The 114808-nt window shown below is 55.6% G+C and overlaps 1 protein-coding gene across 9 annotated transcripts; it reads right to left on the bottom strand.

Moving 5' to 3' along the window:
- Positions 1–4757: 4757 nt before the first annotated feature.
- On the bottom strand, positions 4758–86138 carry PPFIA1 (PTPRF interacting protein alpha 1). Of its 9 annotated transcripts, XM_032879731.1 has the most exons (32): positions 85976–86133; positions 84489–84752; positions 53377–53478; positions 52860–53024; positions 52178–52252; positions 51720–51821; positions 51332–51553; positions 49744–49890; positions 48107–48241; positions 47000–47074; positions 46577–46660; positions 43603–43734; positions 42015–42077; positions 40821–40900; positions 37795–37930; positions 35446–35669; positions 33281–33512; positions 31088–31117; positions 28155–28306; positions 27305–27477; positions 26969–27062; positions 21254–21335; positions 20962–21162; positions 19296–19358; positions 18771–18797; positions 13961–14136; positions 13781–13878; positions 11592–11767; positions 10864–10932; positions 9504–9666; positions 7315–7385; positions 4758–6107 (listed from the first exon to the last, which is right to left on the bottom strand). In XM_032879731.1, exons 2-31 carry the CDS (start codon positions 84750–84752, stop codon positions 7327–7329), a joined length of 3801 nt encoding a protein of 1266 aa, XP_032735622.1. In that variant the 5' UTR covers positions 85976–86133; the 3' UTR covers positions 4758–6107; positions 7315–7326. The 9 variants fall into 9 exon arrangements, 8 of the variants coding, with proteins under 8 accessions (XP_032735622.1, XP_032735614.1, XP_032735617.1 ...); XM_032879723.1 differs by lacking the exon at positions 47000–47074 and having other exon boundaries at positions 85976–86131; XM_032879726.1 differs by lacking the exons at positions 7315–7385; positions 47000–47074 and having other exon boundaries at positions 85976–86132.
- Positions 86139–114808: the final 28670 nt, after the last annotated feature.

The raw sequence follows: 114808 nt of genomic DNA, 5'->3' as shown, positions 1-114808 counted from the left end.
AACTTCCCTTCCCAGAGCTCTAGAGGCTGGAAGTCTGAGGTCAGGGCACCTGCAGAAGTGGTGTCAGGGGAGAGCCGGCTTCCTCATTCACAGATGGCCACCTTCCCGGTGGGCCCTCTCATGACACAGGGGCAAGGGAGCCCTCTTGGGCCCCTTTACAAGAGCAGTGGCATGAGGTCCCCCCCGCCCACAGGACCTGAGCACCTCCCAAAGTTCCCGCCACCAAACACCATCACATCGTGCATTAGGTTCAGTATATGAGTTTCAGGGGGACAGAAGCGTGCCATCCGCAAGGGCGACCTAGCTGTGTCTCCCGGCAAGAGACAGATGGAGTCTGTGTCGCTAGCCTCTTGCATCCCGGCTGGGCTTGGGACTTGTTCTTGTCAGCATAAGGGCAGGAAACAACGTGGTATGAATCCTGTGGATAGCGTTCAAGGGGTCTAGCCCTGGGGCCCCCTTCGTTTCGGATCTTGCATTTCGGGAGCTGGAGGAAGCCCTGCAATGACGCACCCCGGTGGGGGGTGAGCGGGCCACGTGAGCAGGAACATGGGTCCCCCCCGACCTGCAGGCCGCACGAGCCCATGGCCCCCGGGCACATGGGGGCATCCGGGAGAGACCAGCCAAGGGGCCACCGGGGTTTGCAATCCAGCAAATCAAGAGAAACAGTAAATCGTTTCTTTACCATGAAGCTCTGGGGGGGGGGGGGACTTTTACAAGGCAGCAGGGAAGAATCCACGGCAGATGGAGGTCTCCGGGAGGGTTGGACGAAGACCGCATACAGACAAACAGAAGGCCGCAGAACATGTGACAGTCTATGTGGGACACGAGGTTCCAGTCATCTGCTGCCGTGTAAGGCGGCACCCCACAAGTTCACGAGAAAAAGCAACCCTCGTACCATGCTGGCACGTCGGGGATCGTGAGTTTGGACAGGGCGCAGGGCAATGGCTCATGTCCTTTCCGGTGGAGCCTTGGCTGGGCTGGCTTGTCTGGGAACTTGGTTCTCCCTGTTGGGGGAGATTGTCATGCCTTTTCTCCGGCCTGTTGTCGGGGACCAGGCTGTCCAGTGTGGCTCCCTCACTTATGAGCCGGGCACATACCGTGGGATGGAAGGACTCTCTGGGGTCTCAACATCCACGGTGCCAACGTGGGGCTCGCTTGGGCTCCCTTACAGCGTGGGGGTTGGTCTCTGGGCAGTTGGACGTCTACTTGGGAGCTGGTTTCTAGAAGGCTTCTGATGGCCTCACTGCAGTGGTCCTGAGTGTCCCCTCTGCACATTCCCATGGTCAACCAGTGGCCCAGGCTTAAGGCGGGGGGGATTAGACTCCACCCCAGATGGGAATTGTCGCAAAGGACCTGTGGCCCATCGCAACCGGGACACACTTCCCCAAGTCTGGTGTGTCGCCGCTCCCAGGACGCATCCCGCCTTCACCCGCATCAACCCAGATGCCCCTTCGCCGGTGTTATCTCACAGCCAGTCCCAGGCGCCATTTCGTCCATAAACCCTGGGGAGCACAGTGGTACCCCGTGCCCGCCGTGCTGTAAGGCCAGCAGTCCACGTGGCTGGCAGTAAATGCTAAATCCCCATCCCCCTCAGAGAGATGCCAGTAGTAGGTGAATCCTGACTGGTGAGCCGGGAGCCCACACTAAGCACGTGTTTCTTAGGGGAAAGGCGGGAGGAGAGAAGCAGCGGCGGCTGCACGCAGGCAGGGAGGGGGAGCAAGGACGGCAGCCGCTGCTGTTTTCCTTGGAATTGAAGGGGCGCCTGGGTGGCTCAGTGGGTTAAGCCTCTGCCTTCGGCTCGGGTCATGATCTCAGGGTCCTGGGATCGAGCCCCGCATCGGGCTCTCTGCTCAGCAGGGAGCCTGCTTCCTCTCTCTCTCTGCCTGCCTCTGCCTACTTGTGATCTCCGTCTGTCAAATAAATAAATAAAATCTTAAAAAAAAAAAAAAAAGCATCTGCCTTGGGCTCAGGGCATGATCCCAACATCCTGTGTCGGGCTCCCGACTGGGCGGGGAGCCTGCTTCTGCCTCGGCCCTTCCCCCTGCTTGTGCTCTGTCAAAAAAAAAAAAAAACTTAAAAAAAAAACTTAAAAAAAAAACAAAACAAAACAAAGAGGGGCACCTGGCTGGTCCATTGGTGGAGCGTGTGACTCGCCGATCTCAGGGTCATGAGTTCGAGCCCCACGTGGGGGGTAGAGATTGCTTAAAACGTGAAAGCATAAAGTTAAACATCGAACAGAAAAGGGGGTGATGGCGAACGGATGACCCAGAGCTCTTCAGCCCCGTAGCTTGTGTGATGTCACAAGTCCCCGGCGACACCGCTTTTATTCAATTTACTTTACTTTTAATTAAAAATTTTAAAAATTGTTTTTGTTTAATTTTAGGAGAGCATGCTGGCTGTGGAGCTGAAGCCAGGAAGCCGCGGGCTGGCGGCCGCCCCTCCTGGTGGGGAGAGAACTGTGTTCTGTTGCCTTCCTCGGAAGAGGGCCGGCGAGACCCATTGAAAATAATGCAAGATGGGCCCCCCTCGGGCCTGGCCGCGGGACAGCGGGCACGTGGGGGAAATCAGGACACCCCTGCACAGCTCCATCTGCACTGGTGCACCCCGAAATCTGTCCAGGGGTGCCCCCTCAACCATGTGGCTGCCACCTGCAGCCTCCACTGCAGGACCCCAGCGCCCAGGCGGGTGCTGCCTCCTCCCACCAGCAGGCAGGACTGTTAGCTGTGGTCACAGTCTCCCCGGCACCTCCAAGTGGCTGCCCAGAGCAGGCCCTCCACAATAACCTCCAGGGGGTTATTGGAATAGCTTTTTAATAGAGCAGAGTCCCCCCAGGCCCCCAGCCCGGCCGTCACCAGTCTGTGGTGAGGCGATACTGGGCACACTCAAGTTCAAAGGTCAACCACGAGTAAATCTGTCTTTGTGCCAGAGGTGCCCCTTCATGATTTTGTGTCCTCTGCTCTCCCCTGGCCAGACCCTGGGCTGCTCCCTCCCCGAATCTTGGCTCAGCAGCTCCCTGCTCTCAGCTCTCCGTACCCGGAGACAGTTCTGTTCGCTGGGAGGGTGGGGCCCGTCCTCCCTACCCTGATGTCGCCATTAGAAATATCCCACAGTGAGGCGGGCTGACCGGTGGGCCCCCCAGCAGACCTCCTCTGTCCAGGCCTCCGGAACCTGTGAGTGGGGCTTCACCTGGAAAAGGGGTCTTTGTCGATGCAGCTACGTGAGGGAGCTTGAGCCCGTCCTGGACCCCCAGGGAGGGCCCCTGACAGGTGTTCTTACGGGAGGCAGAAGGTACGAGAGGCCGGAAAGACGGTGTGGAGCTGGAGAGCCCCACCACCTGCACACAGGACAGAGTTAGCACGTTGTGAGGACTAGAACCCAAACCCACGGTGCTTCAGAACACACGATGCAAAACAAGAAGGAGGGCTTAGGCCCAGCAGCAGGGAGGGCAGCAGCGGGAGGAGCTCCGTGGGAGCACATGGGGCCAAAGGATGACAGAAGAGCCCTGGGACATCCGTGTGGGAAGCGCAGACTGCAGACAGGCAGCCAGCGGGCCTTCTCAGAGCCGCAGAACGTCCCAGACACCTGCTTACAGCTCTGTCTCTTTCTCAACGGACGTTTGCTTTTTTTGTAGGAATAAATGGAGGGCAAGTGAAATCTTTTTTTTTTTTTTTTAATTTCATTTATTTGTTTGACAGACAGAGATCACAAGCAGGCAGAGAGGCAGGCAGAGAGAGCGGGGGAAGCAGGCTCCCCGCTGAGCAGAGCGCCCGATGCGGGGCTCGATCCCAGGACCCTGAGATCATGACCTGAGCCGAAAGCAGAGTCTTTAACCCACTGAGCCACCCAGGCGCCCGGCAAGTGAAATCTTAACAAAACACCAGCACCTTAATGAATCTGTGATGAGTTGGGTTTGTTTCCAGAAACTTTCAGATGCCCAAGGCTTGCCTGGCTGTGGTCAGCGACAAGGCAATGTGAGATTTTTTTTTTTTTTAATTTTATTTATTTGACAGAGATCACAAGTAGGCAGAGAGGCAGGCAGAGAGAGAAGGGGAAGCAGGCTCCCCGCTGAGCAGAGAGCCCGATGTGGGGCTCGATCCCAGGACCCTGAGATCATGACCTGAGCCGAAGGCAGAGGCTTAACCCACTGAGTCTCCCAGGCGCCCCGGGAATGTGAGATTAAAGGCGCAAGGAGGCGCGGCACCGTTCCAGGTCTCACGCTTAACGCTGAGAACTAGGAAATGGAGAGAACAAGGCTTCCCCTGAATTCCCTTAAGATCAGCCGGCCCAGTTCTAACAGGAGGACACAGGAGAACCCGGCTGTGCCCTGACGGAACCGAGAACAGCTGGATTCACTCACAGAAGGGACACGGCTTGCTCAGAGCAGCGGCCCGTCTGCTCTGCGGGGGCCGGCAGAGCAGGACGGTGAGAACCAAGCCGCCTTTGCAGGGCCCGCCACGCAGGGCGCACGGTGGGTAGTGTGCCCACCTCCCCACCCCAATGGGGATCCGGTCTCCGGCATGGGGAGGGAGGACCATCAGAGTCGGCTAGCCCTACCTAACCACCCCCTCCCCTCTGAGATGTGAGTCTCTGTGCCTCCGGGACCCAGGGCACAAACACCGGGTCCCCCTCTGGGTGACACCCCGGGCCTGCACATGCACCCTTGGGCCGTTTGGGTCTCCGAGCTGCTCTGCACACTAGACCCCCGCACCACCGCGGGCCCCCAGGGGACGCGCACAGTGAGTCGGCGACGCCCGGTGGCGGGTTGTCAGTGTTCTTTATTGGCAGTGGAAAACGCTTCAGTACTGTATTGAAAGACAGCAATAAATAATACTGTGATAAAAATAGCTCCAAAGTAGACTGTACAGACTTTGTTACATAGTCAGGAAGTTCACAAAAGATTAATAGAAAAACAGAGCGGTAACAGTGCACTGTACGAGTAAATGAAAAGCAAAAACCAAATGTAGAAAGACATGCCGTTTCCAGCGCTATCAGCGGCATAATAAATAACGCACCGTGGTGGGACACATTTCTTGCTGGCTTTTTAATATGCCGAGGAGAAAGGAAGAGTTACATTTGCTCCTTGTACAATCCAAAAGGGCTATCTCATCAAAGTCTAAAAATGTACCACTAGGTCCATTCTTTAAACATGTTTACAAACAAATGTAAAAAGATGATTTACATAAGAACAGTAAGGCCTTGTTAGAGTTGCACAACATTATTTCCAGGACGGCGCCCTCCTCCCCTGCGGGCACCCAGCTGGGGGGGGGGGCAGTGCTTCCTGACTGGTCCTCTGAGAGTCCTCGCCAGCGAGCTCCACACCAGGAGGGCGCCCAGGGCCCCCCCCACCCCAGGCCCTCAGGGTCCTCAGCCCGCTCCGAGCCCCCCACAGGGGGCGAGGCTCTAAAGAGTCCAGGGGTCCTAAGAGATTCCCATAGTGTTCCGATAATCTTTCCAGTCCAAATTTTCAGAAGCTGATATTTAACACCAGATAGTTTAAATCTGTTCAGGCTGTGGAATAAAGCATTTCTTGCTAGAAAAAGTAGAGTTAAGGTCAGTCATTAAAATACAACAGTTGCTTGAAATCGAGTCTGCTTCTTTCCAAAATGATTGTTGTGGAGCTGGGTTCCGTGTGATAGCACACGTTGTGTCATGATGACTTTACAAGCGTGGAAAAATCCTCTCTGTCTGGGTTTACTAATAACAAATGAAGCAATGGTAATTACAATAAATGCACAATTTACAAAAGCCCTAGATTTGTCCTTACGATTTATACATACAAGCAGTACAGTACATTCATCTGGAAGACTAAAATTAGATAAAAGAACATGAATTGATTTGAAAGGATATTTATAGCCTGGATATACATGAAAAAGTCAGTAACTATGTAAATGAAGTCATAAGTTTACATAAATATAAGAAACATTAAATTCTAAAATATTTTCTCTATGGTATTCATGAATTTTTCGCTAATTAAAAACTCTGTAATAAAATATCTCACGGTCCATATAACAAGTATTAACAGATTAAAGATTCCATTGAACTTTAAAATGTAGTCTTTGTTGGATTCAAAATGCTGCATAATCATCTGTAGAAGTAGTGCGGGTAAACTGGAAAACAAAAACAGACAAAAGAATCCGCCTTTTCATCATTATTATTATTAACGCGTAACGTGTTATTTGTTTCAGGGGAAGAATCAGCCTTAAGACAAGCCACGTGAGCAGCGGCTTCCGGGCCGGCAGGTCCCAGCGCGCCTCCCCTCCTGCCACTGGGGCTTCAGCCCCTCTGAGAAGTTAGAGAGAACATCGAGCTTTTTACTTGTCAATGAGAATTCATTTTGGCCTACATCTAAAAGTTACCAATTTTAAAAAAGGATGAAAAAACAGAATTTTGAAAAGGTTTTATTTTTAAGTAACTCTACACCCAATGTGGGGCTCGAGCTCGAGCCTGAGACCCAGAGCCGCACGCCCCTCAGACTGAGCCAGCAGGAGCCCCCAGCAACCACACCTCCTGGCTGAGGGAGGAAACCCAAGTAAGAGCAAACAAAGCCACCCCCAACCCTAGGGCCCCCAGAGCAGGGGCAGGAGGCCGGGCTCCTGGGCCTGCACCAGAAACTTCAATCCACAAACTCAGCCCCTCTCGGGGCAACACACTTGGCTTTTTGTTTCTTTGTGGGTTTTTTTAGACCAGCCTCTTAGGGCGCCCGAGGGGCTCAGTCGGTGGGGCGTCTGACTCCTGGTTTGGGCTCAGATCGGGCCCTCGGGGTCGTGAGATCGAGCTCCGCATAAGGCTCCACATGCAGTGCTGAGGCCGGGAGAGGCTCGTGCACGCGGCCCCTCCCCCACCCCTCACACGCGTGTGCACATGCGCTCCCCGGGCTCTCTCCAACCGGTCTTTAAAGCAAACCCCAGTCTCTCAGTGGAGAGGCTCTCAGCGCCGCACGGTGGGGCTGCCTCACGAAGCTTCAAACTTGGGGCCTGTTTCACTCAGGACCATGTGTCTACAGGGGGCTGGAGGCGGCGGCCTGGGGGGTGACGGCAGGTGCAGGCAGCCACCCAGGCGCCAGACTTGCTGGGGACAGCCCGCCAAGGGCCGGGTTCCCTCTCCTGTGCTGTCCTGCCTCTCCCCGCCCTGCACCCCCAGGAAGACAGGAGCTGACACCGGAGCCAGCAAGGACAGAAGTGAGATACCCCGTCTCGCTCGCGGACCCAGGACACGGCGGCCTGCGTATGCAGCGCACACGGTGGGCACAGGGGCTCGTGCGCACACTCCTGCACAGGGCCTGAGCTCCTGGAGCCGCCTCTCCCGGCTACTCACCCGCAGGAGGCGTCAGCAGGAGTAAGTCCTGACCGTGGCGGGGTCCAGCCTCTGCGGTCCTGACACGCTGCCTGCTCCGACGGCCGCGAGGGGAGGCGTGCAAACACAGCATGCGGTTAGTCTCAGAGCGGCGCGCACACACACGCACGCACACGCACATTCACGCCCATAGCAGCGCCTACGGAGGTGCTCCCAGGGGACCTCCGAGCAGGACTGGAGGAGCCGGAGGAGGGGAACTGAGTCACCAAGTGGCCTTGTCTCCCCACCCCCTGAGCAGCCTGGGGGGCCCCGGGGCAGCAGGTGACGGGAGAGCAATTCTGCCACACTCCTCTGCATTAGTAACAATCATGAACACGGTGACTTCATCTTTCCTTAAAGCCTCCAGATTTATAGGCTTTTCTGGACTTTTCTTTCAGCCCTAAGCATCCATCTGTCCAGGGAGAGTGGGAGGCAAACAGCCCGGCAACAAGCTGAGCGTTCCCGGGCCGCTGCAGGGTCCCCAGGGCCCGTCCCGAGGCCTGCTCTGGCCGTCGGTCCGAGGACGGCCTGGCCCTCCCAGCAGCAGGTGCGGGACCGCGCTCAGGAAACCCAAGCCCAGCGCCCCTTCCTGCGGCAGCCGCGGGCACACCTCAGGTGCTCTGTCAAGAGCCCCCGCGTGGCTCGGCTGCGGGCCACGGGCAGTCCCCAGCCCCCCACATTTCAGAAGCCAGGACGCCCACGGGACCCGAGTTACGCCTCCGTGGCTACGTGGGCAAGGGTCCCCTCCCGGGGCTGTGCTCCCTGCGCCTTTCTCCAGGCTCATGTTTCGTTCATCCGAGCTGCGACCCAAACGTCGCTAACGTTTCTAACAAGCCGGATGCGATTCGTGAAGCGAAGCTGGGAGGAAAGCAGGAGAGCAGGCCGACGGCCCCAGAAGCAAAGGCTAAGTGACCACTACATCCTAGAGAAATCATCTACAGGCTTCTTGAAGAAAAATGCTATTTTTTTCAAAAGGCTGGGTTTCTCCCTTGTTAAGCATGCTGCGGAAGTCTGGCGAAGAGATGCAGTGTTTTAAGTGAAAACACCGCCCGGTAAGCCTCCCTCACTCAACGCTCAGCGAAGGCTTTCTGGAAACTGCTTTCCTCGGGGCTGTACGTGGGCAGTGAGAGCAGAACTCGCAGCCCTCGGCACAGGCAGAGCGAGGGCTAGGGCAACCGGAATACTGCGCTGTGCGTCTACACCCAGGCCCTTCCCTGCAGTGGCCCAGCCCGTCCACCAAGCATCACACGGGCCGACGGGTCGGGGCACGCCGGACACTCGCCAACTGCTTCCCGTGAAGGACTCGCTGCCACAAGCCATCAGTGAGGAAGACGCTAGTGCCACAACCACTCTGCAGATGGGGACACTGAGGCACAGGGCTCAAGGTCATGTGCCTCGCACGGGGCAGAGCCCGATTCCAGCCCAGGCCGGGGAGTCTGGGCCTCCCTCTTGTCACTTAGTGGGACAGGGTCAGAGCGGAGCCGTCCCTCCGCAGGCCACAGCCACGTCCTCACTAGCAGAAGGACCGTCCGGGGACCATCACTATGTGACACGACGACCGTCCAGCCAGAGTACTGACAGGATCGGCCGTGCTCTGTGAGGACCTCCCGGGGTCTCCCGCAACCTGTGCCGCCTCCTCTTACAACATGTCACGACCCTGGCAAGTGCGAGCAGGGACGGAGGTGGAGACTGCGTTGATGACAACGGACTAGTCACTCCTCCCCCGCAGAGACAAGTCCCAGGGGTGAAGGACGCGGTGGGAAAGCTCCTGCCGCTCAGGGCAGAGCCCCCGGGGCTGCAAGGACAAGTCTCTGCACGCGCGGACGTTGGTCCCACGCTCTGAGGACACACGCGCCGCTCAGCTTCCTCGGTCGGGAGAAGGTGCTACTGTTCGAGCAGGTGTGATCGGAAAACGCATCTGTGTCTGAACTTTCTACACAGCCGTGGGGGTCAATTTTAGAGCACGTGGACACTCTGCCTGTGCCGAAGCCTGCGAGTCCTGCTCTCGCGGCCCACATACGGCCCCGAGAAAAGCACTTTCCAGAAAGCTTCCCTGAGCTTGCACGCAACCGCAGCCACACGCTCCCAAACTCCCAGCTCCCACCGCTGTTAGTGCCCCCGCCAGAAAACGGCTCGTGCTGCCGGCCGGGGGAGCGTGGGGCGTCACGTACCGTCCAGCTGCATCTTCTTTGGCTGCACAGAGGGCGAGGACAGAGAAGTGACCCGGAAGTTTGCGGGGAGAGTCTCTGCTGACCCAGCAGCTAAGCCACGAACATCCTTTGGTCTAAACTTTTTCCTCCAGGAAGGTGCCCTCCTAAAGCTTTTATCGTCATCCTGGTAAATTAAAAGGCAGAAAGCAGGACTGCTTTTAAAATAAAGGACTAAATATGCAGTAAAGTCACCATCCCTTTAAAATGTCCTTGTCACCGCATTTTTGTTCACGTGTATCTACCCCCATTCTCGATAACCATCGGACTTCGTGCCCGGACTGGGAACTTCAGGGAGCAAAAGGGAGCAGGGCCGCCCTCATGCTGGGACCCCAGGTGGGCACAAATCAGGACAGTCCTGGGCCTCCCGGGGGTGTGCCTATCTGCCACGTGTCGCTCCTTCTCCAGCAAAGATCACCTTCTAGCTCGGTAAGATACTACGTTTTTGTCTTCAAAACAGTCTTCAGGCTGGGACAGGCCAGCGGGTCAGGTGTTCTGTTCCCACCACACTCAAGTGCTCGCACAGCGATGAAGACAGTAACACGTCGTGGTGTGGGAGCACACGAGTCGTGGTCTCGTATGATGAAACATGAACGTGTCCTGTGTTTCCAAATAAGCTTCTGAAACCTTCCACGAGAGCGCAAGGGGCCCTGGCTGGGGTGAGGTATCCAGCTGTCCCAAAACACAGCTCCGACTCTCTTCCTACACTGCAACCAATGCTTTCTGATGCAAAAAACATTTCTGAAGGGTATCAAAAGTTAAATAGCAAAAATTAAACACCTCCCCATCTTAGTGAAAATACTGCTTTCGTATTAGTTCATTTGTTTTTTTTTTTTGTTTTTTTTTTTTAAGATTTTATTTATTTATTTGACAGAGATCACAAGCAGGCAGAGAGGCAGACAGAGAGAGGGAGGGAAGCAGGCTCCCCGCGGAGCAGAGAGCCCAATGCGGGGCTCCATCCCAGGACCCTGAGATCATGACCCGAGCCGAAGGCAGAGGCTTAACCCACTGAGCCACCCAGGCGCCCCAAGTATTAGTTCGTTTGTTAATAAATTAAGAGCAAAGCTTAGCTCGTAAAGTAAGACCATCTCCACATTTGGAAGAGTCAACAGACTACTCGGCACCTACAAATACGCGAATTTATGTTGGTTTCTTTATATTTACAGATTTTACTTTCAGGTCATCTCTGTACCCAACGTGGGGCACAAGCCCGCAACCCAGAGACCGACAGGCCCGTGCGCCACCGAGCTGAGCCAGAAGGCCCCCCCCCAACACGAAATTTACATTTAATGCAAATTTAAAAATCATGAGGCTGAAAACTTACTTCATCGAACCTTCTGTCAGTCCCCATGACCAGAAGGTTGTTAAACTCTCTCTCCAAGACAGCGCGAGCCTGAAATCATAAGAAAACAACACCCCCAGACTCCCATCAGCCTCATCTGGAGGACGTCCGCGTACCACGGCTGCTTTTAAACGGAGAATTTAAAAAAGAAACCAACAATAACTCAAGGGCTGAAGGCCTGGAACCACCCAGTGTACTTTAAGTCAGCGGTTTTAACGGGGAGTCATTTACGGGCCCTGGGAGGTGGGCATCCGCGGGCTCCCGGGACACCGGGTAACAAGTGTGCCGTGCGGGCTGCTGCTGGAAGGGAGGTTGAGGGACTGGGCAAGTACAACACTGTGTAGACAAACGAAACCATTCCCGATTCTCCAAGGAGCCCATGGGTCAAAAAGGAGGACACAGGGAAATGAGAAAGTTCCCGAGACCTCCATCCGGTGGCATACTTGAGTGAGACTGTCCCTCTCCTCGGCCACTCTACAAGTAGCCAGTGTGGATGCGGGTCTCCCGGACACCATCTACTCCCGGACTCCTGCGTGCCCCAGGCCCAGGAAGGGCAGGCAGACGCGAGGAGCAGCTAGGGAGCACTGTGCGCTCTGAGCCAGCACGTGGCAGACGAGGCAGGGGGAGAGAGGAAGGGCTGGCCAGGGGGTTGGCTCGAAGGTGGGGCGCAGCGGTGGCTGGAGGGGAGGGTGCGGGCGCCGCCGCGTCACCTGCGTGTTCTGTGTCGGGATCTGCAGCAGGAGCGCCAGGGCGTTGGCGTCGAAGGTCTCGTCCAAGGCCATCAGCGCGCCGTGGACGCCGCTCTCGATGAGGTTGTTGGCGTATTCTTTAAGGCCGATGGACAGGATCCAGCGAATCACTCGATCGTTGCTCCAAACCAGCACATCTGCACACAAGCGAAAACAAGGCTCCAGGTGCCGCAGGAAGCTCTTCCCGCGTCCACCCCCAACACATGATCAAGACTCCCCCGCAGGCCCCAAGCCTCCAGCGCCTGACACGAGATGTGAGCCAAACAGGCCCGGGGGCGCGGCCAGGTGGGCGCATGGAGGGCTTCTGCTGCACTCGCACGCGGCTGTCCTGGCCTGGGGCTTGTCCGGTGGAGACCGTCCTACTGAAACTCACTCTGACTCCACCTGGGGGCAAGGAACTTACCACACACACCGAGTTTCTAGGGAAGAGAAAGCGACGGGGGCCCAGGCTTCAGAAACCAAAAGGACACACCAAGAATCCAAACACCCACTAGGTAGGCACGTGCTTGCCCTACAGACCCTGGATCTTCTGAAATACTGTCCTCCCATCAGAGGCGGGGGCCGCGGGCACTGTGGCTGGGCAGCTTGTGAATTCAACACAAACCCCTCATAATCTCAAAGACTTTTTAATTGTTGCATTTTAAGAACAGAGAACCTGGAAGATACTCTCCAGCATATTAGAAACTGTGGGGGAAGATCTTCTATTTATGCAAAGTAATAAACTATCACTTTTGCTCTAGCAGAGATCTAAAAATAGCCACCCTGTAAAAAAATACACCCAGAAGATCACCAGTTCCTTTCAAAGACTGCTTCCGTCAACTGTGAAAAGATTTAAGATGGAAATACAAAACAAATGAAACGGATTTACATATCTCATCTCCCACCTTCTTTTCTAGATAAAAGGACAGATATACACACACAGGCACAGCGGGTAAAATATTTAGAGATCATAACTGTATTTATATGTTAAATGCATTGTACTGCGTATGTTTAGAAGAGAGATTACAATGTTAGCTAAAGGTTTTTCCTGCGATTCATAGTAACTCAATCATGGCTAGACTAGCCTTCAAATGGGCCACCTCCCCAACCATATCATTGTCTTTAATTTCTGTCTTACTAAAGACACGGGACGAAAACCGTATTTCCGGGGACTGCGGTAGTAAGGATCACGTAAATCAACCTCCATGCTTAGAGCTGGTCACCACGGCTCACCTGCTATTACCATTCTTAGTGATTCCTTTATACTGAAAATTGGGGGAGCCTTTACTTGGGAGCTTAATCGTTACCACCTTATTTCCAAGCAAACTACTCCACTGCTCACCGAGAGGTGCCCTGGGTGGGCAGATCCCCAGCAGAGGAGAGCACCTGCCGCCTCCCAGCCGAGCACTCTTGTCCCCTTAACACCCCTCGGCCTATTTTCTACTCGAAATGCCTCTGCCCGCGGCCCGGCCCCAAGAAGAGGCTCTCCATCCCGTCTTTAGGGCCTGACTACCATGGAAACCCCACACTGCTCCCTCAGCCATGGGAGCAGAGCCACGCTGTTCTTCTCTTCCGGGCCGATCAGGCCCTGGCTAGACAGCAGTGTTCGTCACGCTTCCACCCAGCAGCACGCAGCACGGGCCTGTTCGCCTCTGCTCTGTTGCTATCTGGCCTCACGTAACAGCATTTCTGGACTAAGGAGGACATGTGTCCTCACAACGGGAGAGGTCTGAGGTCACAGGAAAAATGCTCACCTTGAGACCCCGACCTTACAGACTGATGTGAGGCACAGAGGAGGGTCTTAGAGGCGCCCAGTCACCCCTCCTTTCTCTGTAATGATGCTGGACTAGCCTTCTCCACTTAAAGCCGTTCCTTACTTTTTTTAATTGCTTATTTTATTTTTCATCTCTTTTTAAAGTTTTGTTTTTGAGTAATCTCTACACCCATCGTGGGGCTTGAATACACAACCCCGAGATCAAGAGTCGCGCGCTCCGCTGACGGAGCCGGCTGGGTGCCCCTTGTAATTTTTAAACTTATTTTTCATTTTCTTTTCTTCCTGTTTTTAAATAGGCATTGTTTTTAAATAGATTGTTTTTAAATAGGCAGTCACCAGGCTGTTAGCACCGTGGGAAGCAGCCGTACCCCACATCCACAACACACGATATACTAGCCTTTTATTTCATTCTGGCTTTCTTCTCTTTTCTTCTCCAGTTCTTTCCGGTCATAATTTAATCTCCGCAGGCACATGATGCCACACTGGAAACTGTTTCTATTGGGGGGAAAAAAAAAGGTGAGCTGTGGCAGCGGCACGAGCTCCCGGAGCTAAGGGGCAGGACTCCCCGCGGGCCCACCTGTGGAGGCTGTCCACCATCTTCAGCTGCCCCCGCAGGTCCTTCTTGGTCAGGTGGTCCAGCATGCGCGCATCCACCAGGCACTCCATGAAGTAGCTGCGGTACTGCGCCAGGCCCAGGCTGGGCAGCCACTCGTTGCCGATCCACTCGTGGTTCATGTCCCCGTAGGCCAGGGTCTGGTTGCAATAATTAAGCACATCAGTTCAGAAGAAAAGTCCCGGAAGAGGTCATAAGGGTCATTCAAATAATCTTTAAATGGGATTTTCAATCTGTTACAGATTCTCAAAGGCTAAACTGATAACATTGTTTTTTATAATTTCAGAATAACTTGATCTCCTATTTACTCTTAAATTGCTAGTAACATTTTGTACAAAAGAAATTATACCCTGAAAAGTCTATGACTTGTGCTAATGAATTTAACATATTTACCAAAGTACAATAAAATGGTGACAGTTGCATGCCGTCTCTCTGAGCTAGTCTTCATGTATAATGATACAGCGACAAAGAACGATCACGGCTCATGAACAAGTTTGAAGGATCAAGTCTACTCAGTAAAAATCTCTCTGGCTGCCTTTCATTTTATTTTTAACACTTTGCTTTCTGTATTTCTTTACTAAAATAGGTTAATTTCAAAATCAACTTGAAAGAAGAGAGGAACATGGTAAGGCTGAAGGAGAGACAGTCAGGAGACACCCCCTTCACCTCGCCACCTAAATTGGTAACTGAGACCCTGAGCCAAACGACCGGCTCACGCAGACAGAGAAGCCTGGAAGCAGCAGTGTCACCTAACCCAACCAACATGAGAGGCCGTTCCAAACAGCAGCACACACAGAACATTCTCCAACACAGAACAATCGCCACATGTTCGGAGAGACTGCAATCATACCAAGTATATTTCCTCTGACCTCAAGTGAATTACATTAGGAATCCATAATAAAAAGACATCTAGAAAAGTCCCAAATATTTGGAATTAGCAGACTTCCAAATAACCCATGTGTCAAAAGAAGAAATCACAAGGGAAACGGGAAAATATTTTGAACTAAATGAAAGTGAACATGCAAGGAACACCTGGTTGGCCTTGGTCAGTGGAGTGTGTGACCTGATGTCGGGGTTCTGAGTTCAAACCCCACACTGGGAATATATAAAATGAAGAAGGTAAAACCGGGATCTTCATAAACATCACTGAGAGTGATTGAGAAGAAAGATATAAATCCCCAACATCAAGAATGAAAGAGGGGGCATCAGTATAGACCCTACAGACACTGAAATGGTAATATGGGAAAACTGTGGACAGCTATAAGAAACCTGGATAAAACAGGCAAATTTCATGAAAGACATATCTATGAGAGCCACTCAGTAAGAAACAGGTGACCCGTACCTGAACGTGAACTTGTAGCTATAGACCACACACACACACACACACACACACACACACACACACACACACTATGCCCATACACTCGATCTCTACTCTAAATGCCTTCACTGGTGAACTCTACCAAACATTTATAAAAAAAGTACCAATTCTACACAAATTATTATAAAAATGTGAAGAAGGAATATCTAACTCATTCTATAAGAGCGGCATTATCCTGACACTAAAATACACCAGACACATTTCAAGAAAACTACAGACCAATAAATATCCCTCACAGACACAGATGCAAATGTTTGTTAACTAAATGTTAGCAAAACAAATCAGTAATAAATTAAAAGAATAAGATATCATGACAAGTGGGGTTTATCCCAGGAACATAAGTTGGACCAGTATTTGAAAAAATCAGAGAAATTCACCGTATCAAAGGACTAACATGAAGAACCACAGAAATTCCATGGGAGCAGAGCCCTCCTTAACGTGGTTCACTCATTCCTCTAGCTCCACTTCTTCAGTGGCCCATGACATGAGCTCCCGGGGGAACCGGGCTCAAACCCAGGTGTGTGATCAAATCATCACTCATTCATGGAAAACTCTGCAACCCAGGTTTGGACGACAACTGCCTCAACTTGACAAAGGCTTCTAAAAAAATACAGAGCTGTCAGTACACTCAGTGGTGAAAGACTGAATGCATCTTCCCTACATTCAGGAACAAAGTTAAGGATGTCTACTCCCACCACTTTCACTCAACACCGTACTAGAACTCTCAGCCACTGTGATAAGGCAAGAAAGAGAAATCAAAAGCATATGGGTTGGAAAAGAAATAAAACTGTCTTATTGGCAGATGACTTGATGAGCAGTATTAGAAAAATACAGAGCAGGGGTGCCTGGGTGGCTCAGTGGGTTAAGCCTCTGCCTTCAGCTCGGGTCATGATCTCAGGGTCCTGGGATCGAGCCCCACATCGGGCTCTCTGCTCCGCGGGGAGCCTGCTTCCTCCTCTCTCTCTGCCTACTTGTGATCTCTCTGTCAGATAAATAAATAAAATCTTAAAAAAGAAAAAAAAAAGAAAAATACAGAGCAGCTATCTGAACTAAAGTGAGTTTAACCAAGTTGCAGGATACAAGGTCAATATATGAAAGTGAACTGTATTTCTAAATACTAGAAATGAGTTAGAAATGGGAGATTTAAAAAAACTATAATGTGATCAAAACTCACGAAATCCTTTGGAATAAATGTAACAGGCTATGTGCAAGATTTATGCCACGAAAAAGAAACTGATACATCATAAGTATCCACATACATCAGACAAAGGTACTGGGTGTTCTTCAGTCCTAGAAGACTGAGTGACCATCACAATTCTGCAGTGCCTACGGAATCCTTGGAAATGGTAACTCTCAACTACCACAGTGTCCCGGCTTGAAAATATAGCCTCTAATCTATTATTTATACCAAACAAGCTAAAAGAAACTAGTCAAATTACAACAGGAATGCTCAAATTCAGTAGAAAAAAACCTGTTTCACTACTGTCTCTAAATAACCATGAGTGAGAAAACCAGTAAACATTTTTGGAAAGTTGTCACAGTGTCATGCTTTTTCAGACCTGAGTTTTAGAGTGTGAATACTCCTCACTGGTTTCTTGCCTCTGTTTACATATTCCTAATTGGACACAAAATGCAAAGAAATTTCTAAACAGACAATTCCATGGGAGCAGAACCCTCCTTAACGTGGTTCACTCATTCCTCTAGCTCCACTTCTTCAGTGGCCCATGACATGAGCTCCCGGGGGAACCGGGCTCAAAGCCAGGGTGACCCACACCTCCCGGGCTGCCGTCACGTGTGCTGAAGAAGCAGATGACAGGGATGTCTCTCGTGGCCAGGGACCACCTGGGCTCAAGAGACTGTCCCGGCACAGGCTCTGTGTTTTCCAGCCCTGACATGACCACAAATACGGTTCAGCTTTGTAACCTCTGTAAAACGTGAGGGACGATGGCAGCTGTCACCAGCAAGCAGCTCGGTTTCGCACAGACAGCACATTGATGCTACTTGCTAAGTGAAGGCATTGACGACGTGACCACACCTTGGGTGTTTTCCTGCCCTGGGCGCCAAGGGCATCTCAGACTGCCCCTGGGCTTTGGAGCTGGTGACTACGTAACAGCCTGCGGAGGGCGCACTGTACAACTTCTGCCCTTGGTGGCAGGTGGCAGGTGCACCCAGGACGCCTCTTCGTCCTCCTCCCATCTAGATGAGGGATGGAGCGGAAACTGTCCTTGTTTACGTGAAGACTGACGCTGGCTAATTCTGGCGTCACTGGCATGGCCCATCCTTGCTTATGTTTCCACTGCAAAGAGCAAACGTTCAGCTGGTTTAACTCACAAGTCACGCCCCAGGACAGAGAATCGCATACCGAGGTGCTGTCAAAGTCCTTCTAACGAAAAACACTGACGTTTAAGCAATTACGAAATGCACCCTTTTTAATTCACTCATGGTCACAGCTGGCCCTGTGAAGGGACGTCTGCGCGGGCCAAATGATTAATGAGGATACTCATCGGGGTAGCGGCACAGAGCGCCCGACTCAAACGGCAGGAGAGGGAGCGCACGGAGTACGACAGCCACTCTCCTCTTCTGCTTTTTAAAAAGGTAACATCGGCTTGATTTTAGGAGCACAGCTAGAGGAAAACAGGTGTTTCAACCACCAACTGGAAATGAGGAAAATTCAGATTTAGGATTAGTTTGATTTTTTTCAGATATACCAGTATCCTTTTGAGATCCTCGAACAGGACACCATTAGTAAGAGCCCTGGGAAGAACCGCCCGGCCGCGCCCTCGCGGCCTCCAATGTGGCGCTACGATGGAACAGCAAGTCGGGCAGCAACAGTGCTAGAATCCCAGGCGGGGAACCACGGCTTTTACTCAAGCTGTCTCAGATCAGGGCCGCCGGACAGTCGCGACAGAGATTTACGTGAGCCGAAGAACCAGAAAGCTGGAAATCCGAATGCACGTTTTGCAGGGAGAGGCTTGATTTCTGAGAATCCCACAAGTGAGACAGCCTCTTGACCAGCACAGCAGCAGGACAGCCCAGAGCAGCACCCTGAGACACAGACAGGCGGGGACGGTCCCCGTGCCAAGTCTCATGCGGGGCACGCACCCCAGGGGCTGCTGAAGCCACGGCACCCCGTCCGCGAGCCGCGGGCTAAACGGAGTCATCTAGGTTACAGCGTGAACCACCACAGTGCCACACGGGAAAGGTTCAAATTTGTCCATGAGACGTACTCTTTAAACCTATGCTTCACTCTGACTAACGCTTCTAAGTCATCAATAATATTCCGCACAAATTAAGATGTTAAAAATGTCAAGAAAAGTCAATTACAAGCTTTCACACTCCAGCTCTTTTGCTGCGGTACATATAGTGAAGAGGATATTATAGAGAGTCTCCAACCTGAGCCCAGCTTCCCTCCTCATCCTCCTGGTGTTACGAGGTTAGGAATGCAAAAGAACAGAACTATTAGTATTGGTGAGCTTAGTGATGCAGGCACATCGACGCTGTAGGGAAGGTGCGGGTGACGTGAGAGAAAAGTTAAAAAAAAAAATCAAAGCATCATGCAAAACTCATGCAAAACCAACAATCCCGATTTCTCATGCAAAGAGCCAATTTCCCACGGCAAGCACCTCCATATAAGGAGAAAACTAGGGCCAGAACGTGAAGACCGAGCGCCAAACTGAGGTCTCTCCTTAAGGGAGACAGGAATTACATCTAAAGACAGCGAGTCTACTAATTTTAAGTTCCTGAAAAAAAATCTAAAATAGAATTCCATTTCACACGTTTAACTAATACCTAGTGGAAATACTTATCGGAACAATTTAATGTGAAATGACAGTTTTGTTTCCCAAGGAAAAGCCAAGAACCGCGCCATTCTTAGGTGGGGAGCACTGAGGGGAGGGCAAGCTCGGGGCTGTGACTGACCGTTTGTGGCGTGGCTGTGAGCGTTTCCATCTCTTCATGCGTTAACCAGACATTTCCCGTGGTCTAGGGTGACCCCAGTGACCAACCACATCCAGGGCAAGGGAGCAGTGACAAAGAGGAAAGGTGGCAGACACGTAAGCCTCGGGCAGGTAAGAGGAGCAGGCAGAGGCCAAGGCCATTCCCCTCGCCTTCTCCTCTTAGATGCCCACGTGGAACACGACAGAGCAGGACAACAAGCTCGCCCCGTCCGTGAAGACTAACCACACCGTGTTGTACCAACACTGAGTTGTCAGCGACCCGAGCACAGCCTACCATTCCCCGAGCTTCGTCTGCCATGCCTCCCACCTGAGGCGCGTCAACTATGACAACGGTACATTCTGCACTTCTGAAAATTGTGCATCTCAACTAAGTCTCACTCGATACATCCACCGTCTCGCCCAAAGCACAACTGAGAGCCCGGTCTCCAGGTCTAGCTTTGGACTGTGGGACAATGGTCCCCAGCACGTGCTCCGCAGTGACTGGGCCACGTGGACGGGACAACTCCTCTGGGGAACCTGGGAGACAGGGCCCAGGGCTGAGTGCGTCAAACGGTATGTCCCAGGACTTCAAGGAGCCAAAATACCGGCCCCACTGAAGTGCCACAGCAGACCCGAGGCCCGTCAAAGCGCCGTGCCGGCCGCCAGGCCCCTCCGGAGCGGGCCGTAGCCCGTCTCACGGTGCGGTCCCTGCCCGAGGGGGCTCGTCATCCCTGCACACTGCCTCCGTCCGTGAGCAGTGGCCTTCACTGGGCAGTTCACAGACTCTGGGAAAAACTCCCTACACCTTCGTTTCTAGAAAGGTCACTCTAACTGGAAACAAGCGGCCACGGGGACCTGGTCAGATGCTGTGACAGAGCATCCCTGGCACGAAGCTCTCGGGGCCTCACGGAGGGGTACAGACTGACAGTTCATTCTGACTTGACCCCTAAGAGATAAGAGAAAACTTGCCAGCTGCAGCCCCTTCCGGTGCAAGACGAGCGCCAGCCCCAAATTGGGCTCTAAGCTGCTGCGCGGGGAAGTCCGTCCGCGAGGCTCTTCTATCTCCCGTAGGGTTTCCCCGCAGAGCCAACCAAGAGCCGAGCGGACGTGGAGAACCCGGACTTCACAGACAGGGGTGGCTGCTCTGTGCCCCACCAGCCGTCTGGGTTTTCGTTAGAGGAGTGCTGGCCAGGCCACGAGGAAGACCTTCCAGTAGGACGCTCGCGGGCTTCCCACGGGGAGCACAAGTGCGCGAGCAGACAAGGCTCGGCATGCACCTGCACACTCACAGGCTGCCACGAGCCCGGGGCCCCCGCGCCTACGGCTCCCTGAGCGGGCCGGTAAAAAAGGGGTCACAGGGCACATGGGGAATCGAAGCTCTCTCCCCTTCACTTTTGGTCAATTTATATTGAATCAGAGATAGTTACTCTCCTACACTTTTAAAAAAATTCCTATTTCTGTATGGGAAAGCACAGCAGCCAAGCGCGGTGAGAACGTTCCGTGAAGGACCCGTGAGCCACCCACCCGTCACCCGTTAGAAATTGCCGTGTTTGGGGAATGCTAAGCCTTTAAGTCGGAACACAGGGTCCGCCTGTCGGAGCTGGAGAGGCCACAGAAACAGCGGGGCTGCCCCGTCTACAGACACGTACCGTTCTCGAGGTGGGAGGGGCTGACGGACTGGTCAGGGACATGATCTCCTGGATGGCCAGCCGCAGCTTGAGCCGGTGCAGCGGGTTGCTGATGCCGATCTCCCGCTGGATCTCCGTGTCCGACAGCGCGGACATGATGGCGCCGCTCTTCACGTTGGCTCGGCAGGCGGCCACGTACCAGGCCGGCATCCCGACCCACAGCTGGAGGCGAGACGCGTTCGGGCCGCAACGTCAGGCAGGGCGCACGGTCGCGCAGGGAAAGGGCTCCACCCCGGATAAAGGGAAGCCGTACCTCCAGCCAAACCACGACAGTCGGTCCATCCCACTGTGCGAAAGGCAAACCCTGTCTCCGGGCTTCCTCGAGCAATTCGTGCCTGTGAATGACAAGAGATCCGGCATGAGAGACTCAGTGCACAAGCACCAGCTGCGCCGACACGTCTGCAAGTATCCCCCGGCCACCTCCTGCGGAATGAAGACTTCCCGCCAGAGCTAGTAATGCCAGCAGTCCTCGGGTCCGAGGGAGGACAGTCAAGGGAATACCTGAATAACGAGGAAAACTGGGTAGGAGAGGAAGCTAGAGCCGGGTCGGAGCCCAGGATCCCCTGGGAGGGCCCAAGGGCTCGGCTGGGACAGTATCACAGAGTCTCGTGCGGGAATGGTCGCATGAGGCCCGTAAGTCACTTCTTCCGGTCTACCCTGCTGTTTAGGCTCACCGGGTGCTGTAGATTAAGGCGCCAGGTAACCCTGGGGTTTCGCCCGCAGGCTTCGCACCCAGAAAGCTGAAATCCCGAGCACGTGTACCGGCACACACAGGGCAGACCGTGAGACTCCGGGAGCGTCAGGAGCCACGGCCGGTGTCCCTGCAGCACCAGTTCTACAGCCCCCAACCGTGCCCTGCCTTTCCTAGCATCTTTACTAAGGGCTGTCTACTGATAACCTAGTTACGTAAGAGGCAACACAGCAATCTTTACCAATCTTATCTTTTTTTGTGTTGTGTACTTCCAAGGCTTTCTGAAAGACACAGATTCTTCCTAAAAATGAAAAGCCTTGCAGAGGAGGTGGGGCTGGCCTGGGGCAGTTTACCCCACGTGCCTGCTCAGCCGGAGGCATTTTCAGTCCCTAGGTCACTTTCAGTGTTATTTTTAATAATTTCTGCAGTCCGCATCAGTGAATCATTTATTTCTAAAGATACAGATGGGCTCTTTGATATATTTAGTAGTATTAAACTTTCCCTGAGACTGTGAAATCCATGTAAAATTAAAGCTCAAAACGTTTCACATAAAATCTCAAGTACATGTTCAACCTGCAGTCAACCGCGGGTCTCCTTGGAGGAACAGGTACTGTAATTCCGCAGGAATGATCACACCAGAGAACGCAAAAGATCTTTTTTTTCTTTCTTTAAAGTAAGCTCTGTGCCCAGCGTGGGGCTCGCTCGAACTTACCACCCGATCAAGAGTCACATGCTCCACGGACTGAGCCAGCCAGGGTCCCCAGAAGGCAACAAATCTTAATAGCATGGGGGGGTGGGGGGTGGGGAACGGCAAACTTTTCTCATAGAATGAGCAAAGCTATTCATGAAAGAAGAAGAAACGCAGGCCCCCCGGGCTGGGGTCACCCTGCCACACAGAATCTCCCTAAAGAGGTCAGGGAGGGCCTCGCGGGGTGGGCCAGTCAGCAATGTGCTCAATTAAATGCTGATTTCCCTGTCCTAAGGACAAATCCTCACAGACCGTGGCTGTATTTTACCTGAACTCTTACAGAAGCCGAGCGAGCCCTACGGGCAACACGGGCAGGTCCTTGGCCGACCAGCGGGCTTTCAGATGCCCGCACGCTCACGAAACCCATGGGACAGTGACCGCACCGGGGCACTTGGCCACACTTTGTCTTTTAATACGAAACAGATACTCGGAGCACCCGGATAGGTCAGTCGGTGGAGCGTGCGACTCCAGATCTCAGGGTGGTGACTTCAAGCCCCACACCGGACTTGGAGTCTCTTTCGGAAAAAAAAATCAGAAATAGATATTCGTTGTCAACAAGGACTATAGGGTTAAAAACGGTTCGTGAATCCCATGAGCTGGAGGTTGGCGCACATGACTCTGACTTTGCCGGCACCTTCGTCCTGACAGCGGCCATTTGTGCAGGCAAAGCCCTTTCCAGCACGGACGTGCTTCGAGCTCAGCCCCATGGTCTTGCTGAGACTGCGACGAGGCAGGGCACACAGGACCCTGCAGCAAAGGGATGCAGAGGCCAGCAGGAAGGTGGGGCTCCTGCCCGGTGGCTGGGCCAGGCCTCCCCATCACTGCACAGCCCAGAAGACTAAACTCCAACAAGACCCAGGGGGAACACTTGCGTCCTGTCCTTCTTGCAGGGGTGACTGCTCCCCCACCACATGAAGCAGACCTCCCGCCTGCGCGAGGAGGACACGGAGCCCCCAGACGCCGCGCTGCCAGGAAGGGCACGCCAGGACGCCTGGGCCAGCTCCACCACCGCCTGCCACACACCTCGGTGAGCAGGCGCACCCCTGCCCTGCCAGCCCTAGGAGCTGCGCTTCTCTCACAGACCACCAAGAACGGCCTACCGCCCACTGTGCACACTGCCCATCTCCGTCCTTTGTGGCCGTGTGGTCCCTACGGACTTGCCCGTTTACCCAGATGGCCACTCTGCTAAGCAGCAGAACCAGCTGGTGTTCTCCTCCTTTACTGCAACTACAAGGATAAGCACGATCGGTAAGATTCGACTGGAAGGAAACGAGGGACTCTTATACAGGTCAATTTCCCAGAACATGAAACTCTTCTGCCCTGAGTTCTGGAGCCTCAAACACAACACTGGAGGCGGTGGGACTCCGGAGTGACCGGTGCTTCTCTGCACCGGACTCTGCTGAAGACACCGGCTTACGAGCCAGTCTCCTGGAGCAGGGAGGAGGCTCGTCTGGCTTCTGCTGTCAGTTCCTTCCTAAGCTTTCCGACGCCGCCTTCCCTGCTGCCGCTGTGTCCTCCTCTGTGTATAGCCTGGGAGCCCAGCCAGGGGGGAAGGGGGGCCTGCCCTCCGTGGAGGAAGACGGGAGGCGCCCCGTGCCCACCACCGATCCGTCAGGCCGCGTGGTGCAGGGGGACTTAGTTGTGACCGCACTTCCCTGAGGGACCAAACTCTAGACCCACACACTGATTTTCCAAACGCCTGCTCTCACAGTAAACTGAGGCAGAATGCGGCCGAACCCTACAACGAGAATTGGCAGAGAAAGACATTTAGAAATCTGCTCACTTCTACAGGGAGCAGGCGCAAGTATGAGAGAAGTCACGTAACCTGGGGCAGAGGACACACGTTTTTAGACATAAACACAACAGTAAAGTCACCTTCCCTACCAAGACGTGTGTGAGCCTTTGCTCAGCAGACACCGCATGACAACAGGCGTCGTGCCTCATCTTTCAGAGCCCGGTGCCCTCGCCGCTCTGGCACCTCAGATGCAGGCCCATGGGGCCCTGCCCTCCCACCACGGCTCCGCCAGCCCGCAGAGCACCACTCTCGAAAATCCGCGTTAACTTCTCCCTAAAAACGACTCCCAGCCTACAGCTGCCCAGAAGCCTTACCAACGACAAAACAGTTAACACATATTTTACGTGTTATGTGTATTGCAGGTGTCATTCTCTAATAAACTAAGCTAAAGAAAAGGTTAAGAATCAATGAAGAAAATATATCTACAGGGGTGCTGAGGTGGCTCAGTCATTAGGCCTCTGTCTTTGACTCAGGTCATGATCCCAGGGTCCTGGAACTGAGCCCCCCATAGGGCTCCCTGCTTGGCAGGAAGCCTGCTTCTCCCTCTCCCACTTCCCCTGCTTCTGTTCCCTCTCACGCTATCTCTCTGTCAAATAAATAGTATCTTCAGAAAAAAAAAAAAAGAAAATACACGTACAGTGCTACACTATATTTTTTAAAAAGTCTGCATATAAGTGGACCTGCACAATTCAAAACCGTGTTGTTCAAGTGTCTACTGTACATTCTGGAACTTGCCATGCGTGACAACAGAGTACGGACAATGACCCACTTTTTGATACTCAGTTGCAGCTATGACAGCACAGAACCAAATTCATCAACCTCAACATCTCGACTCCAGAGAAGCCCGCACACACGCACACACACGCACACACAGTGCGCGCCATGTACTTGGCCACGTACTTGAGCACACCTCCTGACAGCGACAAAATAAATGCAGGAAACAGAGGAACTGGCCAGCTCAGGCTCCTTCTGATCTATGTGAAATACACATTTCTGGGAGCATTGGGGTGGGACAGCCAGAGGGCACTGCCACAAATCTTACTGTTTTCATTACGGAAAGTGTAAGGAAGTGAAATAAAATACATCAGCAAAATCTAAGGGACAGAATTTTCCTAGCATGGTTCCAGGAGCAAAAGGCCTTGTTTCAATATTAAATTTCACAGCACCAAGTGGCAACTACCCAAGTTATTTTAAAACATTTTTATACAGTTCAAACACAGCAACATTCAGATCAGACCACTGCTAAGCAGTTTCTACAGATTTCCATTCCCAGAGAACCAAGACTGAGCATTCCTCTGGTACGATGAGCAGTAACAGAAACACAGCATTTCACCTAAAATACAACCCACAGTGTGTCGGTCAAGATCATCATTATGATTTCTGAAAAGAAAACGAAATGAGGCGCATTTCCCCAACGAGAAGCCGCCTGGCAGCTCCAGGACTGAAGGGGAGCCAGCTGCGCTGGGGAGGGTCCCGGGCTCTGGAGGGACCACGCGGCCGGCCGCAGGCTCCAGACCAGCGCTGGCTCTGAGGGTGCCGGAGGGCGGCCAGACGCCGCTCCTGCTGTCAGGCTCACCGCAGAGCCTGCCGAGTCCTGCCTCTCACCGTGGGCTCTGTCCTCCTCCCTGGGCTGCCGTCCTCTCCTCCCGGCTACACTACACTCTCCCTCTGCCGTGCACAGCGCCGGTGCCGGTTTTCAGGCTCGACGGGCTGCCGCCTTGTGTGGTTCATCCACTCAGCTCCGGGCTGGGACATGGTGAGCCCGACACAACCTGCTCTGGATGGGAAAGTCCCAGAGCACCCTGCCCACGCCGTGCCTCCGCGCCCCCTTCTGCGGCATCACGATGCCGCAGCTCCCTGGCAGGATGCTGTCCCCGCTCTTATCACCTATTCCCAGAATCAAGACAGTTTAGAACTGACACGCGACAATAGACTACAAAACCGAGAGTCTGTTTAGGATAAAAATTCAGACTCTCCTGGGGAAGGAAGAAGGACAGCACAGCGAGGGCCTCCCGACAGATGACGGGTGCCAACAACGAATTCTGAGCGCCAGGGGCCAGAGCCGTTCGCACGGTCACGTGTGTCTCGGTCGAGAGAGCCCCACGGAGAGTCACGCAGACGGCGCGCCCTGGGAGCACGGGAGGTGAGCGCTCCCCTCGCTTGCACGGAGGACGATGACGCAGAGGCGCAGGACAGCCGCCCCAAGGCTCTCCCAGAGCCCCCGACCGACGTGAGCCAGAGCTGCGGTTCACAGTCAAGGGCTGCGAGGCCGAGCCCCGGGTGCACAGCACGACACGCCCTGGCCAGAGGGTTCCCGAGGTGGCCTGGGAGTCCACGCGGTCCTTTCCCAACTTCGTCCGAGCTCTACCACCTCCAGGAAGGACTGTCTGAGAGAGGCCTTCGGGGCACCTTCTTGGACAGAAGACGCACAGCACGGCCGGCCCATCTAACAAGCCGCCGGTGGTTAAAAAGCGGGCGCAGGTGCGAGCAGCTCAGTGAGACGGCGGACTGGGGCGCCTGGGTGGCTCAGGCGTCAAATGTCTGCCTTCGGCTCAGGTCACGATCCCAGGGTCTTAGGATCAAGCCCCGCATCGGGCTCCCTGCTGGGCGGGGTGGGGGTGGGGGCCTGCTTCTCCCTCTCCCACTCCCCCTGCTTGTGTTCCCTCTCTCGCTGTGTCTGTCAAGTAAATCAGATCTTTAAAAAAAGAGAAACAACAGACTAAAAACTACTTACTTTTTTTGAAGTTTACGATTTTTTTCAGCCTGTCCTCCCAGTTTGCTGAGTCCCAGGGTGTCCTGAGAGGAGTTTTCCATCTCCGAAGCAGCAGCTGTGGGGAAGCGGAGGGACTGAAACACCGAGGGGAACCGACGTGGCCACGTGCAGGCCCTTCCCGACCGGGGGGGCGGGGGGGGCCGCGGGGGCAGGCAGAGCGTGTGCGGCTCCGAGGGCACCTCCGACGGGCCGGCCGGCGCGTGGACGCCAGAGCCGTCGGGGCCCAAACCCACAAGCACATGCCACGAGGCACCGGCTCCCGTGACAGGTACCGCAAGGAGCGCCCCGGCCACCCACCTGGTCCCATGGGCTCCTTGCCGGCGTGGCCGGGACGGCCCTTCTCCTTCTTGCCGAACAGCCGGCCGATGGAGGACTTGATGCCCTTCTTCCTGGGGGCCTTGTGCAGCGAGTCCTGGCTGCTGCTGCTGCTGCTGGGGTTGCTCACGGGCCCGTCCTGCGAGCCCGTGGAGCTGGGGACAGGAAAGGGTCTGTGACAAGCGCTCAGCACAGCACACCATTGCATGCACGCAACCTACAACACCCTGCGTTTTCAACACTCCTTCAAGCGTCACGGCCAGCACCTGCGGCGCCGCGTTCACAAGCGTGAGAAGCACGAGCTCCCATGAACGCTCCCCGGGAAGCTGACACTCGATTCCCTGGGAGGCGACAGCCCCAAGCCACGGACCAAGCCACGGGGGCTCGAGAAGGCGCTTCCTGCAGATGCCGGCCCTGCCACCCCTCAGGAGCCCCGAGCACCTCCCCAAGCAGGCCCTTCCCAGCAGTGACAAAGTGGGGGAGCGGGCCGGGGCGGGCACAGGCCCCATCAGAAGCAGAAGGTTCTCCAGAGCCGGTGTGCGGACTCTGAAGAAATGAAGTCGTCCTCCAAGTGTAGCCCCTTTCTTTCTAAACAGACTTGGGCACAAACATCCACGTGTCCCCGGCCCGATTTCCACATGGCTCTCCAAGCTCCCGCAGGGGTCCCAAGGACATCGTTTACGCAAACTCCACTCGATTCACTGATATTTCGTTAAAATCATCGTTCTGACCTTTTTTTCTCCCCCAGGAAAAGGTCAAAGATTTCTTAAAACTGCAAACTAACGCCCAAGAGTGCTTCCCGCAGGAAGAGCAGCGCCCGCATGCGTCTTACTTTCTAACATCCCTGATGTCCTCGTGGCTGGCCGTGTGCAGTGCTCCTTTGTGCAGCCTGTCTAAGCGGAGGGTTCTCGGGGAGGAGGGGGGGGATGTTTCACATTTTATCGTTGCTTTGTCATCGCGTACCTCTTCCCGGGAAGCCGGCAACTGCGGGGGAGACGGGAGACCAGTGAGTGAGAGCCCGCCGCACAGCCATCGTGCAAGCTGCACGCGAGGCCATAACCTTACGTGCAAACCCAGGGGCGCACGAAAGCCTCGTGTAGTCCGGGGCTGTGCTGTGGAGTGGTCCTGCTTAAGAGCAGCCCCAGGACACCCCCCAACCTGCCTGTGAGTGCGGCGCGCGGCACAGGCTGGGCCCTCCTATCCCTGAGCCCCCTGCAGCTCGCGGCCCTCCCTCCCTGCCACAAGGACGGTCACCGACAGGGATGGGGAGACCTGAGCCACGCCCCAAACCAGATCCGTAGAAACCGTGGCCAGCAGGCGGGAGCTCTCCCTGACCGAGAGCAACCCGTTCTTCCCAGTGCCAGTCAAACCAAGAAGGCCGCCACGCAGCACTGCCTGGAGCTTCTCGTTTGGGGGCGAAAGGAAATAGCCTGTACCATAATCCATCATTTCTAGTAATGATGCAAACCGGGGAGTCCCTAAGGTCAAGTTCAAGGTGAACAGGCACCCACCCTCCCCCCAACATGGGCCTGGCCCCGGTCTTTCGGGGACTACGTTGTAACCTGAACATATGTGCAGCTCAGAGACAGCCTGTTCCACCCAGCGGGGACGCCAGGCTGCTGTCACGACAAGATGAACCCCTTCAGACTCCCTGTGTGTCTTTCTGAGCTGCATCTGTGCGGCCTCAGGCAGGAAGGCAGGGCCACCGTCTAGCCAGCGCTCTAGTCCCACCCAGGGTCCTGGCAGGGCTCACACAGATCTGGGCTTTGGGACTGGCTAAGGCACGGCTGGGTCTCATGAGACACGCGTGGCAAACCCCTGTGTGAGACTGGGGCAGCTGCAGGTGCCTTGTAACAGGACCTCTGCAGCCGCAGGGGCTCAGGGACACCCACAGGCATCGGCGACCAGCAGAGCTGAGCTCAGGTAAGACACAACCGTAATGAACAGCTAGATAAGCCCTGCGTCCTCCCCTGAATTCCCATCACAATCATCAGACAACAAAAAGCTATCTTAACTGGTTAGATATTAACAACATAAAATTTAGCAGGGACAGATTACAATAACAAGGAAGGATTTCAAATTCAGGTTAAAGCAGTGATTTGTAAAAAAACAAAAACAAAAACAACAACAACAACAACAACAAAGAACAGGATCGGGAGAGACATTCGGGGCTGTGCTGACAATGCCATCCGTGGAGACACAGTTCCGAGTGCAAGCCCACGCCGTGCCACGGTCGGGGCCACACGGCAAGCCCCAGCCAGGCCTGCCCTCCCTCCGCACTCCCAGGGGAAGCACACCCTGCCCACCACTGGGGCCCAGCAGACTTGCACCTCCAAGCGGCTGCACGTCAACTCGATCGGGAGGTTCCAGGAGAGCTGGGGGGGGGGTCAGCCCAGCATGGGCCCCGGGCACGGTCATGCTAGCCCCGTCTGTGCTGACCCGGCTCTCTGCAAGTAACGTCCTCTCAAACCCTCTGAATAAGGCCCTCCAAGAAGCAGTGTGTGAGCTCGAGGGACCACAAGCAACAGGAGCCGCTGCCCTGCCTGGGGGTTCAGCAGCCCCTTCTTTCATCGGAAAGTCTTGCTCCCAAGAAAACCGCAGAGGCGAGCCGGCCGACTCAGGCAGTGCTGGGCTTGGCTCCGGTGTGGGCCCCCGATCTCGGCAGACCGCGCTCGCACCGGCCCAGTCTGTGGCTGGGTCGGGGAGCAGGATCCCATCATCATCCTCGCGTAACAGGAGAGAGAGCAGGGCACCCAGACCACACCCGGGTCACAAAGCCATCATGACAGAGCTGGCACTTGAACCCAGGAGTGTCACTAAATGGCCACACCTGTCCGCCCAGCAGAGCGGCTGCCCTGGCTGCCGCCCAGCTCCCAACACTGAGCCCCCAACCCCGCAGAGGCGTGGCCCTGGAAGTGCACGGCCCGGCAGGTTTGGGGTCGGGGCGCACGCAGTCCAGGGAGCAAAGCACAACAGTTACAAGGAAGACACTCTGGTCAAGGTATCTGTCCCCTGATGCGCTGTACTTCCTCTGAGACTGGGAAGACACAACCTGCGGTGCCCAGTACATAGAAGCCCCAAGCCCCGAGCGGGCCGGGTGGCAGCAAACCCGCACGGCACCTCGGCCCCAGCCCGGGGCTCCGCACCTGGGAAGTGGGGTCATGACACAACCTATGCCTCGCGGGGCTTTGTGAGGGCAGCAGGCTCATGGAGCTCTCGGCGCAGCCTGGCACACGGCGGGGGCTCCGAGTGCCGCAGCCACAGTCGTCGACGCCAGTGGCGCCGAGTCTAAAGCCCGTGGCCCTGCTTCACTAATTTCTTTTTGAAAACTATCATGTCCGGGGCGCCTGGAGGCTCCCTCGGTGAAGCGTGTGCCTCTGCCCCAGGTCATGATCTCGGAGTCCGGGGATGGAGTCCCGCATCGGGGCTCCCTGCTCAGCGGGGGGCCTGCCGCTCCCTCTGCCTGCCGCTCCCCCGTGCGCGAGCTCGCTCTCGCTGACGAAGAAGTAAGTAAAATCTTCACAAACCAAACCATCACGTCTGGTGGAGCTAAGTACGCCGCGAGCAGGAGACACCCATGCGGCACAGCGAGCACCCCGGTCTGTGGCGGTGCCCTGTGAGAACCTGCTGGGGCCCCGAGGGCGACCCACCGCAGGCTGGAGCACCGTGGGCCCCGCGCTCCCTGGGACGCGCTCCTGGGCAGGGCGGGGCGCTGTTTCACGGGTCACAGACAAACAGGGGAACGTTCAACTACTAAAATTTTACCTTTCTACGATGTTTCCTTAAATCACTAGGCTGACAGAGGCATGCAAAGAAATGAAGAGAAATCAGATTTACTGCACACGCTGAAGCTAAAAATTCAAGGACCAGAATAGGCAAACATATTAAAAAAGTAACAGATCAGATATAAGCGAGATGAGACTTGTTTAGAAACAACGTAACTGGAAATAGAACTTCTTTTCACCATAAATTTAAACATGATAGATTATTCAAGATTTACTAGAGAAACGCTATAAATTATTACTCAGGGAGAAGAACTCCACTGTAACACACACCCCGATTAAAGTATGGCACCTTGTGTAGCACAGGGACCGTACGGCCGTCTGTTCTAAAGTCGTCTTGAGTCTGTTTTCCTTACTGAAAAGCGTGCTGCACTTTTACAGTGTGAACCCCACGACACAGCTCCTGCCCACCTCCCCCAGCGCCCGGCGAACCCACTCTCCGCAGGCACCTGCCGGACGTCCACGCAGAATCCTCACTAGCACTGATTTCAAGCTTCTCGGAAGTAAGAGCGTTGTTTAAAGCAGGGTGCCCTGTGCTATGTGTGAGGATAAACACCGGCGTAACAGCAGGGCCCGCTGCCTTCTGTGATTCCGCATCCCATGTGGAAAACTTTCTACGAAGGCAGAACGTACACTCGCTCGGGAAGCTGACGAGACTTGTAGTCACATACGAGCATCGAAACCGGACCGCGTGCCGTTCGGGTCAGGCTTCCAATCACTCCCTGCTTACTGCCTTAGTTCTTCATATAAGAAACACTTCGTTTACGAGGGTTCACGTTGACGAGGCAGCTCTGAGTAAAACACTCCAGATTCACCTGCATCGTGCCCTTTCCCACATCTACTATACAGTGACATGCTAATGAAAATGTATCCCTGTTGGGGGAAAGAAAAACCCCACTATCTAATGACAAATGAAGACAAAGCAGAAACCACACTCATGAGCCATGACTGACCACACACACACACACACACACACACACACAGTGGACCGCAGGGTCACTGCCACCCGAGCATGCTGGGGAGGGCGTTACGGCACAGGGCTGGGTGGACAGAACACCGGCTGAGGCGGGAGGCCGAGGTCTGCACTCACAGTGATAAACCAAACCAAAGGATGGGACAGGACATCAAAAGCAGCCACGGACGGTCAGCCAGCATACAAAAGCACAAAAACGGAGGAAAAAGAAACATAACTATTTTCTATAACCAGTCTTACAAATCCCCTGGAAGGAAGGCAGCATGAAACCACAAATAAAACCCTCAAAGAGTTTAAAATAGGAGTTAATTAGCTAACGATGTGAATGACAAAGACAGTAGGTCAGACCCCACGAAGTGGACTCGTCACCACGGCAGACGCCACCACAGGGGTTCACGGCTCATTCAATTACATGCCGGCTAACGAGGCAGCTAAAAATAGAAACGGACAGGAGCGCGTCTGACAGAAGTGTGATCGAAAAGCAGAACGCTGTGAACGTGATTTTATGTGGGAAAGAGGCACGAGCTCATGAAACCTAAGCCACACAGCAAAGTTATCAAAGGTACTTCGGAGCTGCACGCTTGTCACCGAAAACCGGAGGGTCACTGTGTTTCCAGACCCTGATGAGCAGAGACACCCCGGGACCTCCCCAGGGTGCCGCGGTGTGTGGCTTGTGGTGCGGCCGTCCCTGCCTCATGCAGACCCGGCGTCAAGCATGCGGTCCAGTGCATCATTGAAAGAACCAATTTAAGCTTTCTTTTTTGACTGAATGTCCTGTACTCTCCACTTCGGCACCTCTAACGCAAAGGACAGCAGTGACTTCTCTTTAAGTGTGTTACACGCTGCGGAGACCATCCGCGTTACTTCTGTGAAACTGTGTATTCCTAGAAAATAATAATACTCCCCTTGGAGCTGCTGCGCCGGGCACAGGCCCACGTTGTCCAAAGTTGCACCAGTAAAAGCTCTGATGGGCTCACGACGACACGCTAAGCCGGTCACCCAAACGCCACAATTAACACGTCCCTGTGCTGAGTGATTACATACTAGCCAGTCTAAAATGTCTCGAGCCTCTGAACGCAGCAAGTGAACCTGATTTTCCTCTGGGACAAGACACCACACCAAGGCACCTCTGCCGAGTCTGAGGCTGAGCTCGGGGGCTGGGGCGGGGGGGCGCAGCCAGCAGAAGGGTCGGCAAATACTCACCAGTGTCATGACCCCCAGTCTGTCCACCTCCCTGGCGGGGCTGTGTGGGCCCCTTCGCGGAGTGGAGCGCCCGCTGTGCGGAGGGGACGGGCCTGTGAGCGTGGACGTGGGGTGTGGGGGGGCGGCGCCCCCAGACCAGAACCGGCCCGGGCTGTCTAAAGTGCCACTGCCCACGCGGCTCTCAATCTCCTCCGCCCGCTGTTCCGTGCTCTCCTTCTCTTCTTGGATCAGCCTGGAACGAAAGCGCGTGGTCAGCCCCCCGTGCCAGCGAGCGCGTCAGTCCCACAGATCTAGGCCCGCGTCGAGCGCATGCCCATCAGGAGACTCCAGGAACAGCTGCTCTAACAGTAACGTCTTGGTACACGCTGCTTCAGGGCACGACCAAGTCAACCTTCACGGAGTCCCACAGGGCCGCTTCCCGCCACGCGTGTCTCATTCTACTCGCGCACCCGGACACTCTGACGGGGCCTGCTGGCAGCTCTCCTCCCGCACAAGGGCTACGTGAACCTTATTCTTAGAGCACAGCTGTGTATTTACAGCTCAGAGTCCTCAGCTGGAAATCGGGAACTGACATACCTGAGGGACCACCTCCCGAGGCAATCGGGAGTTCCCACTCAGGTGTCTAGGTTGGATGGAAAGGTGGAGCTGGTTTTTTTTTTAAGGCTGAATTCAAACAAAAGTCTTATTTAATGGAGTTTTGGACCAGCCTCCTGAGTTTCTGGATCCCCGTCAACCGTGCTCTGCTGATTTGAACTCAGGCTGAGTGCTCCTCTCCCCTCAGGCACGACTCGTCGGTGAACAGCAGCGTCTGTAGGTGACTGCGTGAATTATCAGTCTAACATTAACACGCAGTGTCCCCGCAGGAACCTTTCCAATGACAGCTCCACTTAGGTACCCTGAAAACGTGTTTTATTATGGGTAACAAGTCGGTGGACAGCCCTGACCACTGGCATCGGTGGGAGACCCCGTGCACCTGGGCCCGGGCTACCCCCACTTCTCCCTTCCCAAGCAGACCGGGAAAGGCTTTGGCGCTGAGCCAGTCGGCGCGGAGCCGGCACTCGTCCTTCCCGCCTCGGAGCCGGCCGCTCTTCCCTGTGTCTCCCACTAACGTTTCTGTCCAGCTCGGCTCTCCACGGGCAGGAACGTGACCCGGGGCTGCTGCAGGACACACAGACACAGGAGCTATCAGGGCCCCTGGGCACAGTGGCAGCCCCCCACGCCGCAGCCTCCATCACCGTGGGGGCCAGTCTCTGGGTCCCTTCCCCGTGGGCCCGGTGGTCTGTCAAGTCACTACTATCACTGCTAAGAGCATTTCTAAGGAAAAGACCCTTGAAATAGCGAAGAGACTGGAAGACCTAAATCCTCCGGCCTCTCACCGTTCTGCGAAGCACCACTTCTGACCTGCTCTGTTCGTTTAATGTAGCAAACCGCAAGCCTGAATGGGAACCTGCGGGCCTGCAAACCTGGGCTTTTCTGCTCTGTTCAGGCGGCTGAGTGACACAAGCTGGCCACCTCCGGGCGGGGGATGTGAGAGTGGCGGGCGGACACCACCCCGCACCCCGTCCACGCAGGGTGCAGAGCTAGGGGACCCTGCAGCTCGAAGCGGGTAGAGAAGCAGCTCCCCCCTCACCTGCGGCTGCCCGTCTCACCCTCCCCTCGCCCGCGCACTGAGCTAGGACGTTCCGAAGCAGCCCGTCTCCTGCCCCGTGAAGGACCCCAGATGCTTCTCCACGAGTGCGCCAGGCCAGCCCCCTTCTCCCGCTCGTGACAGCGCCCCGCCGCACACATCTTCCCTCTGCGTTGCGGGACAGGTAGGGCACCTTGGCCGAGTCTGGGGCCCCGGGTGGCACAGAGCAGCATCGTGGGCACACACCGGGCACCCCTGCGGTTCTCTCTGGCTGTGCTGTCGGCTTCTGGGGGGAGGCACCAAACACCTTCTGCTCCTCCCCCAGATGTCACACCGACACGCCGAGACCGCGACCCTGGAGAGAACGCCCTGGCTAGCCCATGTCACAATCCAGGGCAGTCTCAGAACTCAATTCCTAGGGTAGAATGGAGTAGTTTCATCATCGTGGGACACGTAGCAAGCCCTCACGGGATGTGTCCCCGACCTTCTGAGTGTGACAGCACTCCTCAGAGACACTCCCGTCTCTGGGGCCGGGTACCTGATCTCTTTGTTGATGGCGTCCAGCTGCTCCTGAAGCATCATGGCCAACGTCTGGGCGTCGGCCTGCCCACTGGGCGACAGCAGAGCGGCCGAACTGAAGAGAGGGTCCCGGTCGTCTTCGCCATCAGACACATCAACGTCACTCTCGAATGCCTGGGCCACGTTGGCTAGCACACTGGCTTGCTGGGCACGTTCCCAGTCCTGCTCATTCAGAGTCTGTACCTACAAAGAGGAAAACGGAATCTCACCGAGGACGGAAAGTAACAGCAGCAGTTACAGGAACTTCAGAGAACTCATCAGAAACTCGACAAGTTTCCACACAGGAGCCCCAAAGGAACAGGGAACGGGCCGTGCTTCCAAGCTGCTGACACCCGCAGGGCAAGAAGCAGAATTTCAGGCACCGGGCGAGGTGGCAGCCTACCGCCGGGAGGGCCCACACGCGCACCCGAGGTGGACACGTTTCTGTGATATCATTTACGTGGTGGGACGACCGGCTCAGATATAAAACCTGAAAATTAAAGCAGCATCTCGTGGCCAGTCAGCCGGCCTCACAGGAAGTAAAAACCCATGAGATCCACGGAGGCTGGGTGCGCCTCAGTGGCCCCGACGTCTCACCCGTGTCCCCACGCAGGGGACCAGGAATGGCCGGAGTTTCCCGCCCCGCTTCCTGCGGCTGAGAGGCGAGAGGACACGGCACCTGCCCCGGGCAGCAGAGGCCCACCCCCTCCTGTCTGAGCGAGTGGGCGCTTGCAGGCACCACACGGGGCCAGCCGCGCACAGTCCCGAGCGCGGGCGCAAGCAGAGGCTCTTCCTGCCCTCCTCCCTCCACACCAACACCCGTTCCCCTCTTCAGTCTCAGGGGTGCTGCCCCCCACCCCTGGGGATAGCCCCACCTGCAGGCACAAGGCCTGGCCCTCAGCGTACTCAAGGACATCATTCTGCCCTCTCTCTAGATAATCAACTTTCTACCGGTTGATTCACATCAGGCTAAAAATGTGTTCTCCCTTCTCCCTCCAAACTAACGGGACAGAGACCACAGAACTTCTACCCCAGGGGCCCTTACAGCTGCCGCTGCGACTCTGCTCCCAGCCAGAGTACAGGCTCTCCAGGACGTGGGCCTGTTCCCTCTACACATCCTCACCTCCCAGTGGAGCTTGTCGCGAGCAGGCTCTCCCAGAACTGGTCTCAGCTCATCAGCTGCCCTTGACCTGTCCCCTCCCCTGAGCACTTGGGGGTTTCTCCCGCCTCGAAGTCATTGCTCTGTCTCCACCTGCTCTGTCTCTGTCCCCCGAGCCTGTGCACTGGGAGCGCCTGGAGCTCTATTCTTGGACCTGAGGTCTATCCACAGGGGCCCACTTGGTGAATTTACCTTGCCTGTGCCTCTAGATGCCACAAGTGGGTCCTGGTCTCAATCCTTCTCTCCAGTTAAGGCCTCCTCAGGCCCAGACTGGCGCATCCAACTGCTCAGCAGACCTGTCCCCTTGGGTGTCCGACGGGCCTGCCGACCCATGAGCCAGGCTGAGGCCCCACGCTAGCCTCCACGACCCTGTGGTCCTCCCCACCTCAGGAGACAGACTTCCTGTCGAGAGGTCACGTGGCGAGGAACTGAGGCCCCCACCCCAGCCAGGCAAGGACACCAACCCCGGGTGGGTGTTCTAGTGGCCCAACCTCCGGAGACCTGAAGCCAGAAGCACCCCGCTCAACTCTCCCAATTTCAAGGACGTTGTGAACTGCTGAACGTTCATTCCAAGCCACTAGGCACCACAGCAGTGTGTTCAACAGCGGCAGATGACGGACACACGTGCCGCATCGGACTCCTCTGCTGGCCGCCCCTCGCCACACTGCGCGCAGAGGATTCCGCCTCCCGTCCGTCCTTCCGCGCTGCTGCAGCCCCGGGGCTCCAGGGACGCCGGGTGCAAACCCGCTCAGGGAGGACGCGGACCCAGAATACAGACCCGTCTACAAAGACACACGCTGCACACGGGACCAACTGCACACAGTCCCGAGTGCGGGCGCGAGCACCGTAAGCTTCCGAGCGTGAACTCTTTGTGCTTAAGGATGAACGGGTGTGTTTACTCTGAACAGTTCGGGCCCGTACTAGCTGGCGCTGTGCTGTGCTTAACCGCAAGTCACACTTTACCCGCATTCCCACTCTTTAAAAAGAAAAGAAGCCCTAAGAGTAGACTCTGAGCCGGCAAAAGAAGAACGGGGGCCGGGGGTGGGGGGCCGGAGATAGTGCCCTGTCAGCACTGTCACTCTGGAAGGGCGTGTAAGTCAGAGAACACGGCAGGTGACACTCAGGGAAGTGCGGGGGTGCTGAGAGCCCACTGGGGACGGAGGTCCTTGCCTTGGAAGGCTCATCTCGCAGAGCAGCCAGACGGCCCTTCTGGGGGCGCCGCAACACGGCACCGCTGCTGTAGGAGTCCGTGGGGCCGTCTGCCACAGGGAACCGGAAGTCAGGGACACTGCCCAAGTGCGGTCGGCTGAAACATGGGGAAAAAAGAAAAGGTCGTCACTGGAAGAAAAGTAAACTGAGCTCTGTCAGCCAAGCCAGAACCTGTCAGTCGGAAAATGATTTCACCAAGAAAGGCCTCTCCAAGGGCTCCGTCTTTCCCTGTCTGTTCCCCGTCCCCCCTAACAGCCCGCTGCCCACGCCCGCAGAGGGCGCCCCAGCAGACTCAACACTGGACACCCAGGAAAGCAGGGCAGACGCTCCGCATGGGCAGGTGAGCGCGCCACGGCCCGGCGGTCTGAGAGCCGGCGGACAGGTGTGCTCTCCAGCTCAGAGCCCGCCCCCAGGCCCGCTGTCCTGCATTTCCGCGGCCCCGTCCCCCCAAATGATCAGGAAGCGCACCGATCCACCACGATGGCCTTCAACTGCCACCGTCCCACTTGTGCCAAGGCCCACGGTGTGAGGCCTAGAGACCACAGGGACTCCCCCAGCTGCTACTAGCAGCCGTCTTAGGGCACCGGTGGTAGAAGCCTTCCGAGCCCCCACTCGCGGCTTATGTGCACTGGGTTTGGCGGCACACCCAATGTTTCCAGTCAGAAGCATGGGTGTGTGTGCGGTCAGGCCGACAGCCAGCCAGCACCCTGGGATGAGAGTCCCGAGGAAAGGCAGATGGAGCCTGGGGCACCAGAAAGCAGAGCTGCAGTGGGCCGTCAGCGGCTCCCCTCAGCAAAGGCTCCGGAGAGAAACTGGCGAGCAGAGATGAAGGAGTGCGGCGGCCGAGAGCCCACACGCCTGGCCTCAGCCACGGGTTCACCCCTGTCCCCCGATTCTGGCACGGATTCCAGTGGCTCCTTGTTCTCTGGGAGAAGAGTGGCTGCCTGTGTTTTCAGAAATCCTTAAGATCCTGGGAGACAGAACCCACTCATGTGATTAGGGTAAACTCAGGAGGGGGCCGCTGGCACCGCCCCACCATCTGCAGACGGGCCGCTCGGACGGGATGCCCCCTCCACTTGCGCTCCACGCACCTCCCTCTGGTTTTTAAAGGAACGCCTTCGTTCAGTGCTGCCAGAGGACTAGAGGTCCTCTAGTCCCTGCTTCCCGAAGCTGCCCGCTTGCACTCGGCAGTTCGAGGACGGCTGCTCTGGGGCCACAGCACGTCATGAGATCGGTGGGAGCCACACGCACGAAACCCTGTGTGTGAAGTGGGGTGGTACACAGACCCTCCAGGGGTCATGAGTGTCACCTAATTCCAATACCCTTCTGGGGCTCACTTCCTCCTGAGCCCACCACCCTGCATCAGGTTGCATCCCTAAACTGTGTCCCATCGGTCCCGTGTGTGGGAGCCTGTCACCTCTCTCCTGCTCTGCAACCTAGACCGTCTCCTTCTGCTGGAAAAGGTCACGTGGACAAGACTGGAGGGGCTGTACCTGCTGGCCACCAGCCATCTTTCCAATCCCACCTTCCATGGCCTGCCTGTGCTTATCGCGACACGTCTGTCCTACAGCTCCTACCAGCCTCTCGTCGGCCACCGGAGGGGTGGGGTGGGGCTCTACATGAGACTGCTTGAAACACACCCCTCCTCTGCACCCATCTTCGGACCACACAGCCTCCTGTGACCCTGGCCACTCCTTCCGCCCCTCTCCATCCTTCACGTTTGCTAGCACACCCAGAATAGGCAGACACACACGGACTTCTGTCATCCCACTGTCCCACGGTGCCACCCCTCAGGTTTCCACACGGCCCCTTCCCTTCATACTCCAGCTTCTGCCAGTGCGGCGGGCACCGTGTCCACCTCCTCACACATACGCCTTCAAGCCGGGAGCAGCGCCACTCATGACCCTGGCCTCCCACCGGCGAGGCTCTCAGTCAGCAAACCAAGAGCCTGCTCTGCGCCCTGATCCTCCCACGCTCTGCCCCATATGACACTATCCCGCTCCTTCTTGAAGCTCTCCCTCTGGGGGTTCCCCACACAGGGACAGCTTCCGGCTCTGCCTCTCTGTGACTCCGCCTTCCCCGAAGCGTCCCCCTCCTTCCTACACGCAGGCCCCCCAGGGACAGTCACAAGACAGCCCCGGCCTTCCCGAGAGCCCACGCCTGTGATCGCGGAAACACTGGCGCGGCCTGCGTGTGCCCGCGTCCTGCAGACCGAGGAGGCTCACTCAGCCACCCGGCGGCTCTCGGTCAAGTGCGACTTTCACGTGAGGACTCTTTGCCACGATGGGGCAAACAAACCCCCAACGCCTTTGTGGGACTAACAGCCTGCAGGACACAGGGTGACCTGCTAGGCTCCCGGGCCAGCTGACCCCCTCCCACAGCCGCTGACTCCAAGCTGTCCCAGGAGACTTAAGGCGACCACACATCATTCTCCTTCAATCCCTTAAAGAACGTGAAAAGCTACGAGCACTGAGGCAAGCCCATGAACTCAAGGCGCCCCTCACAATTCCGGCCATGCGGCCGCTCCCCGGCAACCCCACTGGCCTTGCGGGGGGCCCACTGCTCCCAGGGGCACAGGGCCTTCCTCTGACACACTAGGCTCCGTCCTCCGGGACCCACACCGTCGGTGCTGCACTCTGGGGGCCCGCAAATGCACCTGTCCACGCGCAGACTGATCATTCCCTACCTTCCGCACCCCCTCCCACAGCTGGGAGCTTGGCCAAGGACAGGACTCCCAGTCGCTCAGGTGCCCAAACCCAACCCTCCGCTCCTGTCTGCCACTAAGCGAGCTTCCAGCTCCGCATGACCCCAGGAACACTCTTGTGGACGCATATCAGGTGCTAAAACAGGGATGTGTGAACCGGTTCACGTGAGACCCGTGGCTCCTCCAGCCCGTATTTGCGGGCTGGTTCGGGTCGGACATGGGGCGAGGAGAAGCGACCCTCGCCTCGCCTGGAACATCCCTGTGAACTGGTCCGTTGTCGTACCCGTGATGAAGGGACGCGCCTCTCAGCCGCGTCTGGTCTAACTCCGCTCTCAGCGCCTCCACGTTTAGGACAAGCTGGTCCTACAAGAGAGCAGAGGATATCAACTGCGGCCACCTCTTGCAGGACTCGAAAGACAACAGACTCTGTGACAACAGACTCTTAATCCGGAGCCCACGCTGCTGGTCGCCAGAGGGGAGGCAGCCGGGCAGGTGTGGCACCGATGAACGGGGCGAGGAGATGAACACGTAGGAGCTTCTGGTTCGCGATCCGTAAGTCACGGCGGTGGAAAGTGTGGCCCAGGACACACAGCCAGTGATGCCACAGACACTCGTGGGGATGGGATGTGACTGCAGCGGTGGTGAGCACCGAGTGACATACAGACTCGAGAGTCCGTGTGCTGTATGCCAGCAACTGTCCGAACCCCGCAGGTTAATGATGCACCAATTAAAGTACGGAAAAGTGACTTGCGTCACGCGTGGTCACACGGGCTCACGACCACAGCAGGGTGTCTAGCGGTCACGAACACCCGACGTTTAATTTCAAGCAAGTGTTCTCCAAGAGTCCTATGGTAAACATGAACACTCGGGTCACCAAATTACCTTCATCAACCCCGGCAGACAGAGCTGTGAGCTCTCAGGCACAGCCAGCCTTTAGAGGAGAAACACCAGACCGTGAACGATGACTAACTTGGTAGCAAGAAGCGGAACTTTCTGGGTGGTGCGGAGAGCCGGGCCCGTGCTCTACTGCACAGAGTCTCCTGTTCTCGTCTTGCTCGGGGCATCCGGAGCCCAGCCTCACTTCTGTCCACGCAGAACAGCGAGGGAAGCCGACAGAAGTCTTAGGGCACCCAACAGCTCACTAGCCACGCTGTCCCCCGCAGCGGCCACACGGCCCGTGTGTCAGGTTGGGTGAACTTGAACTTCACCGCTTCTCCTTACGGCTGTAAACGCGGCTGTGAGCACACGTTAGGTGACCCCGGTGCCTCACACTGACCTCCCGCTGGCCAGCACTGCACCCCATGGGAGGTTTACGGGAACATTTCCACTTTTGAATGAACCAGAAAGGACTGGAATCCTGAACCACGCCCGTGGAGGGCCGCTGTAAAGCTCAGGGCAGTGGCCCCAGGAGCAGCCCCCAGATCGGCTCCGCTCCCGGCTCGGCAGACCCCCCCGAAGGAGTCAGAGAGGAAAGTACCTTATCGTGTTGTGCCTCTTCTAACTGCTTCTTCGCAGTTTCAACTTCTCGCAACAGAGAATTCTGAAAAAGATGCAGACGGAGCTTTGGTGTTGCTTCTTGAAAATGTCCCATGCGATACAGTATGGCCACCCTTTTGTGTAAAATAATACGGTACCACAGAAAAAGAACGGACCCCAGGACCACGCCAACCGCAGGCCACGTGCCCACAGAGCGAATGCAGACAATGACATCATACGACAGCATGTAACAATATGTTCACATAAAATCTCTACACCGATCGATTCTCTAAACGTAAGTATGACAAGTTCGTGGAGTAAGTTTATTTTAATCAGTTAAAGCGGTTTGTACTAGCTTTTAGGCTTTGTAATTCACCAGTCACTTGGGAATCCTGACGTAGGTGTCAAATGTATAATTCAAATCTCAGATAAAAATATTCCTACACGGGACGCCTGGGTGGCTCAGAGGGTTGGGCCTCTGCCTTCGGCTCAGGTCATGATCTCAGGGTCCTGGGATCAAGTCCCACGTCGGGATCTCTGCTCAGCGGGGAGCCTGCTTCCTCCTCCACCTCTTTCTGCCTGCTGCTCTGCCTGCTTGTGATCTCTCTCTGTCCATGAATAAATAAAAATCTTAAAAAAAAAAAATATTCCTACACGAGGCTGGCCCATAGGTGCGGTAACCGCCCTACGCAGTAATAATGAGTTTCATTATGGGTTCTACGTAAAACAAATGTGTCATGTCATCAGCCATGATCACTGGTGTCTCCGAGATGAGCGTGACTCCAAGTGCCAATCTTAGGAAAGATTCTGGGCCCAACCTGAGGGAGGCGGCTGTAGCCAGAATAGGTTTTATCAAGCCGGAATCCAAGTGTCACCACCAGAGCTTCTCTGACATAGATTCTAGGACACGCCTGCACTCCAGTTACAGCTCGAGTATTTCCATGATGACAGTAAGAGCCCAGGCTCAGACTTTTTCCAAACCAGATGAAAAGAGAGAAGGCAGGAGATGAAAAAGGAGAATGTCTGTCTTTCGTCGATTAAAGCCCTTACGTAACACTGGGCTCCTACAGTGTCATCTTCCCAAGCCGGAGAGAAATTCGTCCCCGAGCAAGAGCATCACGGCTGAGGGCAGAACACAAAGTTCCGTGCAGGGCTGGCGGACGAGGCCACATCTGGCCACTGCCCGGTGCTAGAAATCAAGGGTCCCTGGCACACGGCCGCACCCACTTGTCCTCTACAGTCTGTGGCTGCTTTTGTGCTAATTACTGACAGCAGGAGGTTATTTTACACAAGTCTACACAAGTATTCGCAATTAGTAAAAGCCTCCAATCCCTACAATTCTGGCCCTTTACAGACCCAGTTTACAGACTCCTGCTCTAGACAGAGAGTAATACGTGTAGTGGGCGAGGACAGGACGCTGGCAAGTCAGCTCAGTGAGTGGGTAAAGTCTGTCCTGTTTCCACGTCAGAGAATAACTCCTGCCTCCGCTACCGGCTGTCACCTGCCGTTCTGCACTAGTCCCCAGGAGCAGAGCGTGAGCACTCTCCTGTGGAGGGCGGGAGCCCCCGGGCATGCTCGTGATGTCCCACCTTGTCCTCCAAAGCAGCCATTCTCTCCTTAAGATGGAGCTGAAGCCTCTCGTTGGATTCTGAAAGAAGCTTGTCCACGGTGTCTGACAGACGCTTGTTATGCTCCTCATTCATTTTTTCTCTCTGTCTCGCCTAAGACCGAAGAAACAAAAGATTACAAACTCCAAGGAAAGGTAGCACCCAGAGTTAGGCCACGGCAGACATGGCTGCTCTAAATACTGGGGTGCAGGTGCCCCTTTGAGGCACTATGTTTGTAGCCTTTGGATGAACACCTAGTAGTGCAACTGCTGGGTCGCAGGGTAGCTCTGTTTTAAACTTCCTTTTAATTTACTGTTTTCCAGAGTGGCAGTGCCAGTTTGCATTCCCAACATGGACAGACAAATGAATAGAGAAGATGTGCTGTGTGTGTAGACAATGGAATGTTACTCAGCCACCAAAAAGAATGAAATCTTGTCCCTTGCAATGACGTGGACGGAACTAGACAGAGGATATTATGCTAAAGGAAGTCAGTCAATCAGAGAAAGACAAACACCATATGATGTTACTCACGTGGAATTTAAGAAACAAAACAGATAAACATAGGGGAAGGGAGGGAAACATAAGACAAAATCAGAGAGGGAGACAAATCACAAGAGACTCTTAACTCTAGGGAACAAACTGATGGCTGCTGGGGGGGAGGTGGGGGGTGCTGGGGTGACTGGGGGACAGGCATTACGGAGGACAGGAGATGGAGAGAGCACTGGGTGTTACATGCAACTGATGAATCACTGACCTCCACCTCTGACAGTAATAATACACTATAGTGTTAACTAAACTGAATTTAAATTTAAAAATTTTTTAAAAAGAATAAAGGGTGTGATCAGTGTTTCCAAAATGCCAAGGACTAATGGTGTGATTCACTCGCGTGCTGCCCTGGGCTGGTCCATCCCACTGCCACCCTTGGGGCACTCGTGCACCAGCACCGACATATCGGTGCACAGAAACGCAGGGACAAGTCCCCGAGAGCATTAATTAGAAGGTCCCACTGTTTCTGTTAAAGCACTCACAGGGCTGCAGGCATGTCATGAGTTACTAACAGATGACTCGGGAGGCAGATTTACATGCAGGAACGGGCGTATTTTTAAGGGGATCAGCTTATCTACACACGGGGGGGAGGAATTTTCCTGTGTGTAAACAGAAGTTGGGTCTGGATTCGAGGTGGGGGGGGAGGTTGAACCAATTTACAAAGCAAAAGGTAAAAAAAACGCATTTTGGAGAAAACTTCAGTGGCAACAGAGACTTGCAGCTGTTTTTCTGTGTGTTCATACTTCGCCTGAATGTTCTATAATGAAAATTTATGTTCAAAGATTATAACTAACTACCTCAAGGAATTTAAGAATGTAGTAACAAAGCTGATAGTCTGTGTTTGCCAAACCATCACCCATTTCCTGGTTTACAGAGCTTGTGCTGGCCCCGATCCGGAAGGAAGACAAGACCTCAAGCGTGGGAACAGGAAGTGCCCAGAGGAGCAGTCGGGATGGTGACCGAGAGCATCACCTGAGTTGGGGACAGGGCTCAGCGGGTTCTCCTGGGCAGAGGGGACAGGGTGGAGAGGGGCTGTCCAGGTGTGCCACCCATGTAGGAGGAGTGAGCCCACAAAGACGCACCACAGACTGGACAACAGGGTCAAGTCCTCTGTGCCGGCCTCCTCGTCTCTAAAACATGGGTGCTGGCACCTCTCTTCTTGCCAGGATGAAACAGAGCACAGAGAAGCCCACTGCGCACAGCAACTATGAAATGACCCACCACACCCCACAGAAAGGAAGCGGTGGTTGAGGATTTTTAAAGCAAAACAGCTGAAAAGTTGGCTTTGAATTGCCTGAGTTAGGAAAGAACCCCCATCTCCACACCTGTCCTTCCCGACGACAAGCCAGTCCCGAGAAGCAGTGAGTCCATCCCCCAACAGCTAAAGTCTAACCCTCTAACAGGCGAGCGTCTGCCCGTGTGCACGCGTGTGCGTGTGACATGGGGGCCGGGGCTGCCTAAGCTGCAGTCCTGTGGCCAGAGACAGAATTCTCACTTCCGGGGGCGCCTGGAGGGCGCAGCGGGTTAAGCCTCTGCCTTCGGCTCAGGTCATGATCTCAGGGTCCTGGGATCGAGCCCCACATCAGGCTCTCTGTTCAGCAGGGAGCCTGCTTCCTCCTCTCTCTCTCTCTCTGCCTGTTTCTGTGCCAACTTGTGATCTCCCTGTCAAATAAATAAACAAAATCTAAAAAAAAAAAAAAAAAAAAAAAAGACCCCTCCCTTCCCATGAGCTTGTGTGTGATCCTCGGCAGCCCCTGGCCAGGCACATATGCTTCTGGTGAAAACACAGTCTGATGGCCGTGAGCTGCCGGCCTACGGCTAGGGGCCAGCTGACTGGGGCCATGGCCCGGTTGGCTTGAGTTTCTCCACACGGACACGTGAGCAACTCCTCCAGTGAAGACTCTGCGCACCCCCTCCCTTCCACAGCTCAAGGTCGGTCGTGCTTTTCTCGGGAAGAGCTGTCCTGGCTGGTGCCTTTACGTCTTGAGTGAGACTTCGGGACTTGAGGATCAAGGTCGGCCCGTGACTGACTTCGGGACCTCAATGTCATGGCCTAGGCGAGCGGGCTAATCCTCTCGGACCCAGACAGTTTGGCCGAGGGCACCTGTGAGATCCCACCTGCACGCGGAGCGGCTCTGCTGATGAGCCAGCCAGAGCGACGGGACGGGGGATCTCTGCACCTCAGCGGCACTGCCCCGGGGCACCGCTCTCGTCCCCCGCCACCAGCGCTGACCTGACACGATCTGTGCGGTGGCTGCGCCCACCAGCACACAGCTGGCAGAGGAGGCCACTAACTCTACACCCGACAGAGTCAAGAAGGGGACCAGTGCCTGGGTGGGGAGAAGTGGGAGACGAGGCACCGCCTCCCCCAGCAGCGCCCGGCGCGCAGCCCGTGTGCCCGGACACGTACCCGCTGCAGCTCCTGGTTCTTCTCTTCCAGCTGTGCCTCCATCTGCCGGAGCCTCTCCTCGATGTTGCCGTGCCTCTCCTCGGCCTGTCGGCGAAGACCCCGTCAGCCCCGCAGGCGGCCCCGTCCGTGCCAGCATGCTGGGCGCCAGCGCGGACAGCCACAAGCACGACATGCTCTGTGCGGGGCTCACACACCGCCGGGTGGGGCGGCCTCTCCTCCCGCCCGGATCGCGCCCCGTGCAGCCACACGCGCCGTAGCGCCAAGCACCAGGCCACCGAGGCCCAGCCGGGCGGTGCCGGCCTCTGCCCACGCAGAGGGGCCTCCCCGTAGGCCTCCGCCCGGCCCGGCCGGGAGCTGTCTCCCGGGCTCGCTCAGCACGGACAGCAGGAAGCGGCAAGCAGCAAGGAGCCGCGCGCGCGCTACCTTCCTAAGCTGGGAAGTGAGTTCGAACAGTCTAGCTTCCTTAGCGGCACAGCTTCCCGAAGACAAGAGGTCAGGCTACAAGGCCGACCCGGGACAGAAGCGATGACAGGGGGAGAAAAGAAACGGAGACTTTACACGCAGATCACAGAGAAGAGGAGAGGAGAGGCCGTTACAAGCTGGTAGCCACGAGCCCGCTCTTGGGAACGGTCCTGTGAGCCCCCGATACCGTCTGCCCGAGCCAAGGGCAGCCTTCGAGAACAGCACCTGGGACCGTCCTGCCCCCTTCTCCCCGGGGCCCTCACAAACCGGAGCCAGGTGAGGCGCGAGGACTGGCGGGCACCTCCCTATGGGCTCCCTCGGCAGGGCGCTCTGCCTGCTGGGTGCCTGCGCCCCGGAAGGCTGGACTGTTCTCTGGGATTTGTGCTTCCTCTTCCCACGCGGACCCCCTGACCTCAGCAGCCACATCACAGCTGGACACTGCGTCCTCGCCTGCTGGCGCCCGCCCCCCGCCACCCCGTGGATGCCGAGGACTGGGAGGGAAAGGCTGTGTCGCACCCATGCTAGCCCGTATCTCTCAAACCCGTGAATGAGTTAAAGATTTCGGTATTATATACTTATTTGGATCACCTTCGAAAGAGAATAGGATTTTCATTTTTCTGGGAAAAATTGAACCTTTCTTTTAAAGTAATCTCTCCGCCCCACGTGGGGCTTCCCCTGACAGCGGCAAGACCGAGAGGCGCACGCTCCGGCGGCCGAGCTCGCCAGGCGCCCCGACCCTTGCTTTAGCTAAAGCTCGTGTCTCGAGCTTTGAGGTGTTGACTCGAATCCCCCTGAGCAGCAGTGGGTATCAGAACAAGCCCCCCGGAAACAGGGCAGTACACAGCTGACAAATCTGGGGTTAATCAACGTAGGGAGAACGAAAACGGGGACGACTCCTGACGCTAAAAAGGCAGGCGACCTCAGACAGAAGCGCGCGCGGGACACAGCCCCGAGCTCCTTCCTGGGCTCGGACGCGCCGACACGAGGAACAACGGTAACTAGGGCTCTCGAACCCAGCACCATCCAACTCCAAGTCCCGGCCCGGGCCCCGAGGGACAGGCAGCCCACCTTGGAGAGCGCGGCCACCCTCTGCGCCAGCTCGGCCTCCACCTCGGGGAGCGTCTCGGCCTTCCGCAGCGTCTGCTGTAGCTTCTGCTCGGCGAGCTCCAGGCGCTCCTGCAGCTGCCGGTTCCTGTCCTCGGTCTAGGAGGGAAGGCAAAGCGTCACAACGCAGCCCGTCGGCTGGCCGCTCCCACGTTTGATGACATGAAACGAGACCTAAGCGGAGAGCTACTGAATGAGTTCTGACAGAGCCCGCTGTTTTGGGAGCTGCTTCCGAGTACAATTTTTCTTCCTGCGAGGAACATACACCCACTTTCTTGGGCCTGATTTCAACATGCAAAACACCTCCTGCCAAAGCACTGCTCCTCCTAAACATCTTCAACCAAGTCTCTAAATAGAAAAAAGCTCCCAGGCGTTAAAGAAAACCCGCGTTCTGTAGAAGCTGGCTCATTCTTCCTGACAACTTAAGGAAAGAAGGGTTCGGTCCTAACCCTGCTTAAAAAATGACCAGACGCCTCGCCTTTCACAGACCGTGGGCGTGTAAGCCACACGCAGCTCACACAGCCTCGGAAGTGCAGGCCTTCGAAGAGTTCACCTAATGAAATGCTAGTCACGTTATTTTCGTAACTGAGTAATTATTCCTTAAAAACACTCTCGTTCTAAGAAACATTTTTTTTAATGAAGAAAATTCAAACAAGACTGTTTCTTTAAAGAAATTTTAAGAGGCTCCTGGGTGGCTCAGTGGGTTAAAGCCTCTGCTTTCGGCTCAGGTCATGATCCCAGGGTCTTGGGATCAAGCCCAGCGTCGGGCTCTCTGCTCATTGGGGAGCGTTCTTCCCCCTCCCTCTCTCTGCCTGCCTCTCTACCTACTTGTGATCTCCGTCTGTCAAATAAATAAATAAAATCTTTTAAAAAAAATTTTAAAATCACGGATAAGCCGAGGTTCCTGAGAGGCCAACACCTGCTCACGTGCGGGCTCCTTCTTTCTCCTGTGCGTGCGTGTCTGTGTTTATCTGTACGCGCCCTCGGAAGACACAGCACACTATACGCAGTGTTTTGTCGCCTACCTTTTACGGTCATTATTTGGAACATCTTAAGTGCTCTGGAAGAGCATCGCACAATATAATCCTGAGTGGTTTCCTAGTCTTTTTATTATTATCTTGGACCTAACAATATACTTTACAACATATCAGACAATCTCACTTTGTTTCCAAGAGGCTGGCTTTGGCTCTCCTGCTAACTCCGGATGACCTGAGATGAGCAGGGCAGAGAAGCCGTCGTGGCTTTCCAACCACGGGAGGGGCCCATTTGAGCACCTGCCATTCACCCCCATCCCAAGTACCAACAAAAGGGGCCAACTGCCTCCACGCTCTCGGCCATTCCCTCTTCCTCTCGTAGAAATGCTAACATGCACCAGATTAATGTGCAATGAAAACAAAGCAGAGCAAAGAATGGAGGTTGCACAAAATCCTAAATAAGTAAAAACTTACAAGTTGAGGTAACCAAGTTCTTGAACATAATTTTCTAAGATCATAAAAACTTTACACTGAGACTTGATTTCCAACACAAAAGTCACAGGAAAAAGGTCTTTAACTTCATCAGTAATAGACGAAAGTCAAATGAAGTTCGACGAAAGCCACTACCTGCCGGTGCATAGAGTCTTTATTTGCGATCTCGTTTTCAAGTTTATCGTTGAGGTCGTGCACAGAGGTGGCTTCGCGCTGTGCCGCAAGGTAGCGTTTTTCAAGAGTAGTGATCCTCTCCTCCATGTCCTCCTTCTGGGCCATGGCCTACATCAAGTATTTCAAAGGGAAAAAAGGCAAATAATTAACGTATGCACATTAATATACTCCACACACAAAAGCCGGACTAAATCTTGATTTTCAAAGTCAAATACAAAACCAGTGTCTTCAAAATTGAGAGGTGCCAATGCCTCCAATATGAATGAAAATATACTTACCTCAAACATCCCAAGCCCCTACACAACCAAAGAAGACTCAGCTGTCTTAATACTACGTCTGGCCACTAAGTGTACCAAGCTTACTCTTTCCTACATGACGCTACAAAAGAAACGTGGAATCAAATATCCCCACACGGCAAGAATGCCAGGAGCTGAAGGTGTGAGCAACAAGGCACGGCCTCTACCGGCCCCGACACTGGTGGGCTTTCCACAGAGCAGGCGGTGGCCTCTCCCAGACAGATCAGGGGGCGCAGCCGTCGTTTCCCTGCGTAAAGGCTGGATGAAACCGCAGCCGATCACCACAGAACTGGGGCACTGCTGTCGACAAACGGAAGCGAAACGCCACGTCTGCTGTGACTGGAAGCCACCGTCTGCAGCCCCATCTCGCAGCTAAGTCCACCCCGGTGAGTCTGACACAGAAAGTGGGCCCAGAACCTTCCACCCCGCCTTCCTATCCCCCACCTAAAGATTCATCTTAGGTCCCTCCCTGTTTACTGAGGAACTTACGTCAGCAAAGTCTTAGTATTTCAAGTGATGAGTCTTAAAAAGAGAATTTCACAATTCTCTGCTTACTAAACTCAGCTATAGAATCTCCTACCCTTGCCGAAGAAAAATATAACTAAGGAGGCTATATAACCCCTACAAATGTTTTCCTTTGTTTTAAACTCTTGGGTGAAATTAGGCCCGCTACGCTGCTGCGCAGAAAGGAAGCCTGTGCATCCACGTTCGAGGGTGTGACAGGTCCTCCTGCAGCCCGGGGGCGGAGGGCGGCGGGGTGTGGGGGGAGGGATGACTGTCTGTCTACAGGGACAGCGTACAGGGAGCGACAGGTGGGGGCGCCAGAGAAAGCATCCTGCCCTTTACCTGTTTTGTAAACATGGTTCGATTCCCATACATCACTGCTCACGCGGAAACGATTGCCAGAAACGAGTACCTGTCTACCGGGCCTGACAGCATGATCCTGGTGACCCAAGTGTGAGCAAGGCCCACTGCCCAGTGGGTCTGACCGCCAACGTCCGAGAGCACATGAGCCCTCTGGGCGCGGCGGGGCAGAAAGCTCGGACGGCGGCCAGCGCATGCCCCTGCACATCAGTGCACGGACTAGCAGCACAACAGACACGGACGCGTGCACCAGAGTGAAACACGGGCGTGATGGAGAAGAGATCCAGACGGCCGGACTCTGCCGAGGGGAGACGTCCACACACACGGGTCCCCCCCCCGAGCACCCCCATTCAGCTCGACGACGGCACAGCGACGCCCCCGTCACTCACTTCACGGACATCACGCTGCAGCTTCGTGTTCACCTCCTCAGACTTGATGAGGTCCTTCCTGGCGGTGTCCAGGTCCTCCTCCAGCTCCGCCACGTGACTGGAGAGCGCGGCCAGGCGCTCCTTCATCTGGCTCTGCTCCTCTGACTGCTTGTCTATGATTTCCTGGAGCTCGATGACTTTGGCAAGGTCTTCCTCGTGGCTTAAAGAACCGTCGGAAGATCTCTGGGGGGAGGGGGGGAATCCTTGAATAGCCTTGTTTGGTGAGTTAAGGGATAGAGCCCTTCCCGGAAAGAGTCAAGTGCCGTGATCTACGGCGGGGTCGGCTCCCACAGCCCTCGGGAGCACACAGAGGACATCGGGGAAAGACACAGAGACACTAAGGACTTGCCTGTCCGTTTGTGCTCGGAGTATTTTCTTGCTCGTGGTTCATGTCAAGCACTCCGTCGGTTAACGTTTTTTTCTGATTATTCTGTTCTTTAAGAATCATTAGCTAAAAGCAAAGAATTGAACACGGGGTGGATAAAGAGAAATTCCTCGCGGAAAGATGCAACTACAAACTAAACACGGGACTGGGGAGCACACACGGCGATGTTGTCTAGCCTGAATACAACTAGGTCAGCAACTAGGTCAGTGCTCTCGACTGGACGATGGGGACATAAGGGACCGTGCGACCCGGCACTAAGAGCCTAGTGCTGGTCACTGCAGTGGCCCCGGAGGCTGGCTCGCTGGTCAGAAAGACCAGTGACGCCTGATGGCCGGCACCGCAGGCTTCGTGCTTCTTATGAAAACAAGGGATAAAAATTACAGTCCCTCTAATCAAATTCCCTGGTGACTGACGCAGCTTACCTCTTTGTGTGTGGCCCCTAGTTCTTCTTCTAACAAACTACACCTTTCAAGTGCTACTCGTAGCCGCTCCCTCACCTGGAAACAGAGGGGTTGAGTGTGTATGTGTTTTTGTTTAATTGCTTCTTAACGTAAAGTCACCCTTGGGACCCATCTGCGTAAGGTAACATGACAGAATGGCTTCAATGTCTTCCACTGATGTTAATGTCAAGAAAACTGGCTTGCTGGGGCGCCTGGGTGGCTCAGTCGGTGAAGCGTCTGCCTTCGGCTCAGGTCATAATCCCTGGGTCCTGGGATCAAATCCTGCATCAAGCTCTGCGCTCAGCGGGAAGCCTGCTCCTCCCTCTCCCGCTACCCTGCCCAGCTCATCCGTTCTCTCTAATAAGTAAGATCTTTAGGGGGGAAAAAAACTTACTTTGTAACAGCTTTAAATTTTACACTTGAGAGAAATCTTCCCCTAAATTAGTTACGTTACCCAACTCTTCATGACAAGTCAATACAGAGCATAGGGTAAGTCTTAAGACATTTATACCAACCGCCGCGTTTTAACCACACACAAGTCTGTCCTCTCACAGAAAGGTGTGTACAGGAGCTGGAGGTTATCGGTGGACCGCAGTCACACGCGCACGAAGCGTGTCCCTGACGCAGGGCACGCGCACACCGGGAGCCGCGGGGGCTCGGGCACCTTTTCGTCCAGGGCTTTGTGGTGCTCGAACAAGGACTTGAGCGCTTTGAGCACCTCCACCTCGCTGGACACGCCCGCCGGGGACTGCGCCTGCCGCTTCACCACCGTCATGCGCAGGGACCGCTCGTGCCTGGACACGAGGCACTCCAAGTGCTCCAGCAGCAGCTGGTGGGACAGGCCACGGTAAAAGGCATGTTGAAAGAGCCCTTGTGATTTCACACTCCCCTTGGGGGCAAAAACCCCTTTCAACGCAAGCCAGGCCGAACACGAATCGCTTCAATTCGGTCTAAACGAGAGCCCCCAACCCCCAGGGTGAGTCACAACAGCGTTAGCCCTCATCACCACCCAAACGTGGTCTGAGCGCGCTGAGCTCGTCAGAGGCGGCCCCACGGGGAAATGTCGACAGAGTGTTCAAAGCAGGTCGAGCGGGAGCGCCCTGAGTCTACAGGCAGCAGCCGTGCTTCCCAGGCGACCCCCGCCAGCCTGCGAACCGCGCGGCGAGAACGCGCCTACTGACCCTGGTGTTGTTCCTTTCCGCCTTCAGTTCCGCGATCTCTTCCTCTCTCTCCAGGAGCTGCTCCCTGCAGACGTTGAGCTCCTTGGTAAGTGCCGCGAACTCCTGGGGGGTGGCAACAAAACCGGAGGGGGGCAGGGGGTCGTTAGCCTCCGCACCCGCCCGCCACCCCGGAGCCCCGCAGGCACACAGGCTCCCTCCTCGTGACCCACCCGAGTCCCACGTGTGTTTCCGAGCGCGGGGCCTGACACCCAAGGGGCCAGGGAGGTTTTCTGGCGCCTCGCAGATATGCGGCTCAGAACCTCGGCTGAGGGGAGAACGCCCAGGTGGCCACCGCTCGTCTCCAGCCTCCTGGAGCCTGTGAAGACCACGGGCTTGGGGCAGCCCTGGGAAGAGGCTGGCAGCCCCCAAAGCTGGTCCATTAGCCTCAACTGGCTCAAAATCAACCCAGTGAAACGGACCTCTCACAACTGCTGGCAGGCCTCGTGAGGCAAGGGACGCGGAAGATTTACGTCTGTACTCAGAGAACCTTCTGGGGCAAGTGTCCCTGAGGGGATGGCAGTCCCCCTCCCTGCCGTGGGTCGCTCTCCCACAATACTGAGCACCGCCCTGGGGCTCGACGCACGGGCAGACTCCAAGAAGTGGACACACACTCTCTGGTCAGTTTCTCAATAAGCAAAACTCCTCGGAAATAAGTAACGTCTTCTGCCCACGAATCTCTGTATTCCTAAGAGTTTTCTCTTCAAAGGACAAAGGAGAGAATAAAGGTTCACTTAACAATCTGACATTCAAAGTACAGAGAGCGGTTGATTTAAGCAACTCTAGAAAATTAATTAACAAGTGACATACTTGAAGTCCATTTGTAAATTAACCCTTGGCAACTCAGAGGGAACTTGACTGCGGAACGCACAGCATTCCCGGCGATCCGACTTCGCAAGGCTGGCGCACAAAAGCCCACGGAGCCCTGACACAGAACCGAAACGGCTGACCCGCCAACACCAGGGCTTCAACTGTGCAGTTCCACCTCTGCCTGCATTTTTTCCAATAAACGCATCGGAAAATCTTCTGGAGATGTGCAACAATTTGAAAAAACTGGCAGATGAACTGAGTAGCCTAGAAAATGTCAAGAAATTAAGAAAGGGGCACCTGGGTGGCTCAGTCAGTGAAACGTCTGCCTTCGGCTCAGGTCACGATCCTGGGGTCCCGGGACTGAGCCCCATGTCGGCTCCTTGCTCAGCGGGGAGCCTGCTTGTCCCTCTCCCTTTGCCCCCCTGCTCCTGCTCTCTCTCTCACTCACGCTCTATCTCAAATAAATAAAATCTTTTTAAAAATTTAAGAAAAAAGGGCGCCTGGGTGGCTCAGTGGGTTAAGCCTCTGCCTTCGGCTCAGGTCATGATCCCAGGGTCCTGGAATCGAGCTCCGCATCGGGCTCTCTGCTCGGCGGGGAGCTTGCTTCTTCCCTCTCTCTCTGCCTGCCTCTCTGCCTACTTGTGATCTCTGTCAAATGAGTAAATAAAATCTTTAACAAAAAAAAAAATTTTAAGAAAAAGGCATGTCATAAATGTATAAAATATATACAGGTACTAGCCTTTTTTATCATTTGCGGCCATAAAACGTGCAAATTTACTACAAAAAGTTAAACTTTATGAGAGCACACGTGCAAGCACTCCCCGTCCCATGCCCGGAGCCGCCGCAGCCGAGAGCAGCGTGAGCGAACGCGGACTGCGGTCTTCAGTCACGCCTGCGCGGGCGGCTGTGGTCCACGCGATGCTCGCACGCAGATCCCGCGCCACCTCCCACGGCTACCACGGCTACCGCGGCAGCCGCGAGCGCGGCAGGAGTCCGCCGCACACTCTGGAACACTCGTCCTCTCCCGTAAGCAGCTCTGTCCTCCAGTAACTTGCGCGTCGCAGTCAGAGGCGACCGCCTGTGCTTCCGGCCTGTCTGCTGTGTCTGCTGCAATCCCAGAAGCCCGACCACCACCCTACGACCCGTACAAAGTGCCAGTCACTAGTGCTGCTGGGCGCACTCCCAAGAGGCAGAGCGAGTCGAGGCGCCCCAGGAACGAGCGAGCCGCGCGGCCCGTACCGCACACCACGGCCTGCCCTGCAAGCGAAGACGAGCCCGGGGGTCCACGAGGTTGTCACTGCAGCGGCGCTGGCCGACACAGAAAGCTCGCACTTTCCACGAAATACGTTCCGGTCCAGCAGTGCAGACGCAGCCGTCTGCAGAAAGTGCACCCACACCCTCCAGTACCAGTCTTCAAAACGGGGGGAAGTCATTAGGGGACACCTTCAAGCCGAAGGAAGGGGACAGACCTAAAGCTGGAGAATCTCAATGCCAGCAAAGGATCGTATGGGAATTTTAGAAAGAGGTATGGCTTTAACAGGTCAAGGTAACAGAAGTAGCTTCCGCCATCCAGAGGAAGCGGACCCCGCCCGGACACCACTGCGAGAATTGCCGAGACGCTGGAACCGCGAGACATGGCGCCGTCGGTGCTCCAGCCTGGAGAGGGAGGGGAAATCCATGAGTACGGGACGTCTGCCTGTCCAGGTTTTTCATGCAGATGTAAATGCCCTATTTTGGGGAGGGGGAATGCCACAAAGGACATTTATTCCTGCGGAAGAGAAATGAACGCCGAGACCGAAGGCAGGGAGGGCAGAACGAGTGAGCGCGTTGTGTGGAGGCAGTGGGTTTTGCGATCAGGCCGGCCGTATCCGGAGCTGATCCCCGGCCCTTGACACCAGCAGCCAGTCCTCCGGTTGTGCAACAAGGAGGCCTGGACAACCAGAACGCTTTCTCCGGGTCAGGTCCACTGATGCTTTGTCCCTTAACTTGGGAGGTAACCTGACAGGAAGGGGCCGCCTCTTAACGTTCTTCTGATACTGGACAATATCCTGGTCACTCCCAACCCTGCGAGCTTGACATGGAACGTGTCCTGGTGGCCCACGTGCCCTGAAGCACATCTCTAATGCAGCCTGTGGGTCGGGGGCCGTGAGGACCTGCAAGGCTCATTACCAGGATCCTTTACAAAAAGGACGACCAACGTTCTCAAAGTGAAGCACGACAGAGAGAACGCCTTGGAAGTCTGGAAGGATTATACCACTGAAGACGCCATTGATGTGACCGTTAACGTCGTGAAAGCCTTCAAACCCAAAGCAATAAATTCTTGCTGGAGAAAACGGCCCAAATGTTAGGCATGATCTCCCAGGATTACGACACAGCTAGTGTGGCAAATCGTGAAACCGATTGTGGGCATGGCAGGAAAGCCGGGGGATGAAGGGTTCTGAGGTGTGGACCTTGGAGAAATGCCAGGGCTCACAGACGCCACCCCAGAGGGGCTAACAGGGGATGACGGGACGGAGATGAGAGCTTCTGAGCCAGTGCTGGGGGTGAGGAAGAAGACTCAAAGACCCTGTCCAGAAACCACGGTGTCATCACGTACTCTGGAGAGGGCTCTGCTTGCTCAGGACCGCTCTTGGCTTCCTGTAGCACGCAGACCCGTCCGTGGTGCGGGCACCGAAGCCAAAGCCCGCGGCGGAAGAACCGGCAATGCATATACAGACATTTGTAGAGACAGGAAAGGGCAAAACCTGAGACAGACTGTACTTCCAGAAAGCGACACCAGGCGCGCCTGCTCCCCTGAGACGGCGAGACCACCGCCCCACCCCCGGCCTCCTCCCCCTTCTCAGCCTACTCCACGGGAGGACCACAAGGATGAGGACCTTTACAATGACCCACGTCCACCTAACGGACAGTGGAGAACCATCATGGCATACACACTCTTACCTGCTGTGCGTGCAAATCTAGAAAGTGTGCATGGGCAAGGTGAGTGAGATTTAACACATCATATTATGTGATATTAACATGCGTATACACACAATCGTATTATACAATGAACACATTATACCATGAACTAATCATGTGCCGGTTGTTTAGAACTTTGCTTTCGAAGAATTACATTACCTCACAGGATGCCTCTCTCCCCATTGGAGAAAACACGTATCAGCCTATTATCACAATCTTTTTTAAAGAAGGTGATGTTTCCAATACTACACCACGAGTACGTCTGTAACACGGCAGGCTGTGAAAGTTTTATAACCATTCACTCAGTAGTGGACAGCGAGGCTATGATGAAGCAATTGTCCCCACGACACCGGGCCTCGCCAAAGCAGTCCCACGCTGTAACGCACGATCCAGACCTAGGCAGGAACCTTTCCCGTTACCTTCTCATTTCCGATGTCTGACGGCGACGCCATCACACCCGCGTGTCCCAGGAGACAGTGCTGCTGCAGGAGCTGTCAGGCCACCCTGTGCACGGCCACACGCAGCCGTCCCTGCGGCTCAGCGCTGTCCGTGTATTTTCCTTGTAATTTTCTTAAAATTTCTTCTCTAGCGTACTTTGCTTTAAGACGACGGTATATACAATACAGCACAGAAGGTCCGTGTGACCCGGGCGCTCACGTCGCCAGTAAGGCCGCTGGTCAACAGGAGGAGATCAGCTGTTCAGTCTGGGGGAGCCCAAAGTTAGACTCAGATGTTTGGGGGCAGATCAGCACCCCCAACCCCAAGTCATGCAAGGGGCAACTGTACTCGTCCAGGGAGAATGAGAAGAACAGGCAGTATTGCTACAATCAACAACAGAAAAGAGTAAAATTGGAGGGTTTTCTCTTGAATGCAGTTACTTCAGGGGACAGACTGAAGATGGTGGGGAGGCAGGTAATTTACAGACCCTGAGCATTTTCATGGATACAATACGCTAACGGTCATTATACCTAATCTGCCTTCTAAGTCAGACCTGCTTCTTCAAAAACCCCCAGTTGTGGGTGATCAGCTTCCAGGATCACAGCATGAAAAGGCCTGTACACCTGCCCCTCCGGAAACCTGGGGAGAATCATACATAAGAGCAAATACTCAAAGCCTCCAAAACCATCCAATGGCACACAACAAAGGAAGGAACATCTACTCAAAAACACCTACAAAATTCAATAAAAAAGGTGAGTCTGTAATATCTGAACCCAATCTGACCGCCCCTCCCCCACAACTTCCTCCCAGCTCAGGGAGGTGGACATTCCCCTCCAGAGGCTGTAGCCAAGAGCATGGGTCTGCCCCATCCCCCAGGAGCAAGAGCATGGGGTTCTCATGTCCCCCAGCCCCCAAGCCCTAGGGCTTTCTGGAGGTGGGAGCAGGATACCAGTGTTCTCACCGTGCCCCAGCTGCCCATCAGGTATAGAGGCCACATCCGGGGCATGAGTGCTAGAAAGCAGGGCTCCCAGGTTCTGCTCAGCCTGCTCAGGAAACAGAGGCTGGCACCCTGCTGGAACAGGAAGGCTGAGAAGCCTGGGTCCTGGTCATCTTTGCCCCTGGTCTCAGAGACGGTGGTTGCAAGGCTGGAGAGGACCCCAGGCTGCCACCCGCCTTCCACCAAGTGCTCAGCTCCTGGACCAGGGGTGTCATTCCAAGCCTGCAGCTGTCCCTAGGCCTGGTGCAGAGACTGGGGCGGGGGGCAGCAAAAGAGATAACTCCTACTCTCCTCCCAAAGACAACGACTTCACAGGCCGGGTTTAAACCCAGGTGCTCCAGAGAGCAGAGGGGGCTGTCTTGTAGGTCAAGTGGGTGGAGAGCAGCCTAGGTGGCAGGCTGCTGTGTGCGCAGGAAGACGAGGGTGTGACGGCCGCGGGAGGAGCCCTCCCAGGATCAGGACACATACCGAACACTGACTTTGTACCATTCCTAAGAAGGAGCCAGAACTGGATCAGTTTAGTTTGTAGAGACATGTATACCCCAGAGCATCACTGAAAACAACAGAGCAACTGGCTGGCAATGGGGGGGTGGGTCTCACAGCTGAGCGGGGCCACCCAGGGGGTCCTGGGCTAGGGGCGAGGGGCCCTTCACTGAAATCATCCAGGTGGTCAATCAACTGGTTGCAACATTACCTTTATTTTATATATATTTCACCACGATTCCCTGACACACACACACACACACACACGCACACGGCTCTCTACAGACGAGGCTGCTCCCGCTCCAGAACCCTGACAACTCTTTACTTCAGTGTGTCAAGGCAGAGCCACAAAGAAAGGACAGTAAAACTAAATGAGAATAATCCAAACGTGTCCTCAGACCTGCCCCAGGTGGCGTGGAGAGCCGCACCGTCCCAGAGAGCCAGCGGGCAGCGGGGGGAGGAGGCCTGCCGCGGCCGGGAAGCGGCGCGGAGGGGGCCCTGCTCTCCCATCGGCTCCCGCTCTTTCATGAGCTGCAGACACTCCTTTCCTATGTGCCAAAGTGAATTAGGCCAAATACTCTGATTTTCATCTCCTGCTGTAAATAACCAGCGACCTTCAATGCCTAACACCGAGATCTGCATCTAGTCACCGAGATCTCGTATCAGAAAATACCGCTCGTGTTTAGGTGAAAGAGAACCTGATCCAAACCAGTCTTGGTGAGATCCGCGATCACTCACGTGGCGGGCAAGTCCAAGGGGGGGGGGGGGGGGGGTCAGGGGGGGCTCGCCGGGCCAGGGCCTGTTGCCGCAATCTGGGTCAGTTCACTGCTTTGCTCTCCGATTATGTCGGGTGCAAAGTTTATCGTGCTAGCCGATACCTTCCTCAGAAACTGAACTGTAGGATGTTTTCTCGTGCCCTCCTTCCCTTGCTTCCCTTCTGCTCCTGTTTTACCACTTCCTGTTTCTCTTCGCGGTGTCCATGTATCTGTTTAAGCGTTTAAGCAGACGCATGCTGGCCGCTGCTGGACTGCAGACGGAGTAAACGCACACTTGTGTGGGGGCGCACTTGGAGCGTTGGGTCTGGTTTCCAGCTCAGCCTGAGCAGCTTTTCTTGCTGGCGCGTCCCTCCCTGCCTGGCGTCCAGCGGCTGCCCCTCCGAGCGTCCCAAGGCCTGAGGCCAGAGCTGGGTTTCCACGGTGACTGAGGGTTCGGGCTGCCTGTTCCTTACAGACGATGTGAATCCCATGAGTGGCCCAGCCCAGGCAGTGCTTCCTACCCTCCCAAGGCCCACGACTTCCTATAAATCCCCAGTGTACCGGGGACAGAGACCTTCCGTGGGGAGCCTCATCTGAACCCAGCTCCAAACAGCGAGTCTGATTTTAGTTCTAGTTCCTCTGGACACATTAGTCCCTGCTACCCCCCAGTGCAGGAGCCAAGTTTCCCACTGTCCCTGCAAGCTTGGCGCTTGGAGCACCACAGGCCAGGGAACCAGGCCAACTCATGCTGACCACACACTGGGTTTCTCTTCTGTTTCTGTACTGAAGAGTATTTTTCTCTCGTGGGGGCCTGGCTATATATTCGGGCTGATTTCTTTCTATATTTAAATTTTACCTTTGCACTGCTGTTTGCGGATGAGCCCAAAGAGTGAGTTTAGGCTGCACACGGACAGGCAGCCACTGTCCATTCCAGAGCTGGCCGCTCGTCTGCTCCAGCTCCACACCAGACAGGCGTGCCCGGCCCCTTCAGGGTGCTCCTAGCAGTGACCCCCGTGTGCTCAGCGCTCCGAGCGGGCAACGCCCCGGCTACCACGGGAGCGGTGTCGATGTCATCTGTGATGGGAGGTGGCCATGTGGCCCCAGAGGTCTGCCGGAGGAGAGGGCGGCACAGCTGAATCCCGGACAGGAACCCGCTGTCTGGCAGGGGAGAGCCACTTCACAGAAGCACAAAGGTGTCTGGGAGTGGAAAAGGGCGTCAGTGGGCTGCGACCCGGGTGCTGTGCAGGACGGGGTGAGGGAGGCTGGGCGGGGGCAGAGCCGAGACGGAAGGCCCCCGCGCACCACATGAGGAGTCCGATTTTACCCGAAGGCGCTGGGAGTCGTCCATCTACAGACTTTGAGGGCCCTGAACAGGGAGCCCAGGCGGTGCTCGACACAGAGGGCGGGCTCAGACGAGTCGGAGAAAGCCCTGAGAGCCGCGCTGGAGCGGGGCTGGAGGAGGAGGAGAACAGTGGGAAGCCAGCCCCAGGCCCACAGCCGGAGAGCTGCCACGGCCCTGGGCGACACGAGGGTCTGAATCAAGACCCGTGTTAGAGAACGTGAGGCCAAGAGAGAGTTTTCAAAATGGAACACAAGTAACCAACACACCACTTGCTGTGTCCTTCATCAGTTTAAAGGATTCCCTGTACGGGGGAAGGGGGGGAGGGGGGACCCGTCAGGCACTGCCCTAATGCAGGCAGGCCAGGGCGCAGGAGCTGGCCGGTTCCGGACAGGCTGCACAGGACGGCTGATGGGCCCGAGAGCGAGCAAGGCCCAGGAGGGCCCGAGAGCTCCGGCCGGAGCAAAGGACAGGCAGCCAGCATTTCCCGAGGATGGCAGGGTTCTGGGCAGGGCGTGTGTGGAAGGGAGCTCGGACAGTGCAGTCCAGGTTGTGCCCCGTGCGGGGTATTAAAGACAGGCCGTGGCAGCATCAGGTAGACAGTGTAGCTGCTGGGGTTCCTGGGGACGGCGGCGGAGGCAGGAGGGCAGTCTCACTGCGGGCAAACCACGTGGCGCTGAGCGCGGGGACACAGAGGTGAGGCTCAAGCAGGTGTTTGACACCGAACATGCGGGACATGAGGCACAGAGTGGGAGCGGCCGGTGAGCAGGAAGAAACCAGGAAGGGACCGTGTCAGGAGTCAAATGCTTCCAGGAGGACAGTCTCCCAGGCCAGCTGATGCTCACAGAGGGGCGGGCCCGCTGAGGTGGATGGCAGCGGGGGCCGTGGGCATGGCCGTCCCGGAGCAGCAGCGGGGCTGGAGGCCTGACTTGCACAGGAGTCAGCAGAGCATGGGAGGAGCAGCAAAGCCTTGAGTAAGGGGTGGAGGGGTGGTGAGAGAAAGAGGAAGATCTGGGACGAGAAAGACCCTCTGTGGTAAGAACCCAGGGGAGAGGAGGACTGACCGGGCGGCCACTCTGAGCAGCTGGGAGCAGAGCACGGGGGGTGGCGCAGAGGGCGGCCCGTGCTGGGAGCGCACGGCTCCTCCACGGGGAGAGGAAAGGCTGCCCAGCAGAGACCCAGACCAGTCGGGAGACGTGCGGTGGGCGTTTATGGGAGTCCTCCTCGGATCTGTCCCAGCCTCACTGGAAGTGAAATGCAGACAGGACGGCCAAGGAATACTGGCGGGAGAACTGCCTGGAGGAGCGGGGCCCGGGACCACTGGCCATGAATGTGCACAGAGAAGGCACCACTGGGTGCGGCGTCCTGCCCACTGAGGATAATGAAGTGAAAGCAGCCAGGGGCTAGCCAGGCTGTGGTGGGATTTCAGGCAGGGGAGGAAGAAAGGGGAGCCACGAGAAGGGCAGAGAGCCACTACGCAGACACCCTGGTAGGGTCCCAGACTATGGGTCCAGGAGAGTTGAATATCAGTGTTTTATTTTTAAAAGCCTTTCGATTACAAACAAATCTCACTGGCTTTGAATGAAATACCTAGTCAAATCATAGCAAGCGGACACGGGATACTCAGAAGGAGTGAAACGGTGCTCCAAAATTCTGACATGCTCTAGCCACAAGGAGCTGACCACCGCAGAGCTTCCCGGGTGAGTCCTGTGTCCCCGCCTAGCTTGGAGGGGCCCATCACTCCCGCACCCCCTGGCTAAGAGGAGCCCACCATTCCCATGCCCACGAGTTAGGAGGAGCTAGTCACTCCTGAGTCCCCAGTTAGGAGGAGCTGGTCACCACAGAGCCTCCTGGATCTTGGCAGTGGGCTCCTGGCAGTGGAGGGATCACTGCCTTGCCCCACCTGCACTCAGCTAGAAGCCCCTCACTGCAGACCCCCACTGGCTCACTTTTCCTGTAACTCCTCCTTCATCAAAGCAAGTCTGAGTCTGAAGTCCCTGATGTTTTTCATAGATCCCAAACTGTCTTTTGTTCACCTATGAAGAGAATGTATTTATTTCCCATCATTTTGGTTAAATGTAAGTGTTTCTTACAATAAATTCAACAGCCCAAACCACTCCATGATACACTGCCTTGGCGATGGTAGAAAATGAATTTCTAAGATTTGACAATTATGCTTACTCAAAGAAAAACCTTTCTCTTCGGACAAAAGAATTCAAGTGAAAAAGTATCAACCAAATTTAAACTGAGGAGTTCAGATAAACATTCGACAGGAAATTCCAAAGTGTAAGATTCCAAAAGCATGTTCATATGCGGACCGTGTTTGCGTTCCCACTGCAGGCAGCACCAAAGGCAGCAGAACCGGCCCCAAACGCGGTCCACGAGTGACCCGCCCGGTCAGCACCGGCCACTTTCTCCTCTTTAGAAAAGAGGCTTATTTAAGAAACACGGCAAGCCGAACATCGGAAAGTGACATTCTAGTTAGGAGGATCGAAGTCTGAAGTCTTTCTTGGAAGGGAACAGATATGCCCATCCTTGGAGCACTCTCATTGTCATAAAACAGAAGTCCCAGCAAAACAGATTCGTGCTTCCGCTTGACATTCCTCGGACTGAGAACCAGAAAAGCAACACGGAACCGTCAGAATCAGGTTAAGAACCTGGTTTCACACAGTGCTTGGAAATGTTGGTATTTGTCCTTCCTGGACAAGAGGTTCAGACCTGGGTAAAAGGTCCAGGTCATACAAGCCGGACGCTACTGATCAAAATCCACACTCAGTCCAATTTTAAATTAAGTCCCCTGGCTCAGATGTGACACTCAGCTCCCAAAGTGACGAACATGGTCGTCCCAGTGGTTGCAGTAGGACGACTCTGGGTAGAAAGCAGCTGTGAAGCCTCACCCCGTCCCGCAAGGTCCTGACCCCTCCCCCTTCTCCTGCCCTGGTCCCCTGGTCATCCCGAGTTACGAGTTACGTTTCCAGCCTTTGGTTTTGATAGTCTCCATCACTGGCTCCATTTTATTTCCTCCTGACTTTTCACTATTCTGCTAACTTGCTGAGACAAGAGTAAAGCTTCACGGAAGGCAGATAACACCATGTCCTTCCCATGCGGGAGCAGAGCGCATGACAGAAACGGGCTCTGATTTTTAGTAATCAGAAAGGAATACCTGAAAAATGGACTTGCCGGGCAGGCTTGGATTATTTTCTGTCCGTAGAAGCTAAAAGCATGCCAAACTTTGAAAAGAAAACTGGAAATTTATATACCAAAATGAATGAGCAAATCATAAGTTCTGAAGCCCCAGTGTCTTATTAAAGGTATGCTCAGAAAGGTCACAGAGCGGGTGCCGGGGTGGCTCAGTCGGTTGTGTCCAACTCTTGATTTCGGCTCAGGTCATGATCTCAGGGTCATGAGATCGAGCCCCACACCAGGCTCTGCGCTCAGTAGGGAGTCTGCTTCTCTCCCTCTGCCCCTTCTCTCACTCACTCTCTCTCTAAAATAAGTAAATCTTTTTTTTTTAACATCTTACTTGTATTTTTGAAAGGGGGAGAGAGTGCGCTCAAGCAGGGGGAGTGGGAGAGGGAGAAGCAGACTCCCTGCTGAGCAGGGAACCCAACATGGGGCTCAATCCCAGAACCCTGGGATCATGACCCAAGCTGAAGGCAGACACTCAACCAACTGAGCCACCCAGGCACGCCCCCCCCCCTTTTAAAGGAAGGTCATATACAGTTGCCTATCCATGCATATGAGGAAGCAGGGAACACCGAGAGAGAAAGCAGAATTGTAGAACGGGGCTCACGGGCTCACTAGACTTACTTGGAGCCACTTATCAGTGCAGCGGCACTGGCTTTTCAAACACTGACTAGTACTTGCAAGCATCAAAATAAAATTCACAAGCAGTTAAAAAATTCCAATATATATAATTTATGTTTCCTTGTCAGTTTCTTTAAGCAACAAACACTGACAAAACTTATGCTCATACTGAGTATTTAGCGATGAAATAATCAAGATTATATACTTAGAATCCAAAAAAACATGGTGCAGAACAGTATTTCAAGGTGATCTCGATCTGGGTAAAAGCAAACACGTATCAGTATTTTCTGTATGAACATAAGACAAACTACAGACGGACACCCACCTAATGAAGGTTACCAATGTGGCTGGGGAAGGGGGCTGGAAATGAGACTTTCAACTTAGACTCCTTTTTATTCAATTTTAAGTATGCATTTTCATCGTATTTAAAAAAAAAAATACCAAGCCTCCCTTCCGCGTTCTTCTTCCTAAACTTGGGAGAGCTACAGGACACAAGCATGGTGCTCACACCCCACGCAGATGCACGGCTCTCCCTGGAGTCGCCGGTTCTTTCTCCCGCTCTCCTACCTGCACCACGGCTTCCGACCCCGTCACGTCACAGCAAGAGCTCTGAGACCCCAGTGATGGCCTCATCTTGGCTGGTCCCAGGCTGGTTTCAGTAATCCTGCCACCTGCCCGATGGGGGAGCCCCGACCTCCTCCCTCCCACTCTCCTGCCTCATCCTGTTCCCATGTTCTCTGCTCATCGCGTACTTGCTGGTGCTCCCACGGCTCCATCCTAGGTCCCCTGCCCATCCGACACACCATGCCTGCCTGACCGGTGTCCGAGGCTGCCACCACCGCTGCCACCCCCCGTCCCACTATCTGGGCAACTGTCCACCTGCCCACGACGCATCTCCATGTCTTCCAGGAGGCTCAAACTATCTTCCTCAAACTGAGTTGGTCAGTGTCGTCCGTGCTCCTGTCCCTAGAGGACTGTCCGCCCTGGCGCAGGACAGGACTGCATCCCTCCAGCCGTCCGGGCCAGACACCTGGGCACATCGCCTCCTTCCTCGCCCCCATGTTAACTGACGGCCGGCTGCTCTGATGCTACTCCACACAAGCGTCTTCTGGAACGTGTCCTTGTTCTGGGGGGCGGCTTCCGAGGCCCACTCTGCAGGCTCTGCCGGCTTCTCTCTCCAGCCTCCTTGCTTACCACTTTGTGCCTCAGGCACAGCATATGGTCCCAACTCACCCATGGTTCCCTGAACACGTTTTGTTCCTGTGCTGCTTCTGGACCCACGGTCGTCCCCTGCTGCAGACCTGTCAATCGGCCAGTCTTCCCCTGACCTGCTCCCGCCGCCGGGCCAAACACCCGTCCGCCCTGGAGGTTTAATTTCCGGCGGGGGTTGGGGGAAGGAATATTTACTTTGTTTTTTGTTTGTTTCTCCCCCCTGTACAGGCCCCTTCAGTGCTCAGCGCCCAGCAGTGAGGAGGCCGGGCGATGGTTCGCCGGCGCGGGGCCACTCCGAGGGGCCTGAGGGGACGGGCAGCGCGCACGAGGCCACGTGCTCAGAGGAGCATCCTCGGATCAGTCGCCATGATTCCGTGCTGGGCAGCAACTCACCTCTCCGACTGCACACTGGTCTCTGCGTCCTCCGTCTCCGATGTGGGGGCAGCACCGGCGCCCCACCCCAGCGCACAGGCCAGACAACCGAATGAGCACCCCGTCCCCGTGCTGTCCCCGAGGGTGCGCCCCGCTCTCGGCGGAAGCCAGCTGCTCCACAGACGCGGGCGGGACGGGCTTCAGGGCTCCGACTCCCTCAATCGGCCACACAGCCAAAAGGAAGTCCCCGAGACACATTCAAACGTGAATCCGGGTCCTGACAGCATCCGCACGCGTGAGTCGGGAGAGGAGCACAGGGCGCTCAGCGGGTCTGTCTAGAGGACGCCCTGGGCTCCTGGGCTCCCGGCCTCCCCCCACCCCCCAGAGAGACTTTTCACCGAACAGCGTCCGCCCTCCACCCGCACTTCCTGCGTATCTCGCTCTCAAGTTCTTGGAGCCTGTGCCCCCTCTCCTCACAGCACCCCACGGGCTCTCGGGGACCCCAAAGCCGAGCAGCACGGAGCACCTGCCAACCCCCGGCTCCCGCTTCTCGCCCGCGCTGCGACCTGGGCTTCGCTGGTGGGGACGGAGGTCCGGGCTCCTCGCCTACTCAGGGCTTTCGGACGCACGTTCCTTTGCCCCTCGCTTCCCTCGATTAAGGGCAGGAGTGCAGAGGGCTCCGAGCCGGTTCTGGGGATGCCGTCCTGTCTGCGGCCACTCGGACGCACGCGCCTGTGAGCGCAAAGGCCGCCCGCCGCGGGCCGGCTGCGTCCGTGCTGCCCACGCTCTGCTCTTGCCAACAACGCGGCTACGGGGAACGCTACCCGCCGCCTGCCCGTTCTGACCCTGCGGCTGCCCCACCTGCGGGACAGACCCTCGGAGCGGCCTCCTGGGGCCCGCTCCCCCCACCCCCGGGCAAAGGGAATACATAAATCTCAAGAAGAACAATGCTGCGAGTCTCAGCAGCTTGTAAACCACCAGGGGTACAGATCGCACGGGCTGCTCTGACTCCGGCTCCGGCCGCTCTGTTTATTAAACTAAACGTTATTCTGGCTGGAGGCTACACTCTAACATGCTTCCTTTCTACGTCCGGTTACATCACATGGAAGTAAAACATCCCCAGGAGATTCTTCGACTACGTTCTCTGCCCTTCTTTGCTGTGACAGCTGCTCACCTGTGCGGAGCCATCTGGGAACCCCAGGGCACCAACCACCATACAGGTGTCCCCTCGTGCCTCCCGAGTGCCCTCACTGCAGGACACCAGGCAGATGGCAGCTCCCTCGCTCTCACGCCGCCAGGCTCTAGAACCACTGGGGGGCCTGCCCCAGGATGCTGGTCGTCTCCCTCTCCGCTGCGGCGACACCACCAAAACCTGGACCAAATAAACGCATGGAAGTGACAGCAAGTGTCCTTCCCCCACAAATGGCGCTGCTCCTCCAGTCGCCTGCTGTCCCGCTGGCCCCCACTGCACCCAGGCACTGCCCTGGGGTTCACAGGCTCAGGGTACTGCTGTGAGTGAGGGTGGGCTGGGGTGCCCTGAGCTGGCTATGCCTCCAGCCAAGGCAGCCATGTCCTCGCTCCCCGAAAGCACTTCAGCTGTGCAAAGAAAGCTTCGATCGACTCTTCCACATGTGATCAGGCACTCGGAGATGCTTTGGGGTCCTTCATTAAGTTAGGTTCTAGATGAGGGGCAGTGTTTGGACACAGGCCCTCACAGCAATCAGCAGGCACAAGGGCACGGCCAGGGCTGTGAGACAGGACCCCGTCGGCAGCGCCACGAGGCTGCTCAACTGACAGATAAGAAATTCTGACCCACTTCAGGCAGGTGTGCTGCATGCAACAGGGTCCCCTCACCCTGCCTGTGACCACGGGGGCCCTGAGGACAGAATCCACGAGACAGTGATAGAGAGCGTTGGCCAGCATCTCCCAGGAGCCAGAGGCGACGGCAGAAAGCCCAAGGACAATGCATGGAAGGCCGGGGCGGCTAGCAGGCCGCCTGCTCCCCTCTGTGGACGGGGTGAGGCCCAGACACCAAGCTGTAATGGCTAGTGCTTTACCAGGGACGTCTGGGGCTCAGCAGAGCTGCCAGTGGGAGGACGAGCCCGCGGCGAGCTCCACGGCCACACAGGCAGCAGCACCCCGTGCCCGGCGGCCCGGCCAGCACACAAGCACTGTGTGGTGCAGGGCCGTGGAGCGAAGGCTGCTGGAATCAAGGACAGGGAACTTGAAAACACCTTCTGATTCTCCGTCATGTACTTCTCAGAACAGGAACAACACGGCCTCCGAGAAAACCACAGAGCTGGGCTGCTGGAAATGACCAAATAAAGCATCTGCTGTCCAAGGAAGCATCTCTTCCGCCTACACAGTGCCCGCCCCTCCACACCTGTCCCTGTCCTGAGTGCCCCTGTCCCACCACAACTGCCCTCTGCCAGTGTCATGGGTGCACTGGCTCCAGCCCTTGGTAGCCTCCGTCCGGTGAGCTCCCGCCCTCAACGCCAAGACTGTCGGCCACGCGGCTCCACAACTGCACGCCTCCCACATCTGCGGCTCCAGACCCCGACCGCGAGGTCTCCCCCTGAGCTCAGTCACCCTCCCTCCACGGCGGGCTCTCCCAGCCCGCGATCCCTCCACGCACAGCACACTCGGTTTACCCCCCGCCCCTCGTGGCGCCCCCCCCGCGTCTGCTTGGGGGGAAGGAACTGCTCCCCACGTCCTGGCAAAGCGGCGGGCAGAGTGAGGGTGTCCCACCAGCCGGCGCGCGGGCACGGAGTCAGGGACACGCCACCGCCAGCAGCCGGTACTGCTTCGTGACTGCTCAGACTCTCACGGCTCTGAGGTTCCCGTCCCGCGAGCCTCGGGCACAGACGGTATCTGAGAATAAATCCGAGGTCTCGGCACGAGACTCTGATCGAAGGGACCTCACTGGGGAACTTCTCTATGGCTCTGTTACGCTTCGTCGATAGAAATACACAGACGTGAGAACGAGCAGCCCTCTGAGCTGGACAAGTAACGTCCCGAGCAAGATCAAGATGCCTGAGACGCTACGCCGGGTGCTTGGTAGACACGAATACTCGTTTCAGTAACGTTAGATCTGCTTCCTGTTTTATGGTTTTCAAAACTGTTTCCTACCTTTTCCCACATGTTCTGCTCGGCCGCCCCGCCAGGCCCACACACTACCTCAGTTTACAAATCAGAACACAGGCCCAGGCAGGTCAGGGATGGGCAGAGGTCACCGGCTTACCAGGTGGCCCGGCGTTCAGAACTCAGCATGGATGTTCTCTTCAGGGCACGAGAGGATGGCGAGCCCCCAGGGCAAGCCCCCCGCTGGCCGAGGCACCCGAGCCCCAAGTGTGTGCGGGCTGTGAAGCGGCTTGCACAGACGCCTCGTGCCTCCGGAGCCCCCACTCACTGCGGGCCGCTGGCCGGGGCAGCCGTGGCGCTCACAGATCAGCAGGCGCTACTGACACATCAATGGCACCCCGAGTTCACGCACAACCAGACAGCCTCAGGAGTGAAGGCCCCTGGCCGAGAGGCCATTCTGCAGGGCCCCAAGGCTTGATGTGGGGGGCGGGAGGGAAGCATGCTCAGCAGTGAGGGGTACAGAGGGGCTGGTCGTGACCCACCACCGGGACCCACCACCATTGTCACACAGGCCCATGGAGCCCCAAGAGCTCTCTCCGTGGCTCCTTCTGTCAACCAAGGGTGACCTTGATACACAGTCAATACAATTTTTTTGAAGATTTTATTTATTTGAGAGGGAGAGAGAGAGAGCAAGAGAGAGAGCAGGAGCTGGGGGGAGAGGGAGAAGCAGACTCCCCGCTGAGCAGGGAGCCTGACGTGGGGCTCCATCCCAGGAGCCTGGGATCATGACCCAGGCCAAAGGCAGATACTTAGCCCCTCTACCAGGCTCCCCACATCCAATACTATTTCATCTCTGTTTTAAAACTGATAGCATTTTTATTTATTTAAAAAAAATATTTTTAGGGGCGCCTGGGCAGCTCAGTGGGTTAAAGCCTCTGCCTTCAGCTCAGGTCATGATCCCAGGCTCCTGGGATGGAGCCCCGCATCAGGCTCTCTGCTCAGCGGGGAGCCTGCTTCCTCCTCTCTCTCTGCCTGCCTCTCTGTCCACTTGTGATCTCTGTCAAATAATAAATAAAAATCTTAAAAAAAATTTTTTTTAAAGATTTTATTTATTTGACAGAATGAGAGATCATAAGCAGTAGAGGGAGGGAGAAGCAGGCTCCCCACTGAGCAGGGAGTTCAATGTAGGGCTCGATCCCAGGATCCTAGGGTCATGATCTGAGCCAAAGGCAGACGCTTAACCCACTGAGCCACCCAGGCACCCCCTGATGGCCTTTTTAAACAGTGGAGAAAAGATAAAAGAATAGAAAATAAAGGCAGCCCCAGGCATCAGACCCCATCCTCTTTGAGACGTGGGACAGGCCCTAAATGTCAGCAGGCATCAGGCGCTCACAGCAAGCCTGGAGAGACAGGTGGGGTGTGACACAGGGAAAGTGGGGAGGCCCTTCCCGACAAGGGAGCTGTGCAGGCCCAGGGAGGGGAGCACAGTCAACGGAATGGTTTGGCCACAACGAGGGGGTCTGGAGAGGAGATGGGGTGGGAAAGTTGAGCTGCAGCAGAACGTGGAGCTGTGCCGAGCTGAGAGAGTGTGGATCCTGCCCCTGCGGCTAGCACGGGCGGCCATGGCAGGAAACCTGGCCGCGTGAGGTCTGGGTTCAGTCGAGGGCATCAGAACGTGTGCTGGCTGGACTGGAAGAGAAGGTGTGAGCGGAGCCCTCACCATCCTGGCCTGAGGCACAAAGGGCCCAACCTAGGATGCTGGAGTACAAAAGGAATTAAAAATGACACCGGAAGAGAAAACAGGGACAGAAACTGCGCTGTGGGACAGGGCCTGGGAGAGGAGGAGCGTGGGGTGAAGCCGGGGGTGTGGGGGGTTGAGAGAGGAAGGATGATCACAGTTCTGCACTCAACACCCGGTGGGGCATCCCGGGTGTGGAATGGCTGGGCCGGGACGTGGAAGGAACATCACAAACATGGGGCTGAGGACACAGACGTAGTTTCCTCTTCCAGAGCGGAGGCTGACCCACGAGGCAGGTGCATCTTCGAGGTAATGGCCACAGGAAAGAGCGGAAGGGGTAATACAGTTCCTAGTCCTGGGTGTGACACCCTTGTCGAATGAAAACAATTCCCCAAATGCGTCTGCACAGCAAGTGCTTCCTTTCCCTCGAGTCCCTCCACAGAGGTCCCCTAACATGAAAACCGTGCAGGCGCAGGAACCCCACAAAGAGCGGACACAAGCACCAGGGAGACTGAGCACCCTCTAAATGCCTGACAGGTTTTTGCTTTTTAAAGATTTTATTTATTTATTTGAGAGAGAGCGGCACACGAGCAGGGGGAGAGGGAGAGAGAATCTCAAGCAGACTCTGCTCTGAGCACAGAGCCCGATGTGGGGCTCGATTGTGGGACCCTGATGTCATGACCTGAGCCAAAACCAGGAGTCGGCCACTTGACCGACGGGGCCACCCAGGCGCCCCGAGACCGACAGTCTGCGAAGTTACTTTAAGCTCACATTTTGTGTGTCCTATGGCTTTCTGTAGTATCCTGCGGGCCTTGCAGGAGAACCCTAACCTCAAGAGGAATGGACAAGGACGCAACACGGGGAGGCTTCTGGTGCAGAGGCGACTGCGTTCCAGCGAGGACTCGGAGCACAGTGCTCCCTGAGCTTCTAAGCTGGCTCCACGGACTAGGGCGGCCGGGGGCTGCTTCACTAACAGGCCACCTTCCTAACAACTACAGCTTCTCTGGAGAGAACCTCACTTCCTCCGAGCACTGGCCCCTGGGGCAGTCCCATGCAGTGACACACAGGACGGCGCTGGTCGCCCAGGCTTCGGGCGACACGCACGGAGCCGGTCCACGGGAAGGCGCTTCAAGCAGTCTCTCAGTCCGCCACTGAACCTTGGGGCGAGCAAGTATTTCTGTAGTCGGCGCAAGAAAACCACCTCAGACCGTACATTCCTTCCCACCTGCCCGCGTCGCCCGGAGCCCCGCACACCCCGTCCTCCCTGGGCCTCCCCGCTGCAGGCGACGGCGCACACCAGAGACAGCACTTGGGTCCACGCACCTTTCTCGTTCCTGGGCCTCGACACGCGGGAAGGTCAACAGGAATGCGAGCGAGGATAAGAAAGGCCAGTGACGCAGTGGGGGGTGAGGGAGGAAGAAACCCCAAATCACCCGTTTCAGTCCTCATTTGCTAAGTGTCCTTTCTTCCTGCCCAGGGGGTCGGGGCAGCGGGCAGACGGCCGTGACAATTGTCCCTGATCACCCAGCCAGGCAGTGCCAACACCGGCCGCGGCTCTAAACGACACTGCGTCCTTCAGTTTTACAGGCACAACTGTCACTCCTCTTAGTCCTGCTGTTGCCATGTCACCGAGTTTGGCCACCCAGCCTCTGGGCCCCCTTCCCGCCTCTCAGGAGCAGCACGTGGCCCGGGGAGGTCGAGAGCAGCCGGCACTGGCCCTCCCAGCCTCTCCTGGAGGTCGGGACGGCGCAGGGCAGCCCTGGGCCCAGTTACGCGCTCGGAGCCCGACTGTGAACGGGAAGGAACATGCGCCGGGTGCACAGGAAGCTTCCCCAGAGCCTCCCACAGGCAGGCTGGGCTCCCCGCCTTCCCAGAAACACTGCCGGCTGCCCCATCCCCACTCTACCCTCCCGCGCACGACAGCCGGGCAGCGCGCGGCGAGGCTCGCTCGTTATGCTACGCCGTCTGCGCCTGCAGCGTGGAGTGTCACCCACAAGCGCATCACAGCACACCGCCTCTGGGGCGGTGCCGCACACGGTGGGCACTGGGGACGCCGAGCACCGCGTGCATCGTAAGCATCCCCATCGTTGGGACCCTCTCCCTACTGGCCGCAGCCACCACAAGGAACCAGGAAGGGAAGCACCCTTCACCACAAGCAAACTCCGTGATGCGGCTCAGTGGTGACCAGCAGAGCAGTGGCTGGCGGTCACTGCTGCGACACCATCACAGGGATGCTCACGTCACCGTCCCCACAGCCCGTGAGGCTGCTCTGATGGCGGGCGGCCAGAGCTCAGGCTCCGAGCACAACCTGCGGGTCACAGCGCACGAGAAAGCCCTTCTGCGTGCATTAGCGACGCCGTGACCCCACGTGCAGGCGGCGCCAGAAGGGAGGACCCCGGTGGACATCCCAGCGCAGGACCACCTCACGGCCTGGGCAAAGCAAGGGGCAAAGGCCCTGAAGCGCCCAGACCTCTCTGCGCCCCCGTTGCTTCATCTGTAACACAGGGCACCAGCTCTCCGGGATGGTTTACAGCCTGAAGGATACGTTACAGGACGGAGACGAGGCTTCGGGGAGGCGATCCCTACCCAGAGGCTGCGGGCCATCAGCGCAGCTATCGTCTTACGGCGTCTCCCAGACACCGGCTCCCCGGCCCTCGGGCGGCGCCCCACACGTGGCAGATGCGCGCAAACGTCTGCTAAATGAAAATGACGCTGGTGCCCCCCACCCCCTGGACGGACGAGCACAGGGATGGACGGCAGGGATGAGGTCACGAGGGAGAGACTGTACGCAAGCCCTGGGCTCAGCTGAACAGACTGTGGGGCTGCCCTGAGCTCGGGCGTGCAGGGGAGCGGGTGGGGAGCGGGTGGGACCGGCCCGCAGACTCGGGTGGAGGCAAAAGAGATGCGCTGGTGTGCACCTGCGTGCCTGCTTTCAGCTGTCCGTCTGCTCGAGGAGGGAGATGCACTTGCTCTGGGAAAATGCCACCCGACAGCAGGAGGACGGGAGCGCCAGCTTGCCCGCGGCCTCCCTGCAGCGCCTGTGGGCGGTGGCGGTGTGGGGACGGAGGGAGCACGGGGAGCCGCACAGCACTTCTGGACCATTAGGGTCCACGGGTGTCACCAGTGGAGCCCTCCACCATACCGCACTGTTCAAGTGAACACTCAGACTCGTCAAAACCATCTTCCCCGCCGCTTCTCTGTTTACTTCAGGGCACACAGGACACCCGGACCTGACCTGCCACCCATGTCTCCCCATAAACTTCTTGCAGGTGTGCAAAGAATGTGCCCCAGCTTCTTAACAGCACCTTAAGATTTCAAGAGAAATCAATGCCTCAGAAATACAGATGAGCCTCAAGGAGACCTCAACTTTCTTTCTTTCTTTTTTAAGATTTTATTTATTTATTTGTCAGACAGAGGGAGACAGCTCAAGCAGGCAAAGTGGCAGGCAGAGCAAGAGAGAGAAGCAGGTTCCCCGCCAAGCAGAGAGCCCAATGTGGGACCCGATCCCAGGACTCTGGGATCATGACGCGAGCCGAAGGCAGTCACTTAACCAACTGAGCCACCGAGGCGCCCCTCTAACTGTATAGTCTTAAGACATATTTATTCTAAGACCCAGAAGAACTGCAAAGACATTCTAAAACTTCACTCAGTAGGATTATTATGCCAATACGGTATTAGAAGGCTGAAACTGCTTTACGTACATCATAAGATAAGGAAAATAATGCTGACATCGTTAGAAACGATAGGACAACAGACAGAAACAGGAAACAAATCAAGGGGAAAGTAAGTTTTAATTTGCGAATGGAACAGCAACGTGAAATCCAGGTTTCTCTTTCAATGAGTATTTCTGTGTAGCTCTGTCTCCAAAAAGGACCTAAACGATGCAAACCCCAGCGACACCGAGCACACCTCGCTCACTTAGATTCTGAACATCATTTCCCCAGTAAAAGGAACCAGGGTTCCTCAGAAGACGGATTTCAGATCTGAGGCGGGAAAAACACAAAGTGAGGCTGGGACAAATTCTGGTACCAGAAAACAGTGAAATGTTCAAAGAAAATAGGGCCTTGGCAAGAGGACACAGGAGCCCATCTGAGGGGACAACAGGGTGTCTGAGGAAGGGTGATGATAACTGAGCGCGATCACGGAGCGGACACAGACGACCAGGGGTGCTCCTCACGGAAGCGGGTCCATCAGTTCGGGAAGGACCCAGGGCTGCCCAATTCCGTCTGCAGCGCGCGAACCGGGACGCACGTGCGCCAGACGCGGTGGACCGTGGCTCCCCGCGGTCAGAGGGGTCTGCTGCCACCCCGCAGCCCACGCCTACCTCCGACCGCAGGAACGCGCCGCCGGAAGCCCTGAGCAGCGCCAAGCACGGAGGGGATGAGGGAAGGCTTGGGGCAAGAGCGAGACGCGTCAAGCCCCGCGGAAGGGGGTAAGCAGAGCTTGCGCCTTCACGTGGTCTGTAACTGGCACGTGTCCCTCTTACGACGTCCTGACCAGTCAGACACGGAAGTGTCGCAGGCGCTGTTCCCCGCAGTGCACACTGCGCTGAGCACAAGGAAAGCCGCTTGGTCAGAAGTCGAGCGCTCCTGGGGTCCTCACACACACGGACACTGGTTCCCCCGAAGAGTCGGGCGCCCAGCGACAGAGCGGTCCCCAGCACTGCCGGTGAGCAGGAGACAGGCCGGAAGAAAGGCCTTGCTCTCGGGGACAGCAGCATATCCACAGAGAAGGCACAGGAGAACGACACAGTTGCGCATGTCGGCTGCCCACGACGCAGCGCGACCGCCACGGGGCCACGGACGTTATCCTTGCCGTGGAGCCTTTTAGCTCATCTCACCTCCTTCGGACTATGAGGTCAAGCCTCCCTAACGTACTAACTCAAGCTTGGCAAGGGATCAAACCCCGAGAAGAGCACTAACAATGGAACTACGGAGGAGTGCCGCACCCCAGCACGCATTACAGCAGGGCCTGAGAAAAGCCTGCGGTTCTCCACCCAATGGGAGGCTGCGGGGCTGAGTATGTGGGGGTGACTCCCCGCAGCGTGACGGCCAGCGTTAGCATCCTCCGTGGTCTCCCCAGCCACAGAGCCTGGCCCTGACTCATCCGCCCCCGGCCCTCATCCTCCCGGCCAGGCTCTGCTTCCACCTTCCTCCCTTGACGATCTGCCCGGCTGCCAGCCGACGCCTCTGTGGCGACAACGCACCTGCACAGGTGGCCTTACCCGCCACTAAGTTGTGCTTTTAAAACCTCACTCTTCAGGGCGCTCTGAGTCCTACGTAGACGCTTTCCCAGGGATTCGCAGACTCTCGGCGAGACATGGGCAAAACCTGGGGTCCCACCCACAATTTGAGCCGAACATATTCTCTTTTCTTGGAATTCTCTGGGTGAGATGTCTTTTGAGAAACTCATTTGCTGGTTACAAAAAGACTGTGAAATCACTGCACTCCACTTGGAAGAATAAAATCTGCATTTTCAACTTTAAATAAAATTGGGAAGACTAAATGAGCAGTAATTTTTAAAAACACTCATCACTGTGATCAAGTCACAGAATAAGTGTCACTTAGGCCATCTCACCACACCCCTGCCCCCGGGGTTTCTCCGCCACAGCCAGCCTGTCACCACAGAGCCCACCCTGGGTGGATACCCAGCAAGGGAGGAGGAGGGCACCTGGTGGGCCAGGCTGCCGCCCCCATCGCCCTTCCATGCACAGTGGCTGAGCATGGGCAAACCAGAGACTCAGATTAGGAAAAGGACGATGGGCACTACACAGGGACTAGTGGGTTTTTTTTTTTCCCCTGTACCACATAATGACAACTGACATATTTACCATGACTTTAACATGTCAGATACACAGAGCATGCCAGTCTCCCACTTCCAGTTATATGCACAGATAGTCTCTAAGTCAACCCACCAAGAACTAGAAAAACTGAGCACATTTTTAAGTCTATTTGAAGATATCAAAGAGATACTGAGGCAACCACCACGGAGGGAGATTCCAGACAAAAGGGAGCCCTCTGAGGCGACTCTAATATTTATAGCGTGCCACTCTCTCCCTCAAGGCATTTGATGATTCTGATTTTACTCAGGGATTGGGGGGGGGCAATATTCCAATAAGCCGGAAAGAAAACACAGTAGAAAGCCAAGAAGAAAGCCTTGGCTAACGGAGCCTGGACAGCTCCATGGGTACAGGAAGACCAGACTAAAGTGCAGGCCTGACAAGTCCACCAGGTCTAAAAGCCAAGATACCTGAGAGCAGGGACACACAGACAGTGAGCCCAGCACTCTGCAAGCACTCCAGGAGCGGAGCCTTCAATGATCTCCTGTGCTCAGGAGGCAAGAATTGGGCTTCAGGACCTGCCAAGAAGGAGGGGCCCCGGGAAACACTCCAGGCCTCCAGATGGAGGCCCTGGAGGGCTACGTGGTGGGAAGGAGGGGAGACAGGGAAGATGGCAGCTTACAAAGCTTAAACCCCAGTGTCTGGGGGTCCCCAGTTCCCCACCTGGGGTGTGTGAAGGGAGATGCTAAAGGAAGACAGCTTCACCCAGAGCCTCTACAGCTCTTCATACACAATATCCAACATTCAATTAAAAAGAAAGAAAAAGAGGGAAAGAAAGAATGAACGAATGACTGGATATAACAGTATGTAGACCAAAAGAAAAAAGAACAGAAACAGATCAAAAGATATGACCCATATACCAGAGTTACTGGATGCACACATCAACTTTTCAAATACATATTGGCAGAGGGAAAATTTTCAGAGAATCAAAACAAATTCTAAACTGAAAAATATAGCAGTTAAAATTAAGAACTCAATCTGTGGGCTTAACATCAGAATAGACATAGGTGAAGAGAGAATTAGTGAACTGGAAGACAGGTCTGTAAAAAAATATATTTAGACAGAAGTCAGAGGAAAAAGTTTAGAAAACAGAAGAGCTCAAAAGACACATGGGATATGGTAAAAGGGTCCAATGGGGACCCTCAAAGTAGAGGAAAGACAGAATGGGGAATTTTGAATATCTACAGAAATAACAGTCAAAACTTTTCCAAAACTGATTAAAGAACCAAGCCACTGACTCAATAAAGAATGTCTGAGGCAGAAAGAAAATGTTAAAAGTAACAAGAGGAAAAAAGATACCGCGTTCAATGGGATAACAGTAACACTGTGAGCTGACTTTTCAAGGAAAAAAAAAAAAAAGGAAGCCAGAAGACCATGAAATGGCATCTATAAAATGTTGAACAGAAATAACCACCAACCTGGAAGTCTATGTCCAACAGAAACATTCTTCCAAACTAAAGGTAAAGTAAAGATGTTTCAGACAAAAAAAAAAAAAAAGACAATTCCTCAACCATGGACATGAACTAAAAGAAATATTAAAGCAGTTCTTTGGGGAAAAGAAAAGTAGTCTTTGACAGAAATATGAAAAAAAAAAAAGGAGTAAAGAACAACTTCATGACAAAAAGTTTAACTAGGAAAATAAATCTTAATCAATACTTTTTAAAAGTTTTTATGTATTTATTTGACAGAGATCACAAACAGGCAGAGAGAGGGGAAAGCAGGCTCCCCGCTGAGCAGAGAGCCCAGATGTGAGACTCAATCCCAGCGCCCTGAGATCATGACCAAGCTGAAAGCACCGCTTAACCGACTAAGCCACCCAGGTGCCCCAAATCTTAATAAGTATTAAATGCACAAAGCAATGATGACAGGGCCAAAATCGACCTAAAATTTAAAAATATTATGATGACAAAAATGGTGGAGGGGAGTTCAATGCCTTCAAGTGTCAAAGGCAACAGTAGTATCAGGGAAGTAGTAAAAGTACTAAATTAGGCCCAAGTTTAAACTGCACCCCGCACCTAGGAATACGTATATTCCAACAACCTAACAGAGAAGTATACAATTAAAAAACACTTCCTACTTCGAAACGAAAGCCAGAGAAAAAAGAACACAGAGCAGCTGGGACAAACAAAGAACACGAAGTAATATGGTACCTGTAAACCAACGTATCAGTCTATTTAAACAGAGCAAATACTCCAACCGCAAGGTAAAGACTGTCAAATTCATTAAAATAAAGCCAAGCGCGTCCTTTTCACACAGGTACACCGTAAAACGTGAGCTCGCAGACAGGTGACAGCAAATGACCCGCAGGTGAGCCGAAACCACAGAGAACTGACAGGGCAGATACGACTCCCAAGTAAAGTGACCTCCAGAGCCAAAGCCATTACTGGAGATGAGCAGGAACGTTTCACGATTACAGTTCCATCGACCAAGAAAACAAGAGTTCAAATTTGAACAGACCTAATAACACAATCTCAAGATACATAAAAATTGATGAAAACAGAAAAGGAAAACGAGCCAAACCCACAAGCATGGAGGGCGACCTCGGATGTGCCCTCAGTCACTGACAGAAGCCACGACAGCGGCAATGAAGCCCTGGGTGCAGGGCTGGGCTGTCCGGTCTGTTGTCACACGGGGCTACTCCATGGAGATGTGCTCTCAAATATAAAACACACACCAGCTTTTAAAGGCTTCATATGATAAAACCATGTAAAATACTCCATTAGGTTTTTTTCCTGTTGATTATCCACTGAAAGGATATTCTGGATATGGGTGTTAGATAAACCATATTCTTAAAATGACTTTCACCTCTTTCTTATGTTACTGAACGTGGCTACTAGAATCTGAATTACGTGACTAACAAACGTCTTCTCAGCAGTAAACACAGAACACTGCATTCCCACCGACACGCATAATTTTCAAGTACCCAAGGAACACTCGATGAAAATGAGCACACGCTGAGCCATCAGAAAAGCTCGACTCATTTCAAAGGACTGAAACAACTCAGGGCGTATTTAGGGGCTGCAACACATGAACAAAAAAAAATTTTCTTAAAAAAATATTCAAGAAAAAGAGACAAAGCACAAATTACCAGTATTAAGAATTTTTTTTTTCTTTTTTTTCCTTTTGAAGCAGGCTTCCCGCTGAGCAGGGAGCCCGATGTGGGGCTGATCCCAGGACACTGGGATCATGACCTGAGCCGAAGGCAGACTCTTAACAACTGAGCCACCCAGGGTGCCCCAGTATTAAGAATTTTTAAAAGGAAATAATCACAACAGATTCTGCAGATGATAAGGGTGTTATGAAGCATTTTACATCATTACTTGGAAAGTTTAGGTGACCTGAGCAAATTCTTTTTTTTTTAAATTTTATTTATTTATTTGACAGAGATCATAAGTAGGCAGAGAGGCAGACAGAAGGAGAGGGGGAAGCAGGCTCCCTGCTGAGCAAGGAGCCCGATGCGGGGCTCGATCCCAGGACCCTGAGATCATGACCTGAGCCAAAGGCAGAGGCTTAACCCACTGGGCCACCCAGGAGCCATGACTTGAGCAAGTTCTTAAGGAAAAAAAAGCCTTCTCTAAATAGACACAAGAAGAAATATAAAGTCAGAAAAATCCTATTTCCGCATAAAAAAAATGAATCTGAGATTGAAAACCTTCTCACAAGGAAAGCCCTATACCAGCTGGTTTTGCCAAACAATTCTTCCAAATACTGAAGGAAGAAAACATCAGGCCCACACAAACCCTTCTGGGAACACACAAGGAACACTTCCTGCCTTGTTTGTTTGTTTTTTTTTTTAATTTTATTTTTTATAAACATGTATTTTTTCCCCAGGGGTACAGGTCTGTGAATCGCCAGGTTTACACACTTCACAGCACTCACCATAGCACATACCCTCCTTAATGTCCATAACCCCACCCCCCCTCACCCAACCCCCTCCCCCCATCAATCCTCAGTTTGATTTGTGAGGTTAAGAGTCAGTTATGGTTTGTCTCCCTCCCAATCCCATCTTGCTTCATTTACTCTTCTCCTATCCCCTTAACCCCCATGTTGCATCTCCTCTCCCTCATATCAGGGAGATCATATGATAGTTGTCTTTCTCCGATTGACTTATTTCGCTAAGCATGATACCCTCTAGTTCCATCCACGTCCTCGCAAATGACAAGATTTCATTTCTTTTGATTCCTGCCTTGTTTTATGAGACCAGCAGGAACCTCAACACCGAAACCTAACAAGAACAGTACAAGAAAGTACAACGACAGACCAACCTCCCTCATGAATAAATCCTAAGCAAAATATTAACAAATAAAATCCAGCAAAAGAGAATACACAGAGATCAAGTCGGGATTATTGTTGTGTGGCAAAAAAAAAATTAAATTAAGTCACCACACTAACAACAAAAACAAAAAAATCACTTATCCCAAAGATGCAGAAAACACATTTAAGAAAACTTAATGTAATTTAATTCATGATTTAAAAGAAAACCTTAGCAAACTAAAAATAGAGGAGAGCTTTCATATTTTGATAACAAACATCCCAGTAAAGCCACAGCCGGTATCACATGCGATGGTCAACTACTAAAAGCTCTCTCTGGTACTGGGAGTGACACAAGGACACCTATTCTCATCGCTTCTATCCAAGGCTGCACTGAAGACCCGAGCCAGTGCAAGAAGCCAGAAAAAGAGAAATGGCTGTTGCACTGGAAAGGAAAAAAAACTTATCAAAGGACACCTCTGAGAGAATGAAAGGCAAACCCACAAGACTATTAAAAAAATCTGCCATTCGTATATGTATTCAAAATAATACAAAGAACTCCTTCAAATCAGTAAAGAACAAAGCAGACAACCCCATCGAAAAATGGGCAAGAGGTAATCATTTCACAGAAGATATCCGAGCCGCCAACAGACGCACACAGAGAAGACCTGCCCCTGCTTACTCACCCCACGTCGGGCAGCAGCCAGCGCACAGCCCACAGCGCACTCAGCCTCCTGCCCCTTCACGCCCACCCAGACAGCTAAAGTGCAGGAACCGACACCAACAAGGGCCGGTCGGCCACTGAGCGCGCACACACCGTGGGTGGGGGGACAAACACGCGGTCACGCAGGAGAAATGCACACGCACCGGCACCAACAGGCAAGTGAGACCCGCCGGGGGCCGCACCTGGGACTACCCACGCCCGGCAGGAAGAATACCTGTGGCACGTTCACGCCAGGGGCTAGACCGCCCCGAGAATGAGCAAAGCTCCAAGGGGCCAGACAGACACGTCGCCCAAGCGTAAGGCTCAACGACTGTCTCATTCACACGAATCAGAGCACACCAACGCCATCGATGGTAAAAGTCAAGACCACGGGTAAGCTTTGGGGCACAAGTGCTGCGAGTGGGTCGGAGGGGGCTTGCGGGAAACGTGGAAATGTTCTATCTCTCTGTCCAGGGGCTGCCTGCCTCAGCCTGAGCCCCTGGGAGCAGCATCTGAGAAACAGGAACCATTTAGTAAACCGTCTGGGGAACTGGGCTTGCTGCAGCGTTTGACGCGGGTCTGGTGGCGGAGAGTGCGGCGGGCAGGTATGTGAGTAAAGGCATCTGCACTGCCGGCACAGTCTGTGAGCAAGTAATTACACACGTTAACAGGTTTCAACTATAACATACTCAGAGAAATTCACAGTGGGGAGTGGACGTTTCAGAAAACTTGTTTTCACTTAGCGAACACGTGCTTGTGACCAGCACCTGGTTCCCTGGCGTGAACGTACCACAGTTTGTTCTTGCTGCTGGGCGTGGGCAGCCCCAGGTGCTCTCAGGTGCTCAGGCCTTGAGGCAGGCAGCGGGGAGGGGAGGCCAGGGAGGTAGGGAGGTGGGCAGCTGGGGAGGTGCTTAGCGGGTGTGGCCAGTGTTGCACTCTCCACTCAACCAAGAGCTTCCAGGCTACAGCACACTGAGCAGTAGCTACAAACAAATCACAGAGCAATCGTGGCAACCGGTGACAACCCCGCCACTGCACGGAACTCCTCTCCCTCTGTCAGGTCATGTGTGCTCCTTCTTCCAAAAATCGACCTGATCAAATACTTAAGTATTTGATATGCACTTAGTGCACGGCCTCAAATTACACTAAGACACGTAACAATCACAAAACAAAACAAGAAAGCAAAATCTACTGAAAAATGGACAAGGACACTAAAATCCGGTGGCGCATCATTGGGCCCACGCTTTCAAGCTCGCAGTAATAAAACCCGACCCGTGCAAACTACAGAACTGGTGAGGCTTGCCGGAGAAGAACCGCGCTGGTCCTCCGAGCCCGCGGAGAGGGCGCACTACAGCAGTACCGCCAGCTTATTACTGCTAAAAAGGAAATGCAAACGTTTGGCTTATCGATCTTTCAGGAGAACCGAGCGCAGCCAAGAAACGCATGCGGGCTAGCAATTACTCATTCGCTAATTGAGCACGGCAGCCCGATGGCGGGAGCACAAACGTGCGCTTAGGCAGGCCCACCTGAAAGGACCACAAAGGCGCCTATTACGGCTGAGTCAAGGGGCACCCAGGCGGCTGCGAGCACCAAGCACCAGGTGCCACTCGCCTTACACTTCCGTGGGTGACGTTCTCCCCTCACCTATCATTACGTCCTCGCTCGGCTCCACAAGGAGAGGCGGCTTTGAAACAGCCGTGAAACGTCACAGGCTCAGACGAACGATTTGGTCACTTCAAGCTGACGATTCTCATCAGCGAAGAGACAGTTCCGAAGGAATTAATCTCCGTCTCATGCTCCCCCGGACAAACTGCACTCACAAAACACAGGCGTTCTTCTAAAGGTGGGCTGTAAAAACATCCCTCCGGTGAGATCAACCCCATCTGCCCATGAGATTTCTTTAGAAAGTGGGAGCTATGTGATACAATCCACGAGAAGCACACGTTCAGCCAGAAAGGCCCGAGACCACAGAACAGAAGGCACCACAAGCTTGGGACGCCTCGTGGCCCCCGTCCAAAATCTTCAGAGCACTGTCCCAGATCCAGACAGCTCCTTCTGCTGCCCGAGGGAGGGAACAAGAGTTCCGAGGTGTTTACAGCGAAGCCCACCACGGAGTTCATCCTTGCCCGGTACGTTTAACCGTTAGAAACTCTCTGCACATGACTTCCGAAAACCAGAACCGTTTCACAAGCTCGCCTAAAACGTGAACACCGTGAGAGAGGGTACCGTAAAAACACACCGAGAGACTCCGAAGCGCAGAGTCTGTAGAGCTCCAGGTGCAAAGCATCCATACCTGCGGGAGCGCCGTGCTGAGCTGCCTCTGCAAGGAGTCTCGCTCGTGACCAACCTCGTGTAACTTCCCCTGGGTCAAGGCCAGCGTTTCCTGCGTCTCTCTCAGCGTGTCCAGAAGACGGTCCCGCTCTTCCAGCATGGACACCATCAGCTGTTCGAAGTGTGAATCTGCGTCTGGCTGCGACGGGGAGCCGGACCCATGACTCCCACTTCCTCCGGGGGGGCCTTCGGCTTCACTGATGGTCGGCATCACCTCGCACATCATCTTGAAACAGAAGACCCAGACTCGAGTCATTAAGTGCAAACAGGGGCTCCCGCAAACCTGCAACGTTATTGCTGTGTGTGACTAATGCACCGAACCTCATTATTCTCAGCTCTGACTTTACTCTGAATATAAGTAAGTGCGGGAACACACACACAGGAGTGCCGAGTCCGCAACCCACAAGAGGAACACATCAGGCACGCAATAATCCGGGGAAGGGGTAAAGACCCCAGAGAATACCCCTCCCATGAAGAACAAACCCTGTGGCATGTTGTTTGCGAAGCCCTACTTCCTAGTTGTTGCAACCAAGTGTGCTTCTGTAACCCTTTTTTTTTTTTTCCCCTATTTCCCGGTTGGTGGGGAGAGAAAGTCAAAACACATGCCACCCAATCCTTTTTCGGGAAAAGCACAGAAGGAGCATACAGCCCGTGAAACTGGCCAGTACAGAATCCACCAGGCATCTTACAGGAATGTGTGCAGTCAGCTCCCGAGGAGGACTGACGGCTCCCTCAACTCTGGGGCTGGATCTGCTTGAACGCTAAAAGGAACTGGACTCGTTCAGCGCCGGGAAAGGTGTCTTCCAATGGCTGCAAGGTGCGGCGGTCCCGCACCCGAACTTACGTAAGTTTGCAGCCCAAAAAAAGGAAAGAAAAGGAAACTTTCACAACGGACACGGAGCTGGTCGCTACCGCTGCGGACGGCCAGGAAGGAAGGAAAAGTGAAAGGGGAGAACGGAGAAGTGTCCCCCACATAAGGCCGGCACGAGGGGAAGGAGGGCCGGACCCGGAGGCTGGACCCCCGAGGAGCCGATACCGAGGACTGCGCGCCGGGCGGCGACACAACGACCTCGGTCCCCCTCGCACCCGCGCCGAGCGCCGCACAGTCCCCGGACCCCGAGGCGGGGAGGACCGCTGACAACTGGAGCGCAGCCCAGGTCGCGGCTTCTCTCGGGCACAGGTCCTCGGCCCCCGCGCCCGGTGCCGGGCTGACCGGGGCTGACCCGGCCACCCGGGTGACCGGGGCGCCGCGGTCAGCGGAGGGGGCGGCGCGCGGCCCCAGGAGCCAGTCCCTCGGGGCGCGCCGGCCAGGGGTCCCGCCGGGCTCCGGCCCCCGCGCCCGGGGGCTGACAGCTAGCGCCGCGCACCCGCCGCGGGGAGGGGGCCGGCGCCCGGGGCGACCTCGGCCCCGCTCCGCCCCGAGCCTGCCTCGGTCTCCCGCTCCTTTACCTTGCTCGCCGGCGGGAGCGGGCGAGGAGGCTCCGCGGCGGCTCGCGGGCGGCTGCTCGCTCCGGGCGAGCTCGGGGCCCGACGAAGGCAGCCCGCGCCCGCGCCCGCCGGCCCCGGGCCCGCAGCCCCCTAGTCACTAAGGCCGGCCCGCGGCCGGACACTGGCTGAGCGCAGCAGGAGCGGGCCCGGCTGCGCGTCGCCGGCGTCAACGTGCCCGACGTCGGGCGCGTCGGCGCAGCGTCAGCGCCGAGCGCCGCTGACCGGCCCCGCCCCCCCGGGAGGAGGGCCGCGGTGGCCGAGTGCGCAAGCGCCGCCCTCTCAGGTGGGCGGGCCGGTCATCTCGGGCGACGATTGGCGAGGTGCGAGAGGAGCCACGCCCACTCCCGCCCCCAGCCCCGCCCCGCCCAGGTGGGGGTCGTCTCGGTGTTGCCGCAGCTTCCCGAAGGCATCTGACCCCGAATCTCCCCTTCCAGCCGCCGGGCAAGCCAAAGGCCGTTATCGAACGTCTACTGTGCATCAGGTTCTGAGCCAGACCCTTACCAGGCGCGCGTCCGCACACCTTAACAGGAGGGCGCGCCCAGGTGCGGGTCACCTGCGGGTCACCTGCGGGCTGCCTCCTCGGGGACCGGCGCTTCCTCGGGACCAAATCTTACAGGACTCCGAAGGACGCGGTTCTGCGCGGGGCCCGCTCACCGAGGCTTACCTGCCGTACCTGCGGAGGCCCAGGTGGGCAGCGTTTGCTGTGGAGGCCCGTGGGCGCTGTGAGGGGAGAGCAGGCTTGGGAACCAGGAACGGCTGGTTCGACTCCCAGCACATGCAACTCGGGGAGCCCGCGGGCCCCTGTGCCCCATCTGCAGGATGCGGAAATGACAAAGGCCTACCCCGGGGATGTTATAACGGGTGGGATCCTACCGTGGTTAGGGTCTTCGTCCTTATTCACTTATATTTTGTACTTAACTTTTAAAAACGCCTGTTCTGGGCCAAGTCCCGTGCTGGCTCTTGCAGACACAGAGATGATAAACATGCCTTTAATAAATTAAAGCAGATGCTGGCCCCTCACGGTTTGATACCTGCAGCACAAACTCTCCACAGGCCAAAGGGCCAGGGCCTTGCTGCCAGGGCCACTGGCTCCTGTGTCGGTGGTGAGGGAGCCAGGAGTCCCCGAAGTCACCCAAGCCTAAGTGAAGGTCGTGTGGGGAGTGGGTGGATTCCTGATTCCCACTGAGAGCTCCCCAGCAACAGGCGCTGGTCTGACTGGCTTTCTCTCCTAGGGCCCAGGACCTCTTTCATTCATGGGTCAGTTCATCCAATAAATAATGATGCACAAAAGTAGGAATTTGTGCCCCTGGCCCAGGGTCTGGAACGGAGGAAAATTTCCAACTCTCCTCAAGTGTACCAGCTTAATCCAACCAGCCCAGATTCGCACCACACCCATAAAGTATTTGTCTCCTAAGAAATCAGCCCAGCGCCAACATTTAGTTCAACGGTGTGGAATGTTCATTCATTTCATGAACATGTGTAGAGAGCATTATGAGCCAGGCATAATGCCTAGGTTTCGGGAACACAGAGCTGTCTAAGATATCCCTTGGCCCAGTTCACAGCCTGGAGGGGAGAGGAGAAAGACTATTACAATGTCAAGTTAACAAGTGTGTAACTTAGCGCTGTGGGACCACAGAGGACATAACATCTCAGCTGGGTCTCGAAGGATGAGCAGTTACCCAAGCAGAGAAGGGAGAAGCCCGTTTGGTACAACTCCAGGAAAATGAAATCCCAGATTTCACTCATTTTCCTTCATTCATTCCATTCCCTCCCAGACTGCAAAAATCATTAAGAGGAAGATTGTAAACCGAAATGGCCTGTAGAAAAGATTGATTAAATATTTGCACTTTCAAATGACAGAAAGCTTGGTGGCATTCACTGTCTGTCATGTTTTCAGTAACTAGCTCATAACCGGCATAATTCCACATCTCAATGGTGGCAGCAGTCACAGAACTGTGTACTTTTGTCAGAACTCACAGAACTGCCCATTAGTATGGGAAGTATGCTCTCATATTTAAAATGGAGGAAAAAAACTGTTTAAATTATAAAAGCAAGTTACAAACTGTGAGTCCAAGTTCAAAGAAGAAAACGTCTGTCTTTAGATGAAGAACATATCATGTAAAATTTCTTACCTTGTATCTGAAAAACTAGAACGTTATTAACCAAAGTGATAAAACTTTACGAAAACAAGTTTTACATGAAATAAAATATTTTTGAAAAGCAGAATTAAATTTTAAGTCTCAGAGTTACAAGAGACAAGCATCTATGTTTCTATTTGACCGTAGTCAATCAGTCCTCCACATTTCTATGTGTATACGTATGCTTATATATTCCCGGAAAGAGATCTGTCAGAACGTGGGCAGTGGTCTTTGTGGGGAACTGTGGGCATTTTTCATTTCCTTCTTTGTGCTAGTTTGTGCTTTCCAGATGCTTCATCATAAATGTGCATTAGTTCTATCATTAGGCAAGACCTCCCACTGCCGCGAAATGTTCTTTTAGTAAAACCTAGCCAAGCATGAATCATGAAAACTGGCTTTTGGGAAGCAAAAATGCCTTTTCTATGTACCCATCTATACCACCCAACTAAACTCTTTCCCCAAAGTAACTATCCAAAAATACTTTGGAGAATGGGTGGTATCCTTGTAAGTTTAAATCAGGAAAACAATGAGCAAGGAAAATATTTTGCACATTAATTCTAACACTCCTGTTGAAGGTTTGATAAAGAAAACCTGGGCACCTGGGTGGCTCAGTTGGTTAAGCGACTGCCTTTGGCTTGGGTCATAGGTCCTGGGTCCTGGGATCAAGACCCGTGTCGGACTTCCTCCACCCTGTGGGAAGCCTGATTGTCCCTCTCCCTCTGCCTGCCACTCCCCTTGCTTGTGCTCTCTCTCTCTTTCAAATAAAGAAAGAAAATCTAAAAAAAAAAAAAGAAGAAGAAGAAGAAGAAAGAAAAAGAAAAAGAAAACCCAGTAACAAGGGAGGGGAGGGGATAGATAGTTCAGTATTACGCCCACAGTTGTGTTTTTTACAAACATGCCCACCAGCTCAGCTCTCTGGATGATGTAGTTGTTTGTCAGCCTTGAACCTGACCCGAGCCACCTCTCCTTTCTAGAGACTTAAGCAGCTCAGAAGTGTTACTGTAAGATCAGAGTGTATAGCCTAGCCTGTGTCCTACAGGTCTGGGTGTGTTCCAAATCTATCTGAAGTATGGAAAAGGGGCGCCTGGGTGGCTCAGTGGGTTAAGCCTCTGCTTTTGGCTTGGGTCATGATCTCAGCGTCCTGGAATCGAGCCCCACATCAGGCTCTTTGCTCAGCAGGGAGCCTGCTTCCTCCTCTCTCTCTGCCTCTCTGCCTACTTGTGATCTCTCTCTGTCAAATAAATAAATAAAATCTTAAAAAGATAAATAAAGTATGGGAAAGAACCTAATGACAGGCGGGGGGTGGGGGGGCTGGGTGACGATACAGTTCGGTGAAGGGCCAAGCTGGGGGAGGGGTGTTCGATGTGGCCCTCTGTTCTAGAGGAGGAAACTGCTGTCCCGTTTCCTTTTGAATCCCAGAAAGGATTCGCCCACAGGCACCTGCTTAGTTCACAGCAGACCTGGAACCAGAGCCTCAAGTGAACTGGGGACTTTGGATTCCTGGTCCAGCCGCTATGCTATTGTGACCAAGGAGTGGTCTCTTTAAGGGACCCCCGAAGAGCTTTATATCAGTGGGTCTCCAGTGCTGCCCAAGTCGTCCAGTTCCCTGCAGAAGAGGTGGGGGCCTGGGCTTGGTGACTTCAGCTGCTACTGTCAGCCCTGCTTGGGTTTCCCGTGTGTCCCCGCTGAGGTGGGAGGCAGTAAAGGAGGAGAGAGGGAAAGAAAGAGAACCCTCGTACTTGCTTTTTTTCTGTCATTCTCGAAGTAATTCACAATCCGTCCTGTATCTTTCCTACTCCACAGAGGAGGAAACAATGATCCAAGTGACCAGTGAGCTGGGGAGATCACCAGTCACAGTGTTCTAGTTGCCGCGGAAGTTCTACTGCCCACTGTTAACCGGGCCTGGAATTCTGATCTCACGTGAGCCAGTTGGGAGGTTGGTTGAGTGTGTGTCCATCCCCGAGGCCACAGACAGGAAACATCACATTTGCAAAACATTATGGAGACCCCTTCCCCCATATAACCTTACTCAACCCTCCCGGGTGTACAATGAGGACACTGAGACCCCACAGATGAACTCACCTGCCCAGTTGATGATTCCGTGGAAGTTGGGCTTGCACTGAAGCGTGGCTCCAAAGACAGTTTTCTTGATGGTTTTGAAAGCATCCAAAGACATTCCCAGGCCCCCAAAGCTGGGGACAAACCCCCTGGAGCAGTGCTGCACCACCAAGATACTGACCCCGGCGCTCACCAAGGGTCTGTGGGCCTCTCGGCCATCTGGTCCCAGCACAGTGCCAGGCACAGGGAGTCCCCAGCTCCTGGAGTGGCCCAGGCTTCCCACACGGGCATGAAGACTTCAGTCCCTTTCTTCTATATAATTATATTTTAAAAGCAAGTCATAAACTGCTTGCAATTTGTGTGTTGACAACTTCATTGTGTTCATCACATTCTTAACAATGCCCAGCTATGGTAGGGAGAAGGGCCCAGAGAGGTAGTTCAAGCTCTCCCAAGGCTAGGCTGGAGCCCCGGCCCTTACCTTTACCTTGACCTCAGGCAAGGTATGCTGCAACCTGCACTAAAGCCTCATTATTGTCACCTGTCAGGGATATTAACAGCCACATGAAACACCACGATGGGACTTTGGGAGACGCAAGGCTGGAAATAAGAGGTGACCGAGGGCCCTGGGCCCCCATCAGGGGTGACCTCCCTGGCTGGTTACCTTTTCCCTCTGTGAATGGTGCTTTCAGACCATCATCATAGACTCTGGAGCTGGGAGCTCTGGTTCCAACCTTGGCTCTGTTTCTTTTGGCCATGGCTGTGTACTCGTAGGCAAGTTGCTTGACCTCTCTGGGCTCAGTTTCCTCATTCCTGAAGTGAAGATGATTGTGCCACCTCGGAGGGGGGCTGTGAGGGCTCAGGGAGTCGGGAAAGGCCATATGGGGGATCGTCACACAGCGGAAGTCCCTTTTATCTAGGCCTTGCCCACCCCCCTGGAGGGAAGCAGGGATGGTCTCAGTCCACTGGCGTCTCATTCCCCTTTGTCCCTGATAGGCTGAGAGAAGGCCTGGGCCCCTGTTCTCATCAGTGCCACATAAGGGATAGCCTGCAGGGTCTTTCTTCAGACCAAGAAAGTCCCGAGGCCACTGCCCTCTCCCGTTTGCAGCCTACCCTGGGAGATGTGTGGCTGGCATCTGTGACAGCCACGGGACGTCCTGACACACTGCCCAGCATGCTTCCAGACAGGAATTTCTTCCCACCATCTCTCAGGCAGGTTATATGTTTCCCAACTCCAAATAGTCAGAAAGATCCGTCCAGGAATCCGGAAAGAAGGGGGCGTCTGGCTGGCTCAGTCAGCTGGGCACTGGGCTCCTCAACTCAGCTCAGGTCTGGACCTCAGGGTCATGAGTTCAAGCCCTGCATCAGGCCAGAGCCTACAAGAAAAAGGAAGGAAGGAAGGAAGGAAGGAAGGAAGGAAGGAAGGAAGGAAGGAAGGAGAAAAGGAAAAGGGAAGGAAAGGAAGAAAAAAAAAAGAAAAAGAAAAAAGAAAAGAGAAAGAGAAGGGAAAAGGAAGCTGGAAAAAGGGAAAAGTGTGGTTAACTGTCTTTGTAAAGTTAAACTTGATCACCAGGAAGGGCTACTACTGGTTGGTCCAGTCAGAGCAAGGACAGGAAATGCTGTCTCGTGGAGTCACCTAGGAGGGCGAGGTTGACAGCTGGGAGCCGCAGACAAGTGGCGTTTCTGGCACGTGGGGCATGAGACGGCGGCAGCCTTGCTGGCTCAGGGCTGCTGCATGATGGGGGTGGGGGGTGCCCGTACACAGCCGGCCTCTGCCAGGGGTGACTCATTCTTGCAAAGAAAATAAATATTAATGAGTTTATACACACAGCCTACTTCAGACAGAGCCGATGAGTGGTGTTTTAAGGGATAAGTAGATCAAGTACTTAGGCTGGCAACGGTGGCTGCTTCCCTGCAGGACTACGGAGCCTCCTGAGGGATCCAAAGGGTGTGGGAGCTGCACCCCCAATAGCGCTGGCGGGCATTTCCCCGAGTTCGAGTAGTCACCGTGCGCTACAGTTTCCCGTCAAGCCCATGAAAGAGTTTCACCACCCAAAAGTTGCCTCATGGGTGAGACTTGAGGACATTATGTTGAGTGAAATACACCTGTCACCAAAGGACACATTTCACCTGGAAGAGGTCCCTGCAGTGGTTAGCTTCACGGGGACGGAGAGTGGCGGGGGGATGGGCAGGGGAGGGAAGGGGGTCGGTGTCTCAGGGGGACAGAGGGTGGACAGTGGGCGCCGGGGCCGGGGGAGGGCGACAAAGGTCCAGTTTGGGAAGATGGAAAGTCCTGGAGGCAGATGGCGGGGATGGCTGTGCAATGTGATTGTGCTTCAAACCACTGAGCTCCACAGTTAAAAATAGCTGAGATGGTAAACTTCGTGTCATATGTTTTTACCACAATAAAAAAAAAGCAGCCAGTACTCCTCCTCTTGCCCAACTTGACGATGCTTTGTACAGATGCCTAAAGATTTGCCAGTATCAATGCCCTGAAAGAAATTTTTCCACGACTTAAATATTTATCATGAAACAAAGGATCAAGATTATCAGACAGGGCAACGAACCTTTAATGGTAGACATTTGTGGAATTATCTTTAAGTGTTTTTAATGGTTTGTATTTGGCAATTATTTTTTGTTAATTCCTTCTGTAAATGTTTGCTATTATCCAACGTCTGTAACAGATGGAGGTCCTTTTCATGTTACTAAAATATGTGTATTGTCAGAATGATGGTTTGTAATGAGAAGAAGCCATGTGGGGGGCGCCTGGGTGGCTCAGCGGGTTAAGCCTCTGCCTTTGGCTTGGGTCATGATCTCAGGGTCTTGGGATGGAGTCCTGCATTGGGCTCCCTGCTCAGTGGGAAGCCTGATTCTCTCTCTCGCCCTCTGACCCTCCCACTGCTTGTGCACTCTTGCTCTCCACCAAATAAATAAATAAAATTTTAAGGGGGGGAAAAAAAAGGTAAAGAAGAAGCCACGTGTTTGTGATTTTTTTTTTTTTTAACAGAAAACCTGTGAACCTGTGTATTCCGGTCACTCATCATTTAAAAGCACATAAATACAGTGTTCTGAAAGCTGCAGAATAATTAAGATTCCTGAGCCTTAAAGTTGAGTATGTGTTGGGAACTGGGAGACCATGATTGCTGCCACACCCGGGAAAGAGGAGCACTGACCCAGCGTCACCTTCGAGCACCTTCGGGTGCTCCATCTGGTGCCTGCAGGCAGCGGCTGTCCAACCGGAAAAGCTCTTCTCCTTCTTCCTGACACTTCCTTAAGCTCGCTTTTAACTTTCGGGGCGCCTGGCCGGCTTGGCCGGTGGAGTGCGTGATTCTCGATGAGAGGGTTGTGAGTTCAAGCCCCACGTTGGGCGCAGAGAGTCCTTAAAAATAAAATCTTTTTAGAAAATCATGTTAACTTTTATAGCTGCCACGACAAGCATTAGGCAGTGCCGTTATTAGACATTTCGCTTATTTGTCCGGCAGACACGCTCGTGTGGAGCTACGTTAGGCCGGTAGTGGGCCACGCACTGGAAATACATCAATGAGTCAAGACGTCAGGGCTCAGGGTCTAGGTGGAGAAAGCGATGAAAGAGCAAAAAACTTGCCTCTGCTTTGAAAATAGTGTGTGTTGGGGCCGGTGACTGACTTTGAGACGGACTCGCATCAGCCGATTCCCGGAGTCAAGAAGAGGAGGGGAGGTGGCTGTGGGTCCCCAGGCCCCTCCCCAGCCTTCTGCGTCTCCCGTGACGTGGAGGAGGAAATGAGTTTTCCGGGAGAAGCCAGAGTGGCAGACGGATGTGAGCTTGACAGATGGACTCATCGGTAATCGACCCTGAGCTCACTCTTCACGGCTAATACCAAGTTAATTTAGAACCAAAACCTTACTTAGCATTTTATGTAACAACAAATGGGAAAAGCTGAACACTTTTTGCTTGCGATTGGCACCTGTGTATTAGTTTGCTAGGGCTGCTCTCACCAAGTCCCTTAGTCTGGGCACTTTAGACAACAGACACGTACCGTCCCCCAGGCCTGGGGGCCAAAGCCTGAGATGCAGGCACGGGCAGGGCGGGGTCCCCCGAGGCCTCTCTCCTCCTGTGTGGACAGCCTGTGTCCTTATGGAGTGGTCCCTCCTTGCGTCTGTGTCCTGATCCCCTCTTCTCGTAAGGACCCAGGTCATGTTGGATAGGGTCTGCCCTGGTGACCTTAGATCATCTTACCTTAAATTATCTCTTTAAAGACCGCACTCTAAATACAGTCACACTCGGAGGTGCTGGAGGACAGGACTCCAACCCTGGAACTTGGGGGACACAGAGCAGCCCCCGGCGGTCTGCTTCCATAGGACCCTCAGCCATCAACAGTCCCTCCCCTGCCTGCAGTGTTGCCTTCTTGCCCCTCCCCCACACCCCCAGTGTCACAGGGTGATGGCCGACTGGTGTGGACCCAACCGGGCAGGGTGGCGTTCGAGGGCGGCGGGATGCTCTCTGCCACCTCGAGAGACTGGTATCAACAATCTGGAAACACTCCAGCTGGGAGCAGGTTCTCTGATCCACAATAGTAAATTCTGTTTTTCACTCTCACACCTGAAGAGGATCTAGTCATTTCTATTTTAAGTTAGATTTATGGGGGCACCTGCGGGGCTCAGTCGGTGACACATCTGCCTTCAGCTCTGGTCATGATCCCAGGGTCCCAGGATGGAGCCCGGGTCGGGCTCCCTGCTCAGCGGGGCGTCTGCCTCTCCCTCCCCCTCCCCCCACCAAGCTCTCTTTCTCACTCTGTGTGCTGTCTCTAGCAAATCAATAAAATCTTTAGAAAAAAATGAATTTATTTATTCTAGTGAGAGAGAGAGAGTGAGCAGCGGAGGGGCAGCCGGCAGGGCGAGGGGGACCCCAGCAGTCTCCATGCTGAGCACGGAGGCCAATGAGGGGCTCCATCCTGTGACTCTGAGATCAGGACCAGCCGGTGGGCAGCGCCCCCCATGCTCTTCACATAACACTACGGAGGGATGAGTTAGGGACGACTTGCCGGCCCGTGTAGCTCGCGCCGGCGTCCCCACAGGCTGTCGCCTTCCTGTGACCGGGCCTTCCCAGCGTCTCCAGGGCAATCCTGTGATTTCCTGGGGCTGCCTCTGCTTTCTCACACTGAGGCTTGCTCCAGGCTGCCTGCTTAGGTAGCGCGCGACGACTTGAGATCCTAACGGCTGCGTGGGTCGGATCCGACGGGAGGAGAAATGTGTCCCCCGTGTGAAGCAAACGTGTTTCCCACTAATGGAGCCTGGACAGCCGGCTGCAGCCACCCCAGCGGGCACCTGCCCCCAGGCCGCCCTCCTCCCCCGCCCCTGCCTTCCGTTTGAGCCTTGCCTCGTGCCCGAGGCCTGTGCACCTTCTGGCCCTGAGGGGAGGGAACGAGGGCTTCCAGCTTGGCTGAGACTGAGGGAGGACATTCTCAGAACCTGCGTGTGGGATTTAGAACACAGGAAGGGCAAGAGGTCTGATCCTTGCACAGTGGGGGACAACGGGGTGGGAATTTATTATTATTATTATTAGGATGGAAATCTCCACCTGTGGGGAGTTCCTCTCCTGCGCCAGAGAAGGTGGCCGTGTCCCTGGCTCCTGATGAAGCCCCAGAGTCCCGAGGCCCCAGGCCAGGCACGAGCAGCAGCTGTGGGAGGCAGGGCTGAGCAAAGGGGCTTCCGAGTGCCTGGGAGAAGTGAGGGTCCCCATGGGTACAGCAGCTTCACTGCCGAGGTCCTGTTCACGAGAATTCATAGCTTTTTGCTATGAGGCTTGGCTTTTCTGCATTAGGCAGAAGGAGAACGTGTGGGATCTCTCCGAGGATTTGCACGAGTTTTCCCAAGGTGGGAGGTCGCCGAGAGGTCGCCAAGTGGAGGAGGAGGAGCCCTTCCCCAAGTCTGAGCAAAGAGGAGGTTAGAGCCGGCAGGCCAGGGGCCCAAGGGGCAGGGTCCTCAACCCCACCTGTGGGCCGGGCCGGGCCGGGCGGCTGTCTGTCCCTCTGTCTTGATCTCCAGTATGAAGCGGGGCTCATCTGGGGAACTATCGCTGCCCGGGGAAGCCTCCCAGCCACCCAGTCAAGGGGGGGGGGCCAGTGACCGCGACCGTGGCTTGCCTGGTGCTCGCGGCTGCTGTAGGAGGGGTCCCAGCAAGACAGTCTGCAGGAATCCCTTCCTCCCGGGCTGCTCGGGCGCCCCACGGTGACCCTGCCCACCACGCAGTCTCCTGTGGACCAGGCTAAGAAGGGTGTGGGTCACCCAGGCTCAATCTCATGCATTCGGTCCACAGTGACCTCTGGAGGGCCTGCAAGGCAGGAAGGAATGGAAGAGGCAAGATCCCAGGGGAGACAAGCCCTGAACAAGTCGTTACCCAACTCGTTTCTCTAAATGACAAGGGGAGACACGCCCCAGAGGACGGGACAGGATGCAGGGAGGACCGATGGCCGTGGCAGATGGCCCTGGATTGTCCAGGCTAGTCTGAGGGAGGAGGGTGGTGGGCAAGAGCAGGGAGCTGTGTCTGGCAGGCGCAGACGGGAAGCACTGGCCGCCCCTCTCCACGGCTGTCCACATCCTATACCCACGCCAGCTCCCGAGGAACCTCCAGCAGCCTGGATGGCTGGTCTCCTCCCGCACCCCGCTGATCAGCTAGCACGCCGAGGGGCACGAGGTGTGACCACCCCCCACCAGGACAGGAGGTATCAGGGACATCCTCACTCCCACGGGGCCCTAAACCATTTGATCAAACACCCCAACAACTAAGTAAATTTTGGAGCACATTCCTCTATGTGGTGGGGGGACAGACGCCCTGGAAAGATACGTCCATGTCTGAAGCCCAACTCCCTGGGAACGCAATCTTATTGGGAACACAGGTCTTTGCAGAGGTGATCAAGTTAAGGATGTCGGGGGGATGGGGCGCCTGGGTGGCTCAGTGGGTTAAAGCCTCTGCCTTCGGCTCAGGTCATGATCTCAGGGTCCTGGGATGGAGCCCCGCATGGGGCTCTCTGCTCAGCCGGGAGCCTGCTTCCCCCTCTCTCTCTGCCTGCCTCTCTGCCTACTTGTGATCTCTGTCTGTCAAATAAATAAATAAAATCTTTAAAAAAAATTAAAAAAAAAAAGGATGTCGGGGGGAGACCATTGGATTTACGGTGGGTCCCACATGGAACGGCTGTGTCCTTAGAGAGAGAAGGGGGGCGCCTGGGGGCTGAGTCGGCTGAGCAACCGACTCTTGATCTCTGCTCAAGTCAGGATCACGGTCAAGTCCTGCGTCGGGCTCTGTGCTCAGCGCAGAGTCTGCAGGAGACTCTGTGTCTCTCTCTCTGCCCCTCCCCCTGCTCTCTCAAATAAATAAATGAATCTTTAAAAAGAAAAAAAAAGGAGAGAAACCGGACATGCCGGGAAAAAGGCCACGTGAGGATGGAGGCAGAGGCCGGCGCCATGAGGCTACAGCCCAGGGGGTAGGGGGGTGGCTGGCCAGCCCGGGAAGCCGGGAGGAGGCAGGGACATGCGCTGCCTCCCAGTGTCTCCCCAGGGAACGAGCCGTGCCCACACCTGCATTGCGGTCCCCCGGCCTCACGGAAATCTGAGAGTACGTTTCTGCTGTTTCAAGCTGTCCTGTGTGTGCTAGCTTATTAGAGGAACCTAAAACGCCCAAACACAGGTCTATTTATGCCTTTATCCATGAAACGTAAACAATCCCTATTACTACCTGTGCACCGTGGACCCGGAGAGCAGCGGCCCGCAGCGGGAGGGGCCTGGGAGCGGGGGAGACCGACGGGAAGTCGGGGTGGTTACCTGTGGGGCAGAGGGTCGCTGGCCAGCGCGGGGGCCCGGCTGCTGGGTCCTGGCATGTCTTGCTTCTCTGTCTTAGGCCGGAGGTGGCATGTGGTGTCCGTGTCACCTTAGTGTCCCCCTCTGTCCTCTTGTGCGAATGAACTACTTCACGAGAAGGGATCATTATCAGCAGCGCAGGACGGGGAGCGGGTGCTAAGCTCCTCTCCTGCTTGTTCTGGCCTGGGCCTTGGGGAGGTGTTTAGGGCCCTCTGAGCCTCAGTTTCCTTCCTCACCAGTCATGTGGGAGGAAGTGGAGAGGTAGGTGTGCCTTGTGGGTCCCCCAGGGATGGGGTGAGACCCCATGCAGAGGGCGGCACCCTTACAGCAGGTCAGGCCCTTTCTAATGGGAGGGAACAAGAATGGCCCCTTTTTGTCGTAGAACTTAATGTCTTTTTACCATATAACTCATACCTTTGTGTAAGTACTGGGAACTCAGACAAAGGCGGGCCTTGCTGTTTTTGCTCAAAGGCGAAAATGCTCACTGAGCCATGTCTGCATCCCTGTGGGTGGCTGAAAAACAGGTTCTCTCTGCCCCTAACCTACTTCTTGCCAGGTCATATCAACTCTGGGAACCGGAAGGTGAGTGTGCTCCCGCAGCCCCCCGCCGCCCCCACGGGACGCGTTGCTCCTTGCCGTGCCTTCCACCAACATTTCCAGATCACGGCCAGCACGTGCAGGACTGCCTGGGCGTCTGGGGCCAGGGAGGCCGTGGGACCCCCGGGAATCCCCCGAGCCTTGCCGCTCAGCCTCGGCTCAGCGAGCCACCCTGGCGCCTGGAAGGCCGGCCTCTGGCCGAGTCATGGCACGTCCTTCCCTGGCTTCCGACACACTTAGAATAAGACCCACAGCTCACCCAGCTCCACTGCTCTGGACCTGTGTGGCCTGCAAACCGGCCAAGCTGGTTCCTGCCCCAGGGCCTTTGCACTCGCTCCTCTTCTCCACCCAGAACACTCTGAGTAGGCCCTTCACGTGACAGACCTCTCCCAGTCTCTGATTTCCCACACGACCGAGTCACCTCTTCCGGGAGTTCCCCTACCCCATAGCCCCCTTTGTCCACCTTACCTCTGCTTCTGTTCTGTGTGACACAGGAGACCTTTGCTTCATTCCTGGCTGGATGTGGTCCCAGTGGGGGAGGGAGAAGCTGGGAGCCTCAGGCGGTGAGGCGGTGAGCTTCGACCCCAGAGGGAAAGGGGAGCGGGAGATAACAGGCTGGCTCCTGTCCCAGCTGTTGCAAGCCTGTGATGTGTGAGGCCGGGTGCCGAGGACACCAGGTGGGCAAGAAGGCATGGCCTCAGCCCTCAAGGAACCTAAATTCCATTGGCAGAGACAGGGGTAGAGCGTATTCTAGGAGCACAGGGAAAGTCACTACCTCAGGTCCAGGGGAAGCAGGGCGGTCTTCCTGGAAGAAGCAGCACTGAAGGCAGGACAAAATGGATGAGTAAGAGCTAGTGCTGTGAAGAGAGTGGGGCGGGGGGTCCGGGCAGAGAGACAAGCCAGCCCGGAGGCTGGGAGGCGAGCGTCCTTCCAGCCTGGGGAGTCTACTCCACCCTTCATCCCCTCTCCCCAGAGATCTGGGGAAGAGAAATTCCATCAGAGGGAGAAGGGGCTCCTCCCTGCCAACCCCTCTCTGGGGCCCCCTTTCCCACGGCCCACAGTGGGCTCCACCCCACCCCAGCTGCCAGCTCGGCCCCGGGGTGTGTGGGAGGGCTCCCTCCCACCGGCCGTGCAGCAGCTTGCCGGGGATAACAGGCTCCCGTCCCTCGTGGGAAAGATCCCGAAGGCCTCTAATAAAGACTGAGAAAACCAGACCAGACCAGAAACCCTCCCTGCTATGGCACGGGTGAGAACCGGGAGAAGCCAGGAGCGGTTTCTGCAGGGCATTCCCTGGACGAAGCCCATCTGGGGCCGCAGGTGGAGATGGAAGAGAAAAGCCGGCGGAGCGGCAGGGCTGAAGCCCCAGCTCCGAGGGACCACAGCCCCACGGAGGCCTGGAGGCCCCCGGCTTCAGGGTCGCACCTGCCCTTCGGACCCCAGCACCCAGGCCCCTGTCTTGCCCCCGTTGGGTGCAGGGGGCACAGGGCAGAGCCCCAGGTCAGGCCAGACCCCAGACAGCCCCTGGGAGCATCAGAGCAGATCCTCGGGCTGGGGCAAGACGGCTTCCACGGTCCCCCTGAAATCGGCCAATGACATTCCGGCCCGTTAGATGAGGACGAGGGGCTGGGGTCTGTCCACAGCCACGCCCTCTGGGGCTCCGTGAAGCCCTGGGCCTGCATGTGGGTGGCAGCTCGTCTGCCTTCCTGTGTGACCGTGGGTGGCGACTCTGTGCTTCGGTTCAGCCACTGTGCGGGACTCGCGACAACGTTCCCACGGCACTGACGCTCCCACAGGCCCCCGTGGGATCCGATGAGCCGGTCCACGCAAGGGAAGTGCGCCCAGGGCACCCTGCCCACCCCCCTGCAGCAAGGGGTGGCTGGGGCTCCCAGGTGACGGGGCCCAGAGTGCAGACACTCTCAGGAGGCTGGGCGGCCCGTAGGCCCAGCCTGGGAGCTGCAGAAGTCAAAGGGAGGCCTTGGGGACAGGAGCAGATGGGAGTAGGCAGCACTCCCTGGAGCGGCATCACGCCGCCGTGTCCTTGCAGCCAAGTGCTCCCGAGGGGCAGGTCCACTGTCGTTAGGACTCCTTATTCCGTGCTCCGCACGTGTGGCTCTGTCCCCGGGACGGAGAGGGATGGTGTTGGGTAATGGGGTGAGCGGTGAGCAGGGGTGCCCTCTCCCACGAGGGGGACCTGGGACAGATGACGGTTTAGCACCCGCCGGGAGACCAGGCCCGAGTCACCTCCCTGTTCACATGCTCGCGCTCCGTATCTGCTCCGTGTCCCAAGCCGCCTCTCCTTCCTCTCCACCTCCCAGGCAATGGCACCCTTTTCGGGGCTTCGATTTTCATGTAGATCCTGGTGGTCCCTGGTGCCGCCAAGTTCACAGCTACCTGGAAACTCAGGATATGAGCTTATTTAGAATTAGGTGTTTACAGATGTAATTAGTTAAGATGAGGTCACACTGAAGTTGGCTATGCCTTAAATCCGGTGACTGATATCCTCGTAAGAGGACCCTGTGAAGACACGCAGGGAGGAAGGCCACGTGTCCCTGCAGAGGCAGACCGGAGGGATGCGGCGGCAAGCCAGGACACCCACAGTTGTTGAAAGCCACCGGGAGCCGGAAGACTCAAGGAAGGATTCCTCCCTGGAGCCTTTGCGGGGAGCTTAGCCCTGTCTTCACTCTGATTTAGGACTTCTGGTCTCCAGACGTTGTCTTAAGGCACATCGTTTATGGTCACTCTTTAGGGCCGCCCCGGGACACTAAGGCAGCCTGCGGTCTGTATCCTGCCGAGACCGGTCTCCTGACCTTCACACCTGCATTTCCGCCTGCCCGACAATTCCTCTCTCTCGAGATCTTCTCCCTCTCTGGAACATCTCACCTGGGGGACTGCACCCTGGCAGCCTAGGCCAGAACCCAGCCGTCACCGGATCCCGCCCTGCCCTCCACCTGACCTGCAGTGACTCATCAAGCCCGTGCATTCCCCCTCCCGTGTCTTTCTTGGAGACCAGAGAGACGTGACCAAATGCAACCCGGGCAACTTGATGATCCTCAGCTTTCAAAACAAAACCCAACTGTGAACGACGTCCCTGAAGTCACTGGGGAAGTCTGAACAGACGGGACAGTAGACGCTGCTGGTGTTGAATTTCCACGGTGACACTACTCTGTGGTTAAGGAGGAAGGTGCCCTTACTCTGGGAGCTGTAGCCAAAGGGCCTGGGGACAGAGCATCATCACACCACAACTTACTTTCAAATGTTCAGAAAAGGGAAATCTTGCCTGTCTTGCTATTTGCCTACAGAGAAAGCAAAAGAACAGGAAACACGTCAATGATTGCAGAAGCTAAGTGGAGACACCGTTTGTCTGTGGCCCCTTCATCGTGCCGCAGGGCGAAATCTAGGTCAGGAAAAGTGGAGGGGAGAGCTCAGTCCATTCTCCTGACCCCACTGCCCGTGCCCTGCTCCAGACTCCTACCACCTGCTGCTGGCGGGGCCATCGCTGCTCCAGCTTTCCAGCTGACTCCTCGGATGATTCCCGCTCACCCCCGCCTCCCATCCACTGCAACCCACTGTCCACACTGCAGCCACACCGACCTCTCCAAAACCAGAGCCTGTCATGTCCTTCCTTGCTTGAAGCCCTCTAAGCCTGCTCTCGGGACAAAGTTCAAATTTCTTAAATGGCCCACAAGGTCCTTTATTACCTCTCCAGGCCCGCACTCCTCTCCCCCTACCTTCTCACCTTCTACCCTTCACGGGAAGGTCCTCTTCCCTCCCTGCCCCATGTTCACCTGCCTGTAACTTTTGGGTGTCAACTTAGATGCCCCGTTTCTGCAAGCCATGTGTCTGAACCATGTGCTCTGCACACGATCTCTCAAAGCTCAGATACTCTACATACTGACGGCATTTCTCTTCCACCTGACAGTTATCTCCATGAAGGGAAGGACCAGGACTGTATTGTCTTTATCTCCTACCCACCAAGCATGGGACTTGGCATGTCGTATGTTGTAAATAACTAATGGGCAGATGAATGTATTGGGGCTGGCTGGGTGGATGGATGGATGGATGGATGGACGTACGTACATATGTATGTACATATGGATGGACGGATGGATGCGTAGATGGATGGATGGATGGATGGATGATGGACAGATGGATGGATGGGTGCAGAGATGGATGGATGGATGAACAGGTGGGCGAATGAGTGGACGGATGGATGAAATAGAACAAAAGTGCCGGGAGACCCTAGAGGAGGTGGGGGGTCAGGTCTGACTGCAGGAGGCAGCCTGGAGGACTCGAGGGCAGCATCTTGGTGACAGCTGCAACTTAATGATCATTCCTCCCGGCACTTTACATGGGATACCCCCCTTCATACTGGAGTAAAATGTCTCCCCTCATCCTAGGTCCCTTTTCACTGGGAATTAATATTTTAATAAAAATTTTAAGTAAGTATCACTAGGATTTGATGGAGCACTTAGGAAGAGAGGATAGACACTAAAAAACACACTTCCCCACTGCTGAATCCCCAGACGGCTGTCGATCGTAGGAGCTCGAGAAACGTACCGATTAGAATGACGTTTTACACGTGAAGCGATCAAAGCTCAGAGAGGTTCATGTGCTTGTCCAGCGTCGCACAGCTTCCTAAGTCAGCAATGTCAGGGTCTGTAATTAGGGTTTGTGTGAGGTTCCTCCAACTCCAGACCTGCCCTGTCAGCCCAGGAAGAGAAACCGGGCGGCGAGCCCAGGCGCGGTGGGGGTTGGAGACAAAGGCTCAGAGGCAGCAAAATCGTGGCATATTCCGGGGACAGAGAGGAATTTTGCCAGAACAGAGGGCTGTGCCAGAAACGGATAGGGGGCACCAAGTTGGCACCGAGGCCTTGAATGCCAAGGCAGAGAGCACGCACTGCCCCGCCCGGCTCTACAGGGTAGGGTCCGTGGCAGGAGCAGAGTAAATGGGGCAAATGCAATCTTTTTGGCGTTAGGAAGGGGGGAGTGCTGGGCGAGACTGGGAAGCCGCTATTCCCAAGTGGGGGGAAGCCCGGGGCGGCAGAGAAGTTAGCCAGACACGGTCCCAAAGCCTCAGCTGCGATGTCCGCGCCCGCTTCTGCCTCCTCTTCTCTGCTGAGTGTGTGTTAATAAGCTCCTGGCTCGCAGGAGGGACACAGCATCCTGCCCACACAGCCGGCCAGGCGGTGAATGGGATCAGGGCACAGGGCCCGGTTTCTGGGGCTGGCAGGGCCCTGCAGCCGTTGCCGGGGATGAGGGGCATCTGAGCCCCTGGGTCCTTCCTCGCAGAGGCCGGGAGGGTGGAGCGACTCAGAATCAGCAGTCGTCGCTCCCGATGTGGCTTTGCCACTGAGGAGCTCTGTGATGTCACTCTGCCCCTCTGAGCCTCAGCGTTTCCTTCTGTAAAATGGAACCATGTGTCCCTTCAGGGATGCCGCGAGCAGTGAGGACACACGGTTTGCCGTGCCTGGGAGGCACACCGTGCACGTTAGTCCCAGACCCTCCTTTCCTCTGGGCCTCAATTTCCACACTTCTGCAATGGGGGTGATGGCTAAGGATGGTAGGAAACCTGTGGGGTGCCCCCAGCTGAGTCTCCGCCAAGATGGGGTGTGGGACCGATTCTGCCCTCTGCAGGCTTTTGCACATGTGATTTGCTTACAGGAAAAAAGTCTGCAAGGAGAAGCCTTAGAGGGGTGTCAGGGGCCCGAGACCTAGGGAGGGGATGAGGAGCAAGGAGCCTTGGCCCCTCGGGAAAGGCCACACGCGACAGCAGGGGAGTGATTGGCAATGTGGGGTGGGGTTCTACTTGACATTTAGTGGGGGGAGGGGCAGGGTGCTAGATCCTTCTAGAATCCCATTTCAAGAGGGTGAAAAGGGGGGTACGGGATGCCTGTCATAAACGGGGGCCCTGATTCTGACCCCTGCCCTGGCATGGGTGGTCCTGGAGGACACTGGGTTGAGAAGCAGGCCAGACACCAAAGGACAGACCCCGTAGGACGCACTCATCGGGGTCCCTTGTGCAGCCGGACTCATGGACAGAGTCGGACAGTGGGCGCCCGGGGCTGGGGGTCGCTGTGCAGTGGGGACAGCCTCAGTGTGGGGAGACGAGGTTCTGGAGACAGACAGTGCTGGTGGCCGCGGCAGTGAGAGTAGGCTCGATGCCGCCTGAAATGGTTTAGACGGTCTATGTCATGTGCGTTTTGCCAGAATACAAAAGGGGGGATTTGGTTCAGAACCTCTGATCCTGACCCCGAAGCTGGAGCCGGCGGGGGAACATGGGAGAGCCTTAGGGTTCTGGGTGATAGGACGGTAAAAGAGGGTCTGGTGGGCTGGAGGGGCTCTGTCCAGATGGCTGGGGGGCAGGGTGCGGACAGAGACAGAAAGGGCTCCATCCCACCCCTCTTCTGTCCACTCACAGGGAGAATCTGTTCCTTGATTCTTGTTCCCTGAGAAGGCTGGGACCCGGGGTTCACTGCCCTGAGAGTGAGTCCGTCTTGGAATATGTCTTACAAATGGTCCTGTTTTGTCCCTGAGAAAACCAGGGTTTTCCTCCCAGGCATGTGTCGCTGAAGACGGGGACTGAGGTGAGGATCTGACCAGGTGCTTCCCTGGGGGTGATCCCTCTCTACTAGGGGCAGCGGCAGGGGACGCGCAAGGCAAGGCTTCTTAGCGGCACAAGCAAACGCAGTCGTGACCTGCATAGACGATCACGTGGTGGACACGGTCACACTTGGTTGACATCTGGTCTTCCTGTGCTTTTGAAAGACTCGTAGCTTTTCTTTCTTCCCCTGCCAGAGTCGGAAAGCCAGAGAGAGCTGCTGAGTGGGTGGTCTCAAGCCGGGGGCACAGAGGGCAGAGGGATGGGTGGGCTTGTGTGAGTGTCCTCTGATTGCTGGAACCCAGGCCCCCAGACGGGGCGGCTTAGAGTCACAGAGGGGGATCCTCCCACAGTCTGGAGGCCGGCAGCCCTAATACCCGCGTGTCAGCTGGGCTGGCTCCTTCCGGAGGCTGGCGGGAGACACACTCCACGCCCCTGGCCCAGCTTCTAGAGGGTGCCACGAGCCCTTGGTGATCCTTGTGGCTGCACGGACCCAGCCTCGGCCTTGGTCATCCTGCAGCGTTCTCCTGTGTGTGTCTTTCTGTCCAAATTTCATCTTCTTATAAGGACACCAGTCACCAGGTTTAGGGTCCACGCTACTCCAGTGGGACCTCGGCTTAACTCGGTCACCCTGCAAAGACCCCATTTCCAAATTCAGTCCCATTAGGAGATCACGGGAGGACATGAATTTTTGTGGAAGACCGTTCAGCCCACGGAAGGGACCTCATGCTAGGGTTCCCTGCCTCTGTGGCCTTGCACGGAAGGCCTTAGATCAGTGCCGTTTGGCAGGTGGGGCGGCAAATCACGCCATGAGGCTCTGCCAGGATCTGCCCGTGGAGTGGCTGCCACCCTGGGGGTGGGGACGAGCCTCGGGTGAGCTCACCTGGCCGCATGGGGGCCCTCGCTTCTTGCCGGGTCTGGGCGAAGCACCCCACGCAACCCTCGGCCCAGTGGCTGGCCACGCCCCGGGCACCTTGAGTGAACCACCAGGTCTTTGTCTCCTGAGAGCCAGTTCCTGTGGGCCACAAGCAGGATGCGACCTGACCTGCCAGGGGAGGAGAAGCAGGGGCGGGTTTCAAGGGCGAGCCATGATAATGGGCCGCCGCTGCTGCAGATGTCACTTAGCGGGCACGTGGCACAACCTCCAGGTGTTTCCACCCACAAGGCCTCCGAAGCCAGCAGGAGTGTACTTTCCCACGTGCTCTTCTGGAACTTTCCCACAGCCCCGTCAAAGAGGGGACTCTGATTTTCCTCTCGTTGATCCGGGGAGGGCGGGTGACTCACCCCTGCCTGGAGCCTGTGCAGTGGGCCGCACGCTGGGACTGGAGCCCCCAGCCAGAACCACTCACTGAGCCCTTCCTGAGTCCCGGCCCACAGGAGCCCAGGCAACGGGAGTGTGGTCGGTGTCTCAAGCCACTGAGTCTTTCAGTGGTTTTGTTTGCACAAACAGATCATGGGGCCATCAGCCCATTTCTCAGGTGAGGAAGACGAGGGTCAAGAGCGGAGGTCACCTTGCCCAGGGCCACACCGCGGACGGACTGGAGAGTCTGAATCCAAAGCCAGTGTTCGGACCTCCTGGCCCGGGCTCCACGGTGCCAACATCTTCTCACTTGAACGTATGCGCCCGTGTGAGTCAGTGGCATGGCCTGGCGGGGAAGAAAGCCACTGGCAGAAGGAATAGTGCTGGGCTCGGGTCGGGGACCTGGTCGGGAGGAAGGCGGACGCTCATCACTCTGTCGGTCCTGTTTCCCAAGCACCTGTGGCATGGCAGGTTCCTGCCAGGTGCTCGGAAATCAAAGGCGACCAGAGTTCTGGCACAGCACGAGCCACGCTGACGGGCAGGGCTGAAGCTATGTGTGGAGAGGCTCAGGCGGGTCACCCTGTCTCCCCCAGGAGAGCGGACTCCCTGCCTATCCAGTTTGTGGCTATGGGCCCCTTGCTTGACACACAACAGTAGCAGCTAGCTCATCCTGGGGGCTTAGCCCATCCCGGGCTCTTTTCTAAGGGCTTGACATGTATCGAGTGGTCTAACCCTTCAGGCCCATTTTATAGACGGGCAGCACTGAGGTGGAGAGAAGCGACATAACTCCCCAAGTGTCCCAGCAGGAGGCAGGCCCGGCGGTCTGGTTCCAGAGCCCATGCTTGTAGCCACCGACAGCAAGGGCTCGAGAAACATGTGTGAGATGACGAACCAGCATCATCTCTGGGTGGGGTGTGAGGAGGGGGCGTGTGGCCACGCGACAGGCAGGACGTGAGGTTCTGGAGGGCGATGAACATGTCCACGGCTCAGAGCGGGGCTGCTCACCACGACCGAGCACACGGGGCCCCAGGGAGGGCGCGCGGCCAGGTGATCCCAGGCCACACGTGGGGGTGGCCGAGGGGATGCTGAGGGAGGCAGGCTCTCTTGCCATGCCGTGCCTCCAGCCGTCGGGGCATGTCCAGCCCGCTGATCTGAGGCAGCGGTGAGGTAAGGGACCTGGCACTAACCTGCTTGGAATCACGTGGGGAGAAAGTCACTCCTGTTTCAGCTACCGGTCCCGGATACACAGAGACGGTCTCTGGCTAATGATGACTAATGTTTTCCTTCACAAACACAGCAGCCCTCGTGTCCAGAGCCTCGACGGGCAGCCGGTCCTACCGACAATTGCAGAATATTATTTTTTTCATTCATTCATACAGTCACTGCCTGCAAATCCCCGAACCACAGTGGCTTCAGTGAGAGAAGTGTATTTCTCTCGAACAAATGCAGCCCTGAGACAGAACTTCGAGGGCTGGTGGAGAGGCGCCACGGCCATCAGGAGCCACCAGGGGCCCGGGCTCCCTCCGTCTTCTTGCTGTTCTTCTCATGGTCCAACAGTGCTGCCCGTGCTCTGGTTATCACGTTTGCGTTCCAGAAGGAAGAAGGGGGTGCTGAAGCGCGCATCCGCCTGCCGGACTCCGGAGAATGTCCACACCACCCTGCGAGGTGAGCTGGGAAATGGGCCTGGACTGCGGGCAGCCACGCCTCAGCTAAACGTCGGGGGCCTCATGGAAACAAGGTGTGGACAGACAGTGGGGACACCAGCGCCGTCCGCCACAGGCCGCTTTCCTACTGTGGTGGACACATCAAGCTTTCTGTGATTTAAAATCAAGTGAGGAAAGAGAGTCACTTTAAAGAAAAAGCTACGTAAATAGAAGAGCAGGTGGTCTGTGGCGAAGGTGGTCCTGGGGTCTGGGATTGGGGAAAGGCGCCAGCAGTAGGGAAAAACCAGAGGGTCAGGCTCCAGCCTCAGGGGTTGGTCTCAGGCCCCCCGTGGAGGAAGGGGCAAGGCAGCGTCTGGGGAGGTGGCAGGTGCTTGTTCCACAGGCCAGACAGAAAGCATCTGAGCCAGGCACAGGAGCTGAGGCCAGGAGTGGGGGGTTGGGTGGAAGAAGGGGGTCCCCCTGCCTCCCTTCGCTTTGGAAACAGGACCCAAGGTCGCTGGTGGGTGGTGGGGATAGAGATGGTGGGGGTGGGGGTCTGCCATGGGGTTTAAGAGGAATGAGAAAGGTTTGGAGCCAGGGTGGCAGCCTTAAAGGCAGGTAGGTCAGAGGTCAGCAGGTCGGAGGCTGCTGGGAGGAACCCACCGGTCTGTTAAGCTAGGCCCGTGGGCGATCCTGAGGAATGAGTGACCAAGGCCCAGTCAGGGCGGTCCGTGGGGCACTGACCTTGTCTGCACTGTCCCCTTGCTGCCTCACAGCACGGCAGACCTGCCAGCAGTCTGTCGCCATTGTGCCATGAGAGGACACTGGTCCCTACGGTGTCACAGCACGTAAGCAACAGAATAGATCCCCCCAGGGTCCGGGGTCTGGGGTCCAGTGGCTCGCTGAGGCCCGGAGCAGACGAGCTGGTACAGGAGTGAGCGGGTGGGGGAAGGGCGGGCCGCTGTCCTGTTCTGAGCCCCGCTGCTCTCCAGCAAGAGCGGCGAGGGTCAGTGCCGCCCCTCCCTCCGCAGGGGGAGAGCCTTTGATTTTCCCAAAATAAAAGGGTGTGGGGACCGGAAGCGTGCCTCCCTGCCTCCACCCTGCCTCCTCTGGGCAGGAAGCCAGCTGACGGGGTGATTTCCAGGGCTGGCTGGCCAGCGCTTTCAGCAGAGTATTTTTGGAGCACGCAGGAGCCTTATTTCAGCTTTGGGGGTGCTCCCGCGCTGGGCAGGGGCACTCCCTGGTTACAGCCTGTGGGGACACCTTCCCCGGAAGCCCCCAGACAGGATGCAGCCTGGGAAGGGCCAAGCCCCCGTCCCAGACTGGGCCACTTTCCCAGCCTGCCGTGCTGCCTGGGGAACTAGAAGGTTCCGCAGGGCAGGCTGGTTTTTGGTCGGGCAGGGCAACGGAAGCCCTCACTCCTCCACCTCCTACCTCGAGACCCCCGAGCTCATCACCACCCGGCCCTGCCCACGTGCACCTGCACTTCTCGCTGGTCCCGAGGGGGAAGCCACCTCCCTCAACCACAGTCTCAGGTTCCCGTGAAGCTGAAAACAGAGGCAAGTCCTCCAGGCACCTTGGAAGCAGCGGAGGCTGCTGGACTGGCCTTAATGAGCGCACTGCATCCTTTCTGAGGGAGAGCACCTAATTCTTCGAATTTCCCCTTGCGGCTCCAGGCCTTTCCTTTACCTTCAGGCTGCAAACAGCCCCCTCAGCCTGCCAGGAACTGGCCCCACTACTCTACCCGCTTGCTGCGTCCTGAATAAGCCCTCCGACTTGTCTCCTCCCCGCCTCTGCACTTCCTATTTCCTGCAGCTGAACCGTTCGCCACCTGGAGAACTCCTACCTAACCTACGAAATCCAACTCAAAAGGCCCCTTCTGGGAAACGGTTAGGTGTCCTGGACCTGGCGTGGTCCTTGGAGCCAGACGCTTGGGTTCTGCCCAAGCTCTTCCTCGTGACCTCACAAATCACTTCGGCTCTGAGGACTGCCCTCTTGTCATTGTTTCTCTGTCTCTCCCATTATACTGGGAACCTCTCAACGTCAGGCCCCACACTTTGTTCATCCCCAAGTCCTTGCCTCCCTGCCCAATGCCGAAGGCAGTCCCCACCTTATGATAACAAATCAATGACCAGCTTTGGAGGAACTGCCAGGTTCTGCGTTGGCTAGCCCTAGGGGAAGGCAGGAGCACCCCGACTTCACCCACAGGAAATGCAGGGTTAGGGTTCCAATGCTAGCGGGGTCCCTCCCATGCCCACTGTGGGTCCCAGCACCGGAGGACTTGGGGCCCAGTTGCGGGACTCTGTGGTGTCAGAGGCGGCCAATGCCACCCCCCTGAGTGGGCCGGGAGCCCAGCCAGGGAGGACGGAGGGTGAATCACATCGCTTTTGTTTTACCCATCGGGTGGCAGAGCCTCTCAGATTAACCCGAAACCCAAACAAAAGCCACATCCACTGGGAATGCCGTTGCCAACCCCAGGGGACGGTGGGCTTAGTGGTCGGGAGTCTGGAGGTGACCACCTGCCTCCCTAGGACACAGCCCCTCCCTGTAGCCCATGGCTCCAGGCTCGTGGGGGTGGGAGGCCCCGGAGGAGCCGGGACCACCTTCTGTGGCTCCGTGGGGCCTGTCCTGTCCTGAGCAGCCCGGCTGGGAAGAGGTTAGAGCGGAGGGCAGCCTGGCTGTGATTACAGAGTCCTTGTGCCCCAGGCAGTGGTGAGGCAAAGTGTGGCCCCACCCAGGGCTGAATCAGACTCTCTGGGGGTGCGGCCTGGTATCTGCAGTTGGAACCGGCTCTAGAAGATTCTTGGGGGGGGTGGGGGGTGGAATCAGGGGTGGTGGGCAGGTGCAAGGTCCCTGCTTCTCCCTGTCCCCACAGGCCTGGCATCCCCTCCTTCCAGGGTCTGGCCCCTGCACCTCCCTGGACAGCTGGCACCCACACACTCACGAAGTTCTCGCGCCAGGCCTGTGCGGCACGTCCTTGCCCACTGGACACCTCCTTGAGCCTCCAGGGCACCTCCCTGTCTCGTTCCCTGTACGCATGCCAGACGCCAGCTTGGAACCATTCCTGCCGGCCGCTCCAGCACCACACAAGCCCAAGGTCCCTCCATCATCCCCCACCTGGCCCGGACCAGCTCCCATGGCCCCACCAGTACCTTCCAGTCCAGCCCCGAGCTGGAGCTTGAAAAATTCAAATCTCATCTCAAAGCCCCTGACTGGGCCTCTGCAGGGCCTTCCCCTGGCTTTCAGGACAGAAGCCAAACTCGTGGCAGTTCTAGCTGCAAAACGGAAGTGAAAAACAGAAGGGAGCAGAGCTCGGAGGGGCTCAGGCCACTGAGCAAGCTGGTAAGGCAGTGGGAGGCCTGGAGACCTAAGGAGGGCCACAGCGCCCTATGACTCGTGCAGAGCCGCTCCAGGGAACCTTAGAGCTGTCACTGTCGCCAAAACCGTGTGACAGGCCCTACGAGATGGCCGTATCCCTGCCCTTCCCAGCCGCTCCCTGCCACTTGGCCTTTGTCCCTCGGGGAGGCTGCTGCGTCTGCCCAGCCCTGGGCAGTCTTCCCTGGGGTCCTGCAGGCCTCCCCTCCACTCGGGATCCCATGAGGATGTCTGTCTGTCTCTTCTGCTAGAACAAAAGTTCCATGAAAGCAGCGGGCCCAAATGGTCCCGGCATTGTCTACCACATAGTAGGTGTTCAGCAAACACTTGTTCAAAAGCAAACAGGTGAATGACATTGAATAGGATCTTTACCCTAAACTTGAGTTCCTTCGTCTATGAACACCTGCCTTCCAAACTTGTCTATCCAACCCTCCCCCGTGGATGCCTGAACCCCTGGGTGGTATTGAACCCCCGCATTGTTACCTATCCATACACACCTGGGACAAAGTTTCATTTCTAGATCAGGCGCATTTGGAGATGAACAACCAAACAAAAAGGGACATTACAATGTACGGCAGTTGACAGGTACGTGAATGAGCCCCGATCTCAAAATGCCTTGCACCGTCCCTACCCTGCTCCTCGGGCCCACACGGCGACAGGGCAGAGGGGATGCGGAGTCGGGTCGCCAGCAGGAGGATCACCTCGCCAGGAGCACCACTGGCGGGGAGTAACTGGAGGGGCGGGAAACAACGGATAAGGGGTGGGGGGAACCGTCATGTTTTCCTGACAAGCAGACATTCCCAGTTCTCTAAGTGGCCAGAGCGAGGTCTTTTGTCTGATGGCCCTCTCCTTCCTGTCCCAGACCTCACCGCAGACCTCTCCCCCGGCTCACCCGGCCCCACAGCTGAATTTTTTTTCTAATCTGAAACACCATCTTTATCAAATTCTAAACTCCCGTGTGATCACCTTCACTACAAATACCAGAAAATTCAATCAAACGGGCTTAAACATTTTGAAACACAAGTGTCAGCTCCTGGGACAGGGAGCCCGGGCAGAGTGGGCTGGATCAAGGACTCTGTGAGCTGCGTGTCTAGGCAGCTCTGTGGCTGGAATTGCGGCCCCCCCACCGCCTCACTGCTCCCCGTGCACTTCTAAGAGCTGGACACACGGCGGAGCTGGCACTTGAACCCGGGCAGTGGACTCTGGAGGCCGGCCTTCTCCGAGGCCATGCCTCCTTGAAAGGGGAAAGCGGCCTCATCTCCCAGTCTTGCCCATCTTTGTACCTTTATCTCATTTCTTGTAGTCTTTGGTTTACAGTCTGGGCTCTCAGTGGGGTCAGAGGACACAGGATTCCTCTCTCCTAATATCAAACCCCTCACAGGACTCAGGCTGCTTCCCCATGCAGCCTCAGTGCCTCCAAAGACCTTCAGGATGGAACCTGATTTGAGAGCGTTTTGACCCAGCCAAGCTGGTGTAAAGGCAAAGCCTTTTAAAACACACAGTCAGGGGCGCCTGGGTGGCTCAGTGGGTTAAAGCCTCTGCCTTCGGCTCAGGTCATGATCTCAGGGTCCTGGGATCGAGCCCCACATTGGGCTCTCTGCTCAGCGGGGAGCCTGCATCCTTCTTTCTCTCTCTGCCTGCCTCTCTGCCTACTTGCGACCTTTGTCTGTCAAATAAAATCTTAAAAAAAAAAAAAAAAACACCACGCAGTCATTCAGCAACCATTAAGATGAAACTTAGTGACCTTCGCAATGTGCCAGTCACTCCCAGACACCACACCTCATCTCTTTGAACCTTGCAGCGACCCTGGGAGAGGGTCTGATCAGGTGAGAAAGGGGGGTGGGAGGTGCTCTGCTGGGGAGGGGGTCACCCAGCTAGAAGGTCAAGCCACTGGCCCTTTGCTAAGAACGGAGCGTGAGCACATGGACGGATGAATGGGCACAGGGGATGAAGCAGACAGCCTGCTACGAAGGGCTGTGTGTGCTCTCGTGCGCGCAGATCGACTCTGCCTACAGACAGGAACCCTTGGGGGGGGGTCTGCGGTGACTCAGGGGGTGGGAGACACCTCCCTGGGACTAGGCACTGTGAAGGGCAAATCCTGGGGCTTGGTCCCCTAGGGAAGGGTGGCTGGGGGTGCTGGCACCGGCGATGGGCAGAGGGGCAGCCTAGCCCCTGGGAGAACACTGCTTGCTTGCCCGCATTTGCCCCAGCCTGACTGCCCCTCTGTGTGTGCCCTAGGACTGGGGGGGTCAGGCAAGGCTGCCATCAGACTGGGTGTCTAAGCGGGGCCTTAGGCCTGGTAAGGACTGGGGATGGGGGTTCAGGAATGAGGTGCGTGGGGCTGGGTGGCCCTCCTGGGGACCCCTGGAGCTGGGTTTTTCTAGCCAGAAACCCCTCTGGGAAGAGCGGCAGGGAGCCGATCTCCCAGCGATGAGCAAGGTCTTACGATCACGTTACCTCGATAGACAGATGTGGGGTCAGATACGACCTCGTGCTTCTGAGCCTCGAGAACTACCAAATGGCATTAAAAGGGTCAATCCCGGAGAGAAGAGCCCACAAGACACGCAGGGTTTAGATTAACATCACAATGAAACGAGAGTTAGTTTAATAAGAGGTAGGCTTTTCTGTGGTAAAATGTACGTCACAGCGCACCCTTACAGCCACTTTTGCGGGCCACTGAGTACATCCACACCGTCTGCACCGACGGGCGGTTTGGGGGATCAGGAGGCCTCGTAACTGCCCGGCGCCTCGGGTGACCCAGAGGGCTGGGCTGCTTTTCTCTTCAAGCCGTACCACAAACGCTCCATCCGCAGGCAGACGGAGCTCCAGCTCAGGGAGGGCCTTTCAGGCCCTGAATCCGTCTCTGTTCCTGGGTGACAACGCAGTGAGCATTACACACGTGACTCCTGCCGTCTGTCACTCGGTCGGGGACTTAAGACACAAGGCTTCTTTGATGAAAGGGGACCTCGGCGGACAGTGTTCCCTGCAGAGGGAAGTCCCGTCTCTATCAGCACACGTCGGGTGACTGGCCGTCTGCACGTGAGCACACGCTGCTCCCGGTCTGCTTGCCCGCGGGGCCCAAGCACCACACACGTCACGTGGCTAGAAGCCGTGGGCAAGGTGACTCCGTCGGTATCACGGAAATACAAACACTAAACTGAAACGGACGCGGAGAGCTGGTGGCTGAGGGGAGCAGGGGCTGTCGTCAGATCCTGCTCGCGCCTGGGGGCTGACGGAGGGTGGGGTCCTTGAGAA

Source organism: Lontra canadensis, unplaced genomic scaffold (genome assembly GCF_010015895.1).
Source record: "Lontra canadensis isolate GAN:19392208 unplaced genomic scaffold, GSC_riverotter_1.0 scaffold66, whole genome shotgun sequence".
NCBI classification, from domain to species: Eukaryota; Metazoa; Chordata; class Mammalia; order Carnivora; family Mustelidae; genus Lontra; species Lontra canadensis.
The sequence above is the reverse complement of the archived record's forward strand: the minus strand, read 5'-3'. Positions and strand labels throughout refer to the sequence as shown.

Excerpts from the sequence above, each read along its gene's own strand:
- PPFIA1 (XM_032879731.1), bottom strand. The coding sequence starts at position 84,752 with ATGATGTGCGAGGTGATGCCGACCATCAGTGAAGCCGAAGGCCCCCCC. Across the intron at positions 49,891-51,331 it reads TGCAGCGTGATGTCCGTGAA|GCCATGGCCCAGAAGGAGGA; the intron begins GTGAGTGACGGG and ends TACTTGATGTAG. Across the intron at positions 48,242-49,743 it reads AAGACTCTATGCACCGGCAG|ACCGAGGACAGGAACCGGCA; the intron begins GTAGTGGCTTTC and ends CTTCCCTCCTAG.